At 38.7% G+C, this 143,268-nt stretch overlaps 8 protein-coding genes and 2 long non-coding RNA genes across 15 annotated transcripts in view; 8 read left to right on the forward strand and 2 right to left on the reverse strand.

Moving 5' to 3' along the window:
- LOC146474783 (major facilitator superfamily domain-containing protein 12-like) overlaps positions 1–2,708 on the reverse strand; it is a 13,582-nt gene extending 10,874 nt beyond the window's left edge. Inside the window, exon 1 of one of the 2 annotated variants that reach the window (XM_085116259.1) lies at positions 2,573–2,708. The gene's annotated coding sequence lies outside the window, so the exon portion shown is untranslated. The remainder of the gene's footprint in view (positions 1–2,572) is intronic. The other variant, XM_085116260.1, reaches the window with a different exon arrangement.
- Positions 2,709–19,252: 16,544 nt separating this feature from the next.
- LOC146474784 (uncharacterized) lies at positions 19,253–59,489 on the forward strand. 2 transcript variants are annotated; one of them, XM_085116523.1, is made up of 22 exons: positions 19,253–19,392; positions 27,575–27,743; positions 29,797–29,871; positions 31,035–31,160; positions 31,527–31,598; positions 31,815–31,923; positions 32,549–32,700; positions 33,079–33,123; positions 34,042–34,164; positions 35,265–35,381; positions 37,431–37,508; positions 39,538–39,604; positions 41,399–41,950; positions 42,577–42,669; positions 43,838–43,898; positions 44,960–45,072; positions 45,386–45,510; positions 46,100–46,244; positions 52,678–52,776; positions 53,481–56,113; positions 57,556–57,611; positions 58,243–59,489. In XM_085116523.1, the coding sequence occupies exons 2-22, from the start codon at positions 27,648–27,650 to the stop codon at positions 58,481–58,483; spliced, it is 5,178 nt and encodes a 1,725-aa protein (XP_084972649.1). In that variant the 5' UTR covers positions 19,253–19,392; positions 27,575–27,647; the 3' UTR covers positions 58,484–59,489. The 2 variants fall into 2 exon arrangements, with proteins under 2 accessions (XP_084972649.1, XP_084972648.1); XM_085116522.1 differs by lacking the exons at positions 19,253–19,392; positions 27,575–27,743; positions 29,797–29,871; ... (2 more) ...; positions 31,815–31,923; positions 52,678–52,776 and having other exon boundaries at positions 32,553–32,700.
- LOC146474785 (uncharacterized) lies at positions 50,190–51,756 on the forward strand. The gene is made up of 2 exons (XR_014866069.1): positions 50,190–51,454; positions 51,496–51,756. It is a non-coding gene; the product is annotated as an uncharacterized LOC146474785 (long non-coding RNA).
- A 1,855-nt stretch (positions 59,490–61,344) lies between the features above and the next one.
- Positions 61,345–67,912, forward strand: LOC146474786 (uncharacterized). The gene is made up of 4 exons (XM_085116525.1): positions 61,345–61,826; positions 64,962–65,118; positions 65,498–65,687; positions 67,447–67,912. The coding sequence occupies exons 1-4, from the start codon at positions 61,419–61,421 to the stop codon at positions 67,553–67,555; spliced, it is 864 nt and encodes a 287-aa protein (XP_084972651.1). The 5' UTR covers positions 61,345–61,418; the 3' UTR covers positions 67,556–67,912.
- Positions 67,913–70,265: 2,353 nt separating this feature from the next.
- On the forward strand, positions 70,266–76,426 carry LOC146474787 (uncharacterized). The gene is made up of 4 exons (XM_085116524.1): positions 70,266–70,913; positions 72,940–73,123; positions 74,347–74,566; positions 76,133–76,426. The coding sequence occupies exons 1-4, from the start codon at positions 70,371–70,373 to the stop codon at positions 76,299–76,301; spliced, it is 1,116 nt and encodes a 371-aa protein (XP_084972650.1). The 5' UTR covers positions 70,266–70,370; the 3' UTR covers positions 76,302–76,426.
- Positions 76,427–82,076: 5,650 nt separating this feature from the next.
- Positions 82,077–89,270, forward strand: LOC146474788 (uncharacterized). Of its 2 annotated transcripts, XM_085116527.1 has the most exons (5): positions 82,077–82,672; positions 86,777–86,960; positions 87,899–88,118; positions 88,772–88,855; positions 89,000–89,269. In XM_085116527.1, the coding sequence occupies exons 1-5, from the start codon at positions 82,142–82,144 to the stop codon at positions 89,058–89,060; spliced, it is 1,080 nt and encodes a 359-aa protein (XP_084972653.1). In that variant the 5' UTR covers positions 82,077–82,141; the 3' UTR covers positions 89,061–89,269. The 2 variants fall into 2 exon arrangements, with proteins under 2 accessions (XP_084972653.1, XP_084972652.1); XM_085116526.1 differs by having other exon boundaries at positions 88,772–89,270.
- Positions 89,271–97,803: 8,533 nt separating this feature from the next.
- On the forward strand, positions 97,804–106,669 carry LOC146474789 (uncharacterized). Its single transcript, XM_085116529.1, has 4 exons — positions 97,804–98,664; positions 103,300–103,483; positions 105,490–105,709; positions 106,366–106,669. Exons 1-4 carry the CDS (start codon positions 98,122–98,124, stop codon positions 106,604–106,606), a joined length of 1,188 nt encoding a protein of 395 aa, XP_084972655.1. The 5' UTR covers positions 97,804–98,121; the 3' UTR covers positions 106,607–106,669.
- Positions 106,670–110,098: 3,429 nt separating this feature from the next.
- On the forward strand, positions 110,099–122,863 carry LOC146474790 (uncharacterized). 3 transcript variants are annotated; one of them, XM_085116530.1, is made up of 5 exons: positions 110,099–110,712; positions 120,583–120,766; positions 121,711–121,930; positions 122,591–122,722; positions 122,795–122,863. In XM_085116530.1, exons 1-5 carry the CDS (start codon positions 110,170–110,172, stop codon positions 122,853–122,855), a joined length of 1,140 nt encoding a protein of 379 aa, XP_084972656.1. In that variant the 5' UTR covers positions 110,099–110,169; the 3' UTR covers positions 122,856–122,863. The 3 variants fall into 3 exon arrangements, with proteins under 3 accessions (XP_084972656.1, XP_084972657.1, XP_084972658.1); XM_085116531.1 differs by having other exon boundaries at positions 122,591–122,698; XM_085116532.1 differs by having other exon boundaries at positions 122,591–122,674.
- Positions 122,864–128,705: 5,842 nt separating this feature from the next.
- On the forward strand, positions 128,706–137,617 carry LOC146474791 (uncharacterized). The gene is made up of 4 exons (XM_085116857.1): positions 128,706–129,339; positions 135,407–135,590; positions 136,511–136,730; positions 137,356–137,617. The coding sequence occupies exons 1-4, from the start codon at positions 128,797–128,799 to the stop codon at positions 137,615–137,617; spliced, it is 1,209 nt and encodes a 402-aa protein (XP_084972983.1). The 5' UTR covers positions 128,706–128,796.
- Positions 137,618–142,623: 5,006 nt separating this feature from the next.
- LOC146474792 (uncharacterized) overlaps positions 142,624–143,268 on the reverse strand; it is a 1,943-nt gene continuing 1,298 nt past the window's right edge. Inside the window, exon 2 of the long non-coding RNA XR_014866070.1 lies at positions 142,624–142,939. This is a non-coding gene — a long non-coding RNA (uncharacterized LOC146474792). The remainder of the gene's footprint in view (positions 142,940–143,268) is intronic.

The raw sequence follows: 143,268 nt of genomic DNA on the forward strand, positions 1-143,268 counted from the left end.
ATTTGTATGAATTTCCTTAATCAGTCAGGCAATATTTAAAAACGTTTAGAACCTTGAGGAAAAGAAAAATCAAATGGTTTGGTGCATAAACGTCCAGCTAGGAAAGAGAACTTAGAAAGCTAACGGAAACGAACAGTTGGGAAAGCCCGCTTTTTATTTAACAGATTTTCTTGCTCGCGGCTTGTTGGTTTCTTACCCCGTCTTCTAATAGCTACGTTATAAAAAAAAGAAACAAGGACCATTCAAAAAGCTTGGCAAGCTCTCTGTTATTGCTTCAGGCAACACGTTTTCTCTTGCTCTTCACATTTGTCACGTACAACCAAAACGGGACAGACGCACCGTCGCTAAGCTGATTAAAGGGATCTTCAGATCAGAGAACTGAGAAGTCATTTTTGGGTAAACAATGTAATCTTAAAATAATAAATTTGTGTAAATTTCCATAATCATTCAGACGATAAAAAAGCTTAGATTCTTGAGAAGAAGAAAATTTAAATGGATTCCTGCATGCAAGTCCGTCTAAGAAAGAGAGCTTAGAAAGCTAACAGCAGCGAACAATTTGAGAGAGCCCGCTTTTCATTTCACAAATTTCGTCGCTCGTGGCTCGTTTGTTTCTCATCCCGTTTTCTAGAGCTACGTTATATATATACATATATATATAAAAAAAAAAAAACAAGGACCATTCAAAAAGCTTGGCAAGCTCTCTGTTATTGCCTCGGGCAACACGTTTTCTCGTGCTCTGCACATTTCTCACGCACAACGAAAACGGGACAGACGCACCGTCGCTAAGCTGATAAAAGGGACCTTCAGATCATAATACGAGTACGAGAGTGAATACAAGTACGACTTTCAAGTTTGAGGGCAGTCATATCACCAGAACTCTCGCTCCTTCCCGTTGTTTACCAACAGCTTAGGAGAACCTAGAAGCAGGATAATTTTAGGTTTTGCAATAAAGGCAAGACGAATGACCTAGCAAACAAAGTTCCTTCGTGCAAACGATAAACAAATGTATAAAACATGAAAGACAGAAAAAAATATTTACAGACCAAAACAGCTTATCGCTACATTCGTCTAGAGTCCAATAGCTACACGCCCTTGCATTGCATCCATACAACATTGACGCGTTTAACCTACGTACATCTAAGTTCGCCGATGAAAAACCAACTCACTGATCTAAAATATTTCAAACCATCTGCACGACAAGCGCAGAAGGAAAGTGACTAAACTAAGGCAGTCGGCAAGAACTTAAGTACACCTAACGCCAAACAGCAAAACAGCATGCAAGAGGTATACCAGAAGTACCAGAAGTTCTTATTCGGACACGATGTAAGCTTCAAATAGTGCATTTGTGTAAATTTCCATAATCAGTCAGACGATAAAGACGTTTAGAATCGTGAGAAAAAGAAAAAATCACATGGTTTGGTGCATAAAAGTGCATCATTGAAAGAAAGCTTAGATAGCTCAGATTGCAACGAGCAGTTTGGAAAGTCCGGTTTTCGTTTCAAAGATTTCTTCGCTCACGGCTTGTTTGTTTCTTATACTGGCCGTTTCCTAGTCCATGAACCATTCCGCGAGAAGCTTGGCAAGCTGCCTGTTATTGCCTCGGGCAACACGTTTTTCTCTTGCTCTCCACATTTCTCACGTACAACCAAAACGGAACAGACGCACCGTCGCTAAGCTGATAAAAGGGAACTTAAGATCAGAGTACGGGAACGAGAATGAGTACAAGTACGAGTTTCAAATTTCAGAGCGGTCATATCCCCAGAAGTCTCGCTCTTTCCCGTTGCTTACCAGCAGATAATGCGACCCTAGATGCGAAATTGTTTTAGTTTTTGCAACGAAGGCAAGACGAATGACCTAGCTAGCAAACAAAGTTCCTTCGTGCAAACGATAATTCGAAATGTATCAACGTCAATCGAAGAAGATAGAAAAAAAAATTGATGGAAGCTTATCCACTAAACTCATGTTCCTGTCGTTCTTTAGCTGCCAAAAAATGTTGTAACATAGCTTGTAAATTTTGTCCAATAGAATCCAATGGCTACACACCCTTTCACTGCATCCACAAAATATTGACGTTGTGTAAGCTACATAAAGCTAAGCTTGCCGATGTTAGGCAAAACTCATCTGACTTACCTCAAAATGAACAGCAATTAGGTGCAAGTAATTTCAGTCAATGCAAAGGTTAAATGTTTTTGATTTTTTTTGGAAGAGAATACAAGTTCCTCGTAGAAAAAGACGATCGACAAATAGTGCGGGTACAATAATTTCACGCCTAGTGCACAGCTAGCAATGAAGGCAAGTAGAGTTACATTGCGAACAAAGTTCCTTCGCGCTGACGGTAATCAAATGTATCAACAGAGAAAGATAGGAAAAATGTTTTAAAAAGGACGAAAAAAGCTTATCGACTGAACTCGTCTTCCACTCGCTCTTCAGCTGCCAACAAATGTTGTCACATAGCTTGGAAATTTGTCCAAAAGAATTTAATGGCTACACGCCCTTGCATTGCAAACATTGACATGTGTAAGCTACAAGCAGCGAAGCTTGCTCATGGAAAAGTAAAACTCATCTGACGTACCTTAAAGATGAACAACAATTACGGTGCAAGTAAATTCAGTCAATGCAGAAGTTAAATCGTTTGAGGGAAAACAAGTCTCCTGCAGAAGAAAACGATCCAAACGGCAGCGGCATGAAATATTTCAAGAAGTCTGCACGGCTAGCTGAGAAGACAAGTTACTAAACTAAGGCAGTCGGCAAGAACTTAAGTACAGTCTAGTGACGTCAAATAGCATGAGGTATTGGAATTATTGGAATTTCTTTTTTTGGTAAACAGCGTAAGCTTAAAATAGCAAATTTGTGTGAATTTCCATAATCTGTCAGGCAATAAAAACGTTTAGAATCTTGAGGAAAAGAAAAATCAAATGGTTTAGTGCATAAAAGTCCAGCTACGAAAGAGAGCTTAGAAAGCTAATAGAAACGAACAGTTGGGAAAGCCCTCTTTTTATTTCACAGATTTCACCTTGCTCGCTCCTTGTTTGTTTCTTACCCCGTTTTCTAGTAGCTACGTTATAAAAAAAAAAAAAAAAGAAAAAAAGAACCATTCAAAAAGCTTGGCAAGCTCTCTGTTATTGCCTCGGGCAACACGTTTTCTCGTACTCTTCACAGACGCACCGTCGCTAAGCTGATAAAAGAAACCTTCAGATCACAGAACTCATTTTAGGTAAACAATGTAAGTTTAAAATAGTTAATTTGTGTAAATTTCCATAATCATTCAGACGATAAAAAGTTTAGATTCTCGAGAAAAAGAAAATTTTAAATAGTTTGGTGCATGAAAGCCCATCTAGGAAAGAGAGCTTAGAAAGCTAACAGCAGCAAACAGTTTGGAAGAGCCTGCTTTTCATTTCACAGATTTCGTCGCTCGCGGCTTGTTTGTTTCTTACCCCGTTTTCTAGAGCCACGTTATAAAATTGAAAAAGAAAAAAAACTAGGACCATTCAAAAAGCTTGGAAAGCTCTCTGTTATTGCCTCGGGCAACACGTTTCTCTGGTGCTCTCCACATTTCTCACGTACAACCAAAACACGACCGACGCACCGTCGCTACGCAATGCAGAAATTAAATCATTGGAGGGTGAACAAGTCTCCCGCAGAAGAAAACGATCCAAACAGCGGCATGAAATATTTCAAGAAGTCTGCACGGCTAGCTCAGAAGGCAGTCATTTCTCACGTACAACCAAAACGGGACAGACGCACAGTCGCTAAGCTGATAAAAGGGACTTTCAGATCATAATACGAGTACGAGATTGAATACAAGTACGACTTTCAAATTTCAGAGCGGTCATATCCCCAGAACTCTCGCTCCTTCTCATTGTTTACCAACAGCTTAGGAGAACCTAGAAATAGGATGGTTTTAGGGTTTGCAATGAAGGAAAGACGAATGACCTAGCAAACAAAGTTCAACAAATGTATCAAACATGGAAGACAGAAAAAAATATTTACAGACCAAAACAGCTTATCGACTACATTCGTCTAGAATCCAATGGCTATACGCCCTTGCATTGCAACCATTCAACATTGACGCGTGTAACCTACATACAGCTAAGTTCGCTGATGAAAAACAAAACTCATCTGAAATATTTCAAGCCATCTTCAGGGCAAGCGCAGAAGAAAAGTTACTAAACTAAGGCAGTCGGCAAGAACTTAAGTACAGCTAACGCCAAACAGCAATACAGCATGCAAGAGGTAAACCAGAAGTACCAGAAGTTCTTATTAGATAGACAATGTAAGCTTAAATAGCAAATTTGTGTAAATTTCCATAATCAGTCAGACGATAAAAACGTTTAGAATCTTGAGAGAAAAAGAAAAATCATAAAAGTCCATCAACGAAAGAAAGCTTTGAAAGCTAATAGTAACGAGCAGTTTGGAAAGTCCGGTTTTCGTTTCACAGATTTCTTCGCTCGCGGCTTGTTAAATGTTTCTTATAACGGCCGTTTTCTAGTCCATAAACCATTCCGCGAGAAGCTTGGCAAGCTGCCTGTTATTGCCTCGGGCAACACGTTTTCTTTTTGTTCTCCAAGAAACTGAATTGCAATTCAAAGTCGTACTCGTACTCAAACATTGAGTGCCCTATCCTCTTGAGTGGATCTGGTTCTTTGTCTACTTAAAGTTTGGGTTGGATCTTCAAATCAAGGGTACACAAGCTTACAATGTGGAACCTTATTAAAGCTGACTCTGGTAATTTTAAAACAATAAATGTTTCACTCTTGTCTTAGTTCGATTCCACTCAAAGTTTAAAAGACAATTATTATCATTTTTTAACCCTACGCTTCCAAACATTGGAATAAAAAAAAATTATCCACTCGCAATAAGTTATTTAAAAAAATTATTGAATAGTTGAACAAGTGAAGAAGTTGTTCACTCCAAACTCCTTCAAGTTAATTGTTAGATGACATAGCTCTTGGCGCGCTCACGTGTGATACAAATAAAATTCCTGTTTTTAATTATAAATAAGCAGCACAGTAAGGTAAGGCATGGAAAAGTCTTGTAGATAGGTACACTTTATTTGTGCACGGTATCAATTTAATTCATATTTACATGCTCTTCGATCGAGCCGTGTATTTTGATCAATTACTTAACTAATTTTGAATTCTTTTCATTTTGAATATGACCTCTGACTTATTCTTTGTGTTCAACGATGCTGTTTTTATGCCACATAGGGCATTTCAGCTGGATTTGGTTTGGCTCGTTTACGTGCGTTATAGTTTTCAAGAACTCCCTTGCTTGTTGAGATTTGTGTAATTTCTAGGACAGGAATTAATCATTGCTTGTATTGTGCAATGAGCTTTCTGTAGTTGTTGTAACGCCGGGCCCGGCTATAAGTTGTTGTCTCAAGGTGCTGTGTTTCTTGCCACTGCTATTTGGTTTTTAGGTTCTCTGGTAATCGTTGTAGCGTGTTATAGAGCTATGCAACATGTGACAGTAACATAAGTGTTGAATAGTCCGTAAATCACGACTGTGTTTTTGCAAATGCTTCGCTCCACTGTTATAGTGCGTTTGAATTGTGAGAGCTCAGTGATTTTCTCCCTTTGTTAACAGAAGTGTGCATCGACTGTGTTTTAAATTTACCATTAAATGAGAGTCAATGTTTGGTTCAAGCTAAGCGAGGTGTTGATGCCATAAAAAAGTCATGACATTTAAGACAAAAAGCATCAGTGTGTGTGTGTGTGTGTGTGTTTTTTCTTGAAAGGTTTTAGAGGCAGCTTTCCGTGTAGGGGTAAAAACAAACGTCCAATTACAAACCCTGTCTGTATACGGAAGACCCTTGTGAGGGGTGTGCGGAGTTGGCCCCCCAACCCCCAAGACAAAAACTCCTAGGTACGACCCAGGTTAATGTCCAATAATATGCAAGAAGTACCGGGATTACTAGAAGTTATTTTTAGGTAAACAATGTAATCTTAACATGGCAAGCTCTCTGTTATTGCCTCGGGCAACACGTTTTTCTCGTGCTCTCCACATTTCTCACGTACAACCAAAACGGGACAGACGCACCGTCGCTAAGCTGATAAAAGGGATCTTCAGATCATAGTACGAGTACGAGGTTGAATACAAGTACGACTTTCAAATTTCAGAGCGGTCGTATCCCCAGAACTCTCGCTCCTTTTCGTTGTTTACCAACAGCTTTGGAGAACCTAGAAACAGGTCTGGATAGTTTTAGGTTTTGTAATGAAGCAAAGACGAATGACCTAGCAAACAAAGTTCCTTCATGCAAACGATAAACAAATGTATCAAACATGGAAGACAGAAAAAAATATTTACAGACCAAAACAGCTTATCGACTACATTCGTCTAGAATCCAATGGCTACACGCCCTTGCATTGCATCCATACAACATTGACGCGTGTAACCTACATACAGCTAAGTTCGCTGATGAAAAACAAAACTCATCTGAAATATTTCAAGCCATCTTCAGGGCAAGCGCAGAAGAAAAGTGACTAAACTAAGGCAGTCGGCAAGAACTTAGGTACAGTTTACGCCAAACAGCAATACAGCATGCAAGAGGTATACCGGAAGTACCAGAAGTCCTTATTAGGTAAACAATGTAAGCTTTAAATAGTACATTTGTGTAAATAACAAATTCAGCGCAGATAAATTCATTCAATTCAAAAGTTAAATGTTGGATTGGGGGAAATACAAGTCTCTTGTGACATAAAAAAAAACCGATTCGACAAAAGGCCGCATGAAATATTTCACACCATGTGTACGGCTAGCGCACAAGACAAGTTATCAAAGTAAGGCCCTCGGCAAGAGGTAAAAGTACAGTTTGCCTCCAAAGCATGAGGTACTGGAAGTAAAAAGTTCTATATTTGAAGAAGTCTCCACGGCTAGCTAGTTGGCTAGCTGCACGGTTAGCTGCACGGCTAGAAAAGTTACTGAAAGAAAAAGGAATTCGGGAAGAACTTAAGTACAGTTTTCAATCCGTCCCATAGCAAGAGGTTCCGGTCGTGACGGAAGTTCCACAATTTAAGTAGACAATGTAAGCTTTAAATAGTAAATTTGTGTAAATTTCCATAATCAGTCAGACGATAAAAACGTTTAGAATCTTGAGAAAAAGAAAAAATCACATTGTTTGGTGCATGAAAGTGCATCAACGAAAGAAAGCTTAGAAAGCTAATACCAACAAGCAGTTTGGAAAGTCCGCGCTTTTCGTTTCACAGATTTCTTCGCTCGCGCTTGTCAGTTAAATGTTTCTTATACCGGCCATTTTCTAGTTCATTAACCATTCCGCAAGAAGCTTGGCAAGCTGCCTGTTATTGCCTCGGGCAACACGTTTTCCTTTTGTTCTCCAAGTAACTGAATTGCAATTCAAAGTCGCACTCGTACTCAAACCTTGAGTTCCCTATCCTCTTGAGTGGACCTGGTTCTTTATCTACTTACTTTGAGTTGCATCTCTAAAGCAAGGATACACAAGCTTACACGTTTTACTCTTGTCTCAGTCCGATTCCACTCAAAGTTTAAAAGACAAATTATTATCATCTTTTAACCCTGCGCTTGCAAACATTGGAATAAAGAAAATTATCCACTCGCAATAAGTTATTCAAAAAATATTAAATAGAAACAAGTGAAGAAGTTGGTCCCTCCAAACTCCTTCAAGTTAATTGATAAACGACATAGCTTTTGTCGCGCTCACGTGTGATACAAATAAAATTCCTGTTTTTCATCACAATTTAGGCTAGGCGGCTTGGAACTTCTGGACAGATATTTTATAGAGACTAACCATCTTTGCATTTGCACGATGTCTGGCCGCAGTCACATATGCGATCACGACTTTATAATCGTAAAAGTGGTTGAAAAAAACACTTTGAATGATCTCGTGCGATTGCCAAAATGGAACACTACATTCGAAACTACCGTTCCGTTTTAATTCCAACAGACGTCGTTCATAGTTTAAATTACAATTTGTCTGTTTATAGGAAACCGCCAAAGTTTGTTCATAAACACTTTTCTATTTTTATATTATACAATAGACCTTATTCCAAAATGGTTACCATTTTGATATCTTTTTGTTGATATTCAAATAAGCCCTCCTTACCTCGTTCTTAAGCTCAAAGTTCAAAAGAATATTTTACTTTGAACGAGGCAAGAAGGGCTAATTTGAATGCAAACAAAAGAATATTAAAATGGAAGACATTTTGGAATAAGGTTTATGGAAAATAAAAAAGTCACGTTTTGATTCAGGGATGTAGCGGACATATTGACGCCCGCATAACGTCATTGAGTTTTGTTACCGGCGCTTGTGATGGAAGTGGTGTCTAATCTCGTACCCAGATCACATTTTAACATTTCCAAACCTGCAATGAGATCTGGGTACGAGATTACAGTAGAGTATAAACCATAATTTAATAGAGCGTAAAATTCGCTTATCTTTGCGACCAAGCCAACAAAAGAACGGCATGCCTTGGATAGTTTAAGTTGCAAACCGCCGCTTTTTAATTTCCACTTGTTTTCTCGATCGTTTGTAAAAGTTGAAGCCAAGTTGAGTTAGCAGGAGTAGGTTCTTCTTGTGGGCCACCCGACTTAAAAATACTCCAACTTAGCTGAATGGACACTGACAGACAAGTTGAGTTGAGCTCATGCGCATGAATAAATTCGAATAGATGGACGCACGAATGGATAGGTGAAAAGGAAGGTTAAGCAACGATGAATTTTTATTTTCCAGTAATGTTTTCGTTACCTGCGCCGTCTTTGTTGCTTGAGTCGAGTCCTGTTAACAGTGGATTGACAGATACGGAAACTAGTAATATGAGCTGCTGCCTTCGATACCTTTTCAAACTGAACTTTATAAATAAGCAGCACAGCAAGGTAAGGCATGGAAACGTCTTGCAGATAGGTAAACTTTATTTATACACGGTATCAATTCATATTTACATGCTCTTCCATCGAGCCGCGTGTTTTGATGAATTACTTAACTAATTAAATTATCTAACTAAATAAATTATTTGTACAAGATCATACTAAAAGCTATAAAAACTATCCTTTATTAACTATAATTAAATTCTAAATTAAATGCACGATTTAAAAGAGCTAAGAGTGCGTTGTGTCTTAGCCCTCAAAGGCAAGCTGTTCCAGAGAACAGAACCACGATTTTGAAAACTTGCTTCAGTACTCGGTCTAGGAACGAAAAGGTTGTATTTTGAATTTCTTAGATTGTGTGAGTGACCACTGGATGCAGCTTTAAAGATAGTATTTAAACGAGTCGGAGAAAGATTATGGAGAGCCTTAAACATAATGAATGCTGCTGTGATGTTATTGACTAGGGACCCCACGGGATTCTGGTTCCCTGACTGTTTTCTTGTGCCACCCCGCAGACTGTTTTGGTGGCCATGTTTGAGTTCAGTGCGAAAGCACGTGTTGGACAGTTTTCACTTCGTTTCTTTCTTGAGAATATTTAAAGTTAAGGTTTAGAACTGTGTTAGACACAGATTTACAACATGGTGTCAGACGTGGGCGCTTTTTGAGAAGTGAACGAATTGCACGAAGGTACGGAAAAGGTGACAAATCGTGTCCTGATGGCCGAAAGAGATTCACGCGCAAGAGTGAGGATACGCACACATATTTTGGATCTGTTTAACTGGGAACTGTTTCTGACAACGGAAAGAGAAACAAAAGCTTGATTACTCTCAAGATTGCAGGAAGAGACTTTCGAATCAAGGCAGACACAGGTGCAGAAGCCACAATTATCCTCTACAACTTTTACACGCAAATCACTAAGAAACCTCTACAAAAGATTCACCAACCTCTTAAAGGCTGGCTTGCAAAGAAACACATACACCCAAAGGGCTCTGTGTCTCTTCCGACTCAGTACAAGGACCAAAAACTGGATGTATTGTACCTTGTTGTGGAAGGCGACTTCACACCACCGTTGGGTTGGGATGCCTGCCTGGATCTGGAAGTGATTAAGTTTATGAATCTTCAATTAATAGATACACCTGAGCCTCAAGTCGTGAATTCAGAAACATCAAGACAAGATGAAGACCAGAGTATTTTCGAGACTGACCCTGTACTGCGTGAATATCAAGACTGTTTCAGTGACAAGCCTGGTAAACTGCCAACAAAAGTGCATTTGGAGATTGATCCTTCAGTACCTCCAGTAGTCCCACCCACCGAGGAAAATACCGATTGCTCTTCTAGAGCCAGCACAAGAAAAACTCAAAGAGATGGAAGAAGATGGTATTATTGTCAAAGTGGAGGAACATACACCTTGGGTGTCATCTATGCTAGTTGTTGACAAAAGGAAAGCCAAAGATAGAGACATGAACATTCCACCATCTAAGGCCGTTGGAGGCCATATCCAAGAAACCGTTGAATGCTGCTCCTCCCAGGCTACAAAGAATGCTGCTAAAACTTACCAAGTATGACCTGGATGTTCTTTATGTTCCTGGGAAGAAACAAGTCATCTCAGACTGCCTTAGCAGAGCACCTCTTACTGATACCGACCCAGTTAGTGAACCTGAAGATGTCATCGGAGTGAATCTTATTGAGGAACTTGGATTTGAAAGAAGTACACGGAAGAGATTTTAAGACACTTCTTGCACAGATGAGACTTCACGAGTGGTGATGGAGTATGTCATGAAAGGCTTACGTTCAGAAAAAGAGCAAGTTGATGAGCTTGCCAGGGAGTACTGGAGCTTCAGAGAAGAGCTAAGCGTAGAAGATGAGCTGCTCTTCCAATCTGACCGACTAGTTGTCCCAAGACCATTGCGAGCCGAAGTGTTGGATGAAATTCATGGAGCACACTTAGGAGAAAACAAAAGTATTTGTTTTGTAAGAGACTGTGTTTTCTGGCCTTCAATGACAGCTCAAATCAAAGGCAAAGTCAGCTCCTGCCCTATTTGTAACGCTTTTCGCAACAAATAGCAGAGAGAGTGACCTATTGGTCACTGATTTCTATTCAAAGTACTTTGAAGTAGAGCTACCTCACCAGAAACCTGCCACCTGTGTCATCAACAACCTGAAGAAGTTATGTGCAAGGTTTGGAATCCCAGACGAGGTTGTTAGTGATAATGACTCGCAGTACCGCAATACCAGAAATAGTGACAGGCACATTAGTTCAAAGAATTTGCCCAAGAGTGGGGATTCCACTATACTACAATCTCACCAGAGTATCCTCAATCGAACGGTGCAGCTGAGAGGGCAGTACAAGCTGCGAAACGTATCCCAAAGAAGGCTGCAGCAGACCACAAAGACCCATTTGAAGGCCTGCTCAAGTATCGCAATACACCTTTTCAATATATAGGTTTATCACCTGTACAGTTGCTGATGAGTCGTCGAACACGCACTGACAATGATCGGGACCCATAGACGTCTCTTACTACCACAAGCTGTTGACCCTGATAAAATTGTTGAAGCCCTCAAACTTCTCCAGAACATTTCCAAGAGGAATTATGACAAACCAAGGCAAGGATTTGCCTCCAGTTGGTGCGAATTCGTCCAAACAGAGGGCAAGAATGACGCAAAGCAGAAGTGTTGCCAAGGTCATACCTCTTGGAAGATGACCAAGGACGTATTTACAGAAGAAATAGGAGACAGGTCATCTCAGTTACAAATGATCAGCCCATGCACCCAACGGCTGCGTGATCCTGTAGTTCCAACAATACATGACTCACCATGGAGTCCACATTTGCCTGAAACTGACCAACCGGCATCCACGGAAGCAGAAGTACCAATCAAATTCACAACAGGTGCACACAGGTCGACCATTACAACAAGATCTGGACGGCAAGTCAAAAAGCCAGAAAGACTCATTGACTCCTGTTTGAGGGCAGATGTTGTAATGTTATTGACTAGGGACCCCATGGAAATCTGGTTCCCTGACTGTTTTACTTGGGCCCCCCGCAGACTGTTTTGGTTGCCATGTTTGAGTTCAGTGCGAGAGCACATGTTGGACAGTTTTCACTTCGTTTCTTTCTTGAGAATATTTAAAGTTAAGGTTTAGAACTGTGTCAGAGACAGATTTACAACAATTGCTAGTTGCTTTGAACCGAGGTTACGGGTAAAGTGGAAGATCTAACATTTAAGTCAGAGAAAGTGATTTTGCAGTTTTTGGAATCTCTCGGACTGACACACACCTATGCTGCCCCATACGACGGAGCTACAATAATCAAAGTATGGTTGGATGAGAGCTTTATAGATTATAATAAGAGTCTCACGGAGAACCAAGTTCCTGACACTTTTGGTAGCCCCAAAGGCGACGGATGCTTTTCAGACTGTATTGTCAATATGGGAGTCCCACGATAAGCCCTAATCCAAATCAATGCCAAGATACTTACAGGTTTTAGCTCTTTCTAGGGAATGTTCATCGATCTTTACATCAAAACTGGTGGTTTGAATAACTCAACTTCTTTTGGCTGCCAATAATAGAATTCTTGTTATTGTTGCTGTTGTTGTTTTTTTACATTAAGATTAAGTTGGCTTGTAGCCAGATCTGAATTTCAGCTAAGTCGCTATTTAACTTGGATTGTAAATCTGCCGGACCACTTGAGGATAGAGGTCCCAGGATCGATCCCTGTGGGACACCGCAAATGATGGGGCAACAGTCTGACATGTGGCCATTTACAAAGGTTTTCTGTTTACGATTAGTTAGATACGACCTAAACCACTTCAAAATATGGAAATCCACTCCATAAAATTGAAGTTTCTGCAGTAAGATGCGGTGATCCAAATTGTCGAAAGCTTTTTTGAGGTCGATAAAAAGTACTCCATTTATGAGACCATTGTCTATGTTTAGGTACCACTCCTTAGTAGCTTCTAGAAGGGCAGTTTGAGTGGAGTGTGGGGTCTAAAACCAGACTGAGTGACTACTAGGAGATCGTGCACTATTAGATACTCATAGAACTGGTCGAAAGCTATTCTTTCTATCAATTTGGTGATCACAGGCAAAACAGAAATTGGCCTGAAGTTGTTGGGGGCGATACTCTCGCCAGTTTCACTCATATGGGAAGATAACAATAGTGATATACAAGTTAAGTGCAACCTATGTAATGAAACAACAAACAAATCAAAAGCCAAAATTCATATGGTTCGATTCAGCGAATAGGCTAATTCCTACTTGGTGAGGATCGAGTTAAGCCAGCATATGCATCGTACTGTCTTGTATGCATGTAGAGACCATGCTGAAAAAGCAGATTCAGGGTCACCAGAGACAAAGGAAGATTTTTTTAACCATCAGGTGGCTCTGTGATGGAGAACTACGATCATTTTCTCAAAAGTTCAATTAAACGGTGTTCGGAAACTATTCGTCCATTCCAATGTCAGCGATCCAGTTTTGTTTCGCTTCAATCAAGACCCTTGTAGACTGCGGATAATAATCCACATCTGATGAAAACACCACACACAGTATGCGTCGGCCCTCAAAGACATTTAGCAAAACCCTAAAAATGAAGAACGGCCGATAATCGGTTCGTATAAATTACCCCTTACTCTTTTTTTATAAAAATTTATTTTATAAGAATATCGGGGCTGAAATTTGCGAAATTTTAAGAATATTTTAAGAATAAACCCGAGGCTGAGATTTTGAAAAGAATCATGTATAATTTTGTGTGTTGAAAATTTGTAAATACAATACAATTATACGTTTTTAACTAAACCGTATAAAATTCTTCCTTTCTCTAAAGGCAAAACTAGCCAATAAAACCATAAAAACCTGCACTATCTCGCTGGCTGCAATGAAAAGTGATGGAGCACGTGCACAATGTAACTCACGATACAGATCTGGACACCAAACACTTGTGCTCCTGCACTTGTAATGGCATGATACCCCAATACATTCTAAAACGGAAATGTTATACGCTATACAGGTAATCTAAGAATATTCACAACCTGAACATTTCGAGGTCTTCAGGCCAAAGTTTCACGACTGATCCCCTATTAACTTGAAAGGAGAAAGAATTCCGCCCAATGCAATAAAATCCAGAATCCGGAAGCGAGCCGCAAAATTTTTGATGGAATCCAGCGGCCTGGAATCCAGAATCATCATCAAGCTCTGAAATCTGGAAACCGCTCAAGTTCGGAGTTTGGACTCAGCAATCCACTTGTATTGTAAATTGATGTGAAAACCATAGTTGGAAAAGCTGATAAAAATAAATTAAAGTTTATCGGACAGGGGAAAACAAAGAAAATGCTTCGATAAGAACGCAAGAGACTTGTGGGGGTCGAGTAGAGCACAGTGAGCTTAATGACATGCAGGGTGCCCGATATCTCTACGCAAAAATTCCTGAAATGAACAATTCGTCAGTTGACTGAATCGATCACGTCATCGCCAAAGGTTCTCTTCTCCCAAAGCCATTTATTTCTGTCTTCTTTTTTATGGAAGTGTGAATAAAATGAATTGAATTTCAAGACTTCAATGTCTTCATTGCTGGGGGTATAGACGAATCCATAATCATATTCGCCTCATTTATAGCATTGTCTCTTTCCGTAGTCATGGAAACTAGCTCAAGTAACACAAAAGAAAGAGTCATCACAAGTCAAACCATTGTCACTAAAGATAAACATTTGGTTTAAATAATAATAATAATAATAATCATCATCATCATCATCATCATCAGCATCTTTATTGAGGAAACTTTTTCACAAAATGTGGTTTTCGAAAAGGACCTCAAAGATTAAGACTAAAATGAATACATAAAATTAAAAGAAAACAAAGCAAGATATATAAATAAATACATTAATTATATTAAGAAATTAAAAGCATGTCGCTTGAATGTATTCATATTAGCAGATTCTCGTATTACCTGGCTAAGTGAATTAAAGTCATTTTCAGCATGATATGCAGTTCTTTGTTTCCCCCCAATTTCTCTTAACGCTGGGAAGAAAGGCTTGACCTGTAAATTCTGCTTAGAAGATAATTGGCCGCTAATAAATTTATACGTCTTTGACTGCACTTTGACAACGCAGGAGGGTCCCGTTTATAAGGCTCCACTGCTTCTGTAAAGGCCATGCTGTTTTCTTCGTTAATGTGTAAGGGGTTTCGATACAGTATTTTAGGGCTCGTGGTTACACTAGTTGTTGCTTTTGGATTGAGGGTTGTAAGGATTAACATTTTAGTAGAACCTCTATTATATGACGACAACAAACAAAAACTCTTGAAATCAGTAAATCGTGAAACTAATAGCAAAATCTTGAATTATGGTATATGGCAAACAAAAACAAAAAAATGAAAAAAGTTCTGTGTTTGATTTTAAATAAATCGTAGAAGCGTTTTTTATGGTAAATGTAAATAGAACGAAAAATAAACAACTCTCTCAAGAGATGACTTGAAAATATTGGCAAAACGTGCCTGTTTGACGTCATGAAAGTCTGGTTGATTTTCCCTGTTGCAAGCTTGAAAACGAGTTCAATCTCTGATAAATTGCTTGCTTAAGAGTTTTCTTACAATTTTCAAATTAATTTGTGCGTTTTTGCAAAAATATCAGGAACTGCTAGATGATTTGTTAAGATCTTCTCCATGCATGCTTGATGTTGTGAACAATTTTATCCTAAAGTTTTGTTAAAATTGATTTTATTGAACACTTTTAAATTGAAAGATGAAGAGGACGTCTAAAACGACATTATAGTTTGCGTGTTAATGAGCACGGCACTCTTTCGTGATTCAGTTATATTGTAAATACTTAACAGAAGAAACTAGCATGGTATTATACAACAAAATATATCGGACCCAGCGGAATACAATCTCGTACACAGAGTCCTCAGGCACTTTGGCCAAAGAGCCTGAGGACTCTGGGTAAGAGATTGGGCGGAATATAGTGCACACGGGTTTCAATATACATTGTATTACTATACTGACTTGCCAATAGCGAGTTTGCGACGTAAACATTTCCGTCATAGGTTAAATGCCCTGTTCATCGTTAAATTAAATTGATGTTCCTGAAAATCAACTTCAGTTGCACTTAAAGAGTAAAGTTATTCACATCATCAAAAAATGCATGAAGAAGATCTTACAAAAATCTAACGAGTAGTTTCTGAGAGTTTAAAAATGCGTATAAATACAAATGTTAACAGGAAAATTTAATGCGCAAATGATCCCAAAGAAAAAAAACCACGTTCGCAGGATCACAACCGAGAAAATTAGTAAAACTTTGGTAGCTTTAAACGATGACTTCAAGGCACGTATTGATAAGATTTTCTTGCCACTTCATCAAAATAGTGTTTATTTACGGTTCATTAACTTAAATTACCACACAAAAACTCAGTTCTGGAAAGTTTTAGTGATTTATTTGAAATCAAACATGCATTTTTTTCCTTGTACATTTGATTTGCCATATACCATAGTTTATTAAGAATTTGGTGGCGGCTTTTCAAATCTGGATCGCGCAAAATTTACACTTTACTGATTTCGAGGGTTTCTGTTTATCGTCCTTATGGCAATATCGATTTGCCAAAACATCAATCCTGACCATCTTTAATCCAAAGCCAATAACCGGTGTAAATTTTACATCTGGATAACGGGGCTAGTTTCTAAAACGACTGTGAAGGTGCGTCGGTGGCCATGGGGCGGAGTAGAAACGAATGTTTGGTTTATCAACAGGGTCCAGTTGTTCAAAGGCCGGATAACTCCATCCAGTGGATAAGTCGCTATCCGTCAGTTTCAATTTGTGCAAAGATTTCAGTATTTCCTCTTGTACAAGCGAATATGCACACTCTAACCACAGTTGAGTATGGGAGTGTACGAAAACCTTGGACAACGTTTCACGTGAAGTATATTTTACACCCTGAATAGTGCCTTATCCAGCGGATAAAGTTATCCGGTCTTTGAACAACTGGTGCCAGGGTTGATAACTAAAGGTAAATTGGCCACCATAAAGAGATTCGAGTGCTCACGTTTCCGAGCGTTAAGGCCCGTTTCTAAACGGTTTCAACATTTGAACAACATTCTTTCAACAAAAGTTGAACGGATGTTGGGCCGAATGTTGGACAAATGTTGAGCGGAGTGTTCAAACGGCTTCAACACCATTCAACATTTTCGAGAACGAAGTAAATGTTGTTCGGATGTTGAAGGAAAGTTTAAACCGATTTGAATTTGATTCAAAACGCTTTCACCAAGCTTTCAACATTTTTTACGTTTTCGACAATGTTGAACGATCTGTTCAAACGCCCCCAACATTTGCTTCAACAAAGCGTTGCGGAAAGTATGTTGAGCCAAATGTTCACACCCGCGTCAAAAGTAGCCTTTAGCCTTCGTCGGAGCAGGGCGGGAAGACTACCAAATAGCCGGCTTTAAAAGTGAGGTATGGTTCCTCAGAAACTGTATCGAGACATCTTAAATTAGTACAGAAAACGAGTGGGATAATAAGTCGAAGAGCCACCATGAAAAAGAACACTGTTCAAAGAATGGATAACTTTCTGATCCAGTGGATTCAGAATGGCTATCCAGCGGATCAAATGTACTCCAACTATTACAATTTATCCGCTGGCTAAAGACTTATCCACTGGATAAAGTTCAGTATGCTCTTTGAACAACTGGGGCCAGATGGTTTTGGCCGGGAATCCAAAGGGTTGGAATATGGAATCCAATTCCTCTGTCACGGTGGGTTCTGCTACATCGGGTGTAGAGTGAAAGTTTTCTGTTCCTTCCAAGTAATGAAATACACGGAACACTCCTGACGAGAACTAGGGAACTAGGCAGCCCGAATTACAAAATCATTATTTTCATAAGAAAACTCGTACTGGCTTTTGCCTCGAAAGATTTTCCAAAATAATTATTTGGAATTCACATTGGAGGAATATTTTTTCAGCCAATTAGTCGATTTTCTTGTGATTTCGGTCCAATATAGCTACAAGAAATAGCTCAGCAAACTCCAACACTATGTTAGAAAAAAAATTGAGTTTCCTGGTGGGTGCAGCTGCCCCCTCTGCCCCCCCGCTACGTACGGCCCTGGTCCACTGCTCCTTCGTTTAGGATACACAAGAGCCTTGCGTGCGCCACGACAAATTTATCTGCTTGAAGCACAGATGATCTTGAACTGAAGAATGATTTTCCTTGTTCAGCTTATTCGGCTATTTCTTTCTGTCTACCCTGATCGAATTTATTCTGGATTAACTTGGGGTTAACATTTTTCATGGCTTCCGGAATCGCATAAAATACCGGCGCGCCGGACTTACGCGGAACGGAGCTCAGCCAGATTATAGGACTCATTGAATACCGGCCAATTTTTAGATTTTTACCCCTTAAAGCTGGGTTTTCTAAGAATTGTGAAGATAACCTGTGCAATTCCGAAGACTTGTCCAAGATCTAGCGAAGATTTCTGCGGCAGTGGAAGTTGCAAGTACACACTCTTTGGCTTCAAAAATTCAGGGAAAGCTAAATCGTTTACTTTAAATGCAGACTGAATACCTATATGCCAGAATCTTGGTGCTAAAAGCTACGAAATGACTGACCAAAAGAATAAATAAATAAAATGAAATAAATAATTAAAAAAGAGAGATAAGTGTACTGATAAATAAATCAAAGGGCCAATTTAATGTGGCATAACAAGTGCAAAAAATTAAAATAAAGAAAAAAACTAAACCATGTATCTCCGAATCAAAGACACAAAAATTAAAATTCTCTGTTTAAACCGCTCGGTTCAGTACTTTTGCAAAAATGACACTTTGCAAAATTCATAAATGATAAATTTCCCATAATTGAACAATTAACACATTTAATCGATTTTGAGTGATTTTGTGACCTCCTTTGTCTCCGGTAGATATCTTCTGCTTCGCTTTTCCTTCCCTAGCTCTAAATTCAGTACTTTCATAGTCTTTGACTAGACGGGGATTGTGAAAAGTTTTTGGGGATAATAATTTCCGGTTAAATGTTAAACCTTTCTTTGTGTTTTTTGCTGTGGACCAGCGTTGGGAATTTTCATTTCATAAAATTGTTTTATCTTTTGTTCTTGCACAACACAAAGGTTCTTTTTCATCCTTTGTCTTGAAATTTATTGGTCCAGTGAAGTTTAAATCACCGGAAGTGAACTTTGAAGAGCCTGGAATCTGAAGAATGTGGCTAGAAAAACCAGCTCTTACCAGCTATGAAGGGAATGAACGTGACGTAAAGGTAAAAATAATGACTCAAGAAAATTGGCTCGTTTATTGCAATGAAATCGAATCTTGTTGTTTGCTCAACATTGTCATTTGCGAGTTCGCGGCAAAAAAGGTAAACACAACGAAAATAGTACATATTGTCAAGTCACGAAATAATTGACCAATCAGTTTGCATAATTTGAATCACGTGAGTTGTAAGTGATACGATCGTTGCGATGAACACAGAAAATGGCGTCTGTAATTTGCGTTTCTTGCACCTTGTTTGAAGGAGATATATTCTTCAGTTAATTCATTACATGAGTTGTCGACAATGGGAAAAGAAAGGTAAGCTTATCAAATGCGTTTATAAAAGCTGTTTTAGGTCAAATACTTGTGCTCGTATTCTGCATTTTACACTGATTTTGAGGTGAATGCGTTTCAAAATGTCCCTTAGAACGTTACCAAGTGGGAGAGCTAATTGTGGGTTGTTGAATCTTCATTGTGGGTAACCCATGTCCTGGTAAGGCTGTAGTAAATGTCTGAAGGATAAAATTTTACAATAGACGTGGGCTTTAGTGATTGTTTGATGTGTTTTCAAGGATTCTTTTCTGATTTCCTTCACGCAAAACTTCCATAGTTTCCGGCGCCGGCCGAAACGTAAGCTTACAAGGTTTCATCTTTCAAAAGTTATCGAAACGCAAAACCTGCATCGGAAACCGGAATGTCTAATTGTGTCTTTCACAGAGTCATTTGTATTTTTTAGTTCTTCGCTACGTAGTTAGGATGCCTAATGTTATTACATTCTAAGATCAAGAATGTGTTTATTTTTGCGCGATTCAATCAATGCAGATTGCGGAGGCGAAGGTCAATTTTTTGTATTGGTAATTGTGAATGATTGCTCGAGGTCGATTCATCATTCATCGCCGCAGCCGATTTATTATTATTTTTTTTTTGCCGCTTAGATAGTTTCTAGAGCGATGATATTGGCCTATTTTGTTTCTTTAATTTTGCCATATTGGCTGCATTGTGCAAAGATAATTTTGCTATCTCATTTAGATGCTTCAAAGAAACGGTTGTTACTAGATAACAATGGAAGTCATTCGCCGGGCTTAAAGGACGAAGGAATGTTTTGCAGGAAATCACTTTAGCTTAAAAAGTTTGTTGGCGGATGCCACAGAGATATAAGCTCACGATTTTTTAAGTACATATGTCGTCTTTGCGGCTTTTGTATTGAGAAGGTAGTTTGCTTTGGCATCTAAAGGCGTAAAATACCACTTATTTTAGTATCACTCAATACTTGTTATTCACGTGCCAGGATTTCTGTTATCACTATTCTGCTGTGAAGGACGAATGGGGGTTTATATAATTCAGAATATTTCAGGAGTGCATGTGAATATCATATGTGCTCTTAAAATAGTTATATGCTCAATACAGGTATATACAGGTTTTGGTAGATGGGTAGAGACCTTTCTAATTTTCCGAGTTGCCATTTAATTTGTGAATTTTATTAATGCTTGATAAGGATAAACCTGAAAAAACGTTTTGATTATACAAGTGCATGCCAGTTTAAAGCAGTATGACTTCTGGTAACAATGGACGAGAATTCTTGCAATGTGATAGTCTAATTCCTCGGTCAAAAGGGTACATGTATGTACGTCAACTGATTCACGTAGTACATGTTTATCACTGCATTTGGTGTGGATATAACAGCAGGTTGTTTGATCCCAAGACAGTTGACCTCTAAAATCTATGTTACATCAGTTTATCTATGTGTATGTATGGATGTGATGGTACATTACATAAATTATGTGTCTTCTAGTATAATTTGGCCATTTTGGATCATTAGTACGAGAACAGAAAAGCAGCCTGGTATACAGATGAAGGACTTCAAATATAGGGCATATTGTGATAGTTCATTATCGGTACATCTTAAAACAATCTTGCTACTGGCAACCGACTGTTGTGGCTGGCAACTGCGTTGAAGATGATCAGCTACTGAGAGTGTGACAGCAATATTAATTAATGACAACAGTGCTGTTGGACTTTCTTTAGTTTATCCTAGGCTACTTTTTTTCTGGAAGAAAAAATTTTTTGTTGATCTTTCAAAACCTTTAATGATGGCTTAATCAGTTCCCAGAGCCTCTTTGCAAATGGTCTGCAACAGAAAGGACTGGAGGCTCTGGAAACACGACTTCCATGGACTTGTAATTTTCAAGTTGTACACGCATACAAACTCAATCTTTTACCTTGTAAATTAGATCCCGATCTAATGACAGCTCCCTGAATCAGTCAGGGCTTGGCATTGAAGTTAGAAGAAGCTGGCTTGTATAACATGATGTAATTTCACAGTGTGTTGGTCAGGAACTTACATGTATGAAATAACAACTTAAAGGGCATTTTTTCGTCATTTTTAAACTTTGAATTTGCGACTTGTTGGTTACTTATTAAATATAGCAACCCTGCTTATTTCCACAGCTCATATATTAAGAGCCAAGTGTTGGCCAAATTCACGAGGCCTATCAAACTAGTTTACCCAGGTTCACTATCTCCTTAATAAAAGTAATTTCCTTTCATTTTATTTAATTTATAATATTAAAGGGATGATTTAACTACATTGCCAGTCTGCTCTTACAAAAGTTTATTAATAGCTTTAATTGAAAAAATCTTTTCATACATGTATTGGACATTCTCATGTAGTGTCTATTGCACATAGTGTTTTTTCTTTCTTGAAAACTCTAACCTTGAGATCTGTACATCTTGGTTGTTTATTGGTATCAATTACATTCTATCCTTGGCTGTAATAGTCCATAATTTGGCAGCAACAGTATACTCAATAAATAGAAGGAGGTTCTGTCAAGGCAGATATTGATCTTGTCAGTTGACAATATTAGCATGGGAAACAAGTTGTTTTAAGGGGTTTTGACTTGTCAGTGTCCTTTTGCTCAAAGAGTGTTAACAAGAACCTGAATGTGATTTTCTTCCTGAAATTTGTGAAATTCTTTGGGAAATGTGAAGCGAAGGATGTCTCGTTACAGGTGTGTACAAAACTGGTTTCCTTGTAGCATGTATGCATAATCATGTACATATAGCATCTTGTTGGTGTACAAAAAAGAAAGTGGGAGACAATATAAAACTGGGGTGCCATATTTACATCATCTTGCTTTTGAAAGATAAATTTGGTGGTATCTTTGATCATCTCTCAGCAGTCAAACTCTATTGTGTGCTTGAATTGACAAAGTGCTTGTTACTACATCTATTTAAAAATTTGGTAACGAAATAACTTGCAAATCTCTCCAGATTTATGTTAAGAAAAAATGTATTGAGTGGTTTAAAATTGTTGCCTGATCAATACACTACATGTACATATAAAAATATTGATGAGTTCATTCATTTGAATTTACTTGCATCAAACTTTAGTGTGTGCTTGAATTGACAAAGTGCTTGCTACTACAGCCTGAACATCAATTTCATTTAATTAGGAAATGGTGCAAATTTCACCAGATTTGTGTTTAGAAAAAATGTGTTGACTTCTTTAAAATTAATCTGTTGCCCTATTAAATCAGTGCACTGTATTAACACACTGTGAAAATATACATGTAGATGAGTTCATTCATCCAATTTTACGTTCATCAAACCTTGGTGTGATTTTGAATCAACAATGGTGCAAATTTTTTCAGATGTTATTTTGTCAAGAAAAAATGTGCAGAATGGTTTAAAATTAATTTGTTGTCAGGTGATCAGTACACTGTATAAAAATATTGATGAGTTCATTCATTTGAATTTACTTGCATCAAACGTTAATGTGTGCTTGAATTAACAAAGTTCTTCCGGTTGCAGTACTATACGGTCCGTGCACACTTCGGCCAATCTAATTTTTGATTTTTCCAACCAAAACGGAAAAAGAAAAAATTACTTATCCTTATCATATTTACATATCTTAAAGTACAGAATAACATAGAAAAAACAGAAAATGGTCAGGAAAATCGATCATTTTTCTAATTTTGACGTTAAATTTAAAAATACAAAAAATACTGTTGACGGCTAAAAACTATTTTGCTACTATTTTATTTTCTTGTTTTTGTTGGAAAAGTGAGAAAAATAAAGTAATCTCCGAGTCCTAGATCATTTTTCTATTTTTTCGTTTTTTTCACAAAAAACAGAAAAATGAAAAAAGGGTATTTATTCACATCATTTTTTCATTTTTTCTATTTTGTTTAAAAAATGAAAAAATAGAAAAATGGCATAGATATCGTCCAATTTTCCATTATTCTATTTCCACATGAAAAATAGAAAAATGCCACAAGGATTTTGACCGAATTTTTTTTTTTCATTTTAATCGATCGTAAGTTTGAAATTGAAATATGATGGATGTTACTAAAACCAGGAACGGGAGCCAGGAGCCGGGAACGGGGAACGGGGAACGGGAGTCTGAGAACGAGTGTTCAGCGGTAATCCCTTTAAGAATTCAAAATAGGCTATTTAAGGCAATTAAAGAGCGCCTTTAAGGTTTATGTTAGATTTTTTGGCAGATATTCAGGGTTAAGTTTCATAACAGGAATTAACAGTGATTGTCAGTAAAAATCAAAGAAATCGTGGCCAGGGTCAAGAATTTCGCTCATACTTTGTCAGTTTGAAGGTCTAGGTAAGTAACGGAAGGATATACAGTTAAGCCTGGTTTACACTAGCGATATAACGACATAACGACATAAGCAAAACGACACAAAAAAGGTCATTATGTCGTTATTTTTGTAGTGTGAACATGTAGACATAATGACATAATAGCAACATAATGACATGGACATAACCACATATGGAAAAAAAATGATCTTTTCCTTGCACGTTCCTTCTGTCGTTATGGCTATGTCGTTATGATGTTATATTTCGGCTGAAATAAGCGTGATAATCAGTGACATAACGACATAACAAAGAACCAATCAGAGCGCCACAAGATTTGTCGAACCCAGTTTGCATTAGCACAATTTTTAATATGGCGGCTACTGTGGAGTTGACAGACATGACGTAGAGAATTTATTGGCCTTGGTGCGGCTCGTGTAGATGAAGAAAAACTTGCTGAAGCGGTTCGAACTTATCCAATATTGTATGATTATGATAAAAGCATAAAGGAATTTAAAGACCAAACGAAAAAAGAAAACGCGTGGAAGAAGGTTGCAGTCCTGAAATACTGGACGCACCCACTCTTTTCTTCTAGCAATTTTTTTCACTCGGCGTCGTCGAAGAAAAAGAAACAAATCATCGCAAAGAAAACAAGCATTTCTTTCGCCATATTTAAAGTATTCTGTTCACCTAACCTTATGTCTTTATGTCAGTGTTCACATTACCGACCTAAGCGATTATGTTGTTTAATATGTCATTATGTTGCTAGTGTGAACCAGGCTTTAGTTTTGAAAATCTAAGATAATCCAAACCCAGCGAGGAAAAAAGCTGACCGGTAGTGGCTCAAATGCTCTGATATTAAAAAAAAAAAAAAAAGTTCACTCATTGATGTTTAGGTTTGCGGTTTTAAATCGTTAGGATCTAGCAGCACTTTTGCACGAACGTCTATCAAAGTTCAATAAGATTACAATTCAGCGGCTTTGAAATCTACGACTTTCGCGTATAAGAGAACGATGCAATATTTGCATTTCGCAGGAACAGTTACTTCCGATTTGCTATCGAAGGCTGATAAAGTTTCTCATCCTTAATAAAATTTTAAAAATTTAATTTTTCCAGGCTTTATTAACCGGGGAATCTGGCACATCGTTAAGTAAGATATTTTAGAATATGACTTATTTTAAATCAACGGATGTAAATATCAGTTTGGAAGCCAAGTCGCTCGTCTGTGTCGTGTGTAGGCTCGATTTCAGCCGTCTGCCGGGTCCTGTCTTTAGATTTCAAAGTCGCGGAAAATAATTTTATTGAACTTTGATCGGCGTTCGCGCAAAAGAGCTGCTTGATCCTTAAGATTTAAAACCGCAAACCTGAAAGTCAATGACTGAAATGTTCTTTGTTAAAATAGCGGAACATTTGAGCCACTACCGGTCAGCTTTTTACCTCTCTGAGTTTGGGCTATTTAGACTTTTGCGTAATTGAGAAAAGTGTGTCTACTTAATCCGAGCTCAGTTCGCTCACAAACGAGCAAAGATGAAAGTAATTGCTATGTTTTGACAAACGAAGAATCAATGTATTCATTTATACCTAGGAAAGATTCGCAGCTATGTAAACGTCTGTGTAGCGAGAAGCTGAAAAGTGAAAATCTCGAGTTCTCGCGAGGTAAAATCCGAGCTTCCGTAGGGTGACCGTTTTTCGTGGTTTTCTGCCGTTATATAGAATATTAAAAAAAAAAAAAAGTAACTGTATATCTTTCAGTTACTTACCTAGGCCTTCAAACTGACAAAGTATGAGCGAAATCGATTTTTGACCGTAGCCACGATTTCTTTGATTTTTACTGACAATCACTGTTAATTTCGTTATGAAACTTAACCCTGAATATCTGCCAAAAAATCTAACTTAAACCTTAAAGGCGCTATTTAAGTTGCATTAAAGAGCAAATTCTTATAGGGATTACCGCTGTACACTCGTTCCCGGACACCTGTTCCCCGTTCTCCGTTCCCGGTTCCTGGTTCCCCGTTCCCCGTTCCCGGTTCCCGGTTCCCGTTCCTGGTTTCCGTTCCTGGTTTAAGTAATATCCACCATACTGTCGATCGATTAAAATGAAAAAAAAAAAAAAAAAAAAAGTTCTTGTGACATTTTCCTATTTTTCATGTGGAAATAGAATAGTGGAAAATTAATTAGACGATATCTATGCCATTTTTCTATTTTTTCATTTTTTGAACAAAATGAAAAAAATGAAAAAATGGTGTGAATAAATATCGTTTTTTCATTTTTCTGTTTTTCTATTTTTGGGGGAAAAACGGAAAAAATAGAAAAATTATCTAGGACTCGGAGATTACTTTATTTTTCTCACTTTTCAACAATAACAAAAAAAATAATAAAGAAGCAAAATAGTTTTTAGCCGTTAACAGTATTTTTTGTATTTTTGAATTTAACGTCAAAATTAGAAAATGGAAAAATGATCGATTTTCCTGACCATTTTCTGTTTTTTCTATGTTATTCTGTACTTTAAAATATGTAAATATGATAAGGATAAGTAATTTTTTCTTTTTCCGTTTTGGTTGGAAAAATCAAAAATTAGATTGGCCGAAGTGTGCACGGACCCTATACAACTATTTAATTTAATCTGGAAATGGTGTCTCCAGATTTATGTTAAGAAAAAAAAATTGTTTCAAGAGTGGTTTAAAATTAATTTGTTGCCCTTATCAGTGCACTGTACAATGTATACACATTGTAAAAAAAAATTATAATTACATAGATGAGTTTGACTCATCCAAGTTTAGTGGCATCAAACTTTAGTGTGTGCTTGATTTGACAAATTGCTTGCTACTACAGTGTAGATCAATTTAACCTAATAACTAAAAGGAAATGGTGGAAATTTCTTCAGATATTTTGTTAAGAAAAATGTACAGAATGGTTTAAAATTAATTTGTTATCAATGTGCTGTACAAATATAGCTGAGTTCATTCATCTAAATTTTCTCACGTGATGTACAGTGTATTGCCACATGTCACCTGCCTGTACAGTGTATTTACCGCAAAGATCTGTAGAAATCAAGCCTTTCAACTTTCCAAGTTTGAAGTTTTTCACTACTGGACTGCCTCATTACTTGAGGTGTAACTCGTGTTTTACCATTCGCTTACAAGGAGTTCTAAAATATTTTTATATTTGTTTTCTCCTTTTTTAATTTATCCCACTGTTTTACTAAATGTTTAAGGAATACATGTACTTGTAATCTTTGCCCTTATACATGTACCAGCCCTAATGTACAAAACACCTGGAGTGGCTGTGTGACCTATGTACAATAAAGTAGAGAATGTGTACTTTGAGTTTACACCAAAAGTTATGAATTCATGATATGCATCTCGGTGTACAGTTTGTATATGAGATTCGTTCTTTTCTGTGTAAAATGATTCCATTATCAAAAGACAGATCATAACCACAACACATTTTCTGTAGAATTATTGTTTGCAAAATCTGCAGATTAGAAGTTTTCCAGTTACCCATCTGGCTATTAATTAAAATTAAAACAGCTCAACAAGAACCCTGGCCAATTCTTACTAATTTAAGTGAACAATTTCCTGATAGAATGATTACACTGTTGTTGGACCTGATAGGTGAATGCCAGATTAGTGTCACCCACGTGCCTGATACTATATGATCGATTTTTATGATTTTCTAGACTGTTTATTATCAGGATACGATACTTACATGGTGCCCATTTATTAGTTACAGTTGTACATTATTCAATTGTACAGTTGATTAAGTGTACACAATTGATCCCCTTTAAAAAAGAAAAAAAAAAGAAAATTGCATGACTTGTACACAGCTGCATAATTGATTATTGTAAACTTGTTCATTTGCATATTATAACCTTACATTTGTGATCATGGTGTTGTGTTTTTGTTCTCTACAGGCAAAATTTTCTTTACGACTTTGTGTCAAGCATGTTCATTTGTGATGGATAGTAAACCAGCAATAATATCACAATGAAGGACAATTTAAAGTTGGAATGTAATGGAGGTTCAGAAGAAGAACGAAGCAGTTTGGAAGTGTTGGTCTCTCTGCCAGATAGAAAAGTCAATGTAAGAAAATCACTAACTCTATCTTGTGCATATATGATGTTTAAATATTGTGTAGATTGAAAACAGCTAACAGTAGAATCATGACACATGTGCTACAACTGAAACTTTGTTTAAACCTGAATTCTCACTAAACCAAGCAAAGAGTCACTAGTTCTTTCCTTACTAACTTCTTTGATTTGGTACAAAGAACTTTGAACAGTCCATTTTGGCATTCAGTCAATGTTGTCTTTTCCACCTCAAAAAGCACTTAAAATAAGTGAATGTTACATGTATACAATGTACCTAGGCCTCTGGGCAAGCCTGACAGTTTCTTCATAATTAACATCATAATGCTTTGGCAAAATAATGTTCTCGTGACAGAATGCAATATTTAAGTTGACACATCATTTAATAATATTTAATTTCTTTTCGATGACTACATGTATTCATGAAGTGTTCAATTCGTTATTATTGTTTTTTTTTTTAAATTTTTGCAGTCGTTTTAGGTTATCATTGTACAACCTTTAATACTGCATCTACATTCTGCATGCTTGTTTTAAAATGAAAATTAAACTTGCAATGTTCTTGCAGCTGTTTCTTGTTTTGATTTTCTGAAAATGGTAAAATTTGTAATTAAGCATTGGACCCCTGTTGTGTGATCTATAATTATTAACTTTTTTAGGCTACCATATTTGTTAAGTATCATTCTGTGACCATTCACACAAAGAGATCTGTGTGTATTATGTGAGAGAAGTAAATTATTATGGGAAATCTTTACATGTATTTTTGTTGATTTCATTTGAATTGCGCTAATTTGTAACTTTTGAATAGAGATCAATAATTGGATGATTTTGATTTTTGCTCTAGCTTTTCCTTACCCTGCGAGCAGAGGTAGCTTTTTCTTGCTTTCATTAAATTTTAATTATAATATTATACCAAGTTTACTTTTATTTTGTTTATGAGTTGCATAAAATTAAGCCCACTAAGTGCTACAGTGATTGTTTTGTCTCATTTCTTCTCATATTTAAATTCAAGACAGGAGGTGTTTAAATAATTATAATAAGCGGATTATAATATATTCAGTGAATTTTAGTAGGTTACATGCAATGTACTTTATAAGTCTTTTGTCGTTTAACCCCAGTAAAATCATGCATTCATGTAGTTTGTTGCAGGGGCATGATCTGGGAAGAAGGGGTATCGGGAAGGGGGACACTGTCTTCCACACACATAAAAAAAAGGATGGACGTGAAAAAAAAAAAAATTAAAACTACATGTAACAAATTTATACAAAAACAACTTTATGCACCAACACAAATTGCTGGTACATTAATTTGAAAAAAAAATTGGGACCTGCAGGTAGTTTTTGAGAGCTATTTAAATAGGCTAAAAGAAGATATGTGTACCAGAATCTCATTATTTTGTTTGCGTGGTTCATAAATGTATTAATTTTTATCTCTGAGCGTTACCAAATGCATTTGATTTATAAGTAATTCTTGTCATTTTTTGCAAGTAATACCAAAGAAGATGTATGTGCGGCCATGACTCTAACGAAGGCCACTAGTCTAATTACATGTAGTTTTAGCGGATCCTATTTACATGTAAAGCAGCACCAATCTGCACATTTACCCCCTGGAACCATAACAATCACACGCCCTTTTCTGTATGGGAATACCCCCTGCTCCCAAACATGTAAACCTACTCGTACTTGAAGTACACTGTATGTGTAGTTGTCATCATGTCGTCATCTTTCAGCAGTTGTTCATCAGTGTTGTATTGTGCCTGTTTTTTTATCTCTAAGGTTGCATTGTTAAGCCCTCTTTTACCCATTTCAACCATGCATGCATGCATGTACAATGTACAGTGTGCATGTACCTGTTAACCTAATGAAGGAACATCTATCACACGTGTATGTGCATGTAACCCCTAATGAGTTTGCAGCCCATTGGGGGAGGGGCAGGATACTGTACTTACATGTACAGTATTTCTCTACAGCTGTAGTTGTTTTTGTCTACATGTAGGTAATAAACAACTTTGACTCAAATGCAACTTAACTTGCCATTTGTTAAAATTTCAGAAACTTTATCATTTTGATGTTCATGACAAGGTGTGGAATGCCAAACTTCAAGTGATTAATAATGAGTTGAACAAGGTGAGAATCTGCTGCTCAATACAATGTAGTTCACTTAAACGCACGCCTGTAGGTACAGTCAGTTGAGCTACTGTGTGCATGCAGATGTTTAACTGTTCAGATGCCAATCATTGATATTAATTTACAGGGACTGTCACTTTCTTTGGATACAACTCTAATCTTGTCTTGAAAATTTTGTCTGACAACTGAGCCTATAAGCTACATTGTAGAAGTGTAAAATAATTGGTATTAAAAGAGATTCAAAAGCTGGCCCTAGTTGTTCAAAGAGCAGACATTTTATTTGTAAATCCAGAGGATGAGTCACTATCCACTAGATAAAATGTATTAATTGGAGTACCCTTGTATTAGCTGGATAAGGATAATAATAATAATAATAATCATAATAATAATAATAATAATAATAATAATAATAATAATAATAATAATAATAATAATAATAATAATAATAATAATAATAATAACAGTTTTTATATAAACTATGACTTTTAGATATTTTTATATATTTTATATTTTTAGACTGACTTTTATATATTTTTATATTTTTTATATTTTTTCTATATGTATGTATATTTTATTGATTTATTCACGTGCTATTTTAAGTTTCGCTTGGCTCACAGGTTACGCTATGCGCCCTGTGGTGCTTCTTATACTGTGCATACAGATAGTTTTACTGCGCATAATAATAATGATAATAATAATAATAATGATAATAATAATAATAATAATAATGATAAATAAATATATAAATAAAAAAGAATAATTATAATAACAAAAATCATTATACACATACAGTGTACACACAGTAAGTTTTCATGTGTGGACCTAATACTTCAAGTATCTTTTAGTACATTGGTTAGTGTTTTTTTAGTTCAAACATGTCAATATGCTGCCTTAAATTATGAAAATTTTAAATCATTAATCTCTATTAAATAAAGGCCTGGTAAGTTATTGGGAATTTCAAGAATTACAGGCCTTAGGCCCTGCCGTTTCAAGCACTAGTTCTTTTGTCAGAGCATCTTCAGGAGTAAAGGCTAATAAATAAGAATGGAAAGCTTTCTTTAGCTTGTATGACAAGCTACATATAACTGTACTTTCCTGGTAGAGTCAGTTTTGAAAATTTTAATGGCAGCCCTGTTTACTGAAACCATGATTTTAATTGTCAGGGTGTTAAAGATGTCCTGAATTTTGGATTCTATGACCCACCCTGCAATGGGAAGTCGGGCAAGTTTCTTGAAGAAGAAAGGCCTTTCATTGATTACCCTCTGAAGGGTACCCCTCCAGTTCTTGAGGTAGGTGGCAAATAGATTTTAGTGCATTTATATTGTTCCATTACAGTCATTATCTTACATGCAACATATGCACAATGGAGCTATAGTTGTATGTGGAGGCTGTACATGTACATGTATGTACATGTACGTATATGTAAGTAGTCTGCATACAGGTGCTGCGATTTTAAAATTACAGCTGTATGACTTTGTTGAATTGGGTATCTTAGTTTGCTGTTGCATCTTTCTGTCATTTCAAAGCTTGTGTGTGCTTGTGTGTTGTTTGCACGTATTCATGGATGAAGGATTCAACTGTAATTTTCCATAATGTGAAAATTTCCATGTTACAGGATTTATAAATGTTGTTTTGTGTTTCTTTTTTCCCTTCAGTTCAAGGCTAAGGGAAGAGTGTACCGTTCCATGGTGTATGAACCAAAAGCTCTACAAAAAATGAATTCAAAGGTTAGAGACAAGCATGCAACAACAGTAATTTTTTTGCTATCATTTGAACTTATATTAGCTTTTTCTAGCCCTGTATTGTCATTCGTTCATTTTTATATATCTTATTGTAAATCAAACGTAATTCAGCCTGTGGCTGCAAGGTTTTTGATTAATAAACTATCTATCTATCTAGTAAAGTACATTGTGTAATCTCTTAATGCTTTTTCCAAACACAAGGTAAATCAGAGAAGGTTTCTGGAATTGGTCTCTTCAAATGCATTTGGTCAGGTTGCTAAGTTCACAGAAAAAGGAATGGATCCCAACTTCCAGGATGACAGAAGTGGAGGCAAGTTAAATTGTCACTGAGTGCTGTGAGGAACACTACTTGTACAACTGTATTATAATTATGTATTGCCTTCTGTTTTTGGTAGCTGTTACAAGTGTCCTCTTGCATCTCCACATTTTTGCCTCTTTGCTCTCTCAGTTCATGCAACCATTGGCTAAAACATTCTGAATGTTTCAAAAATAGTCATAAGGAAAAACAACTGGAGAAACATGCTAAATTTGAGTCAGGTTTTTCTACTGGAAATTGAATGGAAAAGGATAGAGCTTCCTTACCCTCTATAAATAAAGCCTCTACTTACTTACACTGTACTTACTATCGTCCATATAAATGGCAGGTTCTTCTGAGTGTCAACTTTGAAAGAAATTGTGAAGTTTACAGATTTACCTAAAGAAAGTCTGATCAAATATTCTTGAATTTTCAGAGTAAAACTTTATGGTAGACAATGCAGCCTTCCGTTGCTTTGTTTTCTTGGAATTGAAAGTAACTGGCAATCTGTTGTGAGAAAAGTTGCACTTGTAAACAAAACACTATGTATGTGTGGACATAGTAAAAGTGCCTTTGATACACATACAATGTACAAGTACATGTACATTAATAACAGAAATTATTTCTGTTGAATTTTTAGAAACCCCCCTGTCCGTAGCTGTAACGAAAGAAAATGCCTGTGACATGATAATCATACTGGTGAATGGAGGAGCTCTCCTGGACTATAGAACAAGGGACGGGCTGACACCTGTGCACAAAGCTGCTGCGTCTGGCCAGGCAGCCTCTGTTAAGGTATTACATGTAGCAGATACTGCTTGTCATTTAGTGTATGATTGACATGAAATAAAATTAATGTGATGGTATACTTTTTTTAAGCCCGGTGAGTGAACGAGAATGATGTATTATTCAAAGTGACACAGGCCTGCATACTTGGAAAAAAGGAAATCCGAGTGCTCCTGTCAGGAGCCGAACCTAAGACCTTCCGATTATTAAAGCATTCGAACTAGTAATCGGAAGATCTTAGGTTCGACTCCTGATACACGTAGGACCACTCGGATTTCCTTCTTTTCCGAGTATGCCTGTGTCACTTTGAATATAAATACATGATTCATGATTGACATGTGACACAGGTTAACATGATCACTGTGATTGTTGTTATGTTCTCTCCAGACTCTGTTAGACTTTGGAGCCTCACCAAATTACAAAGATACCAAGGTGAGGATAGTAGCTTTACGGGCTTTATGAATTGATTATGCAATGTACAGTACATGTAACTGAAAAGTGGAACATCCCCTTATGACCACTCTACATGTATTTATACCACTGCTTCATGATAATGAGCTTCGTGCATTTGCCTTGACCAAAACCCTTTACATGATAAGTTTTGTTTCTTATCTGTAGTACACTGTTTCTGCCAAACCTTGCTAACCCCACCAATGTGTTATTACTATACATGTACGACCAAATTTTTTGGACAGCCAGTGATTGTCAGCTGGGTTTTACCATAAATCAGGGTGTTAGCTACAGGCTGTAGAAGGGAATCCAGCCATCCAGGGATGCCCTACTTTTCGACAAAAGTCACTAAAAGTCACCTTTTTAAAGACGTACATGTCCAAGATGCATGTCTCTTGTGAAAGTAATGTGAAAGAATTAGGTGAATTTTCACTGACTTTTTTCGAAAAGTGGGTGTTCATACATGTAGGATGTCTGCCCACTGCAACCCTCTACACCTCGCCCCCCCCCCCCCCCCCCCTCCAAAAAAAAAAAATCATAAGGTAATCCTCTTTACTGGGTATAGTGTATGTTACCAGGGTTGAAGGATTTGTACTTCCCTCGTTACTGATATTTATTATTGTTACACACACAATAAACCTTTCTCCCATGTCTCAAGAAAAAGATGTCTGGTCACCCTTCTGAGTATTACTTGTACATAAAAGCCTTGGTGGTAATATTATTGGGAATCTTTTGGATTTTGCAAGACTGTGTACATGTAGCTCAGTACAGTGTAATTATCGATGAAGCTCGAGCAGCTGCCTTTAAGATAATGGCGAGCAGTTTTGGCAAAGTTCAATAGATACATGTACTTTGTAGAAGCAAATTAATGTTGTTAAACGTATCTGTTCTACCCTGCAGGGACTCACCCCACTTTTCTACACTGTACTTCATGGTGGAGATCCATACTGTTGTGAGATTCTTCTCAATGATCATTCTGAAATACACATCTCTGATCATCAAGGAATGCAGGAAATACATTTGGTAATCACATGTCTCCAGACTTTCCTCTCCATTTACAAATGGCAACCTGTATGCTCCTAAGTTGATGAGGTCCAATTTAACCCAAGTGTACATTTACATGTACAGTAGGCTAATCATTTCCAGCTGCTTTTGGGAGAAAACACCACATGAGAGTAGAGTAGCCTAAGGAGAAAATTAATGGTTCAGGTAGTCCAAGTATCATGTGTGGATGTAGTCAAAACAGTAATATGTGCTTATAAGTACATGTATAGTGACCAGAATCGAATTTCTCCAGTGCAGGTAAAGAAAGCAAAATTATCACCTATACTGTAAAATAACTGTCTTGTCTTGATTTTTAAGCAAAGTCTCCCAACTGGAATACATGGAGAATGGTGAAGACTATTTATGTTGATGTTGGGGCATATATTGTGTAAAGGAATATTAAGCAAATTATAACCCACTGATTAATTTCGGTGTGGTACATAATCGGACGGCAGTTATCAGGCGATAACAGTTGTCTGTTTTTCTTTTCTTTTTCTTTTTTTATTTTTTTTTTGAGAAGGTCGCAGTTTTAGGTCTTAGTTGTTGTAATCCAATCACAGTTTAATAAAATCAAGTAAGCTAGTTAGTTTGCATTTGTCTGGCTGCAATCATGCCGTGGCCATTACTTGTTGTTTTATCTTTTATCCTTTGTATGGGAATTTAGTTTCCCCCAATTATTCTCCGGTCATGCGCTTTTTATATCTTTTGCAATTTCATTTTTGTTGTACATATACTAGCATGACAAAGCATTATTTAACTTAAACTAAAACTTAAACTTAAACTTTTCCACAGTGAAGCGCCAGTGTTTCAGAAATTAATTGGATGGCTATGAAATAAATAATCCCCTTTTCGGCTTGCTGGTATACCGGAGGATAATGCCCTCGGCTTAAAGATTGTCCTAAAAATTCACAGTTGCCCACAAAGCTTCGCTTCAACTGTTCATTTTTCAGACAATCTTCCAGCCTCTGGCATTATCCTCCGATAGATCAGCCGCCCAAAGGGGTTTATTTACTGATTGCAGTATTTTGGACCTGCAGTACATTTTTCATTTATTTTCTGTTAATTTTGTCTCCCTTCAGGCTTGTAAAAATGGGCTTGTTCAGCACTTGGAGCATCTGTTGTTTTATGGAGCGGCAATAGATGCGCGCACAGCCTCAGGAAACACAGCATTGCACGTGGCTGCTCTAAACAACCAGGTACTTTAGTGCAGCATAGAGATACTCACCTCTGAATTTACATGCACATGTACAGTGGATTCCCCCGCCCCCCCCCCCCCCCCCCTCTCCGGGGCGGGAAATATGTTTAGAAATGCACCAAATAACGAAAATGATAAATTTGACGAAATCTCGCCATCATTTTGGATAATAGTATAACTAAGGACACCTCGTTAGTACAGACAATTTTGTCGGTCCCGGCGTAAAGGCCAACAAATGAATGAATAATTTATTAAAATGATAAAAGGTACAGTTGTGGTACTGTAGTATTTTGTTATGATCTCTTGATGAAAACAACCAGAGTATAACAGTTCAATTGAAAAAGAATAAAAACAAAAAGAAATGACACTATAAACCAGTGAAATAAATACATATGCAAACTGAAAATAACATTTGTTATAAATCCCAATTGGTGGAAGGCAAATAAGTTGGCTATTTACAAAGCCTGGCCTTGGAGCGGGGGCCTCCAGATTACGCGTCCGGCGCCCCTAACCACTAGGCCAGTTCTTTCTTGTGTTTGTTTTCATATTTTACCATTTTCAATACTGAAAAGTTTGTTTGACAAATATGACAGTATCTCCTGAAATAGTATCAGTTTTCCACGAAGCTACACACGTGAAACATCACGTGTTCAAACTCTCTTTACACTAAAAATGTGCGCGACGATTGTTTTTAAGCAGGATGTCTCATGAAACCTTAAGTTGTATTGTTATTAATTTTTCCATAACAATGGCGGTCTTGCTGTTCACGGTCAATAGCTTTCATATTAATATTTTAGTAGTTTTACCACCCAGAAATTGATGTTTTTTCTCACAGCGCCATTCTAGTTTTCCATCTATAAATTGGCACTTCCGTTTACGTTTCCTACCACAGGAAAATTTGTTCTTCCAAGGAAATACTTTCGCTTTGGTATATTTAAATAACCTCTCCATTGTCGGGCAAACACCAAAAATTGTGATTGCTTAAAGTGCTTTTAATAGTTAAATCACATGCTTATTATTAGAAGATCTGATAATTTTTCCCTTTTATGGGAAAATTAACCATTAACTTTTTATTTTTGACGTTGTTTAGACAGGATTTAGTAGAAGTTTGCTTACACTTTCGCGTGCAAACAAACAGCTGTCATACTCCATTTGCAGACGATGTCTAATATTTAAATTAGAACCACGATATCCCTTACATCGAAAAGTCTATTTTGAAATTTGGTCCTACATGAGGAGCAGTTCAAGTTGTTACTGTAGTCTGTGAGGAGGAAATCAAACACGATTCCGTCTTGAAAGTTTGTGATCGAGACGCTTAAGAAAGCATTACTTTTAAAGTGGAAGGTATTGAGCCGCACTTTCCTGTAGCGGTGTTTATCGCGCTGTACAATGTTGTTCTCATGTTTAGCTTACGGAGTGTGACCATTCTTTTGAAAGCTGCGGCTGTTGCTATCTTTTAGCCTTGTTGATTGTGCTGTACAACTTGAAGCCCATAGATGTAATCCTGACGTACGATCATTTTGTGAAGGCCGTTAAGCAATATTCTGTAGTGCGCTATTTCGTTTTTCAGCTTTCATTTCTGCAAGGGCGATTTTGAATTTCTTTTGTTATATTTTGAGTGAATGTAATTATGCATGCGCAAAATATATGCAGTTCATACTGTTAGGAAATGCCTCGCTGATCACGTCATTGTAAAACTGACTGTGAAAAATATATTGTAAAGTTTGCACAGCGATCATATCACGCCACGTGCTTAATACCGGAGGAAAATAATTCGCAGTGTACCGACTGATAAAGGTAGTGGTGGTTTAAGCTCTGTAAGACGTATTAGCTGATGTACGAGCAATAGACAACGAATGGGTGTTCAAGAGTTTTATTGAATAATCCAACGGAGCCTTCATTAATATAAATTAAGTATTGTCTAATGCTTTGCAGAAGTTGTGTATAAACACTGGAAAGTGGTGGTGTTTTGCCAATGTTCATTGGAAGTTTGTTTGCAATCGTTTTGCTGTACTTTATATCGCGTTTATATTCTTGATTTCTCTCGTAGGATGGATGCGCAAGAGTACTCCTGTTCAGAGGAGCGAAGAAAAATATTTTAAACTACGCTAACCAGTCTGCATACGAAGTAAGTACTTTGTTCGTAGTCGTTAATTTGTTACAGTTTTATACCAATGTTAATTTGAATTTGCACTTGTAGAGACCAATGTCTCAGGTCTAGTTTTTTTTAAATTGCAAGGAATTTACATCTCTTTGTATTTTGAACGATATACTGTTAATATATTAGATCGCCCTTTGAAATTTTACCATCGATGAGATTTGTGTACCTTTTCGAATTAGCCCCCCTAAACTGGATCTTTGTTTGCCTTTTCCATGGAACGCAAGTTGTTACTCTTCATTTATTTATTTTTTCTTTTATTAGTGATTTGTGATACCGGATTAAAAATGGCTAACTAAGCTGTTCACTTTGCTTCGCGTGACATTAATATGGCGCTTTGCCACTGAATTTGTGCATATTTATTAGAATGAACCGGTTTCTATTTATGGCGAAGATATCGGTGTCGTATTATGGGCTTCTGGTGACGAATTATTTTGTCTCGACCTAAGAAACGTCTCATGACTCACCTGCTTTTTCTATGCAACGCATTGTTTTTACTATTTTATTTTCTTATTAGTCATTTGTAATACTGGTTTTAACACCGCTACTTGAGTTATTGGTTTTGGTTCGCGTGACGTAAATACAAGCTGTTGAATTTTTGCATAATTAGAATGAACCGTTACTCTTTTGGGAGTTATCATAGCTATTGGGGAACCTCTTCCTGTAAAACTTTTCTGGGCAAGGTATTTCTATTTTCTGGTATTGTGGTGACGAATTTGCACTGACCGAGAAAAGTTTTCACAAAAGCAATTGTATCCGTAAACGCAATTGTATCCGCACTCAACCACAACATGAAGCCATAGTTAGTAGACTAACTATGATGAGGCAAACGTGTTTCTCTATTTTCGCTTTAAACAAACAGCCTGGATCGCCAAATCAAAAGGCACTCGCAATCTCACATAGGTGCTATTTTGCCACCAGCAATTTGTGCCTTATACCGGCTGTAGTACACTGCGTGTGAAAAATAAGGATGTGGAACTTTCTATTTGCTTAAGGGTGTTATTAATGAACCCTCGAGAAAGCCACAAGTTGAGATAATTGGCCGTCGGTCAAGGAAGCTTAATGCAGCGTAGGAATTGATTGTACCCTTGTTAAATACTGATCCCCCGACACGGAATGACCAACGGTTTTATCACTCACTTCCATTTTGGAAAAAAAGATTACGTCACGTGTTTGGTCACGGTAGAGGTGACTTGCGTGACTTGCTCGAGTCTAAGATTTGGGGTAGGGAGCCAGAATGTGTAAAAATTAAGTGAAACTAGGGTTCGCGTAAAAATATACCTAACGGATTGTCGGCTTTTTGATTTTTTTTCCCACGCTGAAAGTCATTTGGTCGTGTGTAAAATTGTTTGATTCAACTAGCCCCCAGTCTTCTCTCTATTCTTAAGACGTCGTGCCGCTTGTGTAACGCGAGTCTCCTAACGAAAGAGGCAACAGTGTGTTATTAACAAACGAATTGGGAGCAACACTTTCAGCGTTTTGTTTTTTGTTTGCTGACGCACGTGGGAACTGAAATTCCATTTTCCTGTCAAAATATTGACATCAAGGAGCTAAGACAACTGTAACTGTGACATCTCTGAGTAACTCGCGCCCAAATTACGTTGAAAATCGTTTCACTTGTTTTTTTTTTTTGTTTTGTTTTGGTTAAACTTAGCTGGGAATGTTAGCAAGTAAGGTCCAGAAAAAATGCTGGCAATTTTTGTTGTCCAAACTTGTTCAAAACAAAAATTGGGAATAATTGTGTGATCTTATGCATATTCAAGAGCGAATTCTGCTACACCTTCAATATCATTTGAAAGTCGTTTGTTCTTTCCCAACCGCTTATTTACCCTCATTACTTATTAATCGTTTATTTCTACTTTCTCGTTATTAGCTGTAATGCATTATTGATTGTTATAGGGGTATGGAACATGGTTTGGATGACATGAGTCGTGATATTTTAAGAAAAACGTGTTTGTTGTGTGTGATTGTAATTTCCTTCCTTTTTGCGCTTTTTCAGGTTGCGGCCGTTGGTGGCAATAAAGGTCTAGCTGAATTAATTAACAGTTTCACAGACAAGGATATAGGTACACAAAAAGCAATTTTCAAGTGTAATTGGCTTCCTTTCTTGATGCTGTTGGTTTTGTTAGCTTACACGATAAAAAATATTGTGACATTCTTTACCTTGTAATTACATTTACACGGCGCATTTTGACCGGCAATGTCAGGATAACCCTTTAGACTCGCTCAGCGATGTTCGTGTATTTCTGATTTTCACTGTTGACACAAGTATAACGCATTCCAAGCGTACAAACGCTGAGTATTACCTAAGCGCGATCAGTCCTTGTTCGTGTACTTGCATTTCTAGGGATTTGTATGAACTCTTGTGCTTGCGTCGCAAGCGACGACGGCAACGCCAACGAAAACGTCACTTAAATTATAACTTCATTTTATCTGTGCTACTTCGGGATTATTTCAACTTTTTCATCTTGTACAAAAATGACGAACTACCCAGGAACCAAATTGGTAGGAATGGTGTTCAGGTTAAGAAAGAGAATGAAAAGTTCATCGTCGTCTGCTCACGTTCTCCCCAAATCTTGAATTTGGTCATTTCACGTTGCTGTTTTTCCGAGGACGGCAAAGAAATATACCAAACTTTAAAGCGCACGTGGAGGGTGATTGAAAACGTCACTTGAAAATGTAACTTCATATTATTTGTGCTACTTCGCGGTTATTTCAGCTCGTTCATCTTGTACAAAAATGACGAACTACCCAGAACCGAATTCGTAGGAATGGCGTTCAAGTGAAGAAAGAGAATGAAAAATTCATCGTCGTGTGCTCACGTTCTCCCCAAATCTTGAATTTGGTCATTTCACGTTGCTGTTTTGCCAAGGACGGCAAAGAAATATAACCAAACCGTGGCGGGTGATTGTTTTTCTCATTAAACCAAGAGAGGATGAATCTCTTAGGTTTAATCTCTTGATTAAACCTATTGTTTTATGATGTTCTCGTTACCGTTGCCTTGGTAGCTGCTAAAGTTATTAGCGTCGAATGCTGAGAGGTGGTGTAAACAAAAGAGGGAGGTGTTAAGCATTGGTTGTTGAAAAAAGTTTTGGTCAAATAAAAGATATTTCTCTCTAAACTACATTTGAATGCCGCAGAGTGTGATTTCTAATGTTTTGCGCTGCGGGTTCACGGTCGGTGTTCTATTTGCTTGTACAGGTGAAGAGATGGTTCGAAAAAGTCGCATCGACAGCCCGCGGCGAAAATCGCATGTGTAGCCCACTCTTGCAAGCTAGCTAGCGGTTTTTGTTGGTGGGCTCGCGGGAAAGCCGGGCCAGAACGAGTGGCGAAGCCGCGGGGGAAATGGGGCGAGAGCAACAAGAAACCAACTCCGCACTTTGTTTCACGGAAATTTTAACTTGTTTTAGTTTCTCGCAATAACTTGTGCCATTTTCTTCGCTGTAGCGTCACCTGTTCTAGGATGGTTTTAATTTAACCCTGGCGACACGACAATTTTTGAGAAAATCATCGCTTGTGCAGGGACAAATCGCTCGTGTGGCGTCGGCTTTAATTATTTCACATCAATCGCAAGCTTTCGGGAAGGTCCACTGTCCAATGAGAAGAGTAGCTTCCAGGAAACCAATCAAATTCACCCTTGGCCTCGAGTTGTTTCCTGGAAACTGTATTCGGATTGTGATTGGATAGTCATCTCCAGCACAAGAATATGCATGCACGCACGCTCAATTGATGACGCTTCGTGCTGTGATCGTGATAATCCCTCGAGAATCGTACACAATTTTTAAGTTTTCGTGTTTAATTTTTTTTTTTTCTGTCTTTAAATTGTAGTTAACACAGTTGTCAATTAATTTCTTTTCCAGTAAAACTCGCTGGCAAGCCAACTTACAGCACACGTCGTCGGAAATCCGTTTCCAAACCGAAGGCTTCCTCGTTATTTCCTCGTACGTCATCGGAATCTCAGCTGTCAGTAAACAGCGACACGACACCACCGTCGCCTGTCTCTTCAACTCAAAGTATTCCTTCAATTACGGCCTCGGAAACAGCCTCAATCGATGAAACCAGTGCAACAATGAATGGTGAGCTCGAGACGTATAAGTACCCGGGAAAAAAGATGAATAGAACTTTGTCCGTGAGCTCTACGGCTTCGGATTCTTCGAATTCTGAGGAATCCGACTCGGGTGATCTCAGTTCACCGAGGGAGGAGACACGGAATAATCGAACATGGCGACAGTTCTCGGTCCCAGATATGACGGAGAAGGCCGTTGTTCCGCCGGTGAAAGCGGTTTCTGGAGCGGCGACAATTCGTAAACGGCTCTATGCAAGTGTGCCCGGGAAACGTTTTGTGGCCATCAAGGATTATCGGCCTTTTATGGCCGGAGAGTTGGCGCTTGAGAAAGGAGATGAAGTGGAAGGTAATGTTGCGTTACTTATTTTTTTTCTACGGATTGAATTTCAAAGATAAAGTGTTGTACCTGGTACGATTCATGCATGCAGAGACTCGTTTGTTTGTTGAAATTAGCGGGTATGAAATCAGGACTTGTTTTGAATTTCTCGACTGGTAGCGATAGAGACTCAGATAAACACCTGGAATAGGCCGAGTGTAGTATGTTCCTGTGGAGAAATGTCATATTTAATTTTCTTTTGTGACATCTTTAGAAGTTGTCATATATAAATTGTTCAAAGACCAGACGAAACTTGATCTGTATCAAAACAAAGATGATGACTTCAGGTGATAATTGTTCTCAGTTGCAGATAATTTCACGCACTTAGTTGTTTGTATGTACAACAGATGATACTTCGCCGATTTTCAGGAGAAATGCTGATAAATATACAAAAACCGAACCATCGTTTCATCAGTTAGCAGTTAAATGGAATTGTAAACCGACGACTTAGCGCTGAGACGAGACTTTCTGTAAACTTTACAATGTAAATAAAATGTCACTGGCAAACAGATATTGCATGGAGTTATATCGCCAATCCGATTATTTGAAGCTTCGTTTTATCTCTCTCCGTTCCTGTGGGGTGTTATGTCTTGCAGTGTTGTACGTCGGCGAGAAAGGTTATTGGGAAGGTCGAGTGGGGAATTCAACTGGCTGGTTTCACCATTCATATGTACAAGAAAAGAAAAAAGGTATGTACGTGCTGATTCGAATAATATAGTAGCTTCTAATATCACTCTGAGGCGGGCCAATCTTGTGTTTCAATGGAATTTATTGAAAAATATATGAAGATATAAAAGAGAGCTCGTGCAATGTAAACCGCATGCACATCAGAATTTTTTCCCGGTGCCTGTTAGTTCTCTTAGCTTTTCTTTGGCCTTTCTGTTTCGGCGAATCGTGAGCTTTGCGACTTACTTTCCTGTTTTAAACTGATTCTTATTTCAATATTGTGTGTGATTCGGTTTGGTTTGTCTATCTTTATTTTCTTTTGTCTGCACGCGTGACATCTAACAATAGCAACTCTTCAGTATATCTCGCTCATCATCCAACGAAATGTTCTACATTGATTCTCTTTATCCCGTTGATTTGTGTAACCTAATGATTCAGTAAGGGCAGCCTGCGTTGAAGTCGTTTCTTTTCTTTTTTTTTTTTATTTATTTTATTATTTAGTTGTATTTTTTAATTCGTTTTTTTCAACAATCGAGTTATAAAAACAGTTGTGTAGATATTTTATCTGTGTATGGAGTCTCTGTGTTGTTTTAATTTTGTTTTTCTTTCTATTTTTTTCTTTTTTGCTTTCTCTGTTCCAGTCATACAAGTTATTAGTACCTTTTCGTTGTAGTATTTATTGTTGAAATTATCAGTTTTTTAACCTGCAATTAACTATATTAGTGTCATGAATATTCTTATCTTGCAAGTCAGGTATACCAAAAGACAAGCGAAATCTTTTCTGGCGCGGGCAGCAAGGCTCCTTTGTTTATGATTGTGTAATTATAACTTTAGATCCAATTATGTAAATCAATTGTATATTTATTTTTTAAGATGGATGAATAAAGCTTATTATTATTATTATACCGATCAACGGACATTGAAACACAAATTTTGCCTTATTTTGCAAGTGCATTAATTATCTTAACAGAGTGTATGATATAACTTAGTTTAAGAAGCGGGGGGGGGGGGGGGGGGACTGGTGCAAATTAATTGGCATGCTTAAGCCATATGTTTTACAGAGACTTCGGGGAACTTTGACCAAGCCGAATAGCACGAAGGCTTTTGTATAGTCAATACTGAAACTCCGGCGCGTTCAATGCTTTGTTTTCATAGTTTTGTTCATTATTATTATTTTTTTTTTTCATACAGGTAAACAAAGACCTAAGACGCTGTTTGGGCGACCACCGTCTCTTTCGTCAATTCCCAAGAGGTAGCTAGGATTGTTTTCATAACTATAAATTTTCACAACGCAGCTCCTCTGAAACCCACTAGCCTGCAATGCAGGCGTATTTTTGGAGCGGGAGCGCTGAATACTCCTTCGTTGCTGTCATCTTGGGCGAGGAAGCGCGAGAGGGCTGGAGGGAGTCAAAAGTGACCCTAAGGGAGAGGACGACTGGCTGAGAAACTGCCCCCCCCCCTCCCCCTCAGCCTCCTTCAAATACGCCAACTAAATTTATTATTCAGCGCTCGCCCATGAAAAACGCCTGCACTGCAGGCTAGAAACCCACTTGCGAAAAAAATATTCATGTTGCTCTCTGTTTAAAGATATAGGTGGTCATATTCGCCATCCATCTTCGCCGTCTGCTTGGCATTTCATTCAAACTGACCCTGGTTTCCATATAATCGCAGACGATCCCAGGAATTGTTCACTATGTAATCTCGATTGCAAACGACTACAAAACGCTGTGTTTCCATGCGGTCGCGAACAATTGCAAAAGGAAGTGATCTATTATGCCTGCATACTTTCTGGCCAGCGGAGTTGGCCAAACATGAACTTTTACGGTATGAGTTTCGATTGAACGATCGCAAAACATCGGCTTCCATGTGATCACAGAATCGAAATTGACCACAGACGATTGCAGAACATTTAAAAGAGATCTATCTTCCAAAACCAGGCGAATGCAAGCTTGGTGCTAATCTGGTACGTACTTGGCAAGTTCTATGATTTGAGAAAAAAGAAAAGACAAAAAGACAAAAAGAGACAAAAAAAAGACAAAAAAAAAAAAAACTACAACAACAACTTGAAAATCAGTCACCATGATGGACCCCCTGTCCCCATTGCATTTTCAGGACGTACTATTTTCGTGTTCGTTGTCCTTACTATATATCTTGTAGCCTGGAATAGGCTAGTTCTAAAAGATGACGAGGCAAATTTGCAGCAAACGCGGAAACTAATTTCGAGACTTTTGGAATTAGCTGACTAGTAGAGGTCGATCGTTCAATTCATGGCCGCTCAATACAGGATTGATCATTTTCAATTTACCCTTTCAGTGATACGAATGGTATGAACCACATGGGTTTGGACAATGCCACTGATTCTTCCCGGATTGTGACTCTTCAGAGAAGCGCCGCGGGGTTTGGCTTTCAGATGAGAGGAGCAAACTGTAAGTAAAGTGTCATCTTTACCAGTTCGCAGCCGTTTGTCATGAAACACCTCGACGTCTTGTCACACTACTCTTCTAAGGAGTGTTGCGTGACGATTGAAAGTAAATTAATGTGACAAAATGACTGAGTGTCGGAGAAGGAGAAGGGATGAGGGAATTCCACTGTTTAAGTGGAATGCTGTAAGTTAAATCAGTATAATCAGTTGTTGAATGTCCACAGCTCGAACATAATAACATGAATTATTTGCAGGAATAGTTTTGTTTTCTTTCACGCTCGAGCACAGTATGAACTTTTTTTTTTTTTTTTCTGCAGCGCAAGTTCCCCGGTTGAATTTTGAGCCCACTCCCGAGTTTCCAGCTCTTCAGTATTTTGGAGAGCTGGAGAAAGGCGGAGAAGCAGAAACGAAAGGCGTCAGGGCTGGAGATTTCATTCTCGAGGTTAGTCAGTCTTTTTGGACGTGTCGTTACGCGAAAGCCTTTTTCTGTAGTGTTCTGTGCTATTGTATAAAATGTTTAGCGACTTGTCGGGAATGAACGCTAAGGGTAACTCCGATGAACTGTTAATGTGTGTATCGGTGTATCGCTTAGGATACAAGGTTGGTAACTCAATTCAATTCAATCTTTATCGACATATGGTTAAAAAAATTCACCAGGCTCCAGTTGTTCAAAGAGCGGATAATTTTATCCACTGGGTAGGTCGCTAGCTGGCAGATGAAATGCGTGCAAGATTTTCCCGATAGCCCTATAATTTGTGGATATGTATAATTTGTGGATTTGTAAAATTTAAATAAGGGATTGTGTGGAAAACTTGCCAAAAGCGTTAGTTGGAGTACATTTGCTCCGCTGGATATTGACTTATCCAGTGGATCAAGTTATCCGCTCTTTGAACAGCTGGGGCCAGATCGATACAATATAAAACTACAAGATAAACCATCAATATCAAAATGAATAATTCGAAGGACGAAGTTAGAGAGACGACGGATTTCTTATTTTCAATTTAACTGTTCTTTCCAATTGTCCTTTTCAGGTTAACGGCGAGGACGTAACCACAGCAACGCACGGTCATGTTGTTGACTTGATTAAAAAGGGTCGCGACTCAGTCACGTTAAAAATAGTAACGGTTAATGTTAGGAAGCCGTCTATAAATGGAACAGACCACACCGACGGACAAGGTGAGCGCTGGAGTGTTGATTAGTTTACGACTAGCATACGTAGTTGTAGTCAATCGCAAATGCGCTAGTGTAGTGGAGAAGATGTGGGGATGGAGAAGCCTTTGCAAGTTGCGGCTAGTAACAGAAGTATTTCGAAGCCAGGAAATCCTTAGTACAAATAAATGAACGTATCACCGCAGGCTTTACTGTGTTACTGTAACATGATTCGTACTAATCCCGTTTCGGGATTTAGAAGCCATGAAACACACGAATACCTCGAAAAGAAAAGCGTCCCTGAAATGCCCTGCGGATGATTTTACTCACTTTGGAAAGTGGTTACGTTCCTAGTATGGTTGCCTCGATGGTGTAGTGGTCATCATGTCCGAGTTTCAACCGGAGGGAAGTGGGTCCAATTCCCGCTCGGGATAAAATGTTTTTCTTTTCATGTCAGGTGTGAGGTGTGTGTCGAAAGTCATGTTACTCAGAGTTAGACTGAAATGTTCATTTGTGACCCTATTTGGGAAAACCGGGCTTAACGAAAATAGCGTTTTAATGCATTTTCAATGAATTTTAAATGCGTTGATAATGGTTCTCAACGCATTTGTAATGTTATTCCGTCCATTGTAAAAACGTTGACAATGTTAGACAAATGCTTAAGAATGGATGAAAATGTTTCTCAACGCGTTGGCAACTTTTGCTAACGTTTGATCCAAATGCTGCACAAAACGTTGAAAACAAAGAACGTTCGGCGCCCCGTTGTAACAAAGCTAAAGGGGAACTCCGGGGTAAAAATGAAGTTATTTTGGATGTTTGGCCTTGGAACCATGTTTCAATTTTTGATAATTTTATTTACTAATAGTTTCTTACAGCTCAGATATTTTACCTGAAAGACGACCAAAAAATGCCAATGGAACGCCGCCATCTTGGAGAAAATGGGCCGCGTTACAGTGGTCAGCAGTAAGTTATGACGTAAAATCGTCAAAGCATTTTCGCGGGTTTATGGAAATCTGTAAACCTGTCTAAGGGCCTCTTCATATGATCCCGCTTGACCGGGCTAGCCCGCTTACCGAGATCTCGCCTTATTCCTATTTCTTTTGTAAAAAATTCGATGTGTTCATATGAGAAGGCGGGCCAGCCCGGTTACCGAGATCTCGGCTTCAGCGACCGAGATCTCGGGAATCCGGGACGAAAATTTTCTCATATGAACACGGTGTCCCGGTTACCGGGATGAAGTCTATAACCAAACATTCGCGTCTTAGAACGGATATATTTGATTATTACGGCTCATTTCTGAGATGTTGTAGTTCAAAATAATTCCTTTTCGTAGTAGAGATAAAGATATAATACTTTTGAGGTTTATAGAACCGATAAAAATGAAAAATTCTTGCCGGGCTTGTTCGGTAAATGTCACGCTCGATTGACCGCGTCACCACTTTTCATCTCGGTAACCGGGATGAAATTTCCCATATGAACGGACTGCAAAATTCATCCCGCTTACCGAGCCATCCCGGTAACCGGGATCATATGAAGAGGCCCTAAAAAATCGTTTTGCTCTCGCTATTTCGAATTTCGCCCTTTGACAAGCTAATCGATTTCAACTAAGATGGTGAGCTGTTGTGTACCTGGTGGTAAGAATCATTCAGAGAATACAAAGAAGGCCGGAGACAAGGTCACTTACCCCAGTATCCCACTGGACCACCGTACGAATGCATGGCTGGAACGAATAAGGCGGAAAATATGCCTCCCCTCGAACACAGCTATGTTTGCAGCGACCATTTCGAGCCGAGCTGTTTAGTTACCGACCTCCGGTAACAGTTAATGGGGGGAAAGCCAAAGGTAGACTTGACGGACGATGCTATACCGTCCCGGTTTTCTTATGGCCCGCAAACGAAGAGGCCACGATTATCGAGGAACGTCGCCTTGAACGTGAACGCCATCAAGAAGTGAGCGCTTTACTCTTTCAGCTTTTGCCATAATTTACTTTGATTTCACTTTATATACCTGTCGAATTTAGATAGTATTTACAATTCCGGTTTACAGGCGGACTTTTCCATCGCGCGCGGAAATCAGTCCGATATAATATTTATTTGTTTACAAAAATATCGTAGCCTGCGAAAACAGCCGTCGCTCATTGCAACCGCTTGTCGCGTTTGCCAGGAGAAAACATTACTGACGTTGTAATCATTCTCTAGTCTAAGTGTACTTATTCCTTGCAGCTATTACTAATATTAACTAAAATAAAATATTGAGTATTTAACTGATTACAATTGTAGTTTACTCTCGTTCGTAACGAAATAACATTGCATTTTTAATGTCGATACTTCAATTTCACTTAGCATTAGACGTGGTGGTTTTGAACACCAAACTTCTCAAGTATCTGTCATAGCAACATGAGAATTAGTACCAAATCTTTTTATATCACAATTAACTGAACATGTACTAATATATTTCATTTTCAAAACGTTTCGGTGTTTGATCATTCATCCGCATAACGGACGCCTTCAAATGCAAAGTCTTCGACTTCCTATGGCCCAGGTGGAGGATAGAACCTCCTAATACACATAACCGCACAGGATGGCAGGACAACCCTAATCTCTTTTCCTAAAATTCCCCAGCACCATCTGGCCAACTGCCTGTAAGCAATGTGTCTGAAAAAGTTTTGTGTTCTGGCCCTTCATAAGGATCTTTATTTTGCAGTTTATACTGAACCCACGCTGTCTGCAGAACCCATCTATTACTACATACTGGATGAAACCCAGGGTGCTGGGTAATGCATGTGGGTTCTTCATTGCATTCGCCACAAGTAACAGCCTCAGTCAGTTTACTTTTTACTTGCTCGATTTATTGGGAACATTTGCAAGCCTCCACTCTTCCCATTATCTGGTAATTCTCACATGCACACCACATAAGCTCTGAAATATCATTTTCACTACATAACTTATGTAAACAACATACGAGCGATTTATATTGAATTGCAGAGAAACGTAATGACATTGAATTGAAATAACAACGAAACATAGCAACTATTGCAAAACAAGTCTTCTTCTATTTTTAAAGTATTCCACAGTAGCAAAGTCCCAATTGATGCCCTGACTGAGTAAGAAAATCCTGATCGTATGCTAGAGACTTATACATTTATATTTTCCTTTGTGCTGGTGGAAGTTTTAAAATAAACAGAACTACACCGGCCTGTAAAGCGGTGAAATCTATAGAACATCCAAGCGGCTAGAGAAGCTTGTACAGCCTCACGAACGAATTTCCCTATAAACAGATTGCAAACAAATTTATTCCGCGTGTTTGCTATTTTGTGAAGTCGAACTGAATTTGGATCGATGACGCTCAGAAAAGAAAATGCGTAAACAAAGATGATTGAATGCCACAGTTGTGTTAATACAACTTTATTTCTGTCCTGAATCGGCAAGTCAATGCCTGTGGAGATATTACAATAATCCAAGAGCCTACACACTACATACCAGTATGAATTTTGCAGTCGAGGGTTTGCTTCTTTGTCGCTTCCCATCGACTCATCGCCTGAACAGCCTTCAGGGTTGTTGTTCGCATCTTCCGAGTTCACTCCCGGTTCATATTGGTAAGGCTTTATGGAAAAGCTTGTTCCTCGTCGAAATTATCAGAGTCCGACCCAGAAACAGACATTACAGCAGCGATTTTGGAAGGATAAACTGTAAATCTTTGCGATGGAAAATACTGTACACAACTGGAAGACGCGCAAATATCGAATTACGTTTGACGATCTGACGTCACAAAATGGTACGCTGACCAGCCTCTGAGCATGCAATTTATTTTCAAGATGGCGGCGCTCTATTTGCATTTTTTGGTCGTCTTTCAGGTTAATTATCTGAGCTGCAAGAAACTGTTCGTAAATAAAATTATCAAAAATTGAAACATGGTTCCAAGGCCAAACATCCAAAATAACTTCATTTTTACCCCGGAGTTCCCCTTTAAACACATTGTCAATACAACCAACAGCGCTTTGTTCACAATCACCAAATTCAATTGAACATCAAAATTCTGCATCTGAGGGAAATTGATTTTGTTTAATTAATAAAGAGCAATTTGCTGCGACTTACATTAAAACTTTTGCGAAGCAACAGCCGATACCCGCCAGAAATAAACACGCAGAAAAAGAAAATATTGGTTACGGCGTGATTTGTTTGACGGTTTGCCTGCAATCTTGTCATTGATTAGTTCAATAATTTTTCTGTCATGAGTAGCAAGTGAAGGCATCATCAGAAATACTTAAAAATTAATACTAAATAGGAGTGAAATTTCCTGAAATGCAATCTTTTACCAAGAGCGACGAGGCAAGGCTACGTTGATAAATCTTCGTCGAATGCGTGGTGTGCGTGACTTTGGATGATGATTTAAGAACGATCAAAATTGCTATACCATAGGTTGCATCTAATCGTGAACAGCTTGAAGCATTTCAAAGACTTTTTGAAGCTTTGTTTTCAAAGCCAATGAAATCGAACAGTTTACTGAAAATTTATTTATTTTCCCTGGTGATTTTATACAAACATAACGAAGCAGACACTGAGGCAGACAAGTTCGTGCCACATGTTATGGCTTGTTTTTCGCCTTTTATTTTTATGGTGTTTTATTGCAATGGTTAGCGAACTGACCGTTTTGATAACTTGACTGCAAAAGGGTTTAATCTGCACTAGTCTAAAAGCAATTTTAGGAGGGCCGCAGAACAAAATTTATTCAGTATCAGCAGTTCAAATTCGTGATCGCGCGTGCGAGATGTTGACATTCCTTTGTTATCCATGTGCCATTCATTCATGTTTTTTGAAACGAGTCAATGAACTGCAAACTGTGATAAGCTGTGAAAATCCTACACTGCACAGTAAATGTATATACACGTACACAATATCTCTTGTCAAAACGAGAAACAATAAAGCATAACACCTACAATAATATTAAAGTTTTTCACAAAGGAATGGTTAATTTGAATGCAGTGAAATTTGAGACTCGGTCGATTGTTCAAATCGAATGTCATTTGAAACACACGCATGTAGCAGACAGTCTTTTTACCGCTACAATTTCGTTCAACACCGTAAGAACAGAAGCCAAAAAGGTATTAAGTAACAGCAGCCATAGTTTCGCTACGCTTAGCTGCGTTCTCTGCAAAATTACAGGAAAACTCCATGTATTTGATGTTTCTGCTCAAATTCAAATCGACACGTACATGCTAGAGTTGCTTGCGTACGTACGTGCTAGACGGTTCATGTAAAGATTTAATAACAACAAATAGCATCGGTTCTATGAATGATTTCAAACGGCCGGCGGTTTTATTCAACGCGTTGTCAATGTTTGAAAACGCATTGACAATGTTTTCAAATCATTTGAAAATGGACTTGCAACGCATTTCAGTTCCGTTGAAGAACATTGCCAATGTTTCAAAACGCAATGGAAATGCTCTTCAACGCATTTTCAATGCGTTGAAAATGCATTACAACGAAAAAACGCTTCAACGCTATTTTCGTTAAGCCTGCTTTTCCCAAATAGGGTCACATTTATTCATTTGGTTGGCTAGGAAATTGTTTCTTTTTAATTGATCTCCCTTAAAATTATTAGACTAAGTGATGTTTGGTAGTTAAAACTTTGTTACTGTGGCTGGAATGCCATGCCATTTTACTTATCATGGAGAGGAAACTCGATTACCAAAGCAAATCACCAAGTTATCCCATCTTCTGTATTCTGCCTCGTATATAATCCTCTTAGATTGGGTTGTCGAAAAGACGTAGTATTTACGTGTAGGACATGATTGCCGTCATTGGATTCTTTCTTTAGAGCAATACTTCAACCAACACGTTCCAGTGAATACTTAGCCTGCGAATATAGACGACTCTTATCGCTCACGACCGCTAGGCCAGTGAATACTATGGCCAGGGTTTAAGTTTCCCTGTGCCTTTGGCTGTAAGCTAACCACTTGCTTCTTCTTTTAAACGTAACGTAACTTAACATTTATTGTTATCATAAATTGTTATTCATTGCCGACTTTCATATCGTGGGGGACTGGGTATAAGTCTGTGTATTAGGGGATATGGGACACCACACCCACATAGCCAGGAAGAGCACACCGAACTTTACAACATCCTCAAGTTTGGTGTTAATCAAGCCAATATTAGACGAGATACAGCAATTCAAAAACTCCAATTTTTACTTTGAAATACATACGGACGCCGGAGAAATTGTCCGTCGCGTCCGGCTATCCATACATTTCTTAGTAAAATTTTTTAAAGTTTTTGAATGGCTGTATCTCGTCCAATATTGGCCCAAATCCCACCAATCTTGAGGATTTTGTAAAGCTGGGTGTGCTCTTTCTGGCTATGTGGGTGTTGTGTCCCATATCCCATAATACACAGACTCGTATCCAGTCCCCCACGATATGAAAGTCGGCAATGCTTACGTGTCATACGTTGTCGTTTTCTAGGTTTCAAACTCCCCCCGCCTCCCCCTGACCGTGATCCGTCCACGACTCTGACCCTGGGGCGAACGACTCGACTCTCTTCCAGTAGACCCTCGCTCTTTGGTTAGTACCCATCTCTTTCTCACTACTACTCTGTAGGTCGCCTAATTCTTAATCTTTGCTACTTCTCAGACCTTATTATTCTTCGACTGTGAACATAGAAATCACAACCGTTATATCTTGACTGATATTTCGTTGTAATTTTCATTACATATTTTGATTTCTAGTTAATTTCAGAGTGTTTCATCAGGTTAGTCCAGGAGCCCTTGTTAAGGGCCGGTTTAGACGGCAAACCCTGTGTCACAGGGTTTTTATTCTTGAAGCATTGTCTTGATAGTCGAGAGGGGAGACAAGAAAACGAAGACGCTTCGAATGAGCGAACGTGCCGAGGAGGATCAGATTGACCCCTTGATTATCTCAGAAGAATCGTCAGCAGTCTAGCGATCAGTTACGAGTGACCTCGAGTTTAGGCAGTTGCAGCAACAGTGATTTTAAATTGTTTAGAATTTAGGGAAGAAATTTAATGTCGTGTTGCATAGATACAAGAGCGCTTTTTAAAGAATTAAGCGCGAAATTTGAAATTATGTCATTTGGAACTTGTTAGAGAGAAAAAAACAAATTGAGGTGTTTGATTAAAGTAACATTTACACAGAAAAAGAAAGTTGTTCTTCGAAGATCATTTTCACTGAAGCCAGTGTTCATATCGTGTGAAACAAATCCAAAGGGGCAGAAATGTCTGAAAATCATTTTATTTTGGTTATTTGCAGAGACGAGCATGAGTGATAGCAGCTACGAAGAGCCCGCGAGTTACCGAGTGGACAGCGTCATTGCAGTGTCAAAAGAAAACCGCTGGCACAGCCTTCAGCGACAGAAGCCACATCCTCGTAAGCCAGTCGGAGTACAGATGAAGGGACAGACTTTAGGGAATCGTAAAGCACATCATGAAGTCAATTCGGCGAAGGCTGCTGGTCAAAGATCGCATTCAATGCAAAGCATTCTGCCTCCACCGTATGAGTCCATTATTGGAAGGCGGCCTCTTTCAGGTGCCGTGCCTGTGGCGATACCGCATGTTCCCAGCGATCCTAGGTTGTCGCGGTCAGTATCGGAAGACACCTCTCTTTCAAAGTACGCTGTGACATCGAAATCCACTCCGAATTTAGACAAAACAAATGGCGATGACTTCCAAAATGGTCCTGGCTCGCCTCGGAAAGACGCAAAGCGTAACATGACGTATAACAGGCCATTTAGTTACGTTGAACCAGACACGCACACGTCAAGAACACAAAGCACAAATGATGTGGAGACAGTTGTAGTTACCCCCGTGAAAGCTTCTGTGGTAGCAGTTGAGGCATCTGACAGCAAACCCGAGTTAACAGTGATAGCGACTCCTGTGGAAGTCATTGAAGCGAGTGCGGAGGTAACAGCTAGCTCGCCTCGGTCTCCAGAGAAGCCGCCAATCCCGCCCAAACCCCGGAGTTTATCGGACGCGCTACAGGAAGCCCTCGCCGCCCGAACTGAACGGATGAGTCGAAGAACCTCAGATACGGAAATCGATCGCGTGCAAAGGAGTCGTAAATCGTCGGCTCCTGCTGAAACCGACACTGCATCGTCATTTGAAGCAACGGATTTTAGAGATAGAAAAATGAGCGCTCCGGCAAAATTCAGCGCTCGCAAAAAGTTGGAAGCGTCGCAGAAAGTTCGTACTGAAATAATGACTTCTCTGGAAGAGAAATTTACTGAAGACGAAAGCGGCAGTGAAAAGTCGCCAGTTAAAGCTAAGGAAAATGGTCGGTTTGATTTGGACGCTCGACAGTGGGACCAACACGGAAGTAACACACAAAAGACAATTTCGTCTCCTTCATCGAAGGACGAAAAGAACTGTACAGCTTCTTCAGCTGACATCTACCGCCGTTACACAAATGCGGCATCTCCAACTCGTGACATGAACAGACAGTTTTCTTTAGATTCCTCTGAGGTTGGCCGTAAAACGAGTTCGACAAAAAGTGATAGGATGGAGAGGCAGTTATCAGAGCCAGTCAGTTTTGATCGTAACACAAGCGTCCATGTCACACCCGAACCAATCAATGCCTCTGCACCTGCCGCACCACCCCCGCCGCAAATCCAGCTGAGTGTCCGCGCCAACGTATCCCGAGGCTTGGTTCCACCAGCACCTCCTGTAGTTCTTCCAAATGCATCGACAAAAGATATTCCCGTTACGCCTGTGTCAAAGGGGATAATTTCAGCGGATGCTTTGGCCGCGAAAAAAATGAACCTTAAATCAGCACCAAAGGATATAGGGGTTGACGTGGCAGCTAGGAAACATTCAGCACCTGCCTCTGGCAACTCACGAAATTTCGCTGCTGAGCACAGCAGTCTACTAGCCAAAGCTATCGCTGCGCGCGCAGCTCGTGTCTCGGCCCAGCCTAATCCAGATACTGACTTGAGCGCAACTTCGCAATCCGCGCAACAGACTAACAAGAGTGCTGACAAAAGACGGCCTGGTTCTCCTGACAGGATAAATAAGAAAGGAGTCGTGCAAGTTTTTGAAGCGAGAGCGGTGAACTCTCGTGGTAAGCCCACTCCTCCTGTAGCGCCCAAGAAACGACTGAGTTCGCCGGATTTGAGGCATCGTAGGTATGGAGGTGATGCCGAGCGGCCTCTTCCTTTTGACATTCCAGCACCGGTCTTGTCCGAAGAAGATAGGTCTGTGATGATGTTAGATGAGGTCATCAGGAAAGAAGCTGAGAGCGAAAACTGGAGTTTGAACTCTTGGAACAGCGGCAGTGATTCGAGCAGTGAGGTGTTTGTTCCTCCGCCCGTGTGGTCATCGGAGAATCAAGATAATGTTAGTGTGTCCAGACCATGGTATGAGTGTAGCTCTCCTTCAGAGGAGAGTATTACAAAGGCACCCGAGCCAGAGAAATTTAACAAAACCATTACGACAAAGAAAGGCTTTAAAATTCAATTAACTATTGAGACCAAAAAAGAGGAGTCGTCTAAACCATCAGTTACATCACCGAGAACCGATTACAATGACGTTGATCCTGTTGTCCTCGCTAAAGCGACATCAGCTGATTCTTCTTCAAGAACTGACTTGCCAAAGGAAACTTTGGTTCAAAAAGAGGCTATCTCTAATGAGAGAGAGAGCCACGAAGTAACTAATACCACAGTACCAGACAATATAACAAATGAGGATATTAACTTTGGGGTACCTCCTCCCCCGTTATTGTTTACAGACACCGATGAACCGTACACACCCCTGGATTCCCCGCCACTCCCTCCCCCACCGGAATTCTCCCCTAGAGAACCAAAGCCGACCGTATTAAAATTCCCGGAAGATAATGAAGAAGAAGACTCCTCTAGCGTGCCGTCTTCTGCCAGAAGTGAAGATAGTGACAAGGTATGCGAATTGACGATCGTCCTTATCCTCTTGGTGTTGTTTGGTTGTAAAAGGGGTTGACAGTAGGGAACTTAAAGGGGAAGTATCACGAAAATTTGCTGTTATTTCAAAACCCAAAAATGTTTGACTGTCAGCAGAAACAACGAAACAATCGTCAAGTTTGTTAAAAATTATCACCCCAGTGGAATAAAACTGTCGATTAGTGCCTCGGGCCAGAGACAGAGCAGGCCGGTTTGGATTGAAACTTGAAAAATATTAGGCTAATGTTTTTCAAGTTCTCGCATTTTTGTTTCCAAAATGCGCTAGAGCAGATCACAAGTTGTTTCTTTCAAGAGTTGAGTTGATTTCGTTCCTCTCGTCATTCTAGAACTATTCCGCAGGTGATTGAAGGTCTTATTTCATGATTCTTAACAAAAGATATTAAAAACCCCATGATACTTCCCCTTTAACCAACGGCAACGAAAACGGCACGTGAAAATATAAGTTCACGTTATTTGTACTACTTCGCGATTATAACAATTCGTTTAACTTGTACAATGTGGGTGAAGTATCCGGGAACTGAAATGATAGAAACGCCGTTCAATTTAGGATGGAGAATGAAAAATTCACCATCTGCTCACGTTCTCCACAAAACCTTGAATTTAGTCATTTCACGTTGTCGTTTTGCTGATAACGACAAAGACTTGTACCAAAACATATAACGCGCGTGCAGGGCCATTGGTTCATGCTCATTAAACCTATTGTTATTTGGCGTTCTCGTTTCCGTCGCCGTCGCCGTCGTTGATGCGTAAGTTCTTCTGCGATATGGAGGAGGGGGCCAAGCGCTAATCGTCTTTTTTGCTAATTTTTAAAGGGCTTTTATTGTGAATGGGAATTTTATGGGATGGAACTTCAGAGGCTTATCATCAAATGCTGTAACTTTTGCTGGTGTATTCATGCGGTCGCGTACCCCAGCAATATTTGACAATTATCCTGCGAATCGCGCGCTGTAGCCGAGTTGACTAAAATCAGGTGTCATTCCGCGAGACTACATACATATAAATGTATAGTATACTCTATTTGATAAAGCAGGTTAAGTAAGAGAAATGGCAGCAATTGCTGACGTGGACCTGCTATAATCACAATACGTAACTATGTTAATAAATACAAAATCATAAATAAAAAAAGAATAAATAAAGCAATAGTTAATTAACATAGAAGGTATTAACAAATATAGCACATATATTTTTAAGGATAAGAAGGATAATTGTCAAATGCACAAGTTCATGCAAAGTTGCTGCAGTCAATCCATGACGCATTCATCAAACGGAGAGAACTTGCATTCGGCGAGACAGGATCCGAGAAGTTTCTGTTTTGGTGGATTTCTAGCTTCAGATTTGTGTGGTGAAGAAAAATTATTAGAACTATTGACTAATGTCGGTAAATTTGTTCGTTCCTTTCAGGGAGCTGTAGCCTATGCAGACATTACCTCCATATTTAGTGGCTATGCTAGGCCTATGTAAGTATAAGAAGCTGTCGAAGGGCGGATGAGCTGTTGAGCCATCTTTCAGCCCTGCTTGTTCAAAGAGCGGATATCTCTATCTAGTGGATAAGTCGTTATCCAGCGGATAAAATGTACTCCAGCCAATTGAATACATTTTATCCGCTGGATAGCGACTTATCCGTTCTTTGAAAAACTGGAGCCAGGCGTACGTTTCTCAAGACACCCGAAACGTTTCTTGGCCCCGAAAAGCATTTATCAAATCCTCCTCCTTTCAATGGGTAGTTACTAGTAGTTGTTCGTGCAAACTAGCCGAACGAGTTTGTCGCACATGTACATTTTTCCACGTTTTTAATAGCTTTCAAAATTATTTGAAAATTTAAGGTTCTGGCAATGAACATTGTGCTCGTGAACTAGTTTTTTGGGCCTGAAATCAGTTTCGCGGGAATTTTGATAAACGGACGTCAGGTCCGTAAAAATCGCCAGCGAGTCCTCTGTTTGACCGATCTTTTCCACACAGAGTTTTGCTTTCCTGAAAGAGTGCAGTGAAGTGGCTATTCGGGTCGCTAAGGTGAAGCGTGCGTGGCTGTCCCCTAACTTCGTTGAAGCTCATGTTTTCTCGGTTTAACTGAGACGGATTTTCTTTCAGGGAGGCATTCTTGGACAAGCCAGTGCTAGACTGGGATTGTGATGACGTGTGTAATTGGCTGGACTCCATAAAAATGTCTCAATACAAGGAGACATTTAGAGAAAACGACATTCAGGGTGCGCATCTTCCTGACCTAACAAAGCCTGAGCTGAAAGAGCTGGGTGTCAAAAGCCTTGGACATAGAATGACGCTGGTAAACGCCATAGCAAAGCTGTCTCAGCCATTAGAGTCGAACTGCTGACTTAGACGAAACACTGTATGCGCAGTTGATTTGTTGTCTCGGAGAGAAGCACGCGTATGTTGAAGCGCTGGGATGCAGTATGATGGCTTGTTCACGGTGAACTCGATGGTTTCACCATGGAGGAAGAGAAGCGCTTGTGTGCTGTGTTCTACGAAAGAGCCGAGACTGAGAAGCTTTGAATGGAATACAAGACTGAACAGTCTCGCATAATTTCTGGGAAAAGGAACAGTGCTCTTCCAAGCGTTTGGAGTTACTTAGGCAATTAGGTCAGGCCACGCTGCATGTATTTTTGACAAATCTTTTCCACTTTCGTCAAGCATGAACTGTATATGAAAAAAGCATACGATAACACATACGCGTATACCATGGAACACGACCAATAATTCATTTGGAAAAACACAAGCAATCACGGTTTGTAGAAATGCTCTTGGAAAATAATAATGCCTAAAACAAAAACAAATATCAAGGGGAACAGTAAGGTCAAGAATTTTCAGAATCTGGCGAATCCTTGTTCACGAAGGCGAAGTGACGAGAATTTTCACGAATTTATTTACACACAACGATTTCATTGGCCTTGCCATATAAAGATTAAGGATGGATCAGTTATGTAGTGTTGGTGCGCAGTAATTTTGTATTTACCGATTTGCATTTTAGACGAGTTGCCAAGCCAGTGTAGAGTAATTGCATAAGCCTCGACCATAACTTGAATTTGTAACAAACCGCGCATCGTTTGACATTTTTAACTAACCTACGGAGGTTAGTTGGTCGAGCAGGTTGGGCTGCCTAGCCTGTTTTGCTTCGTAGTTTCTTAAGAATAATTTCTTACAATTATTCAACTTTTCTTAGAAGTTGTTAAACTGACTGAATGCATTTAAGGGTCTTTGTTCCCATTTTGACCTTATTTTATTAGAGGTTTCAATTTGACGCTAATTAAAGTAATAGAACTATTGTTAGACTTGCAAACATTTATTTTTGCATGTAATAAAGACGTATATTTTAAAGGTAATTGTGGTGTTCCTTGGGGTCAGTATTTAATTATTTGAATATTCCTTACGTTACTGGTACAGCAAGACTAGCTTTGAGTTGAAATTTTTGCCGGCCATGAATTTCTGCTCCGGTTTTGCTAGCCTTTCTGATAATTGGATATAATTGCGACCCGTTCGGTTCATAGCCTACTCTAGCCATTCGCTCACTACGACGGTGAAAGCAATCCTTTCGGACAGAACCTTAAATAACTGAGTAGAGGTCACTTACATCTTTCCCTCCCCCCCCCCCCCCCCACCCCACCCTCTCCTGAGATCCCTTCGGGAGCACCTGTTAAGGACGGTGCCTATCATTGTTACTGCGCATACGTTCTGTGCATCTCGAGATACTCTGGTTTCCTATGGGTAGTGCCGACTAATACAGGGATATTTTTGCGCGGTTTAAAACTGTGCGGAGTGCGGAGAAAGCAGAACTTAAGAAGTGCTCTTGGTATCCAAAAAAAATTGGGGGTAACCATGCATTTTTTCAGAGATAATAAAGCTTCAATATGAATTAAAATGCCTTACATTGCTTTGTATTTTACTGTTTTATTATTATTATTATTATTATTATTATTATTATTATTATTATTATTATTATTATTATTATTATTATTATTATTATTATTATTATTATTGCTTAATTATCTCTGAAAATTGCGTGGTTACCCCCAATTTCCTTTTTGGATTTCAATTGCCCCTGCTAAAGTCTGCTTTTCCCGCATAGTCACAAACAGCGCAAAAATAGCTCTATTTGTAGTAGGCACCGTCCTTAAGTGATAGTACAAGTTTTGAGTCTGGAAAAATTTTCTTGAGCAGAATCTCACATGGCCCTCCACTCAGCAGCACAGTGTGCAGTACACAACACTCTATTTGACTCCCCATTGGGCGAGGCGCGTTTGTATTATCACAGGAAATACAAATCTTGTGGATCCAGTTGTTACCCGTTTGTTACGGATGCCTCTTCATTCCATTGCTTTGTTACCGCCACTTATTAGTTGCAGCCGGAAGGAAGCGAGCTGCGTCGCAAACAAATTCCGCTCAATGAATTGGAATCAACAAGCTGTATAAATTAGAAAATGAATTCAAAATTCTTTCATCCTTCACCTTGCCCGTTGTAAGCGTCACAAATTCGGCAACTTCAGGGAAGATAAATTTATTTATTTACTGGATTGAACTTTGCCAACTTGTAAAGCGAACATGAGGAAACGCGAGAATGGACTCGGAAAAAAATTGTTTGCTTAAACCACTTATATATGACCCTTTCGTTGTGTAATTTCTGTTGACTCCAAACGTTCATTAATTATTTATTTGTTTCCAAGGGCCGAATTGTGCCATGACAGACAAACAGGTGGAACACTTGAGAGATCGAAATCCACCGCCTCCCGCCTTTCCGTCGGCAAGAACAAGTGTAATGGGTCTTCAATGAAATTTCGCAGACGATAATATTGACAAGCATTTTCTTATTACCGTAAGGGTAAAAAGAAGAGAAAGGATGTAAAAATGTGAAGAGTTAAATGTATTTGTTGTCTGATAGGATGTGACCATGAACAAAGCCACATTTTTTTCCCAGCTAAAATTGCAAATCACGTTTCATCAGCCCACCTGCTCTTTAGTAAAAGTGAAAACATAATGTATAAGTTGGTAAAATCCATTGGGATATCGCATCAAAAGTAAAACGCAAAGCTCCTGAAAATATTCAGTTGCTAGTTAAGTGAACGTGAACTTTAAGCATAGGACATTTTTTATAAGTTCACAGACGCGGCCAAATTTTTCTTAGTACATCCGGGATATTTGATAACTGTAGGGAGAGTTTCCATGACTTCTTACACCACGTGTAAACTATTTTGTGTACGTCAGTAAATACAGAGAGCTGCGTTTTGAGGTTCACAAGGAGTTTCTAACCTCCTAAAATGAGGAGTTTCACAGTATTTCTCTTCTTTGTGTACCTTGTGGTACACAGTGGAGCGAAAGACTTTCCATCTTGGCCAAATGATCTGAGCGAGATCGACTTTTGGGACGATGGCGCCGAGAAATCGAAAAGATCGGAATCAAGCGAGTCCAGTTCCAGTTCAAGTTCAAGCAGTTCCAGCTCGAGTTCGAGTTCGTCCAGTTCAGATTCTTCAGGCGCATTCCACATCAAAGTGGAAGAATACGAACAAAAGACGGACAAAAGTGGAACTCACGAAGTGACAAAGACTTACGAGAAGAAGAAACCCGCCGGAGGAAACGAAACGTCTAGTAGCAAGACAGTTGAAGTGTTTCGCTTCCCAAATGGAACCATTCAACGCAAGGTGAAAAACAACGGACCAGCAATGCAGGTACGTACGATGAAAAACGGAAATTTACTCGTACTGTTTTGCTACTCGATAGCGATTTTAAACACTACTTTATACTTCGAGACTGAGTTGTCTCGCATCGTTGCCTTCGATGTTCATAACATATACATGTATGCAAATTTCAGCGATAAATCGAAATGCACTTATAAATAAGCAACTTTAGATCAAAACCTAAAGGATTACAGTGTAAGCTTGTCCACCATCACACTACAAGCTTTAGTAAAAAATGTGAAGGCTTAAATAATGAATTTCTTATTGCCTGTATTAAACGTGTAGCAGGGATAAACGATTTTTATGAGTGAGTTTTGAAGAATCTCCGTGGCTTTATAAGGCTTCAGTTTTCAAGTTCCGTAAATGGTGTTTGGAGGAACCGTGGATTGAAAAAGTGATATTAATTATTACAAATTTCTTTGAAGCATCAAAGGAATAGGAAGTTACGTGTTGTTCTATTCTGTTTTGAGGATTTTCTGATATTTGTGTTGTCTTTTTTTTCTGATTATTGTTTTACATTGTATATTAGCTACTTGGTGATCTAGTGTCTTGTATGGAGTGTTCTACTCTTTTACAGATTATCCTTATGGCTTTTTTTTTTTCTTTCTTTTTTTAGTGTATATAGATTTACTGTGCCATTAAATTGTAATAAATAAATAAATGAAAATATGTACACTGTGCAACTACGTAATTTGACAATTTGAATTAACAAATTTTGGAAATAATAATATATGGCAAGATTTTAACACAGCGCCATGCACTAATAATTATACTGTCTACATTTTCTGACTCAAACAATATTCATACTCGCTGTTTTTGTAAGATGGTCAGTCGTGACTATTAATATATGGGACAATTTTGCAGAAATCTATATATCTAGTATAAAACAGAATTGCAAGGGATTCAAAATTCTATTGTATCATATCAAGGAGAGGTGTTTCATCAAATTTCCAAACACCAAGCAGTGGGTTGAAGAAACGAGATGCAATCAAGTTATTTTGACCTGAACTTTTAGGTGATTGGAAATCTGATGAAACACTCTTTCAAGTGTCTCAGTCTGTCAAATCACTTCTTGAACCATTTATAGTTATTGGAGAAATTCAAAGCAAAAGTTCACCAATTTTATGATAATTAAGGACAGTGCCTACTAATAGCAAAGTATTTTTGTGCGGTTATATGACTATGCCAGAAAAGCAGATCTTGGGCTATGGAAATCCAAAAAGAAAATTTGGGGTAACCATGCATTTTTTAGAGATAATTAAGCCATGAGTATTCTAAAAAGCAGTAAAATACAAAGCAATGCATGGCATTTTGTTCCAAATTGAAGCTTTATTATCTCTGAAAAATGCATGGTTACCCCCAATTTTCTTTTTGGATACCAAGAGCACTTGCTAAGTTCTGCTTTCTCTGGATAGTTTTAAATTGCGCAAAAATATCCCTGTATTGATAGGCACCACCCATAGGAAACCCGAGTATCTTGATTGGCGTAGAACGTATGCGCAGTAACAATAGTAGGCACTGTCCTTAAGATCACATTTCCAAACGATCCTTCAATTTAACCTAGTGATTTCCATTGTTTCTGTCTGCGTAAATTGTTAACGCCGCTCTAGATTCTCGTTACACTTATAACAGAACATTCTTTAATGAGTCATTTAATAGTACTTGTCTGGCATGAGGAACACTGGTCAATGCTATGAAAGTCATTTATGTTGTCAGTGTTTTGTTGTTTTTTGAAAACTTACGACAATTTTCCTATGGATGCTCTCCAACCTTCACTGTTAGCCCAGCTGTTTACCCTGTACAGTTGTGTTTCCCTGAAATAATCATTCAGTTATCTTCATAAGCAAAAAAATATCAACATCAATGACAAATTTAATGTCCAGTGTATGTCAAGTTTTAGGTTGTTTTCGAATGATATTTTTTTCAGAATTGTTTCTGTTTATTTCTATGTGGCCAGCAGTATTTCCCCAAATGAATGTAAAATATAAATGAAACATGTATTTTGAAAGTTGTATGGATGAAAGATCTTTCATCAGATCAAATTGATCTTTCATTTGATCTTTCATCAGCAGTTCAAAATATAATTATGTTTCATATATTTACATTCATTTATTCATCCTTCACGGGTATATTACAAACTCACAATAGGACCAGCTTCCAGTTATCTTCAGTTGATAGCTCAGTTGGTAGAACACTGCACCAGCATCGCAGAAGTTATGGGTTCGAATCCCGTTCAAGCCTGATTTTTTTTTTTTTCAGGCTTTTTTTCGTAACTGCTTAAGTTACGTACTTACTGCGAGGATCTTTCCTCCATTTTAATATTTCCCCAAAAACATAGTTCTTGAAAAGGAGGGGCAAAATTGAGGACTAAATTGCAGGCCAGTAGTTTTAAAGGGACTGTCCAAGTTATGGGCCAGCAATGGGGAATTTGCCCAGCTTTCAAGCATTTGAACCCTGGCTACTTTGAGAAAATGTAAACAATATTCACTTGTTCACCAGAATTCAATTTTGCCAGCTCCTTTTTTCATTTCCCCATGTGATTAAAACAAATTTAGTCATGGAACTTGAAGGGATGGGAGGGGGGTGAACTGCATGTACCAAAAAGACATTTCAGGAAAAGAAGAAGACTTTCATGTGTGTTATTTCTTTATCTTATATGTAGCTGCTTCTAAAGGCATCTGCTCAGAAACATAATTTGAGAGCTCTATGTCAAATGCAAGATAGTTTGTTTCACTAACATGTAATTCAGCCAAAATTAATACACTGAGGCATATTATGACTGAAGAAAATTGCAGATTTGTAATAATTTCTACATATGATTCGGCTCATGTGAAGTATGGCGTCTGAATCAAAGCCGGTCCACAGCCGTTATTCCTGGCTGAGCCAGGCATGAAAAATGGCTGATCTGATCCGAATTAGATCGGCTGTTCGAAATTGATTCAGACGCCGTACTTCACATGAACTTAATTCATTGGATTCGATTCGACTCATGTGAAGTACAGCATCTGAACCGGGCCTTAGAAATGCTCCATGACCTTGTTGTTTTGCCCATCATTATGAATACTTATACATGTTCTTGATTCAGAAGTACTCATTGATCTCTTGTACTGTACCTTGTGATTATAGGCAGAATGTGCTAAGAGTGAAGACTGTGGTGAAGGTAAATTCTGCCGCCAACTCACCTACCAGTGTCAACAGTGTATTGAAGACTTTGGATGCTTCAGTGATGATCAGTGTTGTGGAGACAAGGTTTGCAAGTTTGGCAAGTGCTTAACTAAACCAGGTAAATGTAGAAAAACACTATTAATAATTTTTAAGCAAAAGGGCTGGGAAATGTTAATTTTTTTTTTGCTTAGTTTACAGTTTTCAACTTTGACTTGGTGTTGGCAAGATATGCTATATTGAATGTGGCTTGAAAATCAATACTCACACATTAGTACAATGTACACATTTAATTCAACATGGTAAAAATTCAACATTTGCATCATTACCGGACTTCTGTTGGGTAGTGCAACAAAACTGTTCTACGCTGTAACTTGCGGCACATGTTCAACAGCTGATTCAGATATATTGATTCCCTGCTGTGTTGAATTCAATTGAACCAAATTCAACACAGCAGAAGTGCAACATTTGAACTGAGTCTTATTTTCTCTCCCTTACAGAGCGCACAGGTCTTGCAAAGTCCCCATGTGATGATGACAGCCAGTGCAATGCGGGTCTTTACTGTTCATTCAACGTGTTTGAGGGTGGGAAGTGTGATGAACTGAGGAAAGAAGGAGAGTCATGCAACAAGGGAATATTTGCAAGAAGGCATCCTAAATGTGTTGAGGGTTTGGAATGTCTGCGGACTAGGTAAGTCCTGTGTGGCATCATTATAATTATCTATGATGCTTGGAAATTGCTAAATGGAATTTGTCAAGATTCTGTAGTTAGAGACCTTTGTTTAAATTTGTGGGCACAATAGCAGTGTCGCTAATAAAGGAGGGGTCTCAGGTCAAACACCTGACAAAGCTGGCTTCTGATCTGACAAACTGAATGGTAAACTTCAGAAGATTTGGAGTGAACCACACCTATTGACTCCCTCAAAATTCTTCATTGACTCTCCGGCTGACTTTGACAGTTACCTGGGATGCTGTACCATAGGCATCATGTACATTGTAGAACTGTTGAATATTAATTGCGTGTAGATGTACATGTAGAAACTCACCAGTAAGCTGTTCCCCATGTGTTATGCAATTTGTATGCCAGAAGGCCGCTAATACATTGTATGTCCGGCAACTTCAGGCAGTGATACATGTACATGTACACTGTTTTAATTGCAGCTGGAGCTTAACTTAGTAATTGATTTAGTGACTTCAAGACAACAGGAATTAAGAAGTAGGTTTCTTTCGTTGTTGCACTACTGTATCTTCTGAAAACCCTGTGCATCATGCTACTGTTTCATGTAGTGCACTGCACAAATGTCACTGACTACAATTACATGTAGGTTATCACAGTCTGAACAGGATTTAAAAGAATCTGCAGTTGCCCATACAAATCATTTGCCCATATAAGTATGTTACATGTACTTTAGGAGAACTGTACAGATGTGTGGGCCTACCTTGGGACTGAGAAAACTGTCTGGGTTTGGTTTCACACCAAAGCAGAACATAAAATACATTCAAAATAATTGTTCCCCCCCTTCCTGTCATAGATTTCTCCTTTCTGACTTAAATGTTAAATGCAGGTGAATACTTCCTTTTGGAACTGAAAATAGTTGTACATGTAACAACCTGCCCAGTAAAATGACTTGAGTCATTATACTGTAGGCAATTTCGAGGTCATGCAGTGCAAGTGGGTTCATTTTCAGATTTCATCTTACTGTCCCAGGTTGTTCAAAGAGCAGGTTACTCTATCCAATGAATAAACTGGTATCCAGAGGTAAAGCATACTCTAGGTAGAACATTATTTTTGTCCGCTAGATAGCGATATAATTATCCGCTTGCTCGATTGGAGAATCCGAGTGAGTGTTATGAGTTTGTGGGTTGCTTTCTCAAAATAACAAATGGTTGTCTGGCTTTTTAACCATATTAAACAGCTCATAACTTGGATGTTATCCAACCAATTAGACACGGCTTAATAATGTGGTCTTCCATGCGATGTTGTTAATTTGGCCATTTAAACTGTACATGTACATTAAATTGCAACTCAGCCCAGTCTTGCCAGGAATGAGGACGTTGTCCAAACCCTTGTTCGACCTCAGAATGGCAAAAAATCATAGTGCATGTGCAATAATAGACTTAAGTATAAATCTACTAGTTCTATCTCGAATGCCGTTGTGTGATTGGCTACGCTACTCGCTATCTATTCTGTGATAGATAGTGAGTAGCGATTTTCAACAAATTATTGGCGGCCGCTTCCTCGCGTTTTCGAAGTGTCTGCGATGAGGATATAATTTACTTGTTTAGTTTTGAACGACTAGTAGATTTATACTAAAACAAATAGATTATTCGCTCTCGATTTCTATGCTGCGCCCTCATCAGCTATCACGCGATAGAAATCTCGAACTCATAATCTAATTGTTAAGTATATCGTCCAAAATTGATTCTTGCAATATTTTTTTTTCTTTCAGTGGTTTTGGTGGATTTTTCTATAATTTCAAGTGCTTGAAGGAAGGGAGTGTGGAGGACAAGTCGCCAGCCATGTCACCATTTGATTGGTTCAACGGCTGGAAGAAATAGAAGCAACTGTGCGTCTTCTATCTGCTCACGGAAAAATTTAAATCTCAATCACGTAGAATTAAATATATTATATGGCTGCCATTCTGAATGGCTTTTTTACTTAAAATTAAATTTGTTCTAACCCTTGAGGTTGTAGAACAGTTCTGTTTTTATCTGCATGTTATTGCCTCACTATTTTAGTGAAAGTGGATTTTTGTATAGTTGCACAAAATAGACTGTATTTATTGGTTTGTGAACAACTTTGTTGTACGCGTCACGAAGAAGGTATTTACACTGTAATGGCTTCCGACTGTAGCTCCAATGGATATTTAATGTGTTACTTATCAATGACGCATGGATTAAATGAGATGTCGTTAATTTTGTGTTGTTGAGACTATTTTACAAAGCCCAAGTAAATGTCTGTTGACCCTTTGTTCTCCAAACTATTTTGAAATTTCAGTCCTAATTTTGCCTTTTTCCCTACCATGCCACCCAGAGAAGCACCTAGGACTAAGGAGTATTGCTACACACCAGTGGGGGAGATACCAGTTGATCTCCAGGCTACCCCAAGGGCAGAGCGAATGACGAGTAAAGTTTCTTATCGAAGGAAAAGCCTACATGTACATTTCGATGACCTACTTAGCCTCAAAATAACTACCCTCCTACATTCGATCGAAAATGTCTCCACAGCCCATGCATACTAGTTGTCTGCCTGATGGGCGTTTTTGGTCTTAAAATGCCCGACCTTCGTTGTAAAAAATAGTGTTAGATGTTTTGCGGCTCAATTGCGTTCGATCACCAGCAAGCGTCTGAGAAACATTTCAAAGTTCTTGATTAGTTTGACAACTTTATTGGCATCTAATTGACCACTAGCTGATCCCGGCTTCAGTTCCAAATGGCCAATAAAAATACTGAAACTGTACGACTTTCACGCCAGGACAGTTCAACCTGAAGCCATTAGAATGGTGTTAATAACATGTCACAAAGTTGTCAAAAGGTAATCAGAAATTTTGTGAGATTGGCAACGGTGAAGTATGAACTCGAGAGCGTACCACACTGATCGCCGTTCATAAAAGTTGCAAGTCAAACAAAAGAGTGAATTCTCATTCTCTCTTTGTTTTACGTTGTCCGTCTCTCTCTCGATTCTGACAAAAAAAAGTCAGGTGGATATCTGTTCGGAAGGCCTTTATCGCCTCAGAAATTCGGATTTAGTAATTTGTTAAGAAATCTCAAGTTGTCTTCGGCAAAATGACGGCTCAAAATTCGTAACAGCGGGAAACTTTAAATTCCTTTCGTTTTGGGAGGGGCAAATGAGTTGTTAAAAATGGGAAAAAGGTCAGCTGCAGGTCAGCTGGTATTTTCGTGGAGCCAAAAAAAGCGCGTAAATTCGGGGAATAAGATTCCATTCCCTGAAACTTTCTACAACTTAAATTTTCAGCTAAAGCATCCGAACACCTCAAACTATGTTACCTAATGCACAAATATGCCTTTAAAACGCCGGAAAAATGTTTGGGAACACAAAAGACAGTAAGTTAAGTATTTTGCTTAAATGTTCGTTGAGTGCTCCTAACAAGTTAACCTTCCTGATAGATTTGAAACGATTTCGTCAGTTCATTTATTTCCATCTTTGCAGACATGCTTGGCAGTTGGCATGGCATTACCTCAAGTATCGCAACGGCCTTCCTGAGAGAGCAGCGTGTATCATTATTAAGATAAGGCATAAAATTAACATATATCATACTATGTGAAAATAATTATGGTTCCTCCGGCGAGACTCGAACCTGGTCTCCTGCAGGGGCGGGTTGTTCGAAAGCCAATTAACGCTAATCTGCGATTTATAATTAATGGAGGTTTTCATCTCGCTCTCTAGAAGTGATTTCAAAGCCTAATTTCAAGCTAAAGGCAAAGAAAAGCCTAAGTCAAAACTGACGGCCAAAACTCTTTTGGAAGAATCTTTATCGATTAGTTATTAAACCCGAATCAAAGTTCACGTTAATCCAGTATTAGCTTAATCGGGCCTCGAACAACTGGGCCATGGCTTCAAGAGAGGCGCGATGACCACTACACCACAGGAAAACAAGTGCATGAGATGGTTTCATTGCCTGTGGTGTAGTCGTTATCACGCAGACCTCGAGAGCTAATGAGTTTCAGTCCTAAAACCGGCAAACCACATTATTTTCACAGTTTGTTCAGTGTATCTTGCTTATGATTATACGTTTACTTAATTCGTTCCTTATAGATATAGCAAATCTTTACAGCGATCCTATTGAAAATATGGCTGATTCACTTAGAATATTCGTTGATGTCTGTTCTACACATGGCATTGCAGAAATTATTCTATCTTACCCAGAATGACCTTCTGACCGACTTCTAAAAGGGTTAATAGATGCCATAGTTCAGGTCACTTTTATTTGTGGAAGATGACAAGATTATTTACGCTTATTTTGTCTAAATCTCAATCTCAAGCCAAAGCAACATAACTCTTTCTAGGTAAATTCAAATTCAGTGCGTCTCAAATCCCATCAAAATCTACGTTTGGTATTAGTTCACTGCAACGGCAGTGGAAATACTGCAACGCACATCATGATCGCAACACAAGAGTCATCAGAACCTGCCAGTAATTAAGCACTTAAGCCCATCGATAAGACAAAGGAAGCTTTCCATTAGCGATAATTCCTGTGTTATTATCTCAACAAATTAATAATTAACCGTGTTATAGCAAATTGCATTAGCCCACGTGTGGACCTTTATTTAGATTCTTCGATAAACAACGTGAGAGAAACTGAATATCGTTGTCTTGACTTCAAAGGCTGGAAAATAGAATTTCTCCACTATCATGAACAAGATAGCAGTTTTGCTTCTTCTGTTGGCTTTAGCCACGCTGCAAATCGACGCCAAAAAGTCTAAAAAGCACGAACTGAAAAAGGAGGAGAAGAAACAAAGCGAGGAGCAGATTGATTCCGATGACGAACCAGAAGTCAGGAATTTCTTTCCTGGATTCGCTATTCGCATTCCGGTTCCTGATTTTGGCATCTTGTCGAACATGAGGGAACGTCTGGATGATCTCTTTACGGGAAAACAGCCAGTGGGTCTGAGTGACTTCGTTCCTGGCGATAAATCTAAACTGAAAAATCTGAAAACCACGACAAAGGTGAAGAACTCTACTCGTGGTCCGTTCAAGACATACACTGTTACTTCAGAGACTGTTTCCACGGACAACAAGACCTCGCCACGAGTTGTGTCCAAAGTTTTCAAGCAACTCACCACCCTGGATAAAAATAAACTTCTGAAGGGTAAAGATGGGAAAATCAAGATTCCTTCGATGGAGTTTGAGCTTGGACCGTTAGGGCCTGCAGTCTTCAATGATGCTAAGGGAGAGGTGAGTCATTGTTGAAGCTTTTTTACTCGGTTTTTTATTTCCTTAGATATTAAATACGGGCGTTGAAAGGATGTTAATTTTCGATAAATTAACTATTGCACGTGTATTATCGCCGAACATTTTCTTTCTTAATACAAAGAGCACGAACGTCGGTGAAACTGTCTTTATTTGTTGGAAATTATTCGACTGAATAAATGTTATCCAAAATAACGAAGCTGCAATTTTGCAAGAGTTATATAATTCGACGACACAAATTGATGCGTTTTCATAATATAGTCTTTACATATGTTTCACATAATGGAATTAATGTAAAACTTTTTCAAGATTGTGTTCGATTCCACCAACGTGCATTACATTTCAGTAGCTCTCCGTGTTGGCCGCTACAGGTTATGCCCGTGTTTATTTGCATCTTGTTACTACGAAATGTTTTTAATTATATAAGTAAAAATTCCCAAGACTAAAATGTTACTTTTATTTTCAAAACCGAAAGACAATAAAGATAAAGAATTCGGAAAAAAAGGATTTTCTTAGTGATGAATAGCCGAAGATTTTAAGCGTAAGATCTGATTTGATCTTTAGGTGATAACACGTTTTGACCGGTACCTGCAAAATAACCTGCTGGACTTGAAATAATTTTCAAGTCCAAATTATGACTTTTTTTAACCATCAACAAAAATATCTGTAACACAAGCAACATATCATGAAAATTTTGAGAGCAGAAAAAGTATAATTTATATAATCGTGAATTGGTGTCAGAGTGAAGTTCGAAACGGCCTGACACCAAACCTAAAAGCTGCTCAATATGTAGAGGTTTTTTGTAGACTGTTCTCGCCGTCATTTCTCCCCAATCCCCCGGTTTAGTATACATTCAGACCACTGGTGGAGAGCAGATCATCGATCTCTTACATTTGGCACTATGATAAGCTATAAATTGAGTAGTGATCATCCGAAACAAATTTCAAGTTAAAGTTAACAAATCGACGGCAGTTTTCTATGATCTATACTCTTATAGACCATAAAATGACGTCAAAAAGTTTTCAAAATTCAAGTGGAACCACGAGCCGCAGGTTAGTGGTTTCACTGCCAAGTTTTGGACATTTTATGGCGTCATTTTATGGTCTATAAGAGTATAGACCGTGGGGCAGGAACGCCTGACGAACCCCTAAGAACGTCTGTGTGGGAGGCTAGACCATAGAAAACGGCCGTTGATTTGTTTTTTACAATAACATGGAAAAAGTACGAGCGGCAATTTTTTTCGTTGAGAAAGCGCGCGCGTTACATCTGACGTCATTTTTATTGTCTGTACTCTTATAGACAATATCTACGAGCCAATCACCGCGCAGGAATTTGGACAGTTATTGTAAAATGTTTGATAACTGATACGCGTTTGGGAGAGCCTGTAACTATGGTAACGATCCGTGCCGTATACTTCCTGACGTGCGTTTTCTTGAAATGTTTCGTAACATTTCGGGAGAGAAAAACTGTTTTATGTGCACAATGTTCATTACGATAAATTCTATTTTTAATAACTTAGCAACGTTGAAAAAGTTGTAAGATTTTTTTGGTCCGAACAGTCTGGCAGATACAGGGCAATCACTTCAAACTATAAAGTTGTAAATTAATAGTGGGTTTGGACAGGGAATGGCCAATTCATCCCCAATAAAAATGTAATCTAGTATGTTTTGCTAGAAACGTTGGATTAAATTTCAATGTGGAAGCAACCTTCTTACTGTGCTATTCAACAAGGGAGAAGGGGGCAGAGGCGTGAACCTCGCAACTCAGGAGCTCCTTCATTTGGCTCAATCGAGTGAGAGTATAGATACCGATAAAAAAATGGTCCTAACGTGCACAGTGCTATTAACGATATCGAAGACGTAAGGAACAACTCTTTCGTTTAGTGATACAATGGATAATTGCAAAGCGGTTTTAGATTTACTAGAACAGGAGAGGCTTTCCGTCTTTCTTTGGTTCGCAAAAATTTATACTTTAATAACTGAAAGTTGATTAGTATTTCTGCGTATTTCAGAAATGCAGCACAGCCAAAGATTGCAAGGAAACAGGAATGTACTGTGACGCGTTTTTTAACGTCTGCAAGAAGCTTTTGGACCCTGGGGCAACCTGCACACAGAAGGGACAGTGCGACAGCAAGGGCGGGAAATACAGATGCACCTGGGGCCGCTGTTTTGCAAATTCTGAGGAAGGAAGTCTAGGTTCGACACTCACTTTTTATACTTGTGTGATATCAAGTGGGTCATACCTGGTTATTACGGCTGTACAATAGAGCCGCTTTCATTTGAGTGCTTTAAAACCAAAACCCAAATAATTACTCTTGTTAACTACAACAGACGCAAACATTGCAATGAACCAATCAGACTGAAGCAAATACATATAACCGGTGCCATGGGCGGCAAAACGCGTGAGAGCACGTCACAATTGGTTTCGTTTTTGTTGCTAATTGGATGAGAAAGTGGCGCGAGTTTTGCTAACGAATTACAGAACGTAGTTAAGGTGATGTAACCCGAGACAATGTTTAACGGCGATTTTAACTAATTTTCGATGCGGACTAAAGGTCAAAAACTTGCAATGTGTTTTCACAACACAAATGCTTCGTAAACACGCTGTAACATTTTTTAAGGCAACAATATTGTGTTAAAACCGTCCCGTGTAATTTAACCAAAAACGAAAAAAACCAAAGCAAACGCGAAATCACTTCCGATACTCAATTAAAAATGCTCTGTTATTCGGTTAAACCATACTAATTCAAAACGTGAGGCGAAAAATCGAAAATTTTCAGAATTGTCTTGGTCGGGTACGTAATATATGAAATAAGGAGAAAAGATCACTTTTTAAATGAGGTTCTTACCTCAACATTCTTTTCCATCGACGTATTTAATTCTTTTCGAGTCTAATACTTAAATAGTTTATAGGCAAGGCATTGGGATTGTTTACAGGGCAACCAAAAAGTTCACCCCGTGCAACCACTTCGTTTCATTGCACGTCTCGTTACAGTGGAACCTTGATTAACGAACCTCTATATAACGAAGTCCTTGGTATAAGGCCCTGCCTTTTAAAATGTATGGAAAAGAACCTCGATATCCGGAACCCTCGATATAACGAACTAGTTTAATTTCCCTAGTTCCTTAGCACTTTGTCAAATCGAGGTTCCACTGTACCTCGTTTAGCAGGATGTACCATTCATCAATCTGAATGCTGAGGAAAACTACAAAATATTTAATTTGCTCTCTGGGTTAGAAAACCTCCCAAAAAATTACCCTTAATGACATAAACGACCGAGGGTGGTTAAAAGGGTGAGATGTGCAGGAAATTAGCAATGACAGGAACTATCAGCAGGAGTTATCCTCTCTTGCTTCCAGATGACCAAACCAGGACAGATTGAAGACCACCATCCCTAAGAAAATATTTCTCTCTGTAGGTACTTTCTGTGACGCAGACAAGGAATGTCATTCCAACGAAGAGCTGAGTTGCCAAGAGCAATCTGACATCAGTCGCTTCAGTGGGGTGTGTATGGCCAAGCTGGATGAGGGAGCCACATGTGGTAACGCCATTCGCAGCATGTTTGATGTTGGTTTGTTCAGACGGAGTGAAGAGCCATCCAACGTCTGCAAGAAAGGATTGTCCTGCAGGACTGTTGGGTAGGAGGCTGGTCTAATGTTAGTTTTGTTAGTTATTTGTTGATGATCGTTTAATGATCAAAGTGATAAAACAATGCTTTTAAGGGATGGCAAATTGTAAATCCGATCAGTTTTGTGCAAGGCCTAGGCTAGTACAAAGGAGGATATTACTATCTTCCCGACATGGACCGCGTAGCAACTATATTATCAAACGGCTGGCCCCACGTGAATTTCATTTATCAATGGACGCCGTCGAGATAGTAACGCGGCAACTCGAGGTTTTCGAGAAATCGAGTGTTATTTACTTGAATTGCGTGGATTTAGCCGTCGATTCCAGGCAGTCTTCGGAAATGCTGCATTTATAGAGTATAAGATGCTTCTCGGGCACGTGAACTTTCCAGATGAGATGAACACGCCGCAAACAGTAAGTCAGTGACAGTTTGAAAACGCTCGATCGACCGCTTGAAGCACGTTTCGTGTTTTTCTCGGCGACCTCTTCAGATGTTGACTTGAGGGTAATGGCTCCTACAATAAAACGAAATACATGAAGCGAACACATATAAAGAAAATCTCGAATACTAGGAGCTTGGAACATGAGTCCACAGCAATAAATACAGGTCGAATCATGACACAAATCGCGCCAAAAATCCCTCACATGCAACTTCAAAATTTTTGTTGAAAACGTGGAGTCAATAGGAGTCGATCAGTTCCCAGTGAAACTTTGAAATATAAAAGCTAATCTTTGAATATTATAATCCTATTGACTCGTCGTTTAAGTTCCGAAATAACGCATTCAAAATAGGTCATGCATATTCAATAACAACAGTCATGGTTGACAAGCCACGAACAATACGCAAAGTATTGCTGTTTTGAAGAATATCTCTCTCTGAAAAATATTCCTTTCCCTTATTTGAATGTAAATGAAATAAATAAAGATAAATTACTCACCATGGATCATTTGTGATACGAAGAAATCCAGCTCAAACTTGGCCTCAAACACGCGCATTCCTCTCACTGACCGGAAGCCATTTTACCGAAATAGTAATATCCTCCTTTGGCTAGTACAGTTGATAGCCGCATACATTAGCACTTTGAGACTTTTTCATTCGGATCGCGAAAGGTTAATCCAGATGGATTGACAGACTCAAAAAGAAGCCAGTACTGTATTCGTTAGGTTTGTATAGAGCGGCTCCAGAATCATGTTCATTCACTCATTGTTGTTTGAAATGGGCGACTGGAACCTTTTTGAGTTAAATTTTTACCGGTGGACATTTTTGAGAGAATAAGGTTTTAACAGGGGCTTTTATTGTTAGGGTTTTTTGCATAAGGGGAACAATTAAATTTTGGGGGTTACGTTTGAATTCTGGCCGTTGGAGTTTTCTGGGGTCCAGTTTTATTCTAATAGAAGATTTTTTCGGTTGGTTCAACTACGTGACCTCATTCGCACCACTTCTACACTAATATTCCTGTATACTTCTCCCCCCCCCCCCCCCCCCTATCCCCCCGGGGTAGCAACTACCAAATGTCCCAATATCTTTACATACATCTACTCATCTGAAGTCTTTCTGGTTTGTTGTTTGTCTTCAGGTTTTTCGGACGCAAAGTCTGCATGAGAGATTCCACGGAGCTCACCACAGAAGAGTCAAAATCGATTGACGATGAAGAGTCAAAGTCGATTGACGTTGAAACGCCCGACAAGGAGGCAGAAACAAGCGGGGAAAAGAAAGAAGACGAGAACAAAAAACTGAAATTCTAAATCAGATTTAAACTGTGCAGGCTATATGCACAAATAAAACGTTGATAATGTCTTGAGTAATGTTCTCAAGAAATTAAAAGAGAGAATATAAAACTTAAAATTTAATAATAAATCGAAAAGATCAATTTCTTCTGTTTCTTCTTTTGGTTTTCGTTTCTGCTGTAGGCGTGTTACACCGCAGCGCGTACAAGTATAGCCAATAATTAGAGTTCCCCAGTCTCGGAAATGATTTTCTCGGCCTAAATTTGCCAGCGCCAAACAAACATCTACAAAATTTAACTATAAAAGATCTGACTTTCGAATATGGTCATGTTACTAAATTAAAAAAGCTCTTTCTAATAGTGTCCTTAGCTGACCTAAATTAAAATCACATCAGGAAGAAGTTATATTTAAACATTATTCTACGAGCACGCGTTGTATATGGACGATAGCTAGCTAACGAGGCGTTTTATGCCAAACTGACAATAGTCATCCCATATCCAACATTACAAGCGCGAGTGGAATAATTGTTTTCTTAAAATATTGCTAGATCTTGCTGTTGAGTTCAATCTGCAAGTAACTGACCAGAACGAAATTTGTTAAGCATGTATAACGGCTGATACCCCATCGAAGCTAAGCACATCAAAACTCTGACTGTAACAGCATTATCCAATGACTCAATTTTTTTTTTAAAACTTAATTATAAAGCATAATACATTTTCTTTGACACTGAAACGCTCGCGAGAGAGAAAGACGTTTTTTTTTTAAATTTTTTCATACCACTTTCAAGGAAGTTCTTTTGTTTGGCATCAGAAACACTAAAAGGAGATTTGAAGGGCAGACATTGGTCACTTTCTATATATTCCAGAATTACTGTTAAAGGCTTTTGAATATGACAATATTTCATTCTGCATTCTTATGTTCATGATTATTCTTCATTTTCCTCGAGGCAAATGAAGTGCAGAACCCTTCGTACTGTAGAAAAAGCATTGACAAAAACGATAGGATTCTGATATTGATAGTTTACATTAGTTGCTATCACTACTATAATAGTGATAGACTCTCTCCACAGTGACGTTTGACCCCGGGAGGGAGGGTACTACCCATAAGGTACCGATAATCCCGAAAGGGGAACCTTTTTCATGTACAGGTCGGAGGTTGATAAAAGAGCAGGGATTTCACGAGCTGGTGTACAGAAAAGGGTAGGGGCTCAACGAAAAAAAAAAGAGAGAATGTTTACTGAAGGTTTGTGAAAGGGGTGCCATTTCTAATGGCAGGAATATGAAAAGGTTATCTTTCCTGATAAAAAATGGTAAATAAAAAGGTAAGGGTTTGGATCTCGAGGAGAAGTCGTCCCTCATAAAACTTTTTTGAAGCTTCTTCCCCCACCCACCCCGGGCGTTTGATCCTCCCAGCCAGTGTACCATGGCCCCCAAGGGAGCAGGGACGCACAGGGAACCCAGATTCCCTCCCCCCCCCCCCCCCCAACAAAAAAAAAAAAAACCCAAGAGCCCAAGAGCCATAAAAAAACAAACATCTCTCGACAGTTTACGTTTTCTTGTACTCTCTCAACAGTTCCCTCACGGGATCCAACAGCAGATGATTTTCATTCCATCCTGATGTAATAAAACAAGGGTATTGTGCTACTAGACATCACTGCTGTTTTTAGATTCAGTTTAGTTAAGTTTAAACTAAAGAAATTAAATATGGTATTGCGCGCACGCTCCACGCAGTTTTTCTTTACATAATGGCTTTAAGGTGACTCGACCCAGTTATGTTTTGACGGTACCACCCTACTTTGAAGCTCTCTGATATCCCCGCCTTTACTTTTATCGTAAGTGTAACACGTAGAATGGATAACATATAGATCAATATACAATATAGCAAAAAAAAAAAAAAATGGCGATCGGAGTAAATGTCACGTGGTTATAGTGCCACGCCCCTTTGAGGTCTGAGTCGAAATTCTGCTGTTGCCGGCTTTTTTCGTAAAAATCTCTCGGCTACACATAGTGCGCATTAGTGCCTTGCGCTGAACAGAGTTTGAACAAAATCGCAAAGACCTAATTCGAGAAATTTAGGGCTTTCCAAATTTAGCTCATAATTTATGTAAAAATGATAAGCAAACTTTACACGATTGTATATAATAAACTATTAGATTTATTCCTTTATTATGGGGATCTTTATTACAGATGGGTCCTTGCAAGTCAGCAAAAACCTTTAGGGCCTTGTAAATGCGCGCGATTTTGAGCAATGCAAACATATAGAAATGATAGTTTTAGCTATTTGTTGACGCTTGTCAGCGTTTCAGAGTCCTTCTAACAAAAAAGCATTTTCTTAACAATTCGTGGTTTTTTTTCCTTCATTTCTTTTTCAGGGCCACAATTGATTAACTAACTACTCGGATTCTGAACTTCATGGTCATTGAAAAACTGTGACATTATCTCCTGTAAGCCCAAACTTGAGTAAACATTGACGATTTTTAGCGTTTTGGCTGAGTTTGTGCTTTGGGAGTTTTCTATTGTTTCTAGTCTGTCATGATACAGCATTCTTGTTCGACACGCGTGCAATGTCCAATGAGTGCATTCGGAAGTCAGGCAAGCGTGGTCATTGCACGCGTGCTGAACAAGAATGCTGTATCATGAAAAACTCGAAACAATAGAAAACTCCCAAAGCACAAACTCAGCCAAAACGCTAAAAATCTTCAATGTTTACTCAAGTTTGGGCTTACAGGAGATAATGTCACAGTTTTTCAATGACCATGAAATTCAGAATCCGAGTAGTTAGTTAATCAGTTGTGGCCCTGAAAAAAAATGAAGGAAAAAAAACCACGAATTGTTAAGAAAATGCTTTTTTGTGAGAAGGACTCTGAAACGCTGACAAGCGTCAACAAATAGCTAAAACTATCATTTCTATATGTTTGCTTGCTCAAAATCGCGCACATTTACAAGGCCCTAAAGCTTTTTGCTGACTTGCAAGGACCCATCTGTAATAAAGATCCCCTGACTTGCAAGGACCCATCTGTAATAAAGATCCCCATAATAAAGGAATAAATCTAATAGTTTATCAGATATAATCGTGTAAAGTTTGCTTATCATTTTTACATAAATAATGAGCTAAATTTGGAAAGCCCTAAATTTCTCGAATTGGGTCTTTGCGATTTTGTTAAAACTCTGTTCAGCGCAAGGCACTAATGCGCACTATGTGTAGCCGAGAGATTTTTACGACAAAAAGCCGGCAACAGCAGAATTTCGACTCAGACCTCAAAGGGGCGTGGCACTATAACCACGTGACATTTACTCCGATGGCCAATTTTTTTGTTTTGCTATATTGTATATTGATCTATATGTTATCCATTCTAAGTGTTACACTTACGATAAAAGTAAAGGCGGGGATACGAGAGAGCTTCAAAGTAGGGTGGTACTGCCAAAAAAAATGGGTCGAGTCACCTTAAAATGTCCATGTATGAGGTTTTAAGCATTAGAAAGATCAAAGGTTTGAGAAAAAATATGAAGCTGTGCCGTCAGTTAAGCCATATGAACAATAAAATCATTAAATAGAAGAAAAGATTTTCGCAGGTTTCAAATTTGCTTATTAGTCGCCTGCTTTCTCGACATATGTAGTTTGACGACACATTCAACGAAAACAGGAAATTAGTGCTCTTCAAAATTCTCGTTTGTTTTTCACTTAAAGAAGTAAGCCATCCCACTTCCCGCCGAAATAAAACGCAGGTTGCCGCTCAGGTTGAGTGTGGCATTTCACAATGGCTTACACAGAGGGGCGGACGTACGACGGACGGTCGAACAGTGACGTCATAACCAAAATTTTTCGCTTTCATGAGTATACCAAAATCTCTTTTTAATGGGGCTCCGCGCGCGCGCCTCGGCAACGGGAATTTTGCCAGTTATTGTAAAAATCTGTGATAGATAGAACCTTTCAATCGTTCATTTCCAAGCGAACGCATGTTGCTGCTGAAAACGGAGCCTTCACTCTCGGTTCTATTTCTATGGTGCCAAGCGTTATCGCGATGCCACCCTACAAGTTCTTAATTAGTTTGACAAATTTATGACGTCTTTTTGACCACTTGTTGGTCCCGGCTCCAGTTTCAAATGGCCATTGAAAATACAGGAACTGTGCGATTTTCACGTTCGCCATAGCGACCAGGACAGTTCAAACTGAAGCCATTAGAAAGCCCTGTCAAAAACATGCCACAAAATTGTCAAAAGGAGATTGGCAGCGTGACGTTACTCAGTGTGTTCATACTTCTGAGAGATAGAAAAAACTAATCGCACACTGAACGAATTGAATTCTCGTCAATTTTAGGCCGTATGTCTTGTTCCTGTCCCATGATTTTTGAACATAAAAAGTGAGGAACACCCAACGATTCATCTCGGTGGATATCTGCTCGGAAAGCCTTAATCGCCTGAGAAATTTAGATTCAGTTGAAACTTTCTGCCACTTTAAATTTAAGCTGAAGCATCCGAAGACTTCAAACTATGTTACTTAATGCCCAAACATGCCTTTAAAACGCCGGATAAATGTTTGCAAACACAAAATACACAGTAAGTTAAGTATTTTGCTTAAATGTTCGTTGAGTGCCCTTGACAAGTTAACCTTCCTAATAGATTTGAAACGATTTCGTCAGTTCATTTATTTCCATCTTTGCAGACATGCTTGGCAGTTGGCATGGCATTACGTCAAGTATCGCAACGGCCTTCCTGAGAGAGCAGCGTGTATCATTATTAAGATAAGGCATAAAATCAAGATACATCATACTATGTGAAAATACGGTTCCTCCGGCGAGGCTCGAACCTAGTCTCCCTTAAGGGCGGGTTGTTCGAAAGCCAATTAACGCTAATCTGCGATTTATAATTAATGGAGGTTTTCATCTCGCTCTTTAAAAGTGATTTCAAAGCCTAATTTCAAGCTAAAGGCAAAGAAAAGCCTAAGTCAAAACTGACGGTCAAAACTCTTTTGGAAGAATCTTTATCGATTAGTTATTAAACCCGAATAAAAGTTCACGTTAATCCAGGATTAACTTAATCGGGCTTCGAACAACTGGGCCCTGGCTTCAAGACAGGCGCGATGACCACTACACCACAGGAAATCAAGTGTATGAAATGGTTTAATTGCCTGTGGTGTAGTCACTATCACGCAGGACTTGAGGGCTAATAAGTTTCAGTCCTTAAACCGGCAAACCATGCACATTATTTTCACAGTTTGCTCAGTATATCTTGCTTATGATTATACGTTTACTTAATTCGTTCCTTATAGTTATAGCAAATCTTTACAGCGATCCTTTTAAAAATATGGTTGATTCACTTAGAATATTCGTTGATGTCTGTTTCGCACATGTATCCGATTAACGTGACATCTTACCCAGAATGACGTTCTGACCGACTTCTAAAAGGGTAAATAGATGCCATAGTTCAGGTCACTTTTATTTGTGGAAGATGACAAGATTATGTATACGCTTACTTTGTCTAAATCTCAATCTCAAGCCAAAGCAACATAATTCTTTCCGGGTAAATTCAAATTCAGTGCGTCTCGAATCCCATCAAAATTTACGTTTGGCAGTAGTTCACTGCAACGGGAGTAAAAATACTGCAACGCACATGACCGCAACGCAAGAGTCATCAGAACCTGCCAGTAATTAAGCACTTTTAAAAGCCCATCTATAAGACAAAGGAAGCTTTCCATTAGCGATAATTTCTGCGTTATTATCTCAACAAATTAATAATTAACCTTGTTATAACAAAATGCATAAGCCAACGTGTGGACCTTTAGTTAGATAAACAACGTGAGAGAAACTGAATATCGTTGTCTTGACTTCAAAGGCTGGAAAGTCGAATTTCTCCACAAACATGAACAAGATAGCAGTTTTGCTTGTTCTGTTGGCTTTAGCCACGCTGCAAATCGACGCCAAAAAGTCTAAAAAGCACGAACTGAAAAAGGAGGAGAAGAAACAAAGCGAGGAGCAGATTGATTCCGATGACGAACCAGAAGTCAGGAATTTCGCTATTCGCATTCCGGTTCCTGATTTTGGCATCTTGTCGAACATGAGGGAACGTCTGGATGATCTCTTTACGGGAAAACAGCCAGTGGGTCTGAGTGACTTCGTCCCAGGCGATAAATCTAAACAGAAAAATCTGAAAACCACGACAAAGGTGAAGAACTCTACTCGTGGTCCGTTCAAGACATACACTGTTACTTCAGAGACTGTTTCCACGGACAGCAAGACCTCGCCACGAGTTGTGTCCAAAGTTTTCAAGCAACTCACCACCCTGGATAAAAATAAGCTTCTGAAGGGTAAAGATGGGAAAATAAAGATTCCTTTGGTGGAGTTTGAGCTTGGACCGTTAGAGCCTGCAGTCTTCAATGATGCTAAGGGAGAGGTAAGTCATTGTTGAAGCCTTTTTACTCGGTTTTTTATTTCCTTAGATGTTAAATACGGGCATGGAATGGATGTTAATTTTCGATAAATTAGCCATTGTACGTGTATTATCGCCGAACATTTTCTTTATTGATACAAAGAGCACGAACATTGGTGAAGCTGTCTATATTTGTTGGAAATTATTAGACTGAATAAGTATCCAAAACAACGAAGCTGTACTTTTCCAAGAATTATACAATTTGACGATACAAATTGATGCGTGTTCATGATGTAGTCTTTACATATGTTTAGATAATGGAATTAATGTAAAACTTTCAGAAGATTGCGCTCCACCAACGTGCATTATACTTCAGTAGCTCTCTGTGTTGGTTACAGGTTATCCAATGTTTATTTGCATCTTGTTACTACGGAATGTTTTTAGTTATATAAATAAAAATTCCCAAGGCTAAAATGTTACAATTAATTCCTCGCGAAGCGAGGTTAATTAATTTGTCGGCCCAAGGGGAGCTAAGCCGCGCGAACTATATTTAGATATAGATATATTTATATCGTTGAGGATGTCTGCACTGTTGCCTGGCAACAGTGAAAAACAAAGTATGAATGATGTCAGACTGTCTGGCGTCGTGTGGAGCAAATTTGCATACATCGGAAAAAATATGCGTGCAGGATTAAATTTCAACTGCAATGTTCATCAATATTCACTGGATACAGAACCATCTCTCCAGAATATTTTCCCTTTCTTTTAGAAATCCTTTTTGTGAAAGATTGCATTGAAGAAATTACACGTTTTGTGGCCGCGGTAAAATAATTTTCCGTGGGAAATAAATCCATCGAACACGACAGCGCTGCACGCCCGTTGTACATTACGTCGCGTCAGAAATAGATTTTCAACCGCAAACTAGCCTGTGGAACTACGAAAAGACCATGCTCATCAATAAGAAAATGCTTTGCCCTATTAATCTCCTCATTTGATGCTACAATACGAGTAAAGAGGGCTTTTCACCCAGCTTCGCGAGGTTTTGTGAGTCACGTATTTCTAGTTTCAAAACCGAAAGACAATAAAGATAAAGAATTGGGAAAAAAAGGATTTTCTTAGTGATGAATAGCAGAAGATGTCAAGCGTAAGATCTGATTTGATCTCCAGGTGATCGTAGTTACTAAAACAAGGAATGACCTAAAATGATCTAAAATGACCTAAAATGACCTAAAATGATCTAAAATGACCGAAAATGATCTAAAATAAATCTGAAATATTCTGAAATGATCTAAGTGAAGTAAAACCAAGATAAAATTACAGAATTACAGAACTGAGTGCTTATCGAAGTAAAGGCTGATACCAGGAAGTTGCTGTCAGTCAGAAGAAGACTCGAAAAGTGCCGATGGTTGCACGTAAGCTAATTCGATGACAAAAGAGAGATTAAGCACCACGTTTACGGCAAACGGCAAACGCGAGATTCGCGTTTTATGTTTTTTTGAAAATATGAGTACGTAGATGAAAATAGTACAAGATAATTCTGGCCTTTAATTCTAACGCAAAAACACTCAATTTTTCTGAGAAACTGAAAACAGCGAGCGGCAAATAAAGGATAAACATGGTCACGTGGTCATTTCTGCCGTTTGCCGTTTGCCGTAAACCTCTTTAAAGTTGCGTAAACAAACCTCACTAGAGCGAATCTCCTTTTTTTTTGGTTGGTCTGAAAGACCCAAAAATATCGGCACTGACCAATTTTTATCGGGTTCGTTTTTCGGTCGCACATTAAAAGCCACGCGACAAGGCTAAATACTTATGTAAACACTGATAAAACGCTTTTGTAAACAATGTAAAGGCATATCTGTGCATCAATAGGCCTTATCACGGTTTTCGGTATTTTTTCCCGCGAACTATTTTTAGTAGCCGTTCACGGCTGGTTCGCTATCGAGACAAATGTATGAAAAATTCAAAACACGACTGGACGCTTTCTGGCACAGCTACGTCCCTCCATTTTTTTTTCTTAATCCTCTTTCTAGTGCTAAAAGTTTCCTATTCATTAATTTTTAGAAGCGATGTTTTATCAAAATTATTTGACATCGGATCAATCAATAACCAATCAATCAATCAATCAATCAATAATCTTTATTTATACACGATAAGTATTAAAGCAACGCTTCGCTTGTGGGGTCGTGTCTAAATAATTAAATAAGATAACTAATGAATTAGAAAATAAATAGGATATACACCAGCTAAAATCATATAGCTACTTAATACATACAAGTCTAAAACGATAAAAGCTTAAAATTCTAAAGTACAACGTGGATTTCCATACAAACACTGTTCAGTTTTCAAGCCTGTTTGCCTACTCGTCATTTTAGGTCATTTTAGATTCATATTAGGTCATTTTAGGTCATTTCAGATCATTTTAGGTCATTTTAGGTCATTTTAGATCATTTTAGGTCATTCCTTGTTTTAGTAACTACGTTTAGGTGATACTGACGTTTTGACCGGTACCTGAAAAATAACCTGCTAGACTTAAAATAATTTTCAAGTCCAAATTATGACTTTTTTTAACCATGACAAAAATATCTGTAACACAAGCAACATATCATAAAAATTTTGAGAGCAGAAAAAGTATAATTTATATAACCGTGAGTTGGTGTCAGAATGAAGTTCGAAACGGCCTGACACCAAACCTAAAAGCTGCTCAATATGTAAAGGTTTTTTGTAGACAGTTCTCGCCGTCATTTCTCCCCAATCCCCCGGTTTAATATACATTCAGGCAACTGGTGGAGAGCGGATCATCGATCTCTTACATTTGGCACTATGATAAGCTATAAATTGAGTAGTGACCATCCAAAACAAATATCAAGTTGAATTGTTTGATAACTGATACATGTTTGGAAGAGCTTGTAACTATGGTAACAATCCGTGCCGTATACACGTCCTGACGTGCGTTTTCTCGAAATGTTTCGTAACATTTCGGGATCGAAAAACTGTTTTATGTGCACAGTATTCATAAAGATAATTTCTATTTTTTAATAACTTTGAAAGCTAGCGACGTTAAAAAAGTTGTGAGATTTTCTGGTCCGAAGAGTCTGTGGGGGTTTCCGGCAGATACAGGGCAATGACGTCAAACTATAAAGTTCTAAAATAATAGTGGGTTTGGACAGGGAATGGCCAATTCATCCCCAATAAAAATGTAATCTAGTATGTTTTGCTAGAAACATTGGATTAAATTTCAATGTGGAAGCAACCTGCTTACTGTGCTATTCAACAAGGGAGAAGGGGGCAGAGGCGTGAACCTCGGAACTCAGGAGCTCCTTCATTTGGCTCAATCGAGTGAGAGTATAGATACCGATAAAAAAAATGGTCCTAACGTGCACAGTGCTATTAACGATATCGAAGACGTAAGGAACAACTCTTTCGTTTAGTGATACAATGGATAATTGCAAAGAGGTTTTAGATTTACTAGAACGGGAGAGGCTTTCTGTCTTTGGAACTTGGAACTTGGAACTTGGAACTTGGAACTTTATTTTACGTGGCACTCCACTTAGCTAAAAGCTACTTTACAGGAAGCCCAAAAACAAGGAAAAAAACATTACAAAAACAAAAAGAAAGATAAAAATTAGCTATCAATCTAAAATCTAAAAATTTAAAAAAATAAAATATGTAGAAATTCTAATCATTCATGTATCAATACATGTGTAATTACAAATTAAAATTTTCAATTTCAAGAGCTAACCACAATAATAACAATTTTAAAATGCTGCATGACGAATACTTCTTAGAAATTCGCTTGTGCCGGCCATTGCCCGAATCGAGTCCGGCAGCGCATTCCATGTCTTTGCCAGCGAAGTACCGAAAAGACCTAAGACCATGCTTGGTGCTTCTTACTATGGGCAATAAGAGCATGTTTGTTTCCCTTAAGTTATATTTTGTTTTCTTTATTGTGAGTAGGTTTGCAATGGGGGTTGGTGCCTCTCCTGGAAGCAACTTTTTTTGTGATCAACATGTCCTGGATACGACGTCCCTCTAGTGTGCTATGCAAACCGATCCAACTTAGCAATCTTTCTTTGGTTCGCAAAAATATACTTTATACTGAAAGTTGATTCGTATGTCTGCGTATTTCAGAAATGCAGCACAGCCAAAGATTGCAAGGAAACAGGAATGTACTGTGACGCGTTTTTTAACGTCTGCAAGAAGCTTTTGGACCCTGGGGCAACCTGCACACAGAAGGGACAGTGCGACAGGAAGGGCGGGAAATACAGATGCACCTGGGGCCGCTGTTTTGCAAATTCTGAGGAAGGAAGTCTAGGTTTGACAATCCCTTTTTATACTTGTCTGATATCAACAGGGTCACATCTGATTATTGCGGCTGTACAATAGAGCCGCTTTCATTTAAATGCTGTAAAACCAAAAACCAAGTAATTACTCTCGTCAACTACAACAAACGCAAACGTTGAAATGAACCAATCAGAACTGAAGCAAATACGTATAACCGGCGCGTGTGAGCACGTGTCCATTATTTTCGTTTTTGTTGCTGATTAGATGAGAAGGTGGCGCGCGTTTTGCTGACGAATTACAGAGGAAACTAAAGGTGATGTCACCCAACTTTTAAAGACGATTTTAACTAATTTTTGACGCGGACAAAAGCTCAAAAATTTGTTGAATGAGATTCTCACCTCAACATTCTTTTCCATAGACGTATTTACTTCTCATCGAGTCTAATACTTAAATAGTTTATAGATAAGGGCAAGGTATTCGGATTGTTTACAGGAGAACCGAAAAGTACACCCTGTGCAACCACTTCGTTTCATTGCACGTCACGTTACAGAGTACCCACGATTTTACGAACCTCTATATATAAGGAAGACCTCGGTATAAGGCCCGGCCTTTTAAAATGTATGGAACAGAACCTCGATATCCGGAACCCTCGATATAAAGACCCATTTCCCTAGTCTCTTGGCAATTCGTTAAATCGAGGTTCCACTATACTTCGTTTGCCATGATGTACCGTTCATCAACATGAGGAAAACCACGAAGCATTTAATTTGCTCCCAGGGTTAGAAAACCTCACAAAGAAATTACAGTTAATGACATAAACGACCGAAGATGGTTAAAAGAGTGAGGTGTGCAGGGAATTAGCAATGACAGGAACTATCATGCAGCAGGGTTTATCCTCTCTTGCTTCAAGATGACCAAACCAGGACAGATTGAAGACCACCATCCCTAAGAAAATATTTCTCTCTGTAGGTACTTTCTGTGACGCAGACAGGGAATGTCATTCCAAAGAAGAGCTGAGTTGCCAAGAGCAGTCTGACATCAGTCGCTTCAGTGGGGTGTGTATGGCCAAGCTGGATGAGGGAACCACATGTGGTAACGCCATTCGCAGCATGTTTGATGTTGGTTTGTTCAGACGGAGTGAAGAGCGATCCAACGTCTGCAAGAAAGGATTGTCCTGCAGGACTGTTGGGTAGGAGGCTGGTCTAATGTCAGTTTTGTTAGTTATTTGTTGATGATCGTTTAATGATCAAAGTGATAAAACAATGCTTCTAAGGGATGGCAAATTGTAAATCCGATCATTCTTGTGCAAGGCCTAGGCTAGTACAGTCGATAGCCACATACGTAAGCACTTTGAGACTTTCTCATTCAGTTCGCGAAAGGTTAATCAAGACGGATTGAACGACTTAAAAAGAAGCCAGTACTGCATTCGTTAGGTTTGTACAGGTCGGCTCTTAAATGAAGTTCAATCACTCATTTTTGTGTTTGAAATGTGCGACTGGAAACCTTTTGAGTTACATTATTACCGGTAGACATTTTTGAGAGGATAAGGTTTAAGTAGGGGCTTTATTGTTAGGGTTTTATGCATAAGGGGAACAATTGAATTTTGGGGGTTACATTTGAATTCTGGCCGTTGGACTTTTCTGGGGTCCAGTTTTATGGTTATAGAATAATTTTTTTTGTTTTTTCAACTACGTGATCTCATTTGCACCACTTCTACACTAATATTCCTGTGTATTCCCCCCCCCCCCCCTGTCCCCCCCGGGGTAGCAACTACCAAATGTCTCAATATCTTTACATACAACTACTCATTTGAAGTCTTTCTGGTTTGTTGTTTGTCTTCAGGTTCTTCGGACGCAAAGTTTGCGTGAGAGATTCCACGGAACTCATCACAGATGAGTCAAAATCGATTGACGATGAAAAGTCAACGTCGATTGACGATGAAGAGTCAAAGTCGATTGACAACGAAGAGTCAAAGTCGATTGACAATGAAGAGTTAAAGTCGATTAACGATGAAGAGTCAAAGTCGATTGACGATGAAGAGTCAAAGTCGATTGACGATGAAACGTCCAGCAAGGAGGCAGAAACAAGCCGGGAAAAGAAAGAAGACAAGAACAAAAAATTGAAATTCTAAATCAGATTTAAACTGTGGAGGCTATATGCACGAATAAAACGTTGATACTCTCTTGAGTAGATCAATTTCTTCTGTTTCTTCTTTTTGGTTTTCGTTTTTGCTGTAGGCGTGTTACACCGCAACGCGTACAAGTATGGCCAATAATTAGCGTTCCCCAGTCTGGTAAATGCTTTTCTCGGCCTAAATCTGCCAACGCCAAACAAACATCTACAAAATTTAAGAGCGGCTGCCTGTAAGAATCGAGAACTGCATTTCAGCGACCACTTGGTCGAATTTCTGATATTTCGCCTGAAGATACCCTTGAATTAACTATTTTCGAAAATCATATTTTAAAGTTCCAAGGTATTTTATTTTTTTGAGAAAATTGCAAGAGTTTGAAATGCGGCCAAGGGGCGGTCACGGGCCGATGAAAACCGTGAAAATTTAGGTCAAAAGACGAAGCCCCGTTCACGGTGTAAAATAACCCAATGAACTTGAAACTTTACACAAACCTAGACCAACTATCTTGCAAGAGAATCAATACAATAAACATTCCAAACTCGCTGGCTGCTTTCTAAAGCATGCAGATTTGTGTACGCTACTCAAAATGACCTTGAAACTAATGCCTATTTTCATTGAAATAAAGGTGTTTCTGGTATGTCATTTTCTCTAAATTAAATCTCATATATCGAAAGACGAAGAAAAGAACTTTATTTGTACCAAGTTTCAAGCTCTGATTCAAACTCTTTCCCACTCAAGGAAGATCGAATATGCGTGCGATACTTGCGGCTCGCAATTTATGAGATCAGAACCGATTCACAAACGCTTGACATCTGGAGCCCGTGAATGTTTCCAAACATCACATATTGGGCCCTAAAACTAATCAGACGGACTGACGACAGCCATTCAATGTTTTTTGATCTTTCCTGCTCTGCTCTAAAATAATATAGTTATTCCGGTCAGTTTGCCTACGAAACATGTGCAACAAATTTGCATACCATTTCGATGTCGCAGGAAAAAGTAGTGCAAATCATACTTTACAGCTCCTTTATCTTCTTAAATGAAGTAGTCGATCAGTAAAATGGAGAAAAGCGTGTGACTTTGTTCCTGTCGTGTTGTTTTGAGTGTTCGTGTTTGGCAGCGACGGCTCAATTCAATAAGCCAGTGTGACACTGATCAACTGTAACTCGATATTCCCTTCGGTGATGTGGGTAACGCGCACGTGATCCTGGCCAGGCACTTGTGCGTTCAGGGCGCTTTTAGAAAAGTAGTGCTTGTGGGCCAAGCTACGACTACCCTGGTGATGATGACCTTGACGAGCTTAAGGACTGTTCAAGAGATCTGAGAGCCCATCTTTCCAGCATTGTTTTTTCCGCGAAAAAAATCGCCGTTCAAGTATTAGTGTCAGTTTTTTATTTTACTTACAGTAATGCAGATCTCGGAACGTGGATTTTTTGCGAAAAAAAATCTATCCATAACCACCATCCCCACAATTAATAATATAAAATTTGAGGGTGTCAGAGTAGTCTGAGGGTATCAGAGTAGTGAATTCCCCACCGACCAACGCGACCTCCCCCACCCCCATCCCCTCTGGGGATAAGCGTCAATTGTGGTTATTGTTTACTTTCCCAAAGCGGTTTTATCGTTGTTCCTGCCGGTTTCTTTCAATTTTCGAGAAGATAGGAATCTTGCCAGCCTTGGTCTGTCTGGTGATGGCCACGAAAACTAACTTATTGCTAGCGCAAGCGGGTGAGGGCCGTTACTACCTTATTACTAGCACGTGCGGGTGAGGGCCGTATTTCGCCTATTCATTTTCCAATTTCAGATTTCATACTATTATTTTTTTCACAGAGTTGAAAGAAACTGGCAGAAACAGCGAGAAAACGGTCTAGGAAAGTAAACAATAACCACAATATTATTGACGCTTGTAGCTAGGGGGAAGGGGGGGAGGTCGGGTTGGTGGTCGGTGGGGAACTCACTACTATGCTCTCAAATATACAGATTTCATACTTTTAATTGTAAGGATGGCGGTTATGGATGTTTCTTTCTTTCTTTCTTTCTTTCTTTCTTTTTTTTTTTCGCGAAAAAAATCGACGTTCCAGGGTATGTATAATTGAAGTTAAAAAACGAAATGACACTAATACTTGAATTTTTTTCGCGAAAAAAAAAAATCAAAGCTGGCAAGATGGGCTCTCGCATCTGTTGTACAGTCTTTTAGCTTGACAAGGTGTTCATCACCAGGGTAGTCGTAGCTTGGCCCACAAGCAGCACTTTTCACTATTTACAGTTCCTAAAAGCGCCCTAGCTTGTACGCACAGGATTCCATACCGAAATGCCTGGCCAGGTCACGTGCGCGTTACCCACATCACCGAAGGGAATATCGAATTACAGTTGATCAGTGTCACACTGGCTTATTGAATTGAGCCGTCGCTGCGAAACGCGAACACTCAAAACAACACGACAGGAACAAAGTCACACGCTTTTCTCCATTTTACTGATCGACTACTTCATGTAAGAAGATAAAGGAGCTGTAAAGTATGATTTGCACTACTTTTTCCTGCGACATCGAAATGGTATGCAAATTTGTTGCACATGTTTCGTAGGCTAACTGACCGGAATAACTATATTATTTTAGAGCAGAGCAGGAAAGAAATCTCGGATCGAAAAACATTGAATGGCTGTCGTCAGTCCGTCTGATTAGTTTTAGGGCCCAATATGTGATGTTTGGAAACATTCACGGACCCCAGATGTCAAGCGTTTGTGAATCGGTTCTGATCTCATAATTCGTGACGTGAATTGCGAGCCGCAAGTATCGCACGCATATTCGATCTTCCTTGAGTGGGAAAGAGTTTGAATCAGAGCTTGAAACTTGGTACAAATAAAGTTCTTTTCTTCGTCTTTCGATATATGAGATTTAATTTAGAGAAAATGACATACCAGAAACACCTTTATTTCAATGAAAATAGGCATTAGTTTCAAGGTCATTTTGAGTAGCGTACACAAATCTGCATGCTTTAGAAAGCAGCCAGCGAGTTTGGAATGTTTATTGTATTGATTCTCTTGCAAGATGGTTGGTCTAGGTTTGTGTAAGGTTTCAAGTTCATTGGGTTATTTTACACCGTGAACGGGGCTTCGTCCTTTGACCTAAATTTACACGGTTTTCATCGGCCCGTGACCGCACCTTGGCCGCATTTCAAACTCTTGCAATTTTCTCAAAAAATAAAATACCTTGGAACTTTAAAATATGATTTTCGAAAATAGTAAATCCAAGGGTATCTTCAATCGAAATATCAGAAATTCGACCAAGTGGTCGCTGAAATGCAGTTCTCGATTCTTGCAGGCAGCGGCTCTTAAAATATTGCTAGATCTTGCTGTTAAGTTCAGTCTGCAAGTAACTGACCAGAGCGAAATTTGTTAAGCATGTATAACGGCTGATACCCCATCGAAGCTAAGCACATCAAAACTCTGACTGTAACAGCATTATCCAATGACTCACTTTTTTATTTAAAAGTTAATTATATAAAGCATAATACATTTTCTTTGACACTAAAAAGCTCGCGAGAGAGAAAGACGTTTTTTTATTTTCTCATACCACTTTCAAGGAAGTTCTTTTGTTTGGCATCAGAAACACTAAAAGGAGATTTGAAGGGCAGACATTGGTCACCTTCTATTCCAGAATTACTGTTAAAGGCTTTTGAATATGACAATATTTCATTCTGCATTCTTATGTCCATGATTATTCTTCATTTTCCTTGAGGCAAATGAAGTGCAGGCCCTTCGTACTGTAGAAAAAGCATTGACAAAAACGTTAGGATTCTGAGATTGATAGTTTACATCAGTTGCTATCACTTCTATAATAGTAATAGACTCTCTCCAGAGTGACGTTTGACCCCGGGAGGGAGGGCAGTACCCATAAGGTACCAATAATCACGAAAGGGGAACCTTTTTCATGTACAGGACGGAGGTTGATAAAAGAGCAAGGATTTTACGAGCTGGTGTACAGAAAAGGGTAGGGACCCAACGAAAGAAAAAAAGATAGAGTGTTTACTGAAGGTTTGTGAAAGGGGTGCCATTTCTAATGGCAGGAATATGAAAAGGTTATCTTTCCTGTTAAAAATGGTAAATAAAAAGGTAAGGGTTTGGACCTCGAGGAGAAGTCCTCCCTTATAAAGCCCCTTCCTTTATGAAGCCCCTTCCTCCTAGTCAGTGTACCATGGCCCCCAAGGCAGCGAGGACGCACGGGGAACCCAGAACTCCCCCCCCCCCCCCCCCCAAAAAAAAAAAAAAAAAAAAAAAAACAAGAGCCCAGGAGCCATAAAAAAAAACATATCTCGACAGTTTACGTTTTCTTGTACTCTCTCAACATTTTTGTCACAGGATCCAACAGAAGATGATTTTTATTCCATCCTGATGTAATAAAACAAGGGTATTGTGCTACTGGACATTACTGCTATGTTTTTAGATTCAGTTTAGTCAGTAAAATCATTAAATAGGAGAAAAGATTCTCGCAGGTTTCAAATTTGCTTATTAGTCGCCTGCTTTCTCGACATATGTAGCTTGAGAACATATTCAACGAAAACAGGAAATTAGTGCTCTTCAAAATTCTCGTTTGTTTTTCACTTAAAGAAGTAAGCCATCCCACTTCCCACTGAAATAAAACGCGGGTTGCCGCACAGGTTGAGTGTGGCATTTCACAATGGCTTATATAGAGGGGCGGACGTACGACTGATGGTCGGACAGTGACGTCATAACCAAAATTTTTCGCTTTCATGGGTATATTAAAATCTCTTATTAATGGGGCTCCACGTGCGCGCCTCGGCGCGCGGAGCTCCGCTATAAATAATGTATATAAATAAATATAAAAATTCTCACCTCCCTACCAATGCCCTTGCACGACCCAGATTTAACACCAGTGTTACCCTCTAGAAAAATGACAAACTGCCTGACTGTTTTGAAAAGAGGGGGTGGGGTCTAATGGTGAAGGGAGGCCCTGTTAAAAAAGATGACCCCTTTAAACAGAGACTCATTAGAAGATTAGAAAGGAGGTGGTGTTAAATAAATAGCGCTTCAACGAATTCTTTTATTTTACCATAACGCAATGGGGCATGGCACACTACACTCTATGAATTATCTGTTGTGCTGCTCTTAAAGTGCTAACAAGTGGATCCACTCTTCGAATAGATTCCTAAATACGATGGCAATGGATTCGTAAGCCCCTTTGCCTCAAGCTCCCTTCAATCAGGCGTTGACCAGCGCTTGGTGTCACCTCAAGAATTTCCCTCACGTACACGTCAAGTTCATCGTTTTCTCGTTAACGTTGACTAAAAAATTCAGCCGAGTCGTAGGATGCAGTGTTCATTTGCCCTTCTGCACTTTCCAGTAGCCTAGCCAAAGACATAAAATATCCATCAATGTTGGGAAGCCAAATTCGTGCACCTTGCATTGTGCTTTTAAAAAGTGTTTTTGCTAATCTTCCTCTATTTCCGCCATATTGAAAGTGTTAGTTCCCAGGGCCTTTTCTCTTAGCTGACTTCCGGTCACTTCTATTTCCGCTTCCCCATCTTTTAGTTTTATCGAACATCTTTTAGTTGCATTCAGTCACGAATTAATGATTCAGGAAAGTGATGTATGCTCCACAACATCGATGTATGACATCCAAAATCGTGGTATCCCGGACGAAATTGATTTATTTCATTTTACAACTTGTATTATAACGCATAACAATAACGTAATTGAACAAAACATTGATGTATCCATGTTCGATATTTTGTCCGCAAAAAAAACCCATATGCATGTTATTGCCCCACTATTTTAGTGAAAGTGGATTTTTGTATAGTTGCACAAAATAGACTGTATTTATTGGTTTGTGAAGAACTTTGTTGTACACGAAGAAGACATTTACATTTTAATGGCTTCCGACTGTAGCTCCAATGGATATTTAGTGTGTTACTTGTCAATGACGCATGGATTAAATGAGACGTCGTTCATTTTGTGTTGTTGAGACTATTCCACAAAGCACAAGTAAATGTCTGTCAATCCTTTGTTCTTCTCCAAAAGTTTTGTCTCCCTCCCTACCATCCCACCCAGAAAAGAAACTAGGAGTATTGCTACACACCAGTGGGGGAGATACCAGTTGATCTCCAGGCTACCCCAAGGGCAGACCGAATGACGAGTAAAGTTTCTTATCGAAGGAAAAGCCTACATGTACATTTCGATGATCTACTCACCCTCAAAGTAACTACCTTCCTATATTCGATCGAAAACCCCTCCACTAGTACAGCCCATGTATTCTAGTTGTCTGCCTGATGGGCGTTTTTGGTCTTAAAATACCTGACCTTCCTTATCAGAAGAAAGTGTTACTAGATGTTTAGCAGCTCGATCGCGTTTGATCACCAGCAAACATCTGAGAATTAAATCCAAGTGTTATTTAACAAGTCGGCGACAGTTTCCTGTGGTCTAGACTCATTTTACAGGCCGTAAAATGACGTCATAAAATGTTCAAAATTCAAGTGGAACCACAAGCTGAAGGTTTCATCACCAAGTTTGAAAAGCCGCCTTCAATTTGTTTTTTACAATTATTATCACATGGAAAAAGTACTAGCGGAATTGGCTTTATTTTCTGTTGAAACTCGTACCAAGGGTCCTGTCTCTTGAAGGGTCCTTTGTCGAGCGAGGAAGAGAGAAAACCCTGGGAATGAGGTGGAGAAACAGCGCGCGTCACATCTGACGTCATTTTTGTCTGTACTCTTGAGCTGTCGTTATACATTGAAACTTTTAGCTGAAAATTGTGTGCAACGGAGCTTCGAAACACGGCACAAAGTAGTGTTACACGGTGAAACTTTTGTTTTTTCACCACTGCGACCGTTGCGAGCCGTTGCACAAGTAGAAAGTGGTTCTACTGTTCGTGAAACTTGTTTCGCCACGGAAGTTCGAAAAAGTTTCACGAAACCGACCTTGTTACATGGTGCAACGCCTGCTGAAACTTGTTTTGCTGCGCCGTGGTACAAAAGTTTCTGCCAAACGCTTCAACGTGTAACGGCGACTTTATAGACAATAGCTACAAGCCAATCAAAGCGCGAGAATTTTCCCAGTTATTGTAAAAATCTGTGATAGGTAGAACCTCTTAATTGTTCATTTCCAAGCGAACGCATGTTGCTGATGAAAACGGAGCCTTCACTCTCGGTTCCATTTCTATGGTGCCAAGCCTTATGGCGATGCCACCCTACAAGCTCTTAATTAGTTTGACAAATTTATGACGTCTTTTTGACCACTTGTTGGTCCCGGCTCCAGTTTCAAATGGCCATTAAAAATACATGAACTGTGCGATTTTCGCGTTCGCCATAGCAACCAGGACAGTTCAAACTGAAGCCATTAGAAAGCCCTTTCAAAAAAATGCCACAAAATTGTGAAAAGGAGAGTGGCAGCGTGACGTTACTCAGTGTGTTAATACTTCTGAGAAGCAGAATGAGCTCATGGCACACTAAACAAATTGAATTCTCGTCAATTTTAGGTCGTATGTCTTCTTTCTCTCTCATGGTTTTTGAACATAAAAAGTCGATTCTGATAACAAGTGAGGAACACCCAACTATTCATCTCGGTGGATATCTGCTCGGAAAGCCTTAATCGCCTGAGAAATTTGGATTCAGTTGTTAGTTGTTCCCTAAAATTTTCTGCAACTTTAATTTTTAAGCTAAAGCATCCGAACACTTCAAACTATGTTACCTAATGCGCAAATATGCCTTTAAAACGCCGGAAAAATGTTTGCAAACACAAAAGACACAGTAAGCTAAGTATTTTGCTTAAATGTTCGTTGGGTGCCTTCACAAGTTAACCTTCGTAATAGATTTGAAACGATTTCGTCAGTTTATTTATTTCCATCTTTGCAGACATGCTTGGCAGTTTGCATGGCATTACCTCAAGTATCGCAACGGCCTTCCTGAGAGAGCAGCGTGTATCATTATTAAGATAAGGCATAAAATTAAGATATATCATACTATGTGAAAATATGGTTCCTCCGGCGAGGCTAGAACCTAGTCTTCCTCAGGGGCGGGTTGTTCGAAAGCCAATTAACGCTAATCTGCGATTTATAATTAATGGAGGTTTTCATCTCGCTCGCTAAAAGTGATTTCAAAGCCTAATTTCAAGTTAAAGGCAAAGAAAAGCCTAAGTCAAAACTGACGGTCAAAACTCTTTTGGAAGAATCTTTATCGATAAGTTATTAAACCCGAATCTAAGTTCACGTTAATCCAGGATTAGCATAATCGGGCTTCGAACAACTTGGCCCTGGCTTCAAGGCAGGCGCGATGACCAATACACCACAGGAAAACAAGTGTATGAAATGGTCTCATTGCCTGTGGTGTAGCCGTTATCACGCAGGACTCGAGAGCTAATGAGTTTCAGTCCTTAAATTGGGAAACCACATTATTTTCACACTTTGTTCAGTGTATCTTGCTTATGATTATACGTTTACTTAATTCGTTCCTTATAGATATAGCAAATCTTTACAGCGATCCTTTTGAAAATATGGTTGATTCACTTAGAATATTCGTTGATGTCTGTTTCACACATGTATCCGATTAACGTGGCATCTTACCCAGAATTACCATCTGACCGACTTCTAAAAGGGTTAATAGATGCCATAGTTCAGGTCACTTTTATTTGTGGAAGATGACAAGATTATGTTTACGCTTATTTTGTCTAAATCTCAATCTCAAGCCAAAGCAACATAGCTCTTTCCAGGTAAATTCAGATTCAGTGCGTCTCAAATCCCTTCAAAATCTACGTTTGGCAGTAGTTCACTGCAACGGCAGTAGAAATACTGCAACGCACATGACCGCAACGCAAGAGTCATTAGAACCTGCCAGTAATTAAGCACTTAAGCCCATCGATAAGACAAAGGAAGCTTTCCATTAGCGATAATTCCTGCGTTATTATCTCAACAAATTAATAATTAACCTTGTTATAACAAATTGCATTAGCCAACGTGTGGACCTTTAGTTAGATTCTTTGATAAACAACGTGAGAGAAACTGAATATCATTGTCTTGACTTCAAAGGCTGGAAAGTCGAATTTCTCCGCTAACATGAACAAGATATCAGTTTTGCTTGTTCTGTTGGCTTTAGCCACGCTGCAAATCGACGCCAAAAAGTCTAAAAAGCACGAACTAAAAAAGGAGGAGAAGAAAAAAAGGGAGGAGCAGCTTGATTCCGATGACGAACCAGAAGTCAGGAATTTCTTTCCTGGATTCGCTATTCGCATTCCCGTTCCTGATTTTGGCCTCTTGTCGAACATGAAGGAACGTCTGGATGATCTCTTTACGGGAAAACAGCCAATGGGCCTGAGTGACTTCGTCCCAGGCGATAAATCTAAACTGAAAAACCTGAAAACCACAACAAAAGTGAAGAACTCTACTCGTGGTCCGTTCAAGACATACACTGTTACTTCAGAGACTGTTTCCACGGACAACAAGACCTCGCCACGAGTTGTGTCCAAAGTTTTCAAGCAACTCACCACCCTGGATAAAAATAAACTTCTGAAGGGTAAAGATGGGAAAATCAAGATTCCTTTTGTGGAGTTTGAGCTTGGACCGTTAGGGCCTGCAGTCTTCAATGATGCTAAGGGAGAGGTAAGTCATTGTTGAAGGTTTTTTACTCGGTTTTTTATTTCCTTAGATGTTAAATACGGGCGTGGAATGGATGTTAAATTTCGATAAATTAGCCATTGTACGTGTATTATCGCCGAACATTTTCTTTATTGATACAAAGAGCACGAACATTGGTGAAACTGTCTATATTTGTTGGAAATTATTCGACTGAATAAGTATCCAAAACAACGAAGCTGTAATTTTGCAAGAATTATACAATTTGACGATACAAATTGATGCGTGTTCATGATGTAGTCTTTACATATGTTTAGATAATGGAATTAATGTAAAACTTTCAGAAGATTGCGCTCCACCAACGTGCATTATATTTCAGTAGCTCTCTGTGTTTGTTACAGGTTATCCAATGTTTATTTGCATCTTGTTACTACAGAATGTTTTAGTTATATAAATAAAAATTCCCAAGGCTAAAATGTTACAATTAATTACTCGCGAAGCGAGGCTAATTAATTTGTCGGCCCGAGCGGAGCTAAGCCGCGCGAATTCGAGTTGAAACTATATTAATATATAGATATATTTATATCGTGAAGATGTCCGCACTGTTGCCTAGCAACAGTGAAAGACAAAGTATGAATGATGTCAGACTGTCTGCCGTCGTGTGGAGCAAAATTTGCATACATCGGGAAAAATATGCGTGCAGGATTTAATATTAACTGCAATGTTCATCAATATTCACTGGATACAGAACTATCTCTCCAGAATATTTTCCCTTTCTTTTAGAAATCCTTTTTGTGAAAGATTGCACTGAAGAAATTACACGTTTTGTGGCCGCGGTAAAATAATTTTACGTGGGAAATAAATTCATCGAACGCGACAGCGCTGCACGCCCGTTGTACATTACGTCGCGTCAGAAATAGATTTTCAACCGCAAACTAGTCTGTGGAAATACGAAAAGACCATGCTCATCAATAAGAAAATGCTTTGCCCCTTTTAATCTCCTCATTTGATGCTACAATACGAGTAAAGAGGGCTTTCCACCCAGCTTCGCGAGGTTTTGCGAGTCACGTATTTCTAGTTTCAAAACTGAAAGACAATAAAGATAAAGAATTAGGAAAAAAAAGATTTTCTTAGTGATGAATAGCATAAGATGTCAAGCGTAAGATCTGATTTGATCTTTAGGTGATCGTAGCTACTAAAACAAGGAATGACCTAAAATGATCTAAAATGACCTAAAATGACCTAAAATGATCTAAAATGACCTAAAATGATCTAAAATGATCTAAAATGGCCTAAAATGACCTAAAATGATCTAAAATAAATCTGAAATATTCTTAAATGATCTAAATGAAGTGAAACCAAGATAAAATTACAGAATTACAGAACTGAGTGCTTATCAAAGTAAAGGCTGATACCAGGAAGTTGCTGTCAACTGCCGGAAAGTCAGAAGAAGACTCGAAAAGTGCCGATGGTTGCACGTAAGCTAATTCGATGACAAAAGAGAGATTAAGCACCACGTTTACGGCAAACGGCAAACGTGAGATTCGCGTTTTATGCTTTCTTGAAAATATGAGTACGTAGATGAAAATAGTACAAGATAATTCTGGCCTTTAATTCTAACGCAAAAACACTCAATTTTTCTGAGAAACTGAAAATAGCGAGCGGTAAGCGAAGGATAAACATGGTCACGTGGTCATTTCTGCCGTCTGCCGTTTGCCGTAAACGTGATGCTTAATCTCTCTAAAGTTGCGTAAACAAACCGCACTAGAGCGAATCTCCTTTTTTTTTGGTCGGTCTGAAAGACCCAAAAATATCGGCACTGACCAATTTTTTTCGGGTTCGTTTTCCGGTCGCACATTTAAAGCCACGCGACAAGGCTAAATACTTGTGTAAACACTGATAAAACGCTTTTGTAAACAATGTAAAGGCATATCTGTGCATCAATAGGCCTTATCACGGTTTACGGTATTTTTTCCCGCAAACTATTTTTAGTTGCAGTTCACGGCTGGTTCGCTATGCAGACAAATGTATGAAAAATTCAAAACACGACTGGACGCTTTCTGGCACAGCTACGTCCCTCCAATTTTTTTTCTTAATCCTCTTTCTAGTGCTAAAAGTTTCCAATTCATGAATTTTTTAGAAGCGATGTTTTATCAAAATTATTTGACATCGAATCAATCAATAACCAATCAATCAATAATCTTTATTTATACACGATAAGTATTAAAGCGACGCTTCGCTTGTGGGGTCGTGTCTAAATAATTAAATAAGATAACTAATGAATTAGAAAATAAATAGGATATACACCAGCTAAAATCATATAGCTACTTACTACATACATATCTAAAACGATAAAAGCTTAAAATTCTAAAGTACAAGGTGGATTTCCATAAAAACACTGTTCAGTTTTCAAGCCTGTTTGCCTACTCGTCAAAATGGCGCCGAAAACCGTGATAAGGCCTATTTCCTTAAATAAACACGCAGTTAACAAGTTAAGGGTAGCGTACGAATAAAAGATAACTCTGTGCCAGTTCCATATAAAATAGCTGCATCAATCAAAACCGCGTTGCTGGGCGAAACATAGAACTTCGCTTCGTACCAATCAAAACCGCATTCCTGGGAAAAAACTAGGCCCTTCGTACCAATCAAAATCACGTTGCCTGGCGAAACTTGGAACTTCGCACCAATCAAAACCACGTTGCTGGGGAAAAACTAGACACTTTGCATCAATCAAAGCCGCGGTTGTAATACAGTAATTATCGGGAGTTTCCCTGAAGAAGTCTCCGGTAGAGACGAAACGCGTCGGAAATAAACTACAAGAAGTGTTCTGTTGTGCTGCTCACTAGTCTTTGTAATAAAATTAAAAAAATAAAATCATTTTAGATCATGTTAGGTCATTTTAGGTCATTTTAGATCATTTTATGTTATTTCATGTCATTTTAGATTCATATTAGGTCATTTTAGGTCATTTCAGATCATTTTAGGTCATTTTAGGTCATTTTAGATCATTTTAGGTCATTCCTTGTTTTAGTAACTACGTTTAGGTGATACTGACGTTTTGACCGGTACCTGCAAAATAATCTGCTAGATTTAAAATAATTTTTAAGTCCAAATTATGACTTTTTTTAACCATGACAAAAATATCTGTAACACAAGCAACATATCATAAAAATTTTGAGAGCAGAAAAAGTATAATTTATATAACCGTGAGTTGGTGTCAGAATGAAGTTCGAAACGGCCTGACACCAAACCTAAAAGCTGCTCAATATGTAAAGGTTTTTTGTAGACTGTTCTCGCCGTCATTTCTCCCCAATCCCCCGGTTTAATATACATTCAGGAGCGGATCATCGATCTCTTACATTTGGCACTATGATAAGCTATAAATTGAGTAGTGACCATCCAAAACAAATATCAAGTTGAATTGTTTGATAACTGATACATGTTTGGAAGAGCTTGTAACTATGGTAACGATCTGTGCCGTATACTTCCTGACGTGCGTTTTCTCGAAATGTTTCGTAACATTTCGGGATCGAAAAACTGTTTTATGTGCACAATGTTCATTACGATAAATTCTATTTTTAATAACTTTGAAAGCTAGCAACGTTGAAAAAGTTGTGAGATTTTCTGGTCCGAAGAGTCTGTGGGGGTTTCCGGCAGATACAGGGCAATGACGTCAAACTATAAAGTTCTAAAATAATAGTGGGTTTGGACAGGGAATGGCCAATTCATCCCCAATAAAAATGTAATCTAGTATGTTTTACTAGAAACGTTGCATTAAATTTCAATGTGGAAGCAACCTTCTTACTGTGCTATTCAACAAGGGGAAAGGGGCTGAGGCGTGAACCTCGGAACTCAGGAGCTCCTTCATTTGGCTCAATCGAGTGAGAGTATAGATACCGATAAAAAAAATGGTCCTAACGTGCACAGGGCTATTAATGATATCGACGACGTAAGGAACAACTCTTTCGTTTAGTGATACAATAGATAATTGCAAAGAGGTTTTAAATTTACTAGAACGGGAGAGGCTGTCCGTCTTTGGAACTTGGAACTTGGAACTTTATTTTACGTGACACACCACTTAGCGAAGAGCTACTTTACAGGAAGCCCACCAATAAACAAAAATCATTACAAAAACAAAAAGAAACATAAAAATTAGCTAACAATCTAAAATCTAAAAATTTAAAAATCTAAAATATCTAGGAAATCTAATCATTCATGTATCAATACATGTGTAATTACAAATTAAAATTTACAATTTCAAGAGCTAACAACGATAATTACAAAAAATGCTGCATGGCGAATACTTCTTAGAAATTCGCTTGTGCCGGCGATGGCGCGAATCAAGTCCGGCAGCGCATTCCATGTCTCTGACAGCGAAGTACCGAAAAGACCTAGGACCATGCTTGGTACTTCTTATTTTTTGCAATAAGAGCATGTTTGTGGCCCCCTTAAGTTATATTTTGTGTCCTTTATTTTGAGTAAGTTTGCAATGGGGGTCGGTGCCCTCTCCTGGAAGCAACTATTTATTGTGATCAACATGTCCTGGATAAGACGTCCCTCTAGTGTGCTATGCAAACCGATCCAACTTAGCAATCTTTCTTTGGTTCGCAAAAATTCATACTTTAATAGCTGAAAGTTGATTTGTATGTCTGCATATTTCAGAAATGCAGCACAGCCAAAGATTGCAAGGAAACAGGAATGTACTGTGACGCGTTTTTTAACGTCTGCAAGAAGCTTTTGGACCCTGGGGCAACCTGCACACAGAAGGGACAGTGCGACAGCAAGGGCGGGAAATACAAATGCACCTGGGGCCGCTGTTTTGCAAATTCTGAGGAAGGAAGTCTAGGTTTGACAATCGCTTTTTATACATGTGTGATATCAAGGGGTGTCACATCTGATTATTGCCGCTGTACAATAGAACCGCTTTCATTTGAGTGCTGTAAAAATAAAAACCAAGTAATTACTCTCGTCAACTACAACAGACGCAAACGTTGCAATGAACCAATCAGAACTGAAGCAAATACATATAACCGGCGCGTGCGAGCACGTCACGATTGGTTTCGTTTTTGTTGCTGATTAGATGAGAAAGTGGCGCGAGTTTTGCTAACGAACTACAAAACGAACTAAAAGTGATGTCATCCGAGACCCCTTTTAAGGACGATTTTAACTATTTTTTGTCGTGGACAAAAGGTCAAAAACTTGTTGAATGAGGTTCTTACCTCAACATCATTTCTATAGACGTATTTACTTCTCATCGAGTCTAATAATTAAATAGTTTATAGGTAAGGCCAGGGACCGCGCAATATTTTTGCGATAGGGGGGGGGGGGGGGGTAAATAAAATGGTGAAGGCATTTTTAGCGCTTTTAAATGCTTCTAGAATGGCTAAAAATACATCCCAATATAGCAGACACAGTGAATTATTTTATTATTTGTCAGGCTAATAAACACCAAATTTGAACTAAAATAACAAAGCATTAAACACAAGGAAAATCCCAATAATTACTTTTTACCACGTTGACAAATCTAAATAAGTAAATTTACCAAAGTTGCGAAAACGGTTTTCATTTCGCTGGGCAAATTCATTCGCTACATCTAGAAGCCGAATTTTATCTGTTCTCGCCTTGTGAGTATGCAATAGAGCTACATTATTAAAACGTTGGTGTTACATGTTAGCACGCAAACACGTTTTCACTATTCTTGCCATGGAAAACGACCGTTCACCTGTAGCACTTGTGGCAGGATTTACCAACAGGAGTTTACAAATAATAATAATAACCTCAGTTATCATGTGTCTGTTATTATCAGTAAGACTCTTAACCGCCTTCATAACATCTGCAGAGCAATTAATCTGCTCATCCTTGATCAACACTTTCAAAATTTCGAGTTGGGAAAAAAGATACCAGTTCTTACATCGTCAGCATAATTTTCGTTCATGTCCATTTGTGAGGATACGTCTTGCGAGCTCAAAGTGCCTATTAGAAAAGACTCCATATTGGAATATGCTTTGAAACTATAGGCTGATCCAGACGTTCTTCAATGGACGAGACTATTAAATCTAGTAAGTGGTTCAAAGTAGATTCTTCGATACACTTGCTCAGGAGTCACAGGAAAGAAAGGTGTTCCAGTTCCAACCTCAAATCTTCCAGGAGCTCTTTTCTTTCTTTAAGAGGAAACATAGAAACCATGTCCTAAGAAGGGCCGCCATATTGCATGTCCTACATGAGAGAAATCAATTTACCACGTACCACAACGCTCACTGGCGAAAGTCTTCATTAATTATCGCATATCTATAAAAGCAGTAAAACAGTAATTTAATTGGCCTGAAGCCCCAGCCCCCCCCGGCTCTGCGGTCCTTAAAGGCATTCGGATTGTTTACAGGACAACCGAAAAGTACACCCTGTGCAACCACTTCTTTTCATTGCACGTCATGTTACAGAGGACCCTCGATTTAACGAACCTCTCCATAAAAGGAAGACCTCGGTATAAGGCCCGGCTTTTTAAAATGTATGGAACAGAACCTCGATATCTGGAACCCTTGATATAAAGACCCATTTCCCTAGTCCCTTGGCAATTCGTTAAATCGAGGTTCCACTGTACTACGTTTGCCATGATGTACCGTTCACCAACCTGAGGAAAACCACAAAAAATTTAATTTGCTCCCAGGGTTAGAAAACCTCCCAAAAAAATTATGCTTAACGACATAAACCACCGAAGAAGGTTAAAAGAGTGAGGTGTGCAGGGAATTAGCAATGACAGGAACTATCAGCAGGGTTTATCCTCTCTTGCTTCAAGATGACCAAACCAGGACAGATTGAAGACCACCACCCCTAAGAAAATATTTCTCTCTGTAGGTACGTTCTGTGACGAAGACAGGGAATGTCATTCCAAAGAAGAGCTGAGTTGCCAAGAGCAGTCTGACATCAGTCGCTTCAGTGGGGTGTGTATGGCCAAGCTGGATGAGGGAGCCACATGTGGTAACGCCATTCGCAGCATGTTTGATGTTGGTTTGTTCAGACGTAGTGAAGATCCATCCAACGTCTGCAAGAAAGGATTGTCCTGCAGGACTGTTGGGTAGGAGGCTGGTCTAATGTTAGTTTTGTTAGTTATTTGTTGATGAACGTTTAATGATCAAAGTGATGAAACAATGCTTCTAAGGGATGGCAAATTGTAAATCCGATCATTCTTGTGCAAGACCTAGGCTAGTACAGTCGATTAAGCCACATACGTTAGCACTTTGAGACTTTCTCATTCAGTTCGCGAAAGGTTACTCCAGACAAATTGAACGACTTAAAAAGAGGCCAGTACTGTATTCGTTGGGTTTGTACAGGTCGGCTCCTAAATCATGTTCATTCACTCATTTTTATGTTTGAAATGCGCGACTGAAAACCTTTTTTGAGTTACATTTTTTACTGGTGGACATTTTTGAGAGGATAAGGGTTAAGAAGGGGCTTTTATTGTTTAGGTTTTATACATAAGAAGAACAATTAAATTTTTGGGGTTAGGTTCGAATTCTGGCCGTTGGACTTTTCTGGGGTCCAGTTTTATTCTAATAGAAGATTTCTTTTGTTGGTTTAACTACGTGACCTCATTCGCACCACGTCTACACTAATATTCCTGTGTACTCCCCTCCCCCATCCCCCCGAGGTAGCAACTACCAAATGTCCCAATATCTTTATAATTATACAACTACTCATTTGAAGTCTTTCTGGTTTGTTGTTTGTCTTCAGGTTCTTCGGACGCAAAGTTTGCATGAGAGATTCCACGGAACTCACCACAGAAGAGTCACAGTCGATTGACGATAAAGAGTCACAGTCGATTGACGACGAAGAGTCAAAGTCGATTGACGATGAAGAGTCAAAGTCGATTGACGATGAAGAGTCAAAGTCGATTGACGCTGAAACGTCCGGCAAGGAGGCAGAAACAAGAAGGGAAAAGAAAGAAGACAAGAACAAAAAACTGAAATTCTAAATCAGATTTAAACTGTGGAAGCTATATGCACGAATAAAACGTTGATAATGTCTTGAGTAATGTTCTCAAATTAATTAGCGTTCCTCAGTTTAGTAAATGCTTTTCTCGGCCTAAATTGCCAACGCCAAACAAACATCTACAAAATTTAAGTATAAAAGATCTGTCATGAAAACCTTGCCTTAAGGAGGCCAAAAATTGTAAGTTAACGCTTTACCTTTGATCGAGGTTGATTGGAGCAAACATAATCATAACCGGGGATCATCCATAGGTCAGAAAATCAATTGTGGACGCTCATCTAGCATAAACAATAAAAGCTCAGTCACTTATTCGTTTTTTTTTCCTGTGCCCGCGATGGATTGTTTCATTGAAGAGCTGGTCATATATTTCGTACCACTACAGCTGCCCACCAGGAAGAACAGAACTAAACATGATGCCAATAGTCTTATTTTTAATAACATTTTATGACATTTTCATAAACAAAGCAATAGCCTTTTGTGTCTGCGCAAAACCTTGTAATATTTTATTGCAGCTGTTGATGGTCCTCGACCAAGATGGCGAGATTACAGAGCATATGTCGTGATTGCCATTTTTATTATTATCGGTCTTTGGTTTTCAAGGTGATCTCGCACGGTTCATCGTCAACATATCGATTGGCGAAAACAAAATCTCAAATTTTCGCATTAAGACAATTTTATTACGGCCAAGAAAGACAGAGCCCACGTTACTTGCTCCACTTGGGCAGCGTTTTTCGTTTCTCGTTGTTTCTCGGCTGAACGCTGGACAAACAGAAAGAGGCTCTGGATATAAATCTCACCAAAACCCTGCCTTTGGAGAGGGCGTTCGCGCAGAAAATATCGAAAGAAAAGAAAATACCGAAAACGAGAATATTATTATCTGTAGTAGTGTTCCTATCTAAAGAATTCCAATAAAGCTTTGCTGTAACTTAACCGTCAATAATCGGATAGCTTCCTGTCTTTCAGAAGGGCGCATTCACTTTGCTCCTTCCATTGTTTTAAATAGCTGGTACCAGTTTTTACCAACAAGTGAACACCTTGCTAATACGAACAGGAGAAAAAAATAATTGCTAAAAAACAACTTCGTTATTGGCAATTAATTTTTCTCATCTTAAAACATGGAAAAAGTACGAGCGAAATTGGCTTTATTTTTTGTTGAAACACGTACCCAGGTTTCTGTCTCTTGAAGGGTCCTTTGTCGACCAAGGAAGAGAGAAAACCCTGGGAATGAGGTTAAGAGAGAGTGTGCGTCAAATCTGACGTCATTTTTATCTGTCCTCTTAAGCTGTCATTATACATTGAAACTTTTAGCTGAAACTTGTGTGCAACGGCGCTGCGAAACACGGTACGAAGTGGTGTTACACGGTGGAACTCTTGTTTTTTCACCCTTGCGACCGTTGCGAGCCGTTGCACAAGTAGAAAGCCGTTCTACTTTTCGTGAAACTTGTCTCGCAACGGAAGTTCGAAAAAGTTCCGCGAAACCGACCTTGTTACATGGTACAACGCCTGCTGAAACTTGTTTTGCTACGCCGTTGTACACAAGCTTCGGCTAAAAGTTTCAACGTGTAACGGCGACTTTATAGACAATAGCTACAAGCCAATCAAAGCGCCGGAATTTTGCCAGTTATTGTAAAAATCTGTGATAGATAGAACCTCTCAATTGTTTATTTCCAGGGGAACACATGTTGCTACTGAAAACGGAGCCTTCACTCTCGGTTCTATTTCTTTGGTGCTAAGTGTTATGGCGATGCCACCCTGCAAGTTCTTAATTAGTTTGACAAATTTATGACGTCTTTTTGACCACTTGTTGGTCCCGGCTCCAGTTTCAAATGGCCATTGAAAATACAGGAACTGTGTGATTTTCACGTTCGCCATAGCGACCAGGACAGTTAAAACTGAAGCCATTAGAAAGCCCTGTCAAAAACATGCCATAAAATTGTCAAAAGGAGATTGGCAGCGTGACGTTACTCAGTGTGTTCATACTTCTGAGAGGCAGAATGAACTAACGGCACCCTGGGCGCATTGAATTCTCGTCAATTTTAGGTCGTATGTCCGCCTTCTGTCTCATGGTTTTTGAACAAAAAAAGTCGATTTTGATAACAAGTAAGGAACACCTAACAATTCATCTCGGTAGATATCTGCTCGGAAAACCTTAATCGCCTGAGAAATTTGGATTCAGTTGTTAGTTGTTCCCTGAAACTTTCTGCAACTTTAATTTTAAGCTAAAGCATCCGAACACTTCAAACTATGTTACCTAATGCACAAACATGCCTTTAAAACGCCGGAAAAATGTTTGCAAACACAAAAGACACAGTAAGTTAAGTATTTTGCTTAAATGTTCGTTGAGTGCCCTTGACAAGTTAACCTTCCTAATAGATTTGAAACGATTTCGTCACTTCATTTATTTCCATCTTTGCAGACATGCTTAGCAGTTGGCATGGCATTACCTCAGGTATCGCAACGGCCTTCCTGAAAGAACAGCGTGTATCATTATTAAAATAAGGCATAAAATTAATATACATCATACTATGTGAAAATACGGTTCCTCCGGCGAGGCTCGAACCTAGTCTCCCTCAAGGGCGGGTTGTTCGAAAGCCAATTAACGCTAATCTGCGATTTATAATTAATGGAGGTTTTCATCTCGCTCTTTAAAAGTGATTTCAAAGCCTAATTTCAAGCTAAAGGCAAAGAAAAGCTCAAGTCAAAACTGACGGTCAAAACTCTTTTGGAAGAATCTTTATCGATTAGTTATTAAACCCGAATCAAAGATCACGTTAATCCAGGATTAGCTTAATGGGGCTTCGAACAACTGGGCCCTGGCTTCAAGACAGGCGCGATGACCACTACACCACAGGAAATCAAGTGTATGAAATGGTTTAATTGCCTGTGGTGTAGTCGTTATCACGCAGGACTCGAGAGCTAATGAGTTTACTTAATTCGTTTACTTAATTCGTTTCTTATAGTTATAGCAAATCTTTACAGCGATCCTTTTAAAAATATGGTTGATTCACTTAGAATATTCGTTGATGTCTGTTTCACACATGTATCCGATTAACGTGGCATCTTACCCAGAATGACCTTCTGACCGACTTCTAAAAGGGTTAATAGATGCCATAGTTCAAGTGACTTTTATTTGTGGAAGATGACAAGATTCTGTATACGCTTCTTTTGTGTAAATCTCAATCTCAAGCCAAAGCAACATAACTCTTTCCAGGTAAATTCAAATTCAGTGCGTCTCAAATCCCATCAAAATCTACGTTTGGCAGTAGTTCACTGCAACGGGAGTAAAAATACTGAAACGCACATGACCGCAACGCAAGAGTCATCAGAACCTGCCAGTAATTAAGCACTTAAGCCCATCGATAAGACAAAGGAAGCTTTCCATTAGCGATAATTCCTGCGTTATTATCTCAACAAATTAATAATTAACCTTGTTATAACAAATTGCATTAGCCAACGTGTGCACCTTTAGTTAGATAAACAACGTGAGAGAAACTGAATATCGTTGTCTTGACTTCAAAGGCTGGAAAGTCGAATTTCTCCGCTAACATGAACAAGATAGCAGTTTTGCTTGTTCTGTTGGCTTTAGCCACGCTGCAAATCGACGCCAAAAAGTCTAAAAAGCACGAACTGAAAAAGGAGGAGAAGAAACAAAGCGAGGAGCAGATTGATTTAGATGACGAACTAGAAGTCAGGAATTTGTTTCCTGGATTCGCTATTCGCATTCCGGTTCCTGATTTTGGCATCTTGTCGAACATGAAGGAACGTCTGGATGATCTCTTTAAGGGAAAACAGCCAGTGGGTCTGAGTGACTTCGTCCCAGGCGATAAATCTAAACTGAAAAATTTGAAAACCACGACAAAGGTGAAGAACTCTACTCGTGGGCCGTTCAAGACATACACTGTTACTTCAGAGACTGTTTCCACGGACAACAAGACCTCGCCACGAGTTGTGTCCAAAGTTTTCAAGCAAGTCACCACCCTGGATAAAAATAAACTTCTGAAGGGTAAAGATGGGAAAATCAAGATTCCTTTGGTGGAGTTTGAGCTTGGACCGTTAGAGCCTGCAGTCTTCAATGATGCTAAGGGAGAGGTAAGTCATTGTTGAAGCCTTTTTACTCGGTTTTTTATTTCCTTAGATGTTAAATACGAGCATGGAATGGATGTTAAATTTCGATAAATTAGCCATTGTACATGTATTATCGCCGACCATTTTCTTTATTGATACAAATAGCACGAACATTGGTGAAACTGTCTATATTTGTTGGAAATTATGAGACTGAATAAGTATCCAAAACAACGAAGCTGTACTTTTGCAAGAATTATACAATTTGACGATACAAATTGATGCGTGTTCATGATGTAGTCTTTACATATGTTTCAGATAATGGAATTAATGTAAAACTTTCAGAAGATTGCGCTCCACCAACGTGCATTATATTTCAGTAACTCTCTGTGTTGGTCGGCAGGTTATCCAATGTTTATTTGCATCTTGTTACTACGGAATGTTTTTAGTTATATAAATAAAAATTCCCAAGGCTAAAATGTTACAATTAATTCCTAGCAAAGCGAGGTTAATTAATTTGTCGGCCCAAGCGGAGCTAAGCCGCGCGAATTCGAGCAAAAACTATATTTATATATATAGATATATTTATATCGTTGAAGATGTCTGCACTGTTGCCTAGCAACAGTGAAAAACAAAGTATGAATGATGTCAGACTGTCTGGCGTCGTGTGGAGCAAAATTTGCATACATCGGGAAAAATATGCGTGCAGGATTAAATTTCAACTGCAATGTTCATCAATATTCACTGGATACAGAACTATCTCTCCAGAATATTTTCCCTTTCTTTTAGAAAAATCCTTTTTGTGAAAGATTGCATTGAAAAAATTACACGTTTTGTGGCCGCGATAAAATAATTTTCCGTGGGAAATAAATTCATTGAACACGACAGCGCTGCACGCCCGTTGTACATTACGTCGCGTCAGAAATAGATTTTCAACCGCAAACTAGCCTGTGGAACTACAAAAATGAAAATGCTTTGCCCCTTTTAATCTCCTCATTTGATGCTACAATACGAGTAAAGAGGGCTTTCCACCCAGCTTCGCGAGGTTTTGCGAGTCACGTATTTCTAGTTTCAAAACTGAAAGACAATAAAGATAAAGAGTTGGGGAAAAAAGGATTTTCCTAGTGATGAATAGCAGAAGATGTCAAGCGTAAGATCTGATTTGATCTTTAGGTGATCGTAGTTACTAAAACAAGGAATGACCTAAATGATCTAAAATGACCTAAAATGATCTTAAATGATCTAAAATGACCGAAAATGATCTAAAATAAATCTGAAATATTCTTAAATGATCTAAATGAAGTGAAACCAAGATAAAATTACAGAATTACAGAACTGAGTGCTTATCAAAGTAAAGGCTGATACCAGGAAGCTGCTGTGAACTGCCGGAAAGTCAGAAGAAGACTCGAAAGGTGCCGATGGTTGCACGTAAGCTAATTTGATGACAAAAGAGAGATTAAGCACCACGTTTACGGCAAACGGCAAACGTGAGATTCGCGTTTTATGTTTTCTTAAAAATATGAGTACGTAGATGAAAACAGTACAAGATAATTCTGGCCTTTAATTCAAACGCAAAAACACTCAATTGTTCTAAGAAATTGAAAACAGCGAGCGCCAAATGAAAGATAAACATGGTCACGCGGTCATTTCTGCCGTTTGGCGTTTGCCGTAAACGTGGTGCTTAATCTCTCTAAAGTTGCGTAAACAAACCGCACTAGAGCGAATCTCCTCTTTTTTTTGGTCGGTCTGAAAGACCCAAATATATCGGCACTGACCAATTTTTTTCGGGTTCGTTTTCCGGTCGCACAATTAAAGCCACACGACAAGGCTAAATACTTGTGTAAACACTGATAAAACGCGTTTGTAAACAATGTAAAGGCATATCTGTGTATCAATAGGCCTTATCACGGTTTACGGTATTTTTTCCCGCGAACTATTTTTAGTAGCAGTTCACGGCTAGTTCTTTTTTTTATTATTTTTTTTTTTATTTTTTTTTTTTTTATTGAAAACATTACTTACAAATACAAAATAAAGCAAGCTAACTTACGAGATAAATATATACAAGGTAAGTTACAAGATAACATTTAAAGCTTACCCTGGTTACATGCTGACTTTCAGATACTAACACATACACACATTTACATATAAATACACACTGCACGTGAAGTTTGAAACCAAAATTATTTACAAGCCGGCTTTACACAGCATTCTTCACGAACAGAGGAACACGTGCATACAAATTACATAGGGGCCCAGGATTTAACAAATTGTTCTAATTTATTATTTGCTACTGCTAATGTTCGCATAACAGAAATTTTGATTTTCAGGCGTAAAAGAAAGCTTTCAAAGTTTAAAATGCCATTGCAAACACTAGTGCTAAAAATGTGGTACTTGGCAATAACGAGGGCGTAATTGAGCGCTGACCAGTTGTTTGATTTTTGGTGCCAACCATACAGAATCACACTTTCAGAGAGTTTTATGTGTTCTTGGTATGTTTTGTGCCACCATCGCGTAAAGAGGTTCCAAAATGTGTGGGAAATGTTACAGGTAAACAGCATGTGCAACAATGATTGACTTTCGTAGCTGCATAGCGGGCAACTGTCACTGTCCTTTATACCAGCACGAAACAAACTGGACTGCGTAGGTAGGATGTTATGAATAATTTTGAATTGAAAGATTATAAGCTTTGGTTCATGCAAGATTAGGAAGGGGAGCATATAGACGTTTTGGATGTTTTCTTTGGTGAAGCCGTAATTTAAAATTTTACTCTCACCGGTTGGAATCAAATAGGATTTGCTAAGTAAAATCGAATATGCAATTTTAGTAGACGGAAGTGAGAGAGATTGTACCTTTGAAGAGACTGTGTTGCGGAGTTTTACTTTCCATATCTTTGGGATGGCTTGCAGTATACCGTAAAATGTAGTGAAGGGAACTTCAAGGTTAAGTTTTGCTTTGAGCTCAGTTAGTGATAGAAAATTTAAGTCTTCAGCTAGTAAATCTTTGATACAAATAATTCCTTTATTGACCCAGGATTTGTAGAAAATTGGTTTTCCATCTACTAGGATGTCACGATTATTCCAGATTATTTGCTTCTCCGCTGATACTTCATGGTTTGTTACAAGTTTAAAGCTTTGCCAGTAACTCAAGATAGTACGGTAGAATTCGGGGAGGTTTTGTAAATCGAATAGTTTGATATCGTATTGGCACTTGATGAAAAACGTAAGACCGCCATACTGGTTTAGTTTAGTTTAATTTTAGCTGGTTTGTTATCCCAGATGAAGTTAAAAATAATTTTGTTGATTTTTTCTATAAGACCTTTCGGTATAGACAATAAGGAAGCACTGTAAATTAGTTTCGATAAGCCTAATGTTTTAACAATATTTATTTTGCCCATTAAGGTGAGCTTTCTTTGTTTCCAGTTGTTCAGGGTTTTTTCCAATGTGGTTATCTTCTCCTCAAAGTTAAGTACATTCGCGCGTTCAAGATCATAGGAGAAGTAAACTCCAAGGGCGAGAACAGGCTCATGTGGCCATTTAAATCCGAAAGGTTTTTCTGTGCGGTTTTTCCAGGCACCCAACCACATGGCTTCGGTTTTTTCTGTGTTAATTTGCAATCCGCTGACTTGTTTGAATTCGTCTAAAAGTTTCAGTAGTCTTAGAATTGAGTCGCAATCACTCACCAGTACTGTGGTGTCGTCTGCATATTGTGTAATTTTTATTTCTTTTTGGTCTACATTGATGCCTTTGATATCTGTATCATTTTTAACGGCCCTGGCGAACAGCTCGATTCCAATAACGAAAAGGTGACCCGACAAAGGGCACCCTTGTCTAACACCTCGTTCGAGAAGAAAGAAGTCGGATGCATGTCCGTTATGTAGGACGCAACTGGACACTTGGTGGTAAAGTACTTGAAACCAATTTAACATGTCAGGCCCAAAATTCAACGCTTGTAAGGCGGCAGACAGGTAGTTCCATTCTATTGTGTCGAAAGCTTTTCGAAAATCCAGAAAAATTGCAATACCGGGCTTTTTAGAATGCTCAGTAAAAAACATTATGTCATTTATTAATCTAACATTTTCACCAATAAAGCGGTCTTTGACGTAACCAGTTTGGTCAGGGTTTATGATTGTGGGCAGCACTTTCTCCAACCTTTTCGCAAGAGTTTTTGTCAAGATTTTATAGTCTACATTGAGCAGTGAGATAGGCCTTAAGTTATCAAGCAAAGTTTTATCTTTGTTCTTCTTAGGAATTAACGAAATAATCCCTTGTCTTTGACTGATAGAGAGGGTTCCTGATCGGAAGGCATGGTTAAAACTGGAAACCATCTCAGTGCCCAGTTCGGGCCAGAAAAATTTATAAAACTCCGCAGAGAAGCCATCGGTACCAGGAGATTTGGCATTTTTAAACTCTTTCAGTGCATTTAAACATTCGTTTACTGAAACAAGCCCTTCGCAAAGTTTTTGTTCTTCTTTTTTCAGAGGAGCTATGTTTCTGGATGCAAAAAAGGTGGATTCAGAGAGATCATGCTCGTTTGTGTTTTGTGATTTGTAAAGAGATTTATAAAACGTTTTTTCTTCCTCTAATATTTTAAACTGGTCGGTAGTATATTTATCGTCGCCTACCTTTAGTTTTGTAACTGTTTTCTTTAAATGATTTCGTTTTTCTAGATTGAGAAAGTATCGAGTATTGCGTTCACCTTTTTCTTGCCACCGAGCTTTACTTCTAATGATTGCTCCTTTTGTTTTTTGTCGCATAATTATTTGTAGGCGTAATTTAGTAGCATAGAGCTCGTTAAGAAGTTGTTTATTGTTAGGATTTGTTTCAGATTTTTGCAACAGCTCGTTTACTTTATTTTGCAGCAAGCGTTCTTCGTTTTTTCTCTTTTTGGCTTTGAGTTTAGAGTATTTGATTGTGAAACCGCGGATCTCCATTTTAATTAGGTCCCATTTTAATCCCAAATCATCGATGTCAAAGTACTTGTTTTTGAAGATGGTTATGTTTTCGCGTAATTTATTGATGTATACTTCATCTTCAAGCAAGGAACTGTTGAATTTCCAGAACCCAGGACCTTTGTGTTGCTTAAGCTCTTTAGATCTAAGATGGAGTGTAATAGCAAAATGGTCTGACTCGGGCGCATTTAAAATACTACAAGACTGCACATCATTAATGAGGTCTTTCGAAATAAGAAAGAAGTCCAAGCGGCATTGAATTTTGAAGGATTTGTTTCTCCACGTGAATCGATCTGTGTACGGATTAAGGTTGCGCCAAATGTCTGTTAAATTATATAGGTTGGATAAACGCTCGATTTCTTTAATTACGAGGGTTTTCTTCGAAACCGGGTTTCCACCTTTTTTATCTCTGCTTGACAAAGCGCAATTAAAGTCACCGGCAATTACAACGTTTTCTTGCGCAAATTCTTCAAGGTGGTGATTAAGCTCTTTGAAGAAAGCCACTTGTTGGCTGGTATCGTTTGGAGCATAAATGTTTACAAGTATAAGATGTGTCTCATCGATGACTAGATCCAGAATTAAAAACCTACCATTTTTATCAGAAATGCTCGCATTTACTTTAAAGTCCAATCTAGGATTAATTAGTGTCATTACACCTTTGCTATGTGAAGTGCCGTGGCTGAAAAAGGCTTTTCCACCCCATTCGGCTTCCCAGATATGCGCGTAATTTTTGGAGCTGTACGTTTCTTGTAAAAATGCGAATTGAAGTTTCTGGTTGTGTAACCATCTGAAAATCGAACGTCTTTTGATTGACTTATTCAGCCCTCTCACATTTAAAGATAGGAATTTAACATCAAGATCAAGGTGCGAATCCATTGTAAGTATTACTGAAAGGTATGCATGGGCATGAAACTTTGAAAGCTTTCCTTTTGAACAGGTATAAAATAGGCGAAATTAGCATAATCTGAGGTGAAAACAGGCAAAAAACAGGCAGAAACAAGGGCACAGAACAGCGACGATAAAAACAAATACACAAACAAGCACATGGGTAATTGCATGACCGACCTTACAGTGAATACTGAGAAATAGCCAACGATCAGGCTTTGAACTCCTATTTTTTCTAAACTTATTGGGTAAATCAGATAGAGGCAACTTTAAAGTCTATTGGAATGTTTGAGATGTCATACGCGTTATCATCAATAAAGAGCTTTCTGTTTATTACCTTTGCATCTCGGCCTTTCTTCTTTGCAGCGAACATAGCTTGTATTAAGGTTTTCCTTTCTTGTTGAATTGCGCGCGCAAAGTCTTGAGTGATGTAAGCATCAGAGTATCTGTATGACGACTTTAATCGGTTTTTGACCGAGAAAACTGTGTCCCTGTCTTCTCTTACTACAAATATTGCGATTATTGGCCTTGGGCGAGAAGGAGTTGTACCATCATCTCGTGTGTGAGGTTTGCCCACGCGGTGAACAGCATGGAATCTGATGTCTTCAGGGTCGATATTGAGGTCGTTTTCAATTATGTCGTACACGATGTCTGAGCAGTTTTCGTTTTGACTCTCAGGGATATTCATGAAACGGAGGTTTTCTTTTCTGGTGTAGTTCTCAAGTGCAATGAGGTTCTCTTGAGTTTCCTTTAAGGAAGGTGTGAGTTTATCGTTTTCGGCTTTTACTTTGATCAGCTCAGATTTCAGCCGTAGTATCTCTGATGCTTGCTCATCCAACATCTTTTGGTGGGAACCTTTCGAGTCTTTAAAGGCTTTGGATTCTTGCTGAAGATCTTCGATGAAGCCCCAAGCGCTGTTGAGGGATTTTTCAAATTCCTTCAGCGAATTCTTGACGCCATTGATTTCTTCTTTGAACTCGTGTGTTAATTGAGCGATCTGCGAGTGGAGATTTGAAAAATTATCTTCCATTCTAGATTCCATGGAGTTTAGCTTGTCGAGGAGCTGCTTTAGAGAGATTGGTGAGTCGCTTTCTCGGTCGCTTTCCATATCGTCACTCTTGTGCTTGTTTCTTTTAGGGGAAGGCTTCGAACACGAACTGCTTGAACTGGATCGTTCAACACGCTTAGACATCAAAGTAAGCAATGGAATGGCAACGGTTGTTTGTAAGCTTCGGAAAATGTTGTTAGAAAGACGTTGCTCTTACTTTACGATCACAAAATAAGCCTGTCATGGCTTTTCTCAGTTGAGGAATCACAGACCGCGGAGAACACGTCCGACCGCCATGACACCTCTCGATCGATCATTCACGGCTAGTTCACTATGCAGACAAATGTATTAAAAGTTCAAAACACGACTGAACGCTTTCCGGCATAGCTACGTCCCTCCAATTTTTTTTTTCTTAATCCTCTTTCTAGTGCTAAAAGTTTCCAATTCATGAATTTCTTAGAAGCGATGTTTTATCAAAATTATTTGACATCGGATCAATCAATAACCAATCAATCAATAATCTTTATTTATACACGATAAGTATTAAAGCGACGCTTCGCTTGTGGCGTCGTGTCTAAATAATTAAATAAGATAACTAATGAATTAGAAAATAAATAGGATATACACCAGCTAAAATCATATAGCTACTTAATACATACAAGTCTAAAACGATAAAAGCTTAAAATTCTAAAGTACAAGGTGGATTTCCATATAAACACTGTTCAGTTTTCAAGCCTGTTTGCCTACTCGTCAAAATGGCGCCGAAAACTGTGATAAGGCCTATTTCCTTAAATAAACACGCAGTTAACAAGTCAAGGGTAGCGCATGAATAAAAGATAACTCTGTGCCAGTTCCATATTAAATAGCTGCATCAATCAAAACCGCGTTGCTGGGCGAAACATAAAACTTCGCTTCGTACCAATCAAAACCGCGTTGCTGGGGAAAAACTAGGCCATTCGTACCAATCAAAATCACGTTGCTGAGCGAAACTTGGAACTTCGCACCAATCAAAACCACGTTGCTGGGGAAAAAACTAGACACTTTGCATCAATCAAAGCTGCGGTTGTAATACAGTAATTATCGGGAATTTCCCTGAAGAAGTCTCCGGTAGAGACAAAACGCGTCGGAAATAAACTACAATAAGTCTTCTGTTGTGCTCCTTACCAGTCTTTGTTGTAAAATTTAAAAAATAAAATCATTTTAGATCATGTTAGGTCATTTTAGATCATTTTAAATTCATTTTAGATCATTTTAGGTCAGTTTAGGTCATTTTAGATTCATATTAGGTCATTTTAGTCATTTCAGATCATTTTAGGTCATTTTAGGTCATTTTAGATCATTTTAGGTCATTCCTTGTTTTAGTAACTACGTTTAGGTGATACTGACGTTTTGACCGGTAGCTGCAAAACAACCTGCTAGACTTAAAATAATGTTCAAGTCCAAATTATGGCTTTTTTTAACCATGACAAAAATATCTGTAACACAAGCAACATATCATGAAAATTTTGAAAGCAGAAAAAGTATAATTTATATAACCGTGAATTGGTGTCAGAATGAAGTTCGAAACGGCCTGACACCAAACCTAAAAGCTTCTCAATATGTAAAGGTTTTTTGTAGACTGTTCTCGCCGTCATTTCTCCCCAATCCCCCGGTTTAGTATACTTTCAGGCCACTGGTGGAGAGCGGATCATCGATCTCTTACATTTGGCACTATGATAAGCTATAAATTGAGTAGTGACCATCCAAAACAAATATCAAGTTGAATTGTTTGATAACTGATACATGTTTGGAAGAGCTTGTAACTATGGTAACAATCCGTGCCGTATACACGTCCTGACGTGCGTTTTCTCGAAATGTTTCGTAACATTTCGGGATCGAAAAACTGTTTTATGTGCACAGTATTCATAAAGATAATTTCTATTTTTTAATAACTTTGAAAGCTAGCGACGTTAAAAAAGTTGTGAGATTTTCTGGTCCGAAGAGTCTGTGGGGGTTTCCGGCAGATACAGGGCAATGACGTCAAACTATAAAGTTCTAAAATAATAGTGGGTTTGGACAGGGAATGGCCAATTCATCCCCAATAAAAATGTAATGTAGTATGTTTTGCTAGAAACATTGCATTAAATTTCAATGTGGAAGCAACCTTCTTACTGTGCTATTCAACAAGGGGAAAGGGGCTGAGGCGTGAACCTCGGAACTCAGGAGCTCCTTCATTTGGCTCAATCGAGTGAGAGTATAGATACCGATAAAAAAAATGGTCCTAACGTGCACAGGGCTATTAATGATATCGAAGACGTAAGGAACAACTCTTTCGTTTAGTGATACAATAAATAATTGCAAAGAGGTTTTAAATTTACTAGAACGGGAGAGGCTGTCCGTCTTTGGAACTTGGAACTTGGAACTTTATTTTACGTGTCACTCCACTTAGCTAAGAGCTACTTTACAGGAAGCCCACCAATAAACAAAAAAACGTTACAAAAACAAAAAGAAAGATAAAAATTAGCTAACAATCTAAAATCTAAACATTTAAAAATCTAAAATATCTAGGAAATCTAATCATTCATGTATCAATACATGTGTAATTACAAATTAAAATTTACAATTTCAAGAGCTAACAACGATAATAACTATTCTAAAATGCTGCATGACGAATACTTCTTAGAAATTCCCTTGTGCCGGCCATGGCGCTAATCGAGTCCGGCAGCGCATTCCATGTCTCTGGCAGCGAAGCACCGAAAAGACCTAAGACCATGCTTGGTGCTTCTTACTTTGGGCAATAAGAGCATGTTTGTGCCCCCCTTAAGTTATATTTTGTGTCCTTTATTTTGGGTAAGTTTGCATTCGGGGTCGGTGCCCTCTCCTGGAAGCAACTATTTATTGTGATCAACATGTCCTGGATACGACGTACCTCTAGTGTGCTATGCAAACCGATCCAACTTAGCAATCTTTCTTTGGTTCGCAAAAATTTATTCTTTAATATTAACTGAAAGTTGATTCGTATGTCTGCGTATTTCAGAAATGCAGCACAGCCAAAGATTGCAAGGAAACAGGAATGTACTGTGACGCGTTTTTTAACGTCTGCAAAAAGCTTTTGGACCCTGGGGCAACCTGCACACAGAAGGGACAGTGCGACAGCAAGGGCGGGAAATACAGATGCACCTGGGGCCGCTGTTTTGCAAATTCTGGGGAAGGAAGTCTAGGTCTGACAATCCCTTTTTATAACTGTCTGATATCAAGAGGTGTCGCATCTGTATCGCGGCTGTACAATAGAGCCGCTTTCATTTAAATGCTGTAAAACCAAAAATCAAGTAATTACTCTCGTCAACTACAACAGACGCAAACGTTGTAATGAACTAATCAGAACTGAAGCAAATACGTATAACCGGCGCGTGCGAGCACGTCACGATTGGTTTCGTTTTTGTTGCTGATTAGATGAGAAAGTGGCGCGAGTTTTGCTAACGAATTACAGAACGAACTGAAGGTGATGTCACCCGAGACAACTTTTAAAGACGATTTTAACTAATGTTTGACGCGGACAAAAAATCAAAAACTTGTTGAATGAGGTTCTCACCTCAACATTCTTTTCCATAGACGTATTTACTTCTCATCGAGTCTAATACTTAAGTACTTTATAGGTAAGGGTTAGGCATTCGGATTGTTTACAGGACAACTGAAAAGTACTCCCTGTGCAACCACTTCGTTTCATTGCACGTCACGTTTTAATTACAGAGGACCCTCGATTTAACGAGCCTCTATATATAAGGAAGACCTCGGTATAAGGCCTGGCCTTTCAAAATGTATGGAAAAGAATCTCGATATCCGGAACCCTCGATATAAAGACCCATTTCCCTAGTCCCTTGGCAATTCGTTAAATCGAGGTTCCACTTTACTTCGTTTGCCATGATGTACCGTTCAGCAACCCGAGGAAAACCACAAAACATTTAATTTGCTTTCAGGGTTAGAAAACCTCCCAAAACAATTACGCTTAATGACATAAACGACCGAAGATGGTTAAAAGAGTGAGGTGTGCGGGGAATTAGCAATGACAGGAACTATCAGCAGGGTTTATCCATTCTTGCTTGAAAATGACAAAACCAAGACAGATTGAAGACCACCATCCCTAAGAAAATATTTCTCTCTGTAGGTACGTTCTGTGACGCAGACAGGGAATGTCATTCCAGAGAAGAGCTGAGTTGCCAAGAGCAGTCTGACATCAGTCGCTTCAGTGGGGTGTGTATGGCCAAGCTGGATGAGGGAGCCACATGTGGTAACGCCATTCGCAGCATGTTTGATGTTGGTTTGTTCAGACGGAGTGAAGAGCGATCCAACGTCTGCAAGAAAGGATTGTCCTGCAGGACTGTTGGGTAGGAGGCTGGTCTAATGTTAGTTTTGTTAGTTATTTGTTGATGATCGTTTAATGATCAAAGTGATAAAACAATGCTTCTAAGGGATGGCAAATTGTAAATCCGATCATTCTTGTGCAAGGCCTAGGCTAGTACAGTCGATAGCCACATACGTTATCACTTTAAGACTTTCTCATTCAGTTCGCGAAAGGTTACTCCAGACGGATTGAACGACTTAAAAAGAAGCCAGTACTGCATTCGTTAGGTTTGTACAGGTCGGCTCCTAAATCAAGTTCATTCACTAATTTTTGTGTCTGAAATGTGCGACTGGAAACCTTTTGAGGTACATTATTACCGGTAGACATTTTTGAGAGGATAAGACTTAAGTAGGGGCTTTATTGTTAGGGTTTTATGCATAAGGGGAACAGTTGAATTTTGGGGGTTATATTGGAATTCTGGCTGTTTGACTTTTCTGGGGTCCAGTTTTATTCTAATAGAAGATTTCTTTTTGGTTGGTTCAACTACGTGACCTCATTCAGTTCGCACCACTTCTACACTAATATTCCTGTGTACTCCCCCCCCCCCCCCCCATCCCCCCCGGGGTAGCAACTACCAAATGTCCCAATATCTTTACATACAACTACTCATTTACAGTCTTTCTGGTTTGTTGTTTGTCTTCAGGTTCTTCGGACGCAAAGTTTGCATAACAGATTCTACGGAACTTACCACAGAAGAGTCAAAATCGATTGACGATGAAGAGTCAAAGTCGATTGACGATGAAGAGTCAAAGTCGATTGACGATGAAGAGTCAAAGTCGATTGACGACGAAGAGTCAAAATCGATTGACGATGAAGAGTCAAAGTCGATTGACGATGAAATGTCCAGCAAGGAGGCAGAAACAAGCCGGGAAAAGAAAGAAGACAAGAACAAAAAACTGAAATTCTAAATCAGATTTAAACTGTGGAGGCTATATGCACAAATAAAACGTTGATACTGTCTTGAGTAATGTGTTTTGTTTTTGCTGTAGGCGTGTTACACCGCAACACTTACAAGTATGGCCAGTAATTAGCGTTCACCAGTCTAGTAAATGCTTTTCTCGGCCTAAATTTGCCAACGCTAAACAAACATCTACAAAATTTATCTATAAAGGATCTGACTCTCGAATATGGTCATGTTACTAAATTAAAGGAGCTCTTTTTAATAGTGTCCTTAGCTGACCTAAATTAAAATCACACCAGGAAGAAGTTATATTAAATATCATATTTAAAAAATATTCCACGAGCACGCGTTGTATATGGACGATAGCTAGCTAAGGAGGCGTTTTGTGCCAAACTGACAATAGTCATCCCATATCCAACAGTATAGGCGCGAGTGGAATAATTGTTTTCTTAAAATATTGCTAGATCTTGTTGTTGAGTTTAATTTGCAAGTAACTGACCAGCACGAAATTTGTTAAGCATGTATAACGGCTGATACCCCATCGAAGCTAAGCACATCAAAACTCTGACTGTAACAGCATTATCCAATGACTCACTTTTTTATTTAAAAGTTAATTATAAAGCATAATACATTTCCTTTGACATTGAAACGCTCGCGAGAGCAACACGTTTTTTTTTTTTTTTTTTTTTTTTTTTTTATTTTTTTTATACCACTTTCAATGAAGTTCTTTTGTTTGGCATTAGAAACACTGAAACAAGAATTGAAGGGCAGACATTGGTCACCTCCTATTCTAGATTTACTGTTAAAGGCTTTTGAATATGACAATATTTCATTCTGCACTCTTATGTCCATGATTATTCTTCATTTTCCTTGAGGCAAATGAAGTGCAGCCCCTTCGTACTGTAGAAAAAGCATTGACAAAAAAGTTAGGATTCTGGGAATGATAGTTAACATTAGTTGCTATCACTACTATAAGAGTAATAGACTCTCTCCACAGTGACGTTCGACCTCGGGAGGGAGGGTGCTACCCATAACGTACTACCTGACTATGTGTAGCCGAGAGATTTTTACGAAAAAAAGCCGGCAACAGCAGAATTTCGACTCAGACCTCAAAGAAGCGTGGCACTATAACCACGTGACATTTACTCCGATCGCCAATTTTTTTGCTATATTGTAGATTGATCTATATGTTATCCATTCTATGTGTTACACTTACGATAAAATTAAAGGCGGGGATACCAGGGAGCTTCAAAGTAGGGTGGTACCGCGAAAAAATAACTGGGTCGAGTCACCTTAAAACGTCCATGTATGAGGTTTTAAACATTAGAAAGATCGAAGGTTTGAGAAAAAATATGACGCTGTGCCGTCAGTTAAGCCATATGAACAGTAAAATCATTAAATAGAAGAAAAGATTCTCGCAGGTTTCAAATGTGCTTATTAGTCGCCTGCTTTCTCGACATATGTAGTTTAACAACATATTCAACGAAAACAGGAAATCATTGCTCTTCAAAATTCTCGTTTGTTTTTCACTTAAAGAAGTAAGCCATCCCACTTCCCGCTGAAATAAAACGCGGGTTGCCGCACAGGTTGAGTGTGGTATTTCACAATGGCTTACATAGAGGGGCGGACGTACGACGGAAGGTCAGACAGTGACGTCATAACCAAAATTTAATCGCTTTCATGGGTATACCAAAATCTCTTATTAATGGAGCTCAGCGCGTGGAGCTCCGCTATAAATAATGTATATAAATAAATATAAACATTCTCACCTCCCTACCAATGCCCTTGCACGACCCAGATTTAACACCAGTGTTACCCTTTAGAGAAATGACAAAGTGCCTGACTGTTTTGAAAAGAAGGGGTGGGGTCTAATGGTGAAGGGAGGCCTGTTACAAAAGGTGGGCTCATTAGAAGGTTAGAAAGGAGGTGGTGTTAAATAAATAGCGCTTCAACGAATTCTTTTATTTTACCATAACGCATTGAGGCATGGCACACTACACTCTATGAATTATCTGCTGTGCTGCTCTTAAAGTGCTAACAAGTGGATCCACTCTTCGAATAGATTCCTAAATACGATGGCAATGGATTCGTAAGCCCTTTTGCGTCAAGCTCCCTTCAATCAGGCGTTGACCAGCGCTTGGTGTCACCTCAAGAATTTCCCTCACGTACACGTCAAGTTCATCGTTTTCTCGTTAACGTTGACTAAAAAATTCAGCCGAGTCGTAGGATGCAGTGTTCCTTTGCCCTTCTGCACTTTCCAGTAGCCTAGCCAAAGACATAAAATATCCATCAATGTTGCGAAGCCAAATTCGTGCACCTTCCATTGTGCTTTTCAAAAGTGTGTTTGCTAATCTTCCTCTATTTCCGCCATATTGAAAGTGTTAGCTCCCAGGGCCTTTTCTCTTAGCTGACTTCCGGTCACTTCTATTTCTGCTTCCTCATCTTTTAGTTGCATACGGTCACGAATTAATGATTCAGAGAAGCGATGTATGCTCCACAACATCGATGTATGACATCCAAAATCGATGTATCCCGGACGAAGTTGACTTATTTCATTTTACAACTTGTATTATAACGCATAACAATAACGTAATTGAACAAAACATTGATGTATCCATGTTCGATATTTTGTCCGCAAAAGCCCCCCATATGCATGTTATTGCTTCACTATTTTAGTGAAAGGGGATTTTTGTATAGTTGCACAAAATAGACTGTATTTATTGGTTTGTGAAGAACTTTGTTGTACACGAAGAAGACATTTACACTGTAATGGCTTCCGACTGTAGCTCCAGTGGATATTTAATGTGTTACTTTTCAATGACCCATGGATTAAATGAGACGTCGTTAATTTTGTGTTGTTGAGTCTATGCCACAAAGCACAAGTAAATGTCTGTCAATCCTTTGTTCTTCTCCAAACTATTGTGAAATGTCAGTCCTAGTTTTGTCTCTCTCCCTACCATCCCACCCAGAAAAGAAACTAGGAGCATTGCTACACACCAGTGGGGGAGATACCAGTTGATCACCAGGCTACCCCCCAGGGCAGAGCGAATGACGAGTAAAGTTTCTTATCGAAGGAAAAGCCTTCATGTACATTACGATGATCTCCCCACCACCCTCAAAGTAACTACCTTCCTACATTCGATCGAAAACCCCTCAACTAGCACAGCCTATGTATTCTAGTCGTCTGCCTAATGGGCGTTTTTGGTCTTAAAATACCTGACCTTCCTTATCAGAATAAAGTATTACTAGATGTTTAGCAGCTCGAACACCAGCAAACGTGTGAGAATTAAATCCAAGTGTTATTTAACACGTCGGCGACAGTTTCCTGTGGTCTAGACTCTTGTAGATCGTAAAATGACGTCATAAAATGTTCAAAATTCAAGTGGATCCACAAGCTGCAGGTTTCATCACCAAGTTTGAAAAACCGCCTTCAATTTGTTTTTTACTAAAACATGGAAAAAGTACGAGCAGAAGTGGCTTTATTTTCTGTTGAAACTCGTACCCAGGGTCCTGTCTCTTAGAGGGTCCTTTGTCTAGCGAAGAAGAGAGAAAACCCTGGGAATGAGGTTAAGAAAGAGCGCGTCATATCTGACGTCATTTTTGTCTGTACTCTTAAGATGTTGTTATATATTGAAACTTTTAGCTGAAACTTGTGTGCAACGGCGCAGCGAAACATGGCACGAAATGGTGTTACACGGTGAAACTCTTGTTTTTTCACCACTGTGACCGTTGCGAGCCGTTGCACAAGTAGAAAGGGGTTCTACTTTTGGTGAAACTTGTCTCGCAACGGAAGTTCGAAAATGTTTCACGAAACCGACCTTGTTACATGGTGCAACGCCTGCTGAAAATTGTTTTGCTACGCCGTTGTACACAAGTTTCGGCCAAAAGTTTCAACGTGTAACGGCGACTTTATAGACAATAGCTACAAGCCAATCAAAGCGCTGGAATTTTACCAATTATTGTAAAAATCTGTGATAGGTAGAACCTCTCAATTGTTCATTTCCAAGCGAACACATGTTGCTGCTTAAAACGGAGCCTTCACTCTCGGTTCTATTTCTATGGTGCCAAGCGTTATGGTGATGCCACCCTACAAGTTCTTAATTAGTTTGACAAATTTATGACGTCTTTTTGACCACTTGTCGGTCCCGGCCATTAAAAATACAGGAACTGTGCGACTTTCACGTTCGCCATATCGACCAGGACAGTTGAAACTGAAGCCATTAGAAAGCCCTGTCAAAAACATGCCACAAAATTGTCAAAAGGAGATTGGCAGCGTGACGTTACTCAGTGTGTTCATACTTCTGAGAAGCAGAATGAACTCATGGCACACTGAACGAATTGAATTCTCTTCAATTTTAGGTCGTATGTCTTGTTTCTCTCTCATGGTTTTTGAACATAAAAAGTCGATTCTGATAACAAGTGAGGAACATCCAACGATTCATCTCGGTGGATATCTGTTCGGAAAGCCTTAATCGCCTGAGAAATTTGGATTCAGTCGTTAGTTGTTCCCTGAAACTTTCTGCAACTTAAATTTTCAGCTAAAGCATGCGAACATCTCAAACTATGTTACCTAATGTACAAATATGCCTTTAAAACACCGGGAAAATGTTTGCGAACACAAAAGACACAGTAAGTTAAGTATTTTGCTTAAATGTTCGTTGAGTGCCCTTGACAAGTTAACCTTCCTAATAGATTTAAAACGATTTCGCTTCATTTATTTCCATCTTTGCAGACATGCTTGGCAGTTGGCATGGCATTACCTCAAGTATCGCAACGGCCTTCCTGAGAGAGCAGCGTGTATCATTATTAAGATAAGGCATAAAATTAACATATATCATACTATGTGAAAATATGGTTCCTCTGGCGAGGCTCGAACCTGGTCTCCTGCAGGGGCGGGTTGTTCGAAAGCCAATTAACGATAATCTGCGATTTATAATTAATGGAGGTTTTCATCTCGCTCTCTAAAAGTGATTTCAAACCCTAATTTCAAGCTAAAGGCAAAGAAAAGCCTAAGTCAAAACTGACGGCCAAGACTCTTTTGGAAGAATATTTATCGATTAGTTATTAAACCCGAATCAAAGTTCACGTTAATCCAGGATTAGCTTAATCGGGCTTCGAACAACTGGGCCCTGGCTTCAAGGCAGGCGTGATGACCACTACACCACAGGAAAACAAGTGTATGAAATGGTTTAATTGTTTGTGGTGTATTCGTTATCACGCAGGACTCGAGAGCTAATGAGTTTCAGTCCTTAAACCGGCAAACCACATTATATTCACACTTTGTTCAGTGCATCTTGCTTATGATTATACGTTTACTTAATTCGTTCGTTATAGATATAGCAAATCTTTACAGCGATCCTTTTTAAAATATGGTTGATTCACTTGAAATATTCGTTGATGTCTCCGGTTTCACACATGTTTCCGATTAACGTGGCATTGCAGAAATTATTCTATCTTACCCAGAATGACCTTCTGACCGACTTCTAAAAGAGTTAATAGATGCCATACTTCAGGTCACTTTTATTTTTGGAGGATGACAAGATTATGTTTACGCTTATTTTGTCTAAATCTTAATCTCAAGCCAAAGCAACATAACTCTTTCTAGGTAAATTCAAATTCAGTGCGTCCCAAATCCCATCAAAATCTACGTTTGGCAGTAGTTCACTGCAACGGAAGTAAAAATAGTGCAACGCAGATTACCGCAACCCAAGAGCCATCAGAACCTGCCAGTAATTAAGCACTTAAGCCCATCGATAAGACAAAGGAAGCTTTCCATTAGCGATAATTCCTGAGTTATTATCTCAACAAATTAATAATTAACCTTGTTATAACAAACTGCATAAGCCAAAGTGTGGACCTTTAGTTAGATTCTTCGATAAACAACGTGAGAGAAACTGAATATCGTTGTCTTGACTTCAAAAGCAGGAAAGTCGAATTTCTCCGCTAACATGAACAAGATAGCAGTTTTGCTTTATCTGTTGGCTTTAGCCACGCTGCAAATCGACGCCAAAAAGTCTAAAAAGCACGAACTGAAAAAAGAGGAGAAGAAACAAAGCGAGGAGCAGATTGATTCCGATGACGAACCAGAAGTCAGGAATTTCTTTCCTGGATTCGCTATTCGCATTCCGGTTCCTGATTTTGGCATCTTGTCGAACATGAGGGAACGTCTGGATGATCTCTTTACGGGAAAACAGCCAGTGGGTCTGACTGACTTCGTCCCAGGCGATAAATCTAAACTGAAAAATCTGAAAAGCACGACAAAGGTGAAGAACTCTACTCGTGGTCCGTTCAAGACGTACACTGTTACTTCAGAGACTGTTTCCACGGACAAAAAGACCTCGCCACGAGTTGTGTCCAAAGTTTTCAAGCAACTCACCACCCTGGATAAAAATAAACTTCTGAAGGGTAAAGATGGGAAAATCAAGATTCCATCGGTGGAGTTTGAGCTTGGACCGTTAGGGCCTGCAGTCTTCAATGATGCTAAGGGAGAGGTAAGTCATTGTTGAAGCTTTTTTACTCGGTTTTTTATTTCCTTAGATCTTAAATACGGGCGTTGAATGGATGTTAAATTTCGATAAATTAGCCATTGCACGTGTATTATCGCCGAACATTTTCTTTATTGATACAAAGAGCACGAACATTGGTGAAACTGTCTATATTTGTTGGAAATTATTCGACTGAATAAGTATCCAAAATAACGAAGCTGTTCTTTCGCAAGAATTATACAATTTGACGATACAAATTAATGCGTGTTCATAATGTAGTCTTTACATATGTTTCAGATAATGGAATTAATGTAAAACTTTTAGAAGATTGCACTCCACAAACGTGCATTATATTTCAGTAGCTCTCTGTGTTGGTTACAGGTTATCCAATGTTTATTTGCATCTTGTTGCTACGGAATGTTTTTAGTTATATAAATAAAAATTCCTAAGGCTAAAATGTTACAATTAATTCCTCGCGAAGCGAGGTTAATTAATTTGTCGGCCCGAGTCGAGCTAAGCCACGCGAATTCAAGTTAAAACTTTATTTATATATAGATATAATTATATCGTTGAAGTTGTCCGCACTGTTGCCTAGCAACATCGAAAAAAAAAGTATGAATGATGTCAGACTGTCTGGCGTCGTGTGGAGCAAATTTTGCATACATCGGAAAAAATATGCGTGCAGGATTTAATTTCAACTGCAATGTTCATCAAAATTCACTGGATACAGAACTATCTCTCCAGAATATTTTACCTGTCTTTTCGAAATCCTTTTTGTGAAAGATTGCATTGAAGAAATTACACGTTTTGTGGCCGCGGTAAAATAATTTTCCGTGGGAAATAAATTCATCGAAGAAGGCAGCGCTGCACGCCCGTTGTACATTACGTCGCGTCAGAAATAGATTTTCAACCGCAAACTAGCCTGTGGAACTTCGAAAAGACCATGCTCATCAAAAAGAAAATGCTTTGCCTCTTTTAATCTCCTCATTTGATGCTACAATTCGAGTAAAGAGGGCTTTCCACCCAGCTTCGGGAGGTTTTGCGAGTCACGTATTTCTAGTTTCAAAACTGAAAGACAATAGAGAAAAAGAATTGGGAAAAAAAGGATTTTCTTAGTGATGAATAGCAGAAGATATCAAGCGTAAGATCTGATTTGATCTTTAGGTGATCGTAGTTACTAAAACAAGGAATGACCTAAAATGATCTAAAATGACCTAAAATGACCTAAAATGACTTAAAATGATCTAAAATGACCGAAAATGATCTAAAATAAATCTGAAATATTCTTAAATGATCTAAATGAAGTGAAACCAAGATAAAATTACAGAATTACAGAAGTAAGTGCTCATCAAAGTAAAGGCTGATACCAGGAAGTTGCTGTGAACTGCCGAAAAGTCAGAAGAAGTGCCGATGGTTGCACGTAAGCTAATTCGATGATAAAAGAGAGATTAAGCACCACGTTTACGGGAAACGTGAGATTCGCGTTTATGTTTTCTTGAAAATATGAGTACGTAGATGAAAATAGTACAAGATAATTCTGGCCTTTAATTCCATCGCGCAGAATGCCTATTGTTTTCGGGACATTTACTTACTGCACGGAAAAAGTTATAGATCTGTAGTATTAGCGGTGAAGCGTAAACTGAGTGACTGTCATTGGTCCAAATCTACGCGCGCCGTGCTCCGCAGGGAATACCGCTTAGCTCATTAACTTCTCAGGTCGGAGCTTAAAGACAATGGCCACATAAGCTATTGTTCATTCTATTGTTTCCTAATATCGCACCTTTGCAGCATGGCTGAATAAGTGCGCACCGGCAGCAAGTGTATTAACGTTCAATAGTATAACAGATTGAATTTTTTGAAAGACTGTTTGGCCTGCTTTATACTAATTGTGAATAGGGCAAGTCTTACCTTCCGCCAAACCCACGGCAACAAATGTGGCGCCTTCGCAGGCATTCGAACCTACGAAAACTTAAATGTCGATTTTCAAATAAAGTGAATATACTTGTCGCGCCTGAATCTTGAGTAGCTTATGCTCGAAAAAACTCGCGCGCGCGTGCCTTTTCTTTGTTGGTCTCTGTGCGAAAAAAGAGAAGCTTTAAAAAGAACATTCGCGCTCGCGACCAGATTCCTCTAATTTGTAGGCGAAGGAAAGGATGGTCGAACAAATTGGCCGGTTTCCCGCAAACGTCCCTCCACAATGATTTCCATATACCTTCTCCGTTCAGTTGAAAATCGTAAGCAGAGTTTATAACCTTAGCGTATGGCGGCACGATGTGGATTAACAACGGACGGAGCGGGTTTTGGAAGAGCTCTGAAAACAGCTCCCGATCACTATTGTATTTTTTGGTCGCGCACGCTGTCATCTTTGTTTTGTCCGTAGATCGTGAGTAAAACAGCTGATGCATATGGCAATTTTAAAATTCGCGGTAGTTAAGAATATTTTTTTCATGCAGAATGGTTTTCAACAATAGGCATTGTTTTATTTGACATGTATTGTTATTCATGTCTGGGCTGAAAACAATAGCTCGCCAGCTCCGAACGCGCCATTTTCAAATAAAACTACGACCAACAATTTTCAAACTGAAAAACATAAAGGTTCCTCGTGACCAATTTTTGAAATTAAGACGGATTCTTTTCAAGGAAAGACTCGTCTACCATTTGCCGTGCGTGAAAGTCTAGTAGGTACATTAGTTTTCCCAAAACTGTTCTCCAAAATGACTGTCTATACGGAAATTTGCAAAATTTACTGTATATTCAAGTGGAAAACCATAAAACTTCTACTTTCTCAATTTCATTCTTTTTTAGTGCAAATTGTAGCCTAATCCTTGATTTTCAAGAAGCCGTGCGTGAACATTGAGATTAGCCTTTCTGAGACTCGGGAAAGTGAATTTTGTGACCTCTAGTTGCCTAGTTTTGGCCCATTCTTCTCTAATTTATAGCTCTTCAAAGCGCGATCGCATTCGAATTTGCCGCTTCAGTGGCTATGAATTATTCATGATGTCCAGGCATTCTGCGCTAACGCAAAAACACTCAATTTTTCTGAGAAACTGAAAACAGCGAGCGGCAAATGAAGGATAAACATGGTCACGTGGTCATTTCTGCCGTCTGCCGTTTGCCGTAAATGTGGTGCTTAATCTCTTTAAAGTTGAGAAACAAACCGCACTAGAGCGAATCTCCTTTTTTTTTTGGTCGGTCTGAAAGACCCAAAAATATCGGCACTGACCAATTTTTTTCGGGTTCGTTTTTCGGTCACACATTAAAAGCCACACGACAAGGCTAAATATTTGTGTAAACACTGATAAAACGCTTTTGTAAACAATGTAAAGGCATATCTGTGCATCAATAGGCCTTATCACGGTTTCGGTATTGTTTCCCGCGAACTATTTTTAGTTGCAGTTCACGGCTAGTTCGCTATGCAGACAAATGTATGAAAAATTTAAAACACGACGGGACGCTTTCTGGCGCGGCTACGTCCCTCCATTTTTTTTTTCTTAATCCTCTTTCTAGTGCTAAAAGTTTCCTATTCATTAATTTTTTAGAAGCTAGTTTTATCAAAATTATTTGACATCGGATCAATCAATAACCAATCAATCAATAATCTTTATTTATACACGATAAGTATTAAAGCGACGCTTCGCTTGTGGGGTCGTGTCTAAATAATTAAATAAGATAACTAATGAATTAGAAAATAAATAGGATATACACCAGCTAAAATCATATAGCTACTTAATACATACAAGTCTAAAACGATAAAAGCTTAAAATTCTAAAGTACAAGGTGGATTTCCATACAAACACTGTTTTTTCATGCCTGTTTGCCTTCTCGTCAAAATGGCGCCGAAAACCGTGATAAGGCCTATTTCCTTAAATAAACACGCAGTTAACAAGTCAAGGGTAGCGCATGAATAAAAGATAACTCTGTGCTAGTTCTATATAAAATAGCTGCATCAATCAAAACCGCGTTCCTGTCGAAACATAGAACTTTGCCTCGTACCAGTCAAAACCGCGTTGCTGGGGAAAAAATAGGCCACTAGTACCAATCAAAATCACGTTGCTGAGCGAAACTTGGAACTTCGCACCAATCAAAACCACATTGCTGGGGAAAAACTGGACACTTTGCATCAATCAAAGCCGCGGTTGTAATACAGTAATTATCGGGAATTTTTCCTGAAGAAGTCTCCGGTAGAGACGAAACGCGTCGGAAATAAACTACAAGAAGTCTTCTGTTGTGCTGCTCACTAGTCTTTGTTATAAAATTAAAAAAATAAAATCATTTTAGATCATTTTAGGTCATTTTAGATCATTTTAGATTCTTTTTAAATCATTTTAAGTCATTTTAGGTCATTTTAGATTCATATTAGGTCATTTTAGGTCATTTCAGATCATTTTAGGTCATTTTAGATCATTTTAGGTCATTCCTTGTTTTAGTAACTACGTTTAGGTGATACTGACGTTTTGACCGGTACCTGCAAAATAACCTGCTAGACTTAAAATAATTTTCAACTTTAAATTATGTTTTTTTTTTAACCATGACAAAAATATCTGTAACACAAGCAACATATCATAAAAATTTTGAGAGCAGAAAAAGTATAATTTTTATAACCATGAATTGGTGTCAGAATGAAGTTGGAAACGGCCTGACACCAAACCTAAAAGCTGCTCAATATGTAAAGGTTTTTTGTAGACTGTTCTCGCCGTCATTTCTCCCCAATCCCCTGGATTAATATACATTTAGGCCACTGGTAGAGAGCGGATCATCGATCTCTTACATTTGGCACTATGATAAGCTATAAATTGAGTAGTGACCATCCAAAACAAATATCAAGTTGAATTGTTTGATAACTGATAAATGTTTGGAAGAGCTTGTAACTATGGTAACGATCCATGCCGTATACTTCCTGACGTGCGTTTTCTCAAAATGTTTCGTAACATTTCGGGACCGAAAAGCTGTTTTATGTGCACAATATTCATTACGATAAATTTTATTTTTAATAACTTTGAAAACTAGCAACCTTGAAAAAGTTGTGAGATTTTCTGGTCCGAACAGTCGGTGGGGGTTTCCGGCAGATACAGGGCAATGACGTCAAACTATAAAGTTCTAAAATAATAGTGGGTTTGGACAGGGAATGGCCAATTCATCCCCAATAAAAATGTAATCTAGTATGTTTTGCTAGAAACATTGGATTAAATTTCAATGTGGAAGCAACCTTCTTACTGTGCTATTCAACAAGGGGGAAGGGGGCAGAGGCGTGAACCTCGCAACTCAGGAGCTCCTTCATTTGGCTCAATCGAGTGAGAGTATAGATACCGATAAAAAAATGGTCCTAATGTGCACAGGGCTATTAATGATATCGACGACGTAAGGAACAACTCTTTCGTTTAGTGATACAATAGATAATTGCAAAGAGGTTTTAAATTTACTAGAACGGGAGAGGCTGTCCGTCTTTGGAACTTGGAACTTGGAACTTTATTTTACGTGGCACTCCACTTAGCTAAGAGCTACTTTACAGGAAGCCCACCAATAAACAAAAATCATTACAAAAACAAAAAGAAAGATAAAAATTAGCTAACATTCTAAAATCTAAAAATTTGAAATCTAAAATATCTAGTAAATCTAAGCATTCATGTATCAATACATGTGTAATTACAAATTAAAATTTATAATTTCAAGAGCTAACCACGATAATAACAATTTTAAAATGCAGCATGACGAATACTTCTTAAACGTTCCCTTGTGCCGGCCATGGCGCGAATCGAGTCCGGAAGGGCATTCCATGTCTCTGGCAGCGAAGTACCAAAAAGACCTAGGACCATGCTTAGTACTTCTTATTTTGGGCAATAAGAGCATGTTTGTGCCACCCCTTAAGTTATATTTTGTGTCCTTTATTTTGAGTAAGTTTGCAATGGGGGTCAGTGCCCTCTCCTAGAAGCAATTATTTATTGTGATCAACATGTCCTGGATACGACGTCCCTCTAGTGTGCTATGCAAACCGATCCAACTTAGCAATCTTTCTTTGGTTCGCAAAAATTTATACTTTATACTGAAAGTTGATTCGTATGTCTGCGTATTTCAGAAATGCAGCACAGCCAAAGATTGCAAGGAACTAGGAATGTACTGTGACGCATTTTTTAACGTCTGCAAAAAGCTTTTGGACCCTGGGGCAACCTGCACACAAAAGGGACAGTGCGACAGCAAGGGCGGGAAATACAGATGCACCTGGGGCCGCTGTTTTGCAAATTCCGAGGAAGGAAGTCTAGGTTTCACAATCCCTTTTTATAACTGTCTGATATCAAGAGGTGTCGCATCTGATTATCGCGGCTGTACAATAGAGGCGCTTTCATTTAAATGCTGTAAAACCAAAAACCAAGTAACTACTCTCGTCAACTACAACAGACGCAAACGTTGTAATGAACTAATCAGAATTGAAGCAAATACGTATAACCGGCGCGTGCGAGCACGTCACGATTGGTTTCGTTTTTGTTGCTGAATAGATGAGAAAGTGGCGCGAGTTTTGCTAACGAATTACAGAACGAACTGAAGGTGATGTCACCCGAGACAACTTTTAAAGACGATTTTAACTAATTTTTGACGCGGACAAAAAGTCAAAAACTTGTTGAATGAGGTTCTCACCTCAACATTCTTTTCCATATACGTATTTACTTCTCATCGAGTCTAAAAACTAAAGTAGTTTATAGGTAAGGGTTAGGCATTCGGATTGTTTACAGGACAACTGAAAAGTACTCCCTGTGCAACCACTTCGTTTCATTGCACGTCATGTTATAATTACAGAGGACCCTCGATTTAACGAACCTCTATATATAAGGAAGAACTCGGTATAAGGCCCGGCCTTTTAAAATGTATGGAACAGAAGCCATTTCCTTAGTCCCTCGGCAATTCGTTAAATCGAGGTTCCACTGTGCTTCGTTTGCCATGATGTACCGTTCATCAACCTGAGGAAAACCACAAAAACATTTAATTTGCTCCCAGGGTTAGAAAACCTGCCAAAAAAATTACGCTTAATGACATAAACGACCGAAGATGGTTAAAAGAGTGAGGTGTGCAGGGCCAGTTAGCAATGACAGGAACTATCATTAGGGTTTATCCATTCTTGCTTCAAGATGACCAAACCAAGACAGATTGAAGACCACCATCCCTAAGAAAATGTTACTCTCTGTAGGTACTTTCTGTGACGCAGACAGGGAATGTCATTCCAAAGAAGAGCTGAGTTGCCAAGAGCAGTCTGACATCAGTCGTTTCAGTGGAGTGTGTATGGCCAAGCTGGATGAGGGAGCCACATGTGGTAACGCCATTTGCAGCATGTTTGATGTTGGTTTATTCAGACGGAGTGAATATCCATCCAACGTCTGCAAGAAAGGATTGTCCTGCAGGACTGTTGGGTAGTAGGCTGGTCTAATGTCAGTTTTGTTAGTTATTTGTTGATGATCGTTTAATGATCAAAGTAATAAAACAATGCTTCTAAGGGATGGCAAATTGTAAATCCGATCATTCTTGTGCAAGGCCTAGGCTAGTACAGTCGATAGCCACATACGTTAGCACTTTGAGACTTTCTCATTCAGTTCGCGAAAGGTTAATCCAGACAGATTGAACGACTTAAAAAGAAGCCAGTACTGCATTCGTTAGGTTTGTACAGGTCGGCTCCTAAATCACTTGTTCATTCACTCATTTTTGTGTCTGGAATGGGCGACTGGAAACCTTTTGAGTTACATTATTACCGGTAGACATTTTTGAGAGGATAAGGTTTAAGTAGGGATTTATTGTTAGGGTTTTATGCATAAGGGGAACAGTTGAATTTTAGGGTTACATTCGAATTCTGGCCGTTGGACTTTTCTGGGGTCCAGTTTTATTCTAATAGAAGATTCTTTTTTGGTTGGTTCAACTACGTGACCTCATTCGCATCACTTCTACACTAATATTCCTGTGTACTCCCCCCCCCCCCCCCCCCCGGTAGCAACTACCAAATGTCCCAATATCTTCACTTTCTGGTTTGTTGTTTGTCTTCAGGTTCTTCGGACGCAAAGTTTGCGTGAGAGATTCCACGGAACTCACCACAGAAGAGTCACAGTCGATTGACGATGAAGAATCAAAGTCGATTGACGACGAAGAGTCAAAGTCGATTGACAATGAAGAGTCAAAGTCGATTGATGAAGAGTCAAAGTCGATTGACGATGAAGAGTCAAAGTCGATTGACGCTGAAACGTCCGGCAAGGAGGCAGAAACAAGCCGGGAAAAGAAAGAAGACAAGAACAAAAAACTGAAATTCTAAATCAGATTTAAACTGTGGAGGCTATATGCACGAATAAAACGTTGATAATGTCTTGAGTAATGTTCTCAAATTAATTAGCGTTCCCCAGTCTAGTAAATGCTTTTCTCGGCCTAAATTGCCAACGCCAAACAAACATCTACAAAATTTAACTATAAAGGATCTGACTCTCGAATATTGTCATGTTACAAAATTAAAGGAGCTCTTTCTAATAGTGTCCTTAGCTGACCTAAATTAAAATCACATCAGGAAGAAGTTATTTTAAATATCATATTAAAAAAATTATTCCACGAGTACGCGTTGTATATGGACGATAGCTAGCTAGGGAGGCGTTTTGTGCCAAACTGACAATAGTCATCCAATATCCAACATTACAAGCGCGAGTGGAATAATTGTTTTCTTAAAATACTGCTAGATCTTGCTGTTGAGTTCAATCTGCAAGTAACTGACCAGAACGGAATTTGTTAAGCATGTATAACGGCTGATACCCCATCGAAGCTAAGCACATCAAAACTCTGACTGTAACAGCATTATCCAATGACTCACTTTTTTATTTAAAAGTTAATTATAAAGCATAATACAATTTCTTTGACACTAAAAAGCTCGCGAGAGAGAAAGACGTATTTTTTTTCTTTTCTCATACCATTTCAGTCGAGGAAATTTTTTTTTGGTATCAGAAACACTAAAACAAGATTTGAGGGGCAGATATTGGTCACCTTCTATTCCAGAATTACTGTTAAAGGTTTTTGAATATGACAATATTTCGTTGTACACTCTTACGTCCATGATTATTCTTCAATTTCCCTGAGGCATATGAAGTGCAGGCCCTTCGTACTGTATAAAAAGCATTGACAAAAAGGTTAGGATTCCGAGACTGATAGTTTACATTAGTTGCTATCACTACTATAATAGTAATAGACTCTCTCCACAGTGACGTTTGACTCCGGGAGGGAGGGTACTACCCATTAGTTACCAATAAGCCCGAAAGGGGAACCTTTTTATGCCCAGGGTGGAGGTTTTTTATTTTTTTATTTATTTATTTATAAACTTCGCCAGAGGAGAAAAAAAACAAAATGAAAAACCTCTGACAGGAGAGAACTCACAGAACGATATGTTCCAATAACGAGACCCCTTGTATAAATAAAATCACATCATAATAATTAAGTATTGACAAATAATTAACAACATGAAAGAGCAGGGATTTCACGAGCTGGTGTACAGAAAACGGTAGGGACCCAACGAAAAAAACAAAAAACAAAAACAAAGATGGAGGGTTTCTACTGAAGGTTTGTGAAAGGGGTGCCATTTCTAATGGCAGTTATATGAAAAGGTTATCTTTTCTGTTAAAAAAGGTAAATAAAAAGGGAAGGGTTTGGACCTCGAGGAGAAGTCCACCCTTATAAAACTTTTTTGGAGCCCCTTCCCCCACCCAGCCTGGGCGTTTGATCCTCCTAGTCAGTGTACCATGGCCCCCAAGGGAGCGGGGACGCACGGAAAACTCAGACGCCCCTCCCCCCCTCCCCCCCAAAAAAAAAAAAAACAAGAGCCCAGGAACCATAAAAAAAAACATATCCCCACCGTTTACGTTTTCTTGTACTATCTGAACTTTTCTCTCACGGGATCCAACAAAAGATGATTTTCATTCCACCCTGATGTAATAAGAAAGGGTAATGTGCTACTGGACATTACTGCTATGTTTTTAGATTCAGTTTAGTTCTGTTTAAACTGACGAAATTAAATATGGTATTGCGCGCACGTTTCACGCACTTTTTCTTTACATAATGGCTTTAAAAAGTCCATGTATGGTCTTAAGAGCGGCTTTCCACAAATATCGACCGAAATCAACTTTTGGTGGCACAAGTCAAAAAATCGATTTCGCTCATATTTTGCTCATAGGTAGGCCTTAGATCGAAACAAAACGGGCTGTAGTTAGCTTTTCCAAATACGGCTTCCTTACGCGAAAACAAGCGAAAAACGATTGTCCGCTCAGTTGAGTTCAAAATTCGCTTCTGGTGGGGCGGATTTTCCTTAACTTTGGCCGGCCGCGTACCAATCCACAGCCAGCCACGGATCATGAAATAACATCGATTGCTTTTCTAGGTCTTCATCTCCTGTTCTACAGAAAAACATTCAAAACTTAGGTTACTTTTATGCCCGAAACAGATCTACAACAACATGCTTTAAATGCAAGTTTTTAACAACCAAATTTTCGAACTGAAATACCGGCAATTTTACCGATGGGCGATAACTTAGATTATCATAAAATGACTTTCTATGGCTTCACTGTGTACTTATCAATAATAATATTAAACAAAGGTTTGGGTAAATTATTTTAAGTGACCCGCAGGGCCTCGAGTTTATCACCTTAACCCTGTCGAAAATCTGACATTCGCATTGTAAACAATGGCGTGACATAGCCGGTGACCGCGAACCACGAAAGCGAAAAGAGAATCAAAAACTTGCGTCAATTTAAGACACAAAGGTACAGAAACTAAGCTGATACCTTAATAAAACATCAAACATAAGTTTTGGCCATCTTCTTCATCTATTCCCGTTTTATTTACACTCATAACATGGAATATTTAACAATTATTCCATGAGCGCGTGTTGGATATGAGATGATAGATAGCCAACGAGTAAGCGCCGAGTTGGCTATAATCATGTCATATCCAACAAGCGTGAGTGGAATAATTGTTTTATTAAAAACAAGCACAAAATATTGCTAGATTTTGCAGATTTCACTCTGCAAGTAACAATTAGAAGACAATTTAATGGTCTCTTTTTCCTCGGGCATGATATAATGGCTCATATACCATGGCCGCTAAGCCAATCAAATCGCTCGAATTGTATTATACAATGATCCAGTTTTTAATAAAATATATTATTATCAATATTATTTTTTGGCAACACACTGACCTACGCTGGGCCATTTATATTCATCTAATGAAACACTTTCACAGCCATAAAGATTTGCTGTGAGAGGTGTTATGGGTTAAAATAGAAAAATTGCAGGTGCATTAAAATAGCATAACAGCTGTTACGATGATTAAAGGCAATTGCTTTCTTGTTGTTGTTGTTGTTGTCATTTTTTCTTGGTTGACCCCATCAACCTCTAATTTCCACATTAAATTTTGCTAGAAGTGACTGTTTATGACTGTTGAAGTGATAGATCATTTTTAAAAATATAACCCTTAATAGGTCAGAATTTATTTCAATTTAATCTGTGATCAGTTACAAGAGGTTTGACTGTTTGACTGCTTACTACAGTACATTAACAATATTGGTTTTAATTTTTTTTTTTCAGAATGCAATACTTAAACTGTGCAGACCAATGAAGAAACTGCTACTTCAAAGACACCTATGACTCATTAATTCCACAAAAGACATTGTGTACTTAATTCATAGGCATAGACGCTTACTCTTCAGCAGGGAAACTTGGGATCATAAGGAACTTTTTTGTCATTGACTTGAATTTCATTTTATTTTTACCAAGTGATAACAATTCCACCTACGTATACAGTAGGCAAACATCTATACCTGAGGGAGGTTATGATGTTTATAGCACCATGCAAGTATGTATTATAATAGGGAAGAATTGACTTGAAGAAAGCTTATGAATCTTAAGGGGCCTTTGCACTTCGTGCACAAGGCCCTCAAATTTGGAATGACAACCCTCTTGCTTTAGGCAATTCGCTTACTATCTCAGAATTGTAGACAAAAACTTAGAGATTACTTCCAATCAAATTGTGAATTCATGTCCTTTTGAACTCTCGTATACACGGCTTAGCTTAATTTAATATTTTGTTTGTTATTATTTAATTTTTTTCCACTATTACCACTATTATTAACATTAATATTTATCTATTTATTTATTTATTTGTAAACTGTAAAGTAATTGTACCATTTTCACCCAATCTCCTGTATGAATTGTGCCATTTAAGCCCCCGGCTTCGGCATCTCAATATCGATTTATTACTTATTACCATGCACTCTCTTGTACTATTATTATGAATAAAGAGCATTATATATTATATTGTCTTAGTTGTTCAATAATTATTGTTTTCAAACAGAAGAAAAAAAAAAGAGAAAAGTCCAAATTCTCCCATGCCAAAGGTACAGTGTAACTTCAGTTCAATTTCTCTACCCCAGCCAAATTCAATTCCCCTTCTTCTCAGGCATGGAGAAGGGGGGGGGGGACAAGGCATTTATTTTTTTGTTCAAATTTGACTTGTTCTCCAACTCATGACAAAGTTCCACCCGTATTTAGAAGCATATAGCTTACTTGATAACAAATGACACGTCATGAGCTTAAAACGTGAAAATGAAAACATTCAGGGGTGGTCATTTGGATCTTTTGAAAAGCACACTTAAAGGTTCATGACATGGCTCAATTTCATTTTGACCTTTACTTGAGGTACAGATTTGTTTCACTTACAAAATAATAGCTCTTTATGTCATATCTTTTTGACTCAATAGCCATAAAGGTTAGTAACCATAACTGTAATTGAATATGGATATTTGAAAGATGCATTTCAATATCAGGATTAAGTAGAAGAGAGACCCTCAGTTATTTTTTGGGATTTCTTTTCACAACTTCTTAAGGACAGTGCCTACTAATAGCAAAATGTTTTTGCACAGCTTATCATTATGCGGGAAATTAAGCATATCTTGGTAGTGGGTATTGAAATCCAAAAAGGAAATTGGGGGTAACCACGCATTTTTTAGAGATAAGTGAGCAACAGTTATTCTAAAAAGCAGCAAAATACGAAGGAATGTATGGTGCTTTTTTCCAAATTGAAGCTTTATTATCTCTGAAAAATGCATGGTTTCCCCCCAATTTTCTTTTTGGATACCAAAATCACTTGCTAAGTTCTGCTTTCTCCGCATAGTTTTAAAGTGTGCAAAAATATCCCTGTAATAGTAGGCACCACCCATAGGAAACCCGAGTATCTCCAGATGAGCAGAACGTATGCGCGGTGAATCTTTCTTCCAATTAAAAAAATTACTAAAAAATGTTGATCATTTTGTATCTTTGCACTCTAAGTGGTACATATATACCAATCTACACAATTTCCTGCCAGAGAGGAACAAAATTATGACCATTTGCATCCAATCCATCATTATATGGGAGATCCTCCATCAATTAACCCTACAAATTTGAAATATCAAATTTTACATAATTTTGCCACATGACGAGAGGTCAAGCTTGACAATAACAGTTCAACAACATCTGTTGTACACAATGTCTTTTGAGGAATTAATGAGTCATAGGTGTCTTTGAAGTAGCAGTTTCTTCAGTGGTCTGCACAGTTTAAGTATAGCATTCTGAAAAAAAATAATAAAATAAAACCAATATTGTTAATGTACTGTAGCAAGCAGTCAAACAGTCAAACCTCTTGTAACTGATCACAAATTAAATTGAAATAAATTCTGACCTATTAAGGGTTATATTTTTAAAAATGATCTATCATTTCAACAGTCATAAACAGTCACTTCTAGCAAATTTAATGTTGAAATTAGAGGTTGATGGGGTCAACCAAGAAAAAATGACAACAACAACAACAAGAAAACAATTGCCTTTAATCATCATAACAGCTGTTATGCTATTTTAATACACCTGCAATTTTTCTGTTTTAACCCATAACACCTCTCAC

Source organism: Pavona decussata, unplaced genomic scaffold, assembly GCF_977016875.1.
Source record: "Pavona decussata unplaced genomic scaffold, jaPavDecu1.1 SCAFFOLD_87, whole genome shotgun sequence".
Classification (NCBI taxonomy): domain Eukaryota; kingdom Metazoa; phylum Cnidaria; class Anthozoa; order Scleractinia; family Agariciidae; genus Pavona; species Pavona decussata.

Bases quoted from the DNA above. Each gene is read 5' to 3' on its own strand.
- LOC146474784 (XM_085116523.1), top strand. From the start codon at position 27,648: ATGAAGGACAATTTAAAGTTGGAATGTAATGGAGGTTCAGAAGAAGAA. The intron at 42,670-43,837 runs GTATGTACGTGC...TTTTTCATACAG, and splicing joins TGTACAAGAAAAGAAAAAAG to GTAAACAAAGACCTAAGACG. The intron at 45,511-46,099 runs GTTAGTCAGTCT...TGTCCTTTTCAG, and splicing joins CTGGAGATTTCATTCTCGAG to GTTAACGGCGAGGACGTAAC.
- LOC146474786 (XM_085116525.1), top strand. From the start codon at position 61,419: ATGAGGAGTTTCACAGTATTTCTCTTCTTTGTGTACCTTGTGGTACAC. The intron at 61,827-64,961 runs GTACGTACGATG...TTGTGATTATAG, and splicing joins ACAACGGACCAGCAATGCAG to GCAGAATGTGCTAAGAGTGA. The intron at 65,119-65,497 runs GTAAATGTAGAA...TCTCCCTTACAG, and splicing joins CAAGTGCTTAACTAAACCAG to AGCGCACAGGTCTTGCAAAG.
- LOC146474787 (XM_085116524.1), top strand. From the start codon at position 70,371: ATGAACAAGATAGCAGTTTTGCTTCTTCTGTTGGCTTTAGCCACGCTG. The intron at 73,124-74,346 runs GTTCGACACTCA...TTCTCTCTGTAG, and splicing joins TTCTGAGGAAGGAAGTCTAG to GTACTTTCTGTGACGCAGAC. The intron at 74,567-76,132 runs GTAGGAGGCTGG...GTTTGTCTTCAG, and splicing joins TTGTCCTGCAGGACTGTTGG to GTTTTTCGGACGCAAAGTCT.
- LOC146474788 (XM_085116526.1), top strand. From the start codon at position 82,142: ATGAACAAGATAGCAGTTTTGCTTGTTCTGTTGGCTTTAGCCACGCTG. The intron at 82,673-86,776 runs GTAAGTCATTGT...TGCGTATTTCAG, and splicing joins TCAATGATGCTAAGGGAGAG to AAATGCAGCACAGCCAAAGA. The intron at 86,961-87,898 runs GTTTGACAATCC...TTCTCTCTGTAG, and splicing joins TTCTGAGGAAGGAAGTCTAG to GTACTTTCTGTGACGCAGAC.
- LOC146474789 (XM_085116529.1), top strand. From the start codon at position 98,122: ATGAACAAGATATCAGTTTTGCTTGTTCTGTTGGCTTTAGCCACGCTG. The intron at 98,665-103,299 runs GTAAGTCATTGT...TGCATATTTCAG, and splicing joins TCAATGATGCTAAGGGAGAG to AAATGCAGCACAGCCAAAGA. The intron at 103,484-105,489 runs GTTTGACAATCG...TTCTCTCTGTAG, and splicing joins TTCTGAGGAAGGAAGTCTAG to GTACGTTCTGTGACGAAGAC.
- LOC146474790 (XM_085116530.1), top strand. From the start codon at position 110,170: ATGAACAAGATAGCAGTTTTGCTTGTTCTGTTGGCTTTAGCCACGCTG. The intron at 120,767-121,710 runs GTCTGACAATCC...TTCTCTCTGTAG, and splicing joins TTCTGGGGAAGGAAGTCTAG to GTACGTTCTGTGACGCAGAC. The intron at 122,723-122,794 runs GTCGATTGACGA...TGAAATGTCCAG, and splicing joins ATTGACGATGAAGAGTCAAA to CAAGGAGGCAGAAACAAGCC.
- LOC146474791 (XM_085116857.1), top strand. From the start codon at position 128,797: ATGAACAAGATAGCAGTTTTGCTTTATCTGTTGGCTTTAGCCACGCTG. The intron at 129,340-135,406 runs GTAAGTCATTGT...TGCGTATTTCAG, and splicing joins TCAATGATGCTAAGGGAGAG to AAATGCAGCACAGCCAAAGA. The intron at 135,591-136,510 runs GTTTCACAATCC...TACTCTCTGTAG, and splicing joins TTCCGAGGAAGGAAGTCTAG to GTACTTTCTGTGACGCAGAC.